Source organism: Crassostrea angulata, chromosome 5 (genome assembly GCF_025612915.1).
Source record: "Crassostrea angulata isolate pt1a10 chromosome 5, ASM2561291v2, whole genome shotgun sequence".
Taxonomy (NCBI): Eukaryota; Metazoa; Mollusca; class Bivalvia; order Ostreida; family Ostreidae; genus Magallana; species Magallana angulata.
The window spans coordinates 59,005,067-59,114,187 of NC_069115.1; the positions used below are offsets into that span (position 1 = coordinate 59,005,067).

A 109,121-nucleotide genomic window follows, 5' to 3' on the forward strand; every position below is an offset into this window, starting at 1 on the left:
TTAAATTTTCACAAGAAGCTAAAACCTTCTCATTTTGAAGACGTATAGTGTGTAACCTGGAAGAAAAGTTACGTGTGATATGTAAATCGTCCTCCGAAGGCTCGTTCTTAAGCCGCGTCACAGAAAATCTGATTTGCGCGTTTTATTGCAAAATGTGTAAAAGCGGAATAAAAGTGTCTCGATGTGTATAAAATCTGCTACAGCGAGCTAATAAGGTACTGCAGCGGGGCCCCTCTGTCCCCGACCATGGACCGTAATCTGCTTAATGCAACAGCTTGTAATTAATCTCCACAGCACCACATAAATTAAGAATGAACAAATTCACACAAATATGACAGTACAAATTAATATAGGCCCGCTAGCTCCCGCGACACGCTTGTTTCGTTATACAGAGTGGCACCCTCTACTACGTGATGATGTGTCCCATATTATTATTTTATATTTTGAATTTCAGAAGGAAGGTGACGCATGGAATGTTTATATAATGTATAAACGACCAGAATACTTTACAGGGTTCAGATCCTAATTAACATTTACAAAAGTGATGATTTATTCACCTGTGTAAGGCGTTACGCCGATCGTTTATTTGGTTCAGGACTTTGCACGAGAGAGGGTCCTGGACACCTTCACAGCCACCTCAATCAGTGACCAGTGTTTAATCATCGAATCTGTCTCTAGTCGTCAAATCTGTCTCCAGCCATCGAATCAGTGTTTTTTCGCTGCTTTTTCTATTACGATCCCCACTGGGCTGACACGGAGAATATATCGAGGTAATATTCTTAACTTTTCACCAGACGCACGTGTAAACCAGCACTATGCATTTTTGGTGTCTTGTTTTTTGTTTTTGTACAATTCTTCTGCCGTTTTCAATTTAAAAAAAGCTAACATCAAGATTTTCTTTGGTTAAAACTCCACGACATCTGTTTTTAACAAATCAATAATCGAAAAAATCAATTACCACGAAAAAAAAACCCGAATGATGAATACTGATCAAATTCAAATTCTCATTTTTTTTTCTCAAAAACATACAAGTATAATGTTAAATAAAGTACAAAATTTTTATAGAAAGAGAAAATAAAAGAAAATCAGGGTTGTTTAGACATTGGATCATCTGGGAGACCTGATCAGAAAAAGTACCTTCGTACCTTCAACTAATGTTCCCAGTTTCTTTAAGGTCTTATATGATATAAATACACCAAGTTTTAATGTACTTGGATTTTACATGTAATTGCTACTTAACAATCAATGAACAATTTGAGTTTCCCCAAAATCGCCACACCACGTAAAAAACCAACGTGACATCTGTGGTGTCCTGGGGTTATAACTACTACCAATGCATTTCAACAAAAGTCATCAACTTGGAGATTCCTGATGGTTCAATTCAAGCATCTAGGAAAGTTGGGAAAATAGGTGTGAGAGTGTCCATATCGTTTTCGAGATTAGGAACCGTAGGAAGTTTCCGTCCTAATATCCTGTTTATTTGAACGTATGGTATAAGCCATTCTTCTTTTGTCTTCTACTTCTCCAAGCTATCACATGTATTGCATAAATAAAGAATAAGTCATTTATTTATGTTTAATTTGAATTATATATGTTATGAATATTTATCTGTATGGCAGTAAGTGTAAGGTGTAATTTTTACATGTAGTAAGGGGAGGTAATGTAAGTTTTTAGAACTCAAGTCGTTTATCAAAATATAGTATAAATATTTTAGAAGGACATGAATCTCTAGAGTGGTAAAAGTTCTACGGTCTATAACCACGGTGTTAGGTTCAATCTGTGTATCTAATCTTTTTTTTTAATCAGCAAGTACATTTAAAATATTTTTGACTAAAAAACAAATAATGCAAATTATGGTATATAATGACATCATAATTGAATTCTAGGGAAGGGGATCAACATAACTGCAGTAACTCTCTCTCTCTCTCTCTCTCTCTCTCTCTCTCTCTCTCTCTCTCTCTCTCTCTCTCTCTCTCTCTCTCTCTCTTAGCCAGGTTGATCCGGTGTAGGGAATAATCTATTTTTTTTTATTGTGGGACGGTCCCTCACATAGAATTAGTGCGGTCAAGTAACGCTGACCAGTGTCTCCCCCATCGCCTGGTACCGCGGGAGACCGTCCCTCGCACGCGCATCGTCAATGCACGGCCGAGGATACGTTCAATGCTATTATTGATCGACTTTACGTACAACAAGCCGCAGGAAAAACAAAACACAGATGCTTTGTTAATAGTTCTAGTTTTTTTTCTGATGAAACTCTATTATTCTGCATATAAGGTAGGCTTTGATGACTTCATTGTTTTAACAAAGTACCGACATCTTTACTTCTACTACAGTTTCCACAAACAAGACTCTGTCTTTGTCAATTCATGTATTACATTTAGTGCATTATTTCACACTACTTTGTTTTATACTGCTAAATATAATGCTTGTATTACAGTACCACACTTATAAGACAGGGACTTTTATAATGAAATCTTACTTTGTAATGAGGTAATGAAAATTACCTGTGGTAATTGTTTAACAATTAGCACTGAGACATGACGACGCATTGTAATTGTGTTTTTATACATTTTGTTTATGATATACGAGTTTCAGAAATAGATTCTGAGTAGTCACTGGTTAAACTGTTTCTGTTCAATTTAATATCAGTTTTGTTTAACAGGAAATCACACGTTAGGATTTGTGCAGATAGACTGGTGAGCGGAATGTGAATTGGTGAGCAAGAAGAAAAAACTGCGGGACCGCGCCCGTGCAATCCCCCACCCACGGGTCGGGACCAGCTAACAACCATTCAGGTAGGAGTACACCTGGGATCATGGAGGTGTCCTTTTATTGGTTCATTAATCAGGCTTAACAAATGACCGGAAACCGGCGTTAAACCATACAACAGTAAAGAAAATATCGCTGCTGCAGTAGATGTTAAAGATAAGTCATTAATTACCATAATCAATTCCTCGCCGGAGGCTGAGAATTAACGGATATGTCTTTAGTTTATAAACATGTAACATGGGTCTATAGGAACCAAACACATCACAAGTAACTGAATCAATGGAAACGCACTGTATATGTAGATGGTAAAGGACAGGCTGTCTGTTGTTTTGTATATAATTCGTTAGATTTTTTTTAGATGTAGGGGAATAGTCTCGCTAGGACGTCAAACAACACTGATCAACAAAACAACAGCAATATGAATTAATGATAGACATTAACACGATAGACCGGGGCCTTTAGACAAAACGTATCTGTTCTATTTTTATCCGTCGCTACAACTTCCTATATATTGGTAATTGCAAGATTTCCCTGAACAAATTTGTTATTGATCTGTTTCGATGCTTCCTTTCTCCATCCCTCCCGGAATATGTTCTGGACATACACTGTGTTCCAACAAAGCCATAAAGCTACAGCTTCACAGCTGTGATGATGGGTACTTATATAACACAATCAGACACTTTCCCGGAAAGTCTGCCCCCCTGGGACTGAGGGTTTTATCCGATACACTACTCCCCGCGTCGGTTGCAGGCCTTGCTATATTCAGAACTCATTCCTGTCTATTTCCAGATAACAGATGTGTCGTCACGTGCCGTGAGTGCTACTCAAGGTATGTGCTTATTCTTCTTTAATTGATTACATATTCCATGATGAATTTCTAAGTTGTAAGAAATCTGCTTCCCGAAACCCTTTTCCACCGTGCTGATGAATTAATCTGTATCAATTTGTTTCCGAAACATTTTACTTCCTTGCTTGATCAAAAATATGCAAGAACAAAAAAAATCTAATGTAACTCTACCCACGGATGACGTTATTTATTGAAAAGCGAGATGAAAATATTTTTTAGCAATGAGGATCCTTATAGATTAAGTACATTCAAATAATTGCAACATTTGATTGCTACAGGTGAATCACAAATTTTGTGAATGCAGAAACCACAGCAATAACGTTTTTTATTTAACTTACAAATAATGAAACTTTAAGTTGGAAAACAATTTTTATTCATATATAAATACACATCACAAAAGCTACATGTAAATATATATACTGACAAGGATAGCAATATAAGCGTAATGAATAAACATGGTAGGCAGTGATCCATGTTCAAGAGCATTGTATAATAACCAGACACATTCCATACATCTATACATCTAGCTACACAATGTTACATCTATACATCTAGCTACACAATGTCACATCTATACATCTAGCTACACAATGTTACATCTATACATCTAGCTACACAATGTTACATATATACATCTAGCTACACAATGTCACATCTATACATCTAGCTACACAATGTCACATCTATACATCTAGCTACACAATGTCACATCTATACATCTAGCTACACAATGTCACATCTATACATCTAGCTACACAATGTCACATCTATACATCTAGCTACAAAATGTTACATCTATACATCTAGCTACACAATGTCACATCTATCCATCTAGCTACACAATGTCACATCTATACATCTAGCTACACAATGTTACGTCTATACATCTAGCTACACAATGTTACATCTATACATCTAGCTACACAATGTTACATCTATACATCTAGCTACACAATGTCACATCTATACATCTAGCTACACAATGTCACATCTATACATCTAGCTACACAATGTTACATCTATACATCTAGCTACACAATGTTACATATATACATCTAGCTACACAATGTCACATCTATACATCTAGCTACACAATGTCACATCTATACATCTAGCTACACAATGTCACATCTATACATCTAGCTACACAATGTCACATCTATACATCTAGCTACACAATGTCACATCTATACATCTAGCTACACAATGTTACATCTATACATCTAGCTACACAATGTCACATCTATACATCTAGCTACACAATGTCACATCTATACATCTAGCTACACAATGTTACGTCTATACATCTAGCTACACAATGTTACATCTATACATCTAGCTACACAATGTCACATCTATACATCTAGCTACACAATGTTACATCTATACATCTAGCTACACAATGTTACATCTATACATCTAGCTACACAATGTCACATCTATACATCTAGCTACACAATGTCACATCTATACATCTAGCTACACAATGTCACATATATACATCTAGCTACACAATGTTACATATATACATCTAGCAACACAATGTCACATCTATACATCTAGCTACACAATGTCACATCTATACATCTAGCTACACAATGTTACATCTATACATCTAGCTACACAATGTCACATCTATACATCTAGCTACACAATGTCACATCTATACATCTAGCTACACAATGTTACATCTATACATCTAGCTACACAATGTTACATCCATACATCTAGCTACACAATGTTACATCTATACAACTAGCTACACAATGTTACATCCATACATCTAGCTACACAATGTTACATCTATACATCTAGCTACACAATGTTACATCCATACATCTAGCTACACAATGTTACATCTATACAACTAGCTACACAATGTTACGTCTATACATCTAGCTATACAATGTTACATCGACGTAATATGCAATGTTAAATGATAAACAACGTTACATGCTTTCAAACACTACACTTATATGCTATTCATCATAAATTTACATGATATGCAACGTTATATGATAAACAACGTTACATGCTTTCAAATACTACACTTATATATGCTATTCAATCATAAATTTACATGATATGCAATGTTATATGATAAACAACGTTACATGCTTTCAAACACTACACTTATATGCTATTCAATCATAAATTTACATGATATGCAACGTTATATGATAAACAACGTTACATGCTTTCAAACACTACACTTATATGCTATTCAATCATAAATTTACATGATATGCAACGTTATATGATAAACAACGTTACATGCTTTCAAATACTACACTTATATATGCTATTCAATCATAAATTTACATGATATGCAATGTTATATGATAAACAACGTTACATGCTTTCAAATACTACACTTATATATGCTATTCAATCATAAATTTACATGATATGCAACGTTATATGATAAACAACGTTACATGCTTTCAAATACTACATATATAATATGCTATTCAATCATAAATTTACATGATATGCAATGTTATATGATAAACAACGTTACATGCTTCCAAACAATACACATATCAGCTATACAATGTTAAATTACACGATATGCAATGTTACATGATATACAATGTTACGTGATATGTAATGTTACATGATATGCAATGTTACATGATATACATTGTCACACGCTTTATAACAAAACACATTTTATGCTATACAATATTACATGCTTAATAACAATACATATATAAGTTATACAATGTTGCATTTACATGATATGCAATGTTACATGATATGCAATGTTACATGATATGCAATGTTACATGATAAGCAATGTTACGTGATATGCAATGTTCCGTGATATGCAATGCTACGTAATATGCAATGATGTGTGCAATGCTTATATACTTCACACTACGCATAATCAACACAACATGATGCCCAAGCATTACTCAAAATTATCCTCATTTTATAACATATATTGAAGATATGTGTGATATTTTGGGTATATGTTTAACAAGCAAGTCAAAATTTAAAATCAATTTATCACCAAATCCCATTTAAAATCATAAGGGTTATTTACCTCTCAGTAAACAGTATGTGATTCCTAATGTGTTGAATAAAGGCTAAAGAAATTTCAAAAAGCCAAATCAAGCATTTTATTTAGCTCTCTTTTAGCAGTTTGCTCTTAGTTTGGTCGAAAGACCATGTATAAGTATAGAACACCGCATTTGGAGGTGGGTGGTTAAAGTCCAATGAATGTACATGTACGTGTAGCTATTTTTGATATCATTATAACGTGTCAGAAGTCAGAGATGTCGAACAATTTGATTGCTTAAAGTTTGGTCTGTCGGTGGAGACTTTGGATTGGGGATACTCTGTGTCTGGGTACAAACACAATTATTGTTACCGCTGATTGATTATTGTCGGACCTTATAAATGTTATAGGGATTAAGGTGGCTTACCACTGTAATATATGAGTTCCCCAGAAGAGAAATTCCCAAACCATCAGTGTCAGCATGGATGTTTAGTTTTCAGTCTGTATTCTAAAAGTTCACTTCTCTGCTACATGTACTAACGATTAAGCAAGACACGATAAGAAAAATCAACGGTATTCAATCTTTTAAATTGCAGATCAAACTTTTAATGCTTAAACCTAGCAGGGATGATGAAAAAATTGCTGAATTTCGTAAGAATACATGTAGCTGGCCTATAGAGATACTTAAATTTTTTTATCATTGTTAATGTTTAGTCTGTAGTCTTCGTTGCAAAAGAACCAGAATCAATCGTAACTATACAGACGATTATATTTAAATTACCAACAGGTCAAACTAAATGCCCCCTACATGTAGCTCAGTTAAATATTCAAATAAGATTGAATCTTGTGGATAATATAAGACCAGAAAAATCATATGTCAAATATTTGGCAGGAACGGAAGTCTTATTCGTTGATTACCAAGTATCCTTCATTACCGCATTAATAGGTGGTAAGAAATGCTTATGTATAAGCCTTCTCCTCAACTTTTTGTTTGCGAAATCGTTTTTCAAAAATTGCTGACGCTTGGCAAAGTTATTAGGTATACCCACTTGATAATGGTTTACTTAGCTCCGTCACGTGTTTCAACGAAACATTTTATATAAATAAAGCTGACTGTTAAACTAAACCAAACTATGATCTTTTTTCAGTTAGTTTCGTTGACGACTTGTATATTTGTAAAAAGCAAACTTTTCAAAATTCCTTCTTAGTCTATACAAATTCAAGATACATTGCTGTGTGTCCTGATGCCTTCTGTCAGCTAATTGTTAAATATTACTTTCTGCAGGTAATTTGGCTGCCTATTGCACCTTAGGGTTTGCCTCACTTTCCGTATGTTATTAAGAACAATGCATTAAGCTACCTTTTGTAATTATATAATAAAATTTTTCCTTAAAGTGACACAGTGATGCAATAAAAAGGGACACAATGAAGCCAAAAGCCCGAAGCGCTTTATGATATATTTGATCACGCCCAGACCGAAATTATTTTCCTCATAATATTCAAAGAATGATTCCTTATTACTTTTATTTATTTATTTATTTTATTATATAATTTTAAGCCATCGTACGATTAGATATTTAAATCTATATAAGCAAACCCCACTTGCGCCTCAATATGGCGTCATTTGAAGTTATGGGTTATATAGTACAAAAACGATACGCAGTGTTATCGCAGGAAATGTAAATAAACTAGAAAATGTAAATATTAAAAGTTCTGACACAAAAAAATATGTAGATTGATTGAGGCTCATACCTTCCTGGAGTGTTAACACACAACCAATCAACCGTTAACACACACAACCAATCAACCGTCAACACACACAACCAATCAACCGTTAACAAACACAAAACAATCAACCGTTAACACATCACAACCAATCAACCGTTAACAGTTCATCACACGCAATCAACCGTTAACACACACAACCAATCAACCGTTAACACACACAACCAATCAACCGTTAACACACACAACCAATCAACCGTTAACACATCACAACCAATCAACCGTTAACACACACAACCAATCAACCGTTAACACATCACAACCAATCAACTGTTAACACACACAACCAATCAACCGTTAACACATCACAACCAATCAACCGTTAACACACACAACCAATCAACCGTTAACACACACAACCAATCAACCGTCAACACACACAACCAATCAACCGTTAACACACACAACCAATCAACCGTTAACACACACAACCAATCAACCGTTAACACACACAACCAATCAACCGTTAACACATCACAACCAATCAACCGTCAACACACACAACCAATCAACCGTTAACACACACAACCAATCAACCGTCAACACACACAACCAATCACCGTTAACACACACAACCAATCAACCGTTAACACACACAACCAATCAACCGTTAACACACACAACCAATCAACCGTTAACACATCACAACCAATCAACCGTTAACGGTTCATCACACGCAATCAACCGTTACCACACCACAACCAATCAACCGTTAACGGTTCATCACACGCAATCAACCGTTAATACATCACAACCAATCAACCGTTAACGGTTCATCACAAAATGAAAAGACTGACACATCACAACCAATCAACCGTTAACGGTTCATCACAACCAATCAACCGTTTACACATCACAAGCAATCAACTGTTAACGGTTCATCACACGCAATCAACCGTTAAAACATCACAACCAATCAACTGTTAGCGGTTCATCACAACCAATCAACCGTTTACACATCACAACCAATCAACTGTTAACGGTTCATCACACGCAATCAACCGTTAACACACACAACCAATCAACCGTTAACACACACAACCAATCAACCGTTAACACACACAACCAATCAACCGTTAACACACACAACCAATCAACCGTTAACACATCACAACCAATCAACCGTTAACACACACAACCAATCAACCGTTAACACACACAACCAATCAACCGTCAACACACACAACCAATCAACCGTTAACACACACAACCAATCAATCGTTAACACACACAACCAATCAACCGTTAACACACACAACCAATCAACCGTTAACACATCACAACCAATCAACCGTTAACGGTTCATCACACGCAATCAACCGTTACCACACCACAACCAATCAACCGTTAACAGTTCATCACACGCAATAAACCGTTAACACATCACAACCAATCAACCGTTAACGGTTCATCACAACCAATTAACCGTTAACACACCACACGCAATCAACCGTTACCACATCACAACCAATCAATCGTTACCGGTTCAGCACACGCAATCAACCGTTACCACATCACAACCAATCAACCGTTAACGGTTCATCACACGCAATCAACCGTTAATACATCACAACCAATCAACCGTTAACGGTTCATCACAAAATGAAAAGACTGACACATCACAACCAATCAACCGTTAACGGTTCATCACAACCAATCAACCGTTTACACATCACAAGCAATCAACTGTTAACGGTTCATCACACGCAATAAACCGTTAACACATCACAACCAATCAACCGTTAACGGTTCATCACAACCAATTAACCGTTAACACACCACACGCAATCAACCGTTACCACATCACAACCAATCAATCGTTACCGGTTCAGCACACGCAATCAACCGTTACCACATCACAACCAATCAACCGTTAACGGTTCATCACACGCAATCAACCGTTAATACATCACAACCAATCAACCGTTAACGGTTCATCACAAAATGAAAAGACTGACACATCACAACCAATCAACCGTTAACGGTTCATCACAACCAATCAACCGTTTACACATCACAAGCAATCAACTGTTAACGGTTCATCACACGCAATCAACCGTTAAAACATCACAACCAATCAACTGTTAGCGGTTCATCACACGCAATCAACCGTTAAAACATCACAACCAATCAACTGTTAGCGGTTCATCACAACCAATCAACCGTTTACACATCACAACCAATCAACTGTTAACGGTTCATCACACGCAATCAACCGTTAACACACACAACCAATCAACCGTTAACACACACAACCAATCAACCGTTAACACACACAACCAATCAACCGTTAACACACACAACCAATCAACCGTTAACACATCACAACCAATCAACCGTTAACACACACAACCAATCAACCGTTAACACACACAACCAATCAACCGTCAACACACACAACCAATCAACCGTTAACACACACAACCAATCAATCGTTAATCACAAAATCGTTACCGGTTCAGCACACGCAATCAACCGTTACCACATCACAACCAATCAACCGTTAACGGTTCATCACACGCAATCAACCGTTAATACATCACAACCAATCAACCGTTAACGGTTCATCACAAAATGAAAAGACTGACACATCACAACCAATCAACCGTTAACGGTTCATCACAACCAATCAACCGTTTACACATCACAAGCAATCAACTGTTAACGGTTCATCACACGCAATCAACCGTTAAAACATAACAACCAATCAACTGTTAGCGGTTCATCACAACCAATCAACCGTTTACACATCACAACCAATCAACTGTTAACGGTTCATCACACGCAATCAACCGTTACCACATCACAACCAATCGACTGTTAACGGTTCATCACACGCAATCAACCGTTAACACATCACAACCAATCAACCGTTAACGGTTCATCACAAAATGAAAAGACTGGCACATTACAACCAATCAACCGTTAACGGTTCATCTCAAACCTCCGCTTCGCGTCGGTTGACAATTGTTTCCTCGGGGTGTCAATTTCAACTGTTACCCTCCCAAACAGGCACTATTTGTATAATGTTGAAGTTCGTTCGAATAATACACGTAGAACCGGTTGTTGAATACTTTGGTCTAATACAATCATGATTATTCTAAAGCAGAGAGAGCCTGCTATAATTGATGGTATTTAAAAACTCGCAGTCAGCTGAACATTGTTTCTATACATAAAAAGTAAAGCGCTTGATCTTCGGACCATGACTGAATTTCCACTCTTGTCATTTTGGGGGTCAACGGGGGTAAAATCAGTCCGCGCAACTCCCAGGCTTGTAAAAGTGATAGAGCTGTTGGCGCGAGATGTTGTTCCCGCTCTGGGAGTGAGTCCTTTACGACTGAACAGAGTCTCCCTGAGACGTTTACGAGGATATTTTATTTTATTAAACGACGGAAGACAAAGAGCAGTGTTAGGTCTCGGAGACGTGCTCTGGGCATTGTTTTAAATGGTCCTGGGATATTGAAGAATTAAATTGTTTGGATTCGATCAAATTTTCTTTCTAGGAGAAATGGCTTCCTCATACAAAATATCGACAACTAGTCATGATTGATATTTCGGTACGTAAAAATAATCCATCATATTTGAACACGTTTCTTTGAAAAGAAAGGGTTAATAGCAATTTATTATGATACTCCTATTTAAGATGTTGTATAGTGTCAAAATGAAATATTTCTTTTAGTAGTCGCTGTATTTTGTATTTCGATTTTGATAAAAAAAAACTTTCAATGACACGCATTGCTTTGTTTAAATATCAATACCTTTTAGTCTAGTACATGTATATGTAATTCAATTTTTTATTCATATCAGCTCCGGTCATCGTTATATAGTGGTTTGTGTGATTAATTGCCTTCATTATCTCTTATCAAAGAATCCACAGCCCCTTAGACAGCATGAGATAAATTAGTTTAGAATTGAAATAAGTGTTTAACCAAATATAACGAGTTTCAACCACAGAATTAAACGCTTGAATACGAGTAAACCTAGTTCGTTATTTATATAATATATTCAGATTCCGTATCCTGTGTCAAAATGTCCATCAACAGAAATTTTAATTTTCTATTACCGTTGTACAGTTTTTGATGGGTTATTGGTGTTCTACAGGGAAGCTCAGTCAGTGCCGTGTCTTTTCATGTTGTTATATTTGATACTACATACGAGTCTATATCAATCTCTGTCTTTCCAGATGATAAAGAAGCGATGGAAGCGTGTGGTCCTCACACTGGGTCTGATGCTCGCCACCGCGCACCTGTATTTAACACTCTTTGCAGGTGAGACATTATCAACGTGCAATAAATGTTTATTTATATCCCAGGAAGAAATTATAGCTTTATCATACGACAATGAATTTATCAATTTATTAATGTGCTGCTTAAGGGGATAGTTTATAAACAATACGAAATATAAAATTAATCCATAAAACTTGCTATACACATCCATTAAAACGTTAACGCAGAGAGATCGCTGAAGAAATAAATAAATGCTCCATTCTTTTGGGCTGACAGCTTTACAACACTTTACAAGCTTAGTAAAAAAAAAACCTGAACAATTCTGCCATACAGATATTTTATCCATATACAATTCACATATTTAATGTGGCTAGTAAACGAGTTTCGAATTTTCTCTGCGTAAAAGCTGTTTTTACAACCATAATCTGGACAGCTAATTCAGCGACAAGATAAACTTAACTACTAGATTGTTCATTTACTTATATGTATCTGTCCTTTGTTATAGTTCAGAAAAACACCTACGTACACGGCGGAAGGCGCCTGGACGCCTTCAACGTCAGATCAACGGCGTCTGCGCACCTCTCCAACTTCTCCAAGATCACTCCAAAGATCAACAGAGGAGTTCCCATGGGAACGAACAGTATATTCTACGAAGTGAATCGAGAACGTACAAGTCGACGAAATCCGTCTACCTCTGTTACACCGGCGACTGTGAGGGAGCGTGAAGACAATGGGACCCTGTTTTACGGTCGGGGCGGGGGTGAGGTTCCGCCTGATAGATCTAATTCTACACAGATCCTCATCGTAGCTTACATCAGGAGCGGGTCATCCCTGACAGGCGATATTCTGCAGCAGGACCCAGACTCGTTCTATGTGTACGAACCGCTCCACTTCACTGAGAAAAATGGAGCCAAGATTCACAGGGTCCAACTTCTTAACGGAGAAGTTGTGTAAGAAAACTTTTCTTTAGTCCTTATTCCAGTTTATAACAAAGTTACTGAGAATTACTTTTTCTCTACATATTTTTTGTGGCAATATCTTAAGTTTAACGAGTCCAGTTAATTTCTTATTGTGAACGTCTCATTAAATAACATTAAAGTATCCTATAAGTTTCATTTATTGGACTGTTACCTGTAACATCATGGAGGGCTTTAAATAATCAAGCATGTACAAACACAACAGACAGACAGACAGACAGACAACAATAATGGTTCACTTTATCAGAACTCCACGTGTAAACCTGTCATCAATATCAACCCTATGCGCTTAAATTCCACACATTCGTCAACCAATTTATAAATTACCTATAGTTGCAGTGACCATCATTCACATATAATTGTAGGTTAATATGCCTGAACATTCACTCAGAACATAACGCCATCATATCATATAAGAATAGCATTAGATTTTCAAATATTATAAAAAGACACACTTTTATTGAAGTAACCACCCAATGAGCTACAAGTTAATACTAAGTTACACTCGTTGATATACCTCTATGCAAAGACACGAGTAGAAACTCGTATGATTACGTAAGAATCATCTTCGCTAGCCAAGGGTTTCTGATCCACACCGCTCCTCGTGGACCTTGGCTTGAATAAGCTTCGAGTCGACCAGTATCTGAAATAATGTGTAATGAAACATCCAGTATCTGTAATAATGAACAACGGACCGTCCAGTATCTGAAATAATGAACAACGAACCGTCCATTATCTGTAATAATGAATAATGAAACGGCCAGTATCTGAAATAATGAAAAATGAACCGGCCAGTATCTGAAATAATGAATAATGAATTTAAAATTCTGGTTATAATCGTCACAGGCAAGAGTAAATTTATACATACAACAAATCCGAATCTCGCATGTATCTTTTAGCGAGTTCTACTGGTCTTTAACAATGACCAATATGTATCTTGAACTACTTTATAATACACATATACTTGATTATTTTTAACATCGATTAATTGTCCTTTTTATGATGACAACAGGATTAATTCATATCAACTGTTAGTTTTTTTTAATCATATTGTTATAATCTTTTATGGTTTTAAATATGGCATGATTTCGAATACTAATGATGTAGCAATTCTTCATCATATTCTTATTCACCTCAGATCGTCCTTTTTTCAGTGACATTGGGAGGAAACACTTCTTTGACCGTGCCTTCACCGTAATTAACTCATACTTTGACTGTGATTTCGCTCGCCTGGACTTCGGGACACTTGTGCATGGATTCCAGACTTTTGGAAACAAAACTAATAAATTTATAAAGTGCTATGTGAACAAAACTGGCCAAAAAATTCAAAAAAAGTTAGCCGCCCAAATCTGTGGGGTTCAGCTGCAGGATTCATGTCAAAGGTCAAAGTTCAGGACGATCAAAACGATACGGATACCTATGATGCACGTGGAGACTCTCCTCCAGAGGTACCCCAACCTGAAGGTCATTCATTTAGTGCGGGACCCACGAGCTCAGGTCAACTCAATAGGTACGTATAGATCTGTCCACACTGATGGACGACACCATCCATGCAGGTCCCCTGGTCAAATGATCTGCGTTTACGCCCACTGAAGAACTTTGAGCACAGAGATTCTGAATGTAGACTTTTAGGGTCATTTTACAAAGATACACCTTGCCTTTTTTTTGGGGGGGGGGGGGGGTGGGGGTGCTATAGAGCAGCTAGGGAAGGCTTATAATAAAGATAAACTTTTTTATAATCATAAATATTTTTTTTAGACAGTAAAAAATTAGATTTAACCTTTCACTTAAAAAATATTTTAAACAGAAAGATGATGACCGAACCCCGAAAAGGTTCGGCATATTTCTTTTTAGGTGCCTTCGTGCTTTTATATTGTGTTTATATGTGATATGTCGCGGGTTTTTTTTAAAAGCAAGTTTCTCGTATCAATTTTCTCATTTGATAAATACTCAGAATAAAAATAGAACGTAGAATTTATATAGGAAAACAAAAGTTCGCAAAAGATGTTTGCAAATTTATTCAACGATGTTAAGAGGTTCTCAATAATTTTCTCATTTTCTTTGATCCCGGGGTAATTGAATACCATTTTAATAGAACCATAGTTTTGTCATTTGTTCTGGAGATTCCCAAGTAAATCAATAGTGCTTACCTGTGTATAAAGAGCAAGTGCGTGATGCCTGGAATTCTTTAACTCAAGAGGCGTGTCAAGATTTTTGACAGATCTAATTCATTTACCTTAATACTGACACAAACTATTGTCACCTGGGAAATCTAGCTCCTATTCTCTCGCTTTTTTTACTTTCTTTTTTCTTTTTTTTCAATTAAGAATGTTATTTGCGTGACTGCTATTGTTATGTTTTTTTAAGAGTAATTTATTGGTACTTTTGTCAAATTACGTCATTGTCTTCTCAAAATAAGCAGGTATATGATGAATGGGCACAATCTTTATAACGTGAAGGCCAAGTATTAATATACAGTACTAGAGGTACACTTTAGACACAGAGATGTGATGTAGGGAGACTCCGGCCGCCGTGAAAATCCCACTTTAAGTATCTTTGCCTTGGTAGTTTACCTTCCAATAAAATTTTAAAAGTAAACAAAAATTTCTTAGTCATTTTTAAACATATTATAATTTGTGTTTTTGCCACCATTTTCTCGTCGACAACCAACACGAGATCTCCTCCAGACAATACTTTTTAAAACATTGAAAAGGGATGAATAATCGACAAATTCATCAGACGTCTCGGATGGTTAGATGAAAGTCGATATAGGTCATTGCATTGAGTATATACAGTGTAGATCCAGTGGCGTCGGAAGCAAATTGAAAGTGTGTGTGTGTGTGGGGGGGGGGGGGGGGGGGGGCTAGACTTACCAGATATCGGGACAATCGTTGTTAAGCCTCCTCCTCCCCCCCCCCCCCCCCCGGTTCCGACGCCTATGAGATCTACAACGTCATTGTTAACTTGAGAAATCTGTGTAGATGAAATGTTGCATTTGGAGTTTGATGAGTGTAGGGTTGTGTGTATATGATTTTGTAAAAATATAAATTTTGGTGATTGCGGTGATGTTTGCTTTGCAACCCTGATGTTATAATATGCACTATTTAACATGTCATTTGCCAAATGTGTTCGCCCTTAAGAAAATCTTGAATATATCAATAAATTACTTGGTTTTCCTTAAACTATCCCCGAGAAATGTCAGTCATTTGACTTTGATAAATCAATCTATGCCACATAAGAATTAATTTCTTTGCAACCTAAAATGAATACTAATCTTAAATTCATAGAAATTTCTTTTCTTCTCTAACAATTCTGAGAACATTTAAAATATAATGACGTTTCACAGTTACATGTATTAACAAATAGATTTTGCTTATATGATATTCATGTATTAGGCTGTTTAAAATTAATTCTACGTTTAACGTAACCCGCGCGCGTAGGTTTCGGCGAAATTGTCGTTTTGAAAAAACAAACAAATCCGGATTTGAAAAAGTCGTACCGTTTGGGTTTTCATTTAGCGACTGAATTCTACATCCTGTATGAGAGAAAAACATGCTCAAAGACAGCATTGAGGCATTCAGTTTTCACAATACGAAGAACATGGGAGTCTACGCCACTATCAAAGTAAAAAAACCAACAATAATGGATCAGACAAACACATGATCAAAGTTGGCAGTAAAAATCTTATTCGAGATTTTTTTTAATTTCGGTTGTCAAGTCACAGAGCCTGAACCATGCTGAACCAACTTCCGCCCAAAAAGGCAAAAACGAGGTTTGTTGTATATATTTATTTAAGTGATCCATCAACAACTGAAATGAATACCCATCTTATTTAACAAAAATTGAGAATGTGTACGGTTAAGTTATTTTTGCATTTTTTTAAGAAGGGGAAAGCTTAAGCAATTTCTTACCACCGCTGTACTGAAAATATATACAAAGAGTTTAAAAAATTATACCTTTCTCCATAGACTTCAATATTACCTTCAAGATGTGATAAATTTGTTCCTTTTTAACTTTTGTTCAATTTCAAAGGTGAATGACCCTTTTAAAATCATACAAAGATTTCAGTGTTCGAACTACCAATATTTGGTTTTAAATATAATAATTGTAGATGTAATTTGAAGTGAAGCAATGCATTACGTCAGCATAATTTACTGATTTAGATAAGAGTTTTGACACGATAATGCAAATCCCTTTCATTTGAAATGTATCTACATTTTTAATAACACGTTCAGGAATAATAATTCATTCATTCACAAATTATAATAGGAAGAAACTAACAGGTGGCCCAGCTAAAGCGGAGGAACGGAGAGAAGTGGAATACACTTGTAGGGTGGCAGTTATTTCAAGAACCCTGTCTTGAATTCTTAGAAGTAGGTACAGTGAATCTTACAACACAACACTGATATGTTAAATTTTAAAATGTGTCATTATGAAAATGTATGAAATAATATCATTATTTTGATTGTAGATAATATGTGAATCACATGTGTTGTGCAACATTTTTTCCTGAAAAGAAAAAGTTTTCCCTTCGGTTGCTGTGTTGATGTAAATCCATTGGATGTACCACTTGATGTGTTTGCAAGTCACTCCACTTCTCGTCCAGTATACATGATGTACCCACAGAAAGGATATAAACATAAATTACACAAAAGTATATGCTTTGAAAATGCAAAAATTAACTTGGGCTGAATCTTACCATATGTATTATATGACAGTGTTGATGTATTGATAACTGAATGGGTGACTTTCAATAAATACACACTTGTTTGAAATTTTGTTTGTTTATTTTTTTCCTCCCTCCCTCGTAGGTTTTAAATTTTCATGTTACGTTAAACGTAGAATTAATTTTAAACAGCCTTATAATGATAGAAATAGTCCAGACTACACATACATGTATTCATTGAAAGGCCCAATTCAAACTGTTATTATAACTGTATATATGATTGAACGCGACAATGTGAACATGTATTGTGCCGTTTTTATAATCTTTATTCCCTTATTTTTAAACTTCAATTTTATCATTTTCAGACCTATTAGCAAAAACAACAAAATACAACAAAGGATTTGCCAGGCAGAAGTGTACCGCCATGAACAAGGATTTCTATTTTTCAGAGCAATACCGGAGCCGGTATCCGGGCCGTATCATGCGACTTTACTACGAGGACCTCGCTTCGAACCCAATAAAAACTTCTCGTTCTCTTTATGACTTTACGGGCATGAACTTTTCTTCCACTGTCCGTGACTACATCAGCGGGATCACCAGCACGGGGCGGGATGGGTGCGCCATCTGTAGCAGGCGCGCCAACTCATCCGAGCACGTGGAAAAATGGCGCCTAAATTTGAAATACTCGGAAGTGAAACTTATTGACAAACAGTGCCAGGAAACCTATGAACATTACGGGTTTCTCCCAGCACGGTCCAAGGCTGAGCTAAGAGACCTTACAATACCCCTCCGGCTCCCCCGTAGTGAAATGGAAGCGTCCTAGTGATCACACCTGTCATAAATATTACCTTATTTGATCTCAGACCCCGTGTGAATGAATAACATTTTGTGTTTTGTTTCATGGCATACAACTCATGGAAACACATTTACGAGATATTTAAGATAATATGATTCGTCGAGGCTTCATCTGGTACTAATGTACAATTAATTCCATTGAATCATCATTCAAGTATTCATACAAAAGATATAAAAATGAAAGTGACGATGTTTATGGGAACTAAAATTAATGTATCAACCAAGGCCTGTCAGAAATCTGATATTGACAATGTTCCCGGTTTATTGTTTACGGTTAAGTTATAATTGTGTATCTTGACTTAAGGGATTTACAATGCTTTATTTAATAAATCATCCTCAAATTAAGGGGGAACAAAACGTTGCAGTGTATAAATTATTTAAGTGTATTTCTGTTTTTTTCTTCTTCTTTTTTAATTTTTTTTGGGGGGTGTGGGGGTGTGGGGGGGGGGGGGGTGTAGGGGTGGTTTACACAACATAAAGATATCCTCTATAATATTTTCATGGCCACTTTCTTGCCTTGACAAAAGATATATTTTGATAGGAATTACCCCCCCCCCCCCCTTTTCTAGCATTATGATTTTTTTGACAATTTCAATTTTTCTCAAAATATTAATGAATTTGGAATTTATTTGAAAATTATATTTTAAAAAAATTTTTAAGACCAGAAATTTATGTCAAAATTATTAACAACATTAGCTTTTTCAAATAGCAATATTATAATTTTACAAAAATATTGATAAAATCAACACTTCACATTTAGGTATGTTATATTCGAGATTTAATTTAAACAGAATGCGATGGCACAGAAATTTTTTTTTTGATGACAATTTCTGTTTGAAACGTTCAAAAAGTAATATTTTCTTAGGATCTATTTACTAACACAAACGTTAACCGAATAATAGTATAATCATGAGGTATTCTGAGTATTACTCAGAATACCTCATGATTATATTAACCACTTATGGTTTTGTTTGTTTACATCTTTAAAATTAAAAATGTTAAATCCACACTTTATAACTTCCAATTAGGACATTTTACATTATACAACTGATCAGTATATTTCACCCTACTAGAAAAAAGAACCGAGTATCTGGATTTTTTAGGACAAAAATCAAAATGGCAATACTGAGAAGTCTTCTTCTTTACAATGGTTGCTGCCTTAAAAGCCATTAAAGCTTTAAAGGGATTTGGACACGATTTGAGCCCAAAATTTTAAAATTTATTTTTTCAATTTTATATCTGTATTTAATATAGATGTTTTCAATGCTTTAACAAAATTTGAAAGTCAAATATCGAGTTAAAAGCGAGTTAAGAAGTTAGAATTCTTTGTTTTGTAAACAAAGCTTGAGTCTTGTTAAAGCTGCTTGGTCCGATTTTTTTCGTAATTACAGTATCAAAATTTTGTTCATACAAATCATTTATCTTACAAAGTTATGGACTTTCTCCTATTTACACCAGCAGAATCAATCTCCTTTCAAAGTTAGAAAAATTCAAAGTAAATAAAAATAATTTCTCTTTGGGCAAACGAAAAAACAAACCATAATGCATCACGGGAATGTTTAGAAAAGGAAACCGCATGGTTTCGTCCCCCGAATGATTGGGGTTATTCAACCCGCATGCTATGCATCGATTGTAAAGAAAGCAGACTTTAGAAATATTGGCGATCAAAACGTACACATGTTTATTTGTAATTTGTCTGATCATTTGTCTGACCATTTAGACCTTTACTGAAAGCGCTGTCAAAGTCGTAATACAACCATACCCGTCTCGTCGTCAGGGGTGAAATTTAACATGAGGCGAAATAACGCGGTACCTTTTAATGTCGTTTGTTTTGTTAGCAGATTTTGTACGTATTTTTCTTCATTGAAATTTGGCTTAATTGACTGGGAAAACTACTGCAATGTCTATTATTATACATATACTAAGCATAGCCATCGTTTAAAAGCGTTCATAAAATTTGATATAAAATCGGACCAAGCAGCTTTAATGTTTACATACTTGTTGTATTGGTATAAGTTTCAATCTAATGTTGCTGTTTGTTGGGATGAAATTATTTAGGAACCCATTAAATCAGTCTATCTTGTTTCCACATGTTATTTTGATAAAGAAATGGAAATATGATTTCTGGTATTAATAAAATGTATAAGGAATATTATTAAAAAAAAAAACCCCCCAAAAAAAAACCAAAAAAAAACCAACAACGACAACAACAGCAACAAAATTATTGTCACTGATATTTCAACATCAAAAAGTCTCGAGACATTTCATGAATGAGTTTGACATACCATACTTCTCTCAGTACTTCCTCATAGTACCCACCTCACCTCTGGAGAGAAAGGTGGGGTTTTTTTTATAACGGAAGTCTCGCCAGTCATCATGAAGTCTCGTGATTTTGAGGCAGGTAAAGCAATAATTCTTTATTGTTACAATGTAAAAGCTGCAGGTCTGTATCTCCCGGTCTGAAAAAAAAATTGGATGGATGACACAGTTATTTGTGTTTTAGACCGGGAGCTACATGTACAAACGTGCAGCTAATACGATGTAAGATCGACGATTAAGGAGACTGGGCGGTCAACAGATTAACCATCAGATCCACAGGGGCTTGGTTGTCAGACACTGAAATTTATAACAATTTATTCCCGAATAAAAAATATACATAAATGGTCATTCATGTTCCATGGTATCGAAATAAAATCCGCCTTTAAAATCGCCCTTTATCGTCGTTTTAATAAAAAATGTGTATCATGTGTACATTAAAAAATACAAAGATACACATTTTTTAAAACGACGATAAAGGGCGATTTTAAAGGCGGATTTTATTTCGAGCCCCAACCGAGCCCCTGTGATCAGATCAGTCTAAAATTTGAAGGTATGATTTGTGTAGCTAGTAACTATCATCCAGTAAAGAAAACATCCATATATTTTACCTTTTAAATTTGGTAATATTTTCCTATATTTTTTTATAGTGCTCTTTTTCTAAAAGAGACCAATACAGTCTAAAAATGGCCACGACCATCGAGGTCTCTTTAAACAAATATATCGCCTGTGATATCAGAATGTCGGATATAATATACATTCAACGGAACCCTGATTTCAAAGGATAACAAAATGGCGGTACCCACAGCATGAATTTTAATTTTTTTTTAAATTCTATGTATGAAGCTTTTTGCGATATGTTTCTGACAGCACCAATTCGACAGCTCCAAAAGCTAGTACATTCCAAGACATGTTACAATAATTATGTTCCAACGCCCACATACCGTTGAATGTGTGTAGAGAAAAAAAATGATTCTTAAAACATTTCATTTAGACTAATAGACTAAATTACTAGTAATTGGTTAATGTGCAAGTACTATTCAATGCATAATCATTGCAAAATCAAATCAAATCTGGTTGTGGGCGGTGATTAATATTCATGTAAGATTTTCTTTTCTCTTTTCTCCAGTCATTTTCTGAATTAGAATGCTATTATTAGTATTTTTTTATCAATTTTAAGCCAAAGACCACATGTAATGCTAGGAAATCAATCTACATCGAGAGATAAAGTGATTATCAGACCATGAGGTATAACTATTATGTATATCCTTATCAATTTAACGTTACCGGACAAGGACAACAGTTAGATCCATAAAAGGCAAAAACTGAACACAGTGTGTCGTCTTTAAGGAAGTCCAAGTCAATCTTTAATTAAAGGTAACAAATTTTCGAAATTTTAAAAACTGTTACATGTTTTTTTTTCATAAGAAGCAAGCATGGGTTTACCAAGAAGCAGCAAGGAATGAATTTTCAACCGAATTTTAGCCGTGAAAATGCGTGTCTCATCAAGTCTATCATTGTGTTTATCAGTCAAGGTGGATTTGTGAGTCATGTTGTAATGCTCGAGGACTTATATGTACTAACATCCGGGCCTTGTGCCGCTGATTGGAGAGACCCGCCATTGCAGTAATACGTATTGTGAGTGCATTAAATTTTCTTGCTGTAAAGACGGATAACTCTGTTAAATGAAACAGTACACAGGCGAAGGTATAGTTGGGTCTATGTATGCAGTTGTTAAAACGATTCCTCCAGGGACGCAGATCCAATAACATTTGTATAAATATAAAAATCTACCAAAATGTACAGGTGTAGTGCTATTGTTTCCAGGTTACTTTTAAAATACTAGTTCAGTTACCTTTTTTACCTGTTTTTTATGGTAATGACCTCAAAATGTGTAACAAAAAATGATCCTTCAAAATTGTATATGATTTCTTGTATTACCATATTATTTTATATAATAAAAAATCAGGAGATAGGAAAACAATGGATAATCGGTAATATTGATAATCATATATATATAATTCATACATAAAAGTTTGAATTAGATTTATTCCGAATTTCTTATCAGTTTTCTAAATACTGTCCATATTTCATTGCTTACCTCGATTGAGTAACTGAATAATATTATTTAAAAAAGAAAGTCAGAAACCTACCTTATGGGAACTCTCACCATTGATTGCCTTAAATCGCGTGCATTATGCGTAACCTGTTGATTTGAAATTATGTACGGTCAATTATCAAGTTTATTAGATAATTATCTACAGGTGTTGTAATGAATTTTCTAAAAAATTTCATTTTTCGTCTTATAAGGCTGCAGTTAGTTATTCGAAATCTAAGATGAGATTATACAAACGATTATTTAATTAATGTTTTAAATCGGTATATACATAAGGAATACGATTACGCACTGGTGATTGTAAACAGTTTACATAAATGATTTATCGAAAGACTTTTTCTTTAGTTACATGAATGCATGCTTCGCTCAACCATTTTTTTTTTCAATTTGACAACAAAACAACACCTTTAAAAGAAAATATACCTGTGTTTAACCTTAACCCAACTTACTTTCCTAAAAGTAATTCTGTTGTAAAACAAACGGAGAAGTGGTATTTGATTAATTTTCACCTACAAAATATATTTTTCACAATGACCACAGTGCTGACGATTTGATTGGTTGCTCTGAATTTGAAGGATAACGACGACACCTAGTAACCATGACGTCACGCCGACTTGTTGTGCTTCTGTTCCTCATTGTGAGTTTCCGTTCACTCAGTTTACCAATTTAATCCATAATATGTTCTCATTATATAGCGATATTGGTCTTTAAGGTTGTATAGGACGTCTATCGATATCAACGTTCATAGTAATCAAATTAATCACACCGATTTAGAATTTTCAAATACAATATTTGACACAAAAAAGTGTTTTCAATTTTTTTCTTTCGAAACAATGGATTCAAACGCATAACCTAAAGATTCATATTTTACCCTCTAACAAATTACGCTAAGCTGTTAGATGACAACATTGGAAAAGAAAACACTTAGCAATTATGTACAATGTAAGATATGTTCTTTAACAGATTACAACGGACTCGCGATGCTTTGCGGACAGTAGGTATTAATTCCTTACTTTATTCACAAAATTCACAAAACTGAATTCGTTATTATAATTATATCTTCTTCATACAATTACACAAACAAAATGACATTCATTTTAATTTTAACTCAATAAAAATATATACTTCAATTTCTTTCCTCTGAAACGAAATCAAACGGGCGATAACTCAACGGTCATCGTTGCTTCTTTGATTTACAGTCAAGAAACGATTAATGTTGGAATCAAGTTCATCTGTCTTCACCACAACGGGTGTACCCACGGACAAGCTGTGTGATGAGTGCACTCTCTGCAAATGTCGCCCTCACGACCTTCTAGGTAGGTCTTGTGTATAAAAGATGGGCAAATGACAATTTTCTTTCGAGCCTCTGAACAAGTATATGTTCACAGAGCACATTATTATGTCAAGATGCTCACAGAACAGCTCAATGAACTGACATTATAATGTCAACAGGTTCTTAGAATAGCTCAATAAGCTTACATTATAATGTCAACAGGTTCTTGGAACAGCTCAATGAGCCGACATTATAATGTTCACAGGTTCAGAGAACAGTTCCATGAGCTTACATTATAATGTCAACAGGTTCACAGAACAGCTCAAAGAGCTGACATTATATATTATGTCAACAGGCTAACAGAACAGTTCAATAAGCATACATTATAATATTATACTTTCATATTAAATACTGAAATCTGATTTTTTTTAGACGCAGTTGATAATCCGTTCTATTTTCCTCAGCATTAGTAACACACTTGGCAACTTGAACACAATGAATTGTAACATACCCGTAAATTATGCGCGTATGGTTAGCCGTAGAATTCTCCTCATTTCTATATAAAAGCAGTAAAATTTTCTTTAAAATTAAGACATTCAGTATAATAAAATGAATAAAGCCTGTTTGGGATGGTAACTTTTGAAATTGACACCCCTCAAAAACCATTGTCAACATCCGCTTCGCGTCGGTTAACAATGGTTGTCTCGGGGTCTCAATTTCAACAGTAACCCTCCCAAACAGGCATTATTCATATAATGTTAACAGGCTCACAGAACAACTCCATGAGCAGACATTATAATGTCAACAGGCTCACAGAACAGCTTACTGAGCTGACATTATAATGTCAACAGGCTCACAGAACAGCTTACTGAGCTGACATTGTGATGTCAACAGGCTCACAGAACAGCTCTATGAGCTGACATTGTGATGTCAACAGGTTCTTAGAACAACTAAATGAACTTACATTATAATGTCAACAGGCTCTCAGAACAGCTCCATGAGCTGACATTATATTGTCCATTACATCAGTTTCCTGTTGGGTGAATAAATAATGAATTGGAGGCATTCCTTAATATTTGTTGACATGATTTTGATGTGTACAGTATAGCTGTATCAGCTGTATGGTATATGGCTGCTTTATCAGATCAGGTCTAGATCTATTGATGATCAAATATATTGTATCATATAACGGAGATTCTTGTGAAATGTTTAGGTTAATACGATTTTTGTCATATTTATCTTGATTAAGTTGAAGACAAAGCCTAAAGATGAGTTAAGGTGGAATGGGACACTTCCATGTTGTGAGTGACGTACTATTTTAAAAATAAACAATAGAATCAAATATAATCTTTTACAAACTGGTGCCCTAACTGCCTAGCGCAGGTCTAGAGGTTTCTCTACGAATCTGTAAGTCTTGAGTTCATATTTACCTTTCAAAAAAAAATTTAAAAGTAATTTTTGGTTAAATATTGTGGAATTTGAAAATTCTAAACCGGCGAAAGTATTTTAATTATTATGTACTTTTATCCACACTAATATTGACAGATGTCCCATACCACTTTAACAGTTTTAGTTTGTTATTATTTATTTACTAGTATATTTTTCAGTATACATATATATAATTATCAATTTCAACAGATTTTGCCTGTTCCAGTATTATCGCCACCGACAATTATCATTTCTGTGAAAACTTCATCTGCATGCACCCCATTACATGTTCTCAAGGTAAGCTTCATCTGCATGCACCCCATTACATGTTCTCAATATAAGCTTTATCTGCATGCATCCCATTACATGTTCTCAATGCAAGCTTTATCTGCATGCACCCCATTACATGTTCTCAATGTAAGCTTCATCTGCATGCACCCCATTACATGTTCTCCAGGTAAGCTTTATCTGCATGCACCCCATTACATGTTCTTCAGGTAAGCGAGACTGGTTCAAGATATTGAAATGCAAATTTTCCTTTAAGACGATGATTTTACCAATATTCATATCAGTTGTTTTTTAATTTCTTTTTTTTTCGACATCAAATTTATTTTATTGACGACTACAACTATGAAAAATTAGTTCATATAATTCATTTCATGAAAAGGGCGCCATCGCAATTAAGCGTTATACAGGCACGTAGCATCGTTTTTGAAAGTGGGGGGGGGGGGGGCAGACCCATCCAAATAATCTTGACAAGCACAAAAAAAAGGGAAATTTAAAGTTTCCAATAATCTTCAAAATCCTAATCCGTGGGGGGGGGGGGGGGGGGGGGGGGGGGTAGACTCAACTATACTTCCAAGTAGGGTTATTATTTCATATCAATTTTTTACTAGCTTCCAAAAAAGTGGGGGGGGGGGGGGCCAACTCCATTATAATTCATTTTTTTATATGTAAATTTCAAAAAATTTGTTGCTGCAAGAAAAAGTGGGGGGGGGGGGGGGGGGGCAGGCCCCCCCTGATGCTACGTGCCTGTTATAAATTTGTCGATAAACCTTTATCATAGGAACAAACTGGAAATGAACATTTTATAACTCTCAGGTAAATGTCATAAAAACCGACCCTAAATATTTGTAAAACCTGCAGATACTAGTCCGACGACCAAGACGACGACAACAACGACTACTCCCCGACTTCCGGTCACGTGTAATAAGACCTCCCTCATTGAGGCCGTGGCCGTCAATCGGCCGGTCACCCATCCCTTGGTGAGTCCTTGTTCGGACCCCTACTACAGCCCGCCGGAAGCTCTCACCATTAAATACTGTGCACTTCCGCTTGCTAGCGGCTGGACTAAAGGTCAAAAGGTGAGGTATCGAGAAATGACATCCACTGTGTTTTTGTCGTCCATTTAAAAAAACCATTTACGTCTGAAAATACTGATCAATACGTGTAAATTCAATTAGTATTTATTTTAACGTTTCCTAAAATACCTTGAGTACTAGTTCTTATGCAATGAAGCATTTATATTGAAAGAATGAATTGCATGTATTACTACATTGTTTAGATTTTTAGGAGTATCGTCCAGCATTTTAAAATTTTTGACACAGCTAGCGAGAAAACGAAGTTTTATTTTAACACTGACGTATACTGATAATAGGATTCTCCAAATGAAGAATCCAACCGTTGAGATTTATTCTTTAACCATCAGTTCTGTTTATAACATCAATTATTTACACATTATCCTGCACATATACCACCAGTAATTATTCATTAAATTATGGGAATATATCGTATTGTGTTATTTGAACTTTAACAGAGCATCATTTGTCATGATGTACCATTAACACTGTACTATTTTAATCATTATATAAAATAACACAGTTGCATTATACTTTTAGTACTGTGAAACAATGTAATACCGTTATATTTTACTTTCAGTACTATGTTACAATGTAATATCGTTACATTTTACTTTAAATACTGTGTTACAATGTTAAACTGTTACATTTTTTATAGTACTGTGTTACAATGAAATGCCGTTACATTTTACTTTTTGTACTGTGTAACAATGTAATACCGTTACATTTTAATGTAAGTACTATGTTGCAATGTAACACCGTTACATTTTACTTTTAGTACCCTGTAACAATGTAATACCGTTACATTTTACTTTTGATACTGTGTTACAATGTTATACCGTTACATTTTACTTTTAGTACCCTGTAACAATGCAATACCGTTACATTTTACTTTTGATACTGTGTTACAATGTTATACCGTTACATTTTACTTTTAGTACCCTGTAACAATGCAATACCGTTACATTTTACTTTAAGTACTGTGTTGTAATTTAATATCGTTACATTTTACTTTAAGTGCTGTTATAATGTTATACCGTTGCATATTACTTTTAGTACTGTGTTGTAATGTAATACCGTTACATTTGACTGTTGCAGCATAGTACTATTACAAAGTTCCGTTCCAGTGCACCATTAAGAAGCTTAAGGTCTTAAATGATATAGCATTAATTACAACCATAACATCATACTATTTACTATTTATACATATATCATTAGTATTTTATTAATTGAGTTCATTTCTATGAATGTCTTTTCTAAACTATTTAAAGTGGTATGGGACACCTCCATGTTGTGACGTTATATTTATCAGAATTAAACAATGAAATAAAGGGTAATTTTATTCATAGTTTCTTTCTTAATCATGTTACATAACAGCGTGTTGCAGTGGGTTAGAGGAATCACTACCAATCTGTTAGTCATGAGTTCGAATCCCGCTCGGGATTTCAAAATTTTTATTTTTCCAACAACTTTTAAAACGTATTTTTAGTTAAATATTGTAAAATTTGAAAATTCTTAATCGGTGAAAGTATTATAATGTACTAAAATCGAAATTAATATCGATAGGTGTCCCATACCACCTTAAGTCATCATTCCCACATTGTGTGTGGGATGTGGTATAAAAGCGTGCATTACAGTTTAGATATATTTCACACGTGTATCGTAAACAAGTTCAGTTGATGTGTTATCGAACTTGTATCCTGTAGGATCAATCGTGTGTCTGGTATTGCGATGAAAGTTGCTAGTAGTATCTGTGTTGCTATGTTGCAGTGCAATATACATCAGTAATATCCATGTTGCAGTGCAATATACATCAGTAATATCCATGTTGCAGTGCAATACACATCAGTAGTATCCATGTTGCAGTGCAATACACATCAGTAGTATCCATGTTGCAGTGCAATACACATCAGTAGTATCCATGTTGCAGTGCAATATACATCAGTAGTATCCATGTTGCAGTGCAATATACATCAGTAGTATCCATGTTGCAGTGCAATATACATCAGTAGTATCCATGTTGCAGTGCAATATACATCTGAGGCGAGTTCAACAGAGCGAGCGCTTGCGATCGCTCGCCAAAATTTGTGTTGCGGGTATAGGGAATTTTGGCGAGCGCTCGCGAGCGCTCGCTCTGTTGAACAGGCCTCAGTAGTATCCATGTTGCAGTGTAATATAAATTATTGTTATACTTTCATGTTAAATACTGAAATCTGATTGGTTTCGACGCAGTTCATAATCCGTTCTATTACCCTCGGCGTTAGCAACGCACTTAGCAACGGGTAACATTAAAAATTGTTACATGCGCGAAAATTATGCGCGTACGGTTCGCCGTAGAATTCACGTTATTCTATGTAAAATCAGTTAAGTTTTCTTTAAAATTAAGACATTCAGTATAACAAAATAAATAGTGCCTGTTTGGTAGGATAACAGTTGAAATTGACATCAACTTCGCGTCGGTTGACAATGGTTTTCTCGGGGTGTCAATTTCAACTGTTACCCTCCCAAACAGGCATTATTTATATAGTAGTGTCCTTGTTGCCATGATCAGAGACATAAATAATTTAATTAAATTATTTATGTCTCTGTCATGATGCAGTGTAATATAAATAAGTAGTATCCATGTTGCCATTTTGCAGAGTAATATGAAGAATTTTCATTTACAAGTATCTATCTAGACAAGGAGTTTCCTTTAACTTGCATTGCAGGTAGTTTGGGTTTATTTCAGGTCGTGCGGACATGACATCATTACATTAAATCACACGTTTTATTCAGGTCGTGGATTTTTGTCACAGCAATGGAACACTGCCCTACACTCCCATCTCAACATTCTCACATGGACATCACGGGGAAATATCAGGGGTTTTCCTACATTGCACAGACAAAGGGGGATTTATAGTAAGATAATTCTAATTTCCTCAATCTTTTTCGGGCTTGTTGGTCAGTCAAATTGAATCTTCAACGCTTTCCTCCACAGATGATTGCTCAGTCATGTACAGCGACCCCTAGCGTCATGGACGTCAATACAGCCCACGACTCGCTCTACCACCTACAGGATTTCCATTTCATACTCATATGATACAACATGTAATTTAGGGCTTATTTGTTATTGGGAAATAAAATACAAGAAGTAGTTTATATAGAGCATGTTGCTCAGTGGTTAAATGATTTGTACCAGCAAAATATGGGCTGCTGGTTCAAATCCTACTGTGGATGCTATATGATGTGTTGTGGGTATTTTCACAAGCTTAGGCACTTTATATTTTACAATTTCCCAGTCCATCCAACTCCATCGGGACCGACTTCAGGCACGTAGCATCGTTTTTGAAAGTGGGGGGGGGGGGGGACAGACTCATCCAAACAATCTTGACAAGCAAAAAAAAAAAAAAAAAAAAAAAGGGAAAGTTTAAAGTTCCCCAAAATCTTCAAAATCCTAATCCATGGAGGGGGGGGGGGGGGCTGGCGTAGTATAGAAATTCAATTTCACTCCTCATTTCCTTATTTTCATATCAATTTTTTACATACTCCCAAAACAATTTCTTCTATGTAAATTTGTTGCTGCGAGAAAAAGTGGGGGGGGGGGGGGCAACCCCCCCCCCTGCTACGTGCCTGGACTTGTTCTAGAAGTTTCTGTGATTCAATTACGGTGTATGACTTCATTTAACAGTCCATCACAGCCAGGGTAACTTCTAGAACAAGTAGGATTTGAACCAGCAGCCATATATTGTTGGTACAAATCATTTAACCACTGAGCAACATACTCTATAAAAACTACTTCTAAAAAATTGAAATCTGGCTCCCATCTCGGGAAACAATGACCGTAGTGAAGGCAAATTATGCAAGTTTAAAAAAAAATCTATACTGAACTGTAAGTGAAAGAACTGTCGTTTTGTTCTAAATTTTAAAAAGTATTGGTTTTCAATTATACGCCGGGTTCATCTCTCGTGTGATCAAAATATTTAATCCCCAAAAAAACCCATTATAAAATTAAGGAACTATTCGTCTATCGTGGTTAATGAAAGAAATTCAAGGAGGTATTATAATTATTATGAATAATTATGATATTAGATATAAGATATAAGATATGGTAATGTAAATACGTTAATTTTGTTCATGTATCCTATGTACCATTCCATGATTTTGAGTGAAATATACTGAATTGAACTGGCCTTCAGAATAGTGGCTTATATAGATAGTTGGCGAGAAATTGTTTAAACTCAATAAATGCTAATGATTAATAACGAAAACACTAAATCAATCACTACTTTAAGTTACATATCTATTATGGTATGAAAATTTGACAAACTTTGATTGAAGACGTTTAAGTTAAATGTGACTTACTTGTATATCTTTTTTCAAAAGAATTCATAATGTACCTTTCCCTTAGAACAAGACAATAATTCAATTTGGTTATAATTCCTTAATTACCTTATGAACTCTTACATCACACCTTTGATTTAACTGACCCACTCAAATTGAAGTTCTTACTCTATCATATGTCACTCGTGCTTTAATGCTAATTTCTATTGTTTTCAATTCTTATTTAATAATATATTGTGATATACATCATTGTCGGCAGTCAGGAATTGGGCATCGGATTGTTTGGGTGAAGTTTTTGATTTTCAGAATTCACCCTACCGACGTAAAGTTTAAATAAAGTACTTTTTTTCATCCAAAGCATTAAGTCTTATTGTCGCCGGATTTACAGAAACAACTTATTTTCCCTGGTGATATACCTAACACGGAGGCATGGTCTCAAGCTGAAGGTTTATGTAAACCAAAATCAATTCAACTTATCATATACATTTCTTTTTATCGTATAGAAAGTGTTTTTTACGAAAGCCGAGAAGGATCATTCGAGATTCGAGATTCAAAATACGAGATTCGAAATACGAGATACGAGATTCGAAATTCGAGATTCAATATCTAAATTAACCAATCAAATCATGTATCTGTAACCTGTATCCTAGCAACATCAAACTGTTCTAAATAAAGATCATTCGTACATGCTCTTTCCTACAAATAAATGTCCATATTATCCAGAATTTTTACGGATAATTAGGAAAAATAAACAAGGCTCAAGAGACTTTTATGATATTTTTATTGATGAGAAATGGAATAAACCAAAATCAGAATTGAAATGGGAAAAGGAACTAGACATGAATGTAAATAACATATGGTGGAAAAGACAAAACTTATTATTTTTCAAAATAACTAACGACGTACAATTAAGATGGTTTCAATACAGGATTGTACATCGAATTATTGCGACTAATACTTATTTATGTAAGATAGGAATAGTTGAATCAGAGTTATGTACATTTTGTAGATGTAATGCAGAAACTATTTGTCATCTTTTTTGGGAATGTGAATATGTGAGTGAAATCTGGGATAATTTACTAGTTTGGATGAAAGACGAATTTGAATTAGATATACCATTGAACAAAATAGATGTTATATTTGGTAGATACTACAAATATTATAACATTTTCAATATAATAATATGTATTGTAAAGAGACATATATATAGAAAAAGGAGTAGAAAAGAATTACCCTCCTTTACTGGAATCAAACGTGAAATACTTTATTATTACAAATGTGAAAAATTTATTTACACGAAAAATTGTGAATTAGAGAAATTTCATGTAAGATGGGCGAGGTTGTCCTTTAATAATGATTGTTGATTTTAAGCCTTTTGCCCCTATGATCTTAGATATTACAAAGTAATTTATTTTTGTTTACTGTAAAATGCTGATTTTTTGTACTTGATTATGATGTAGAGTAATGTGCATATACATGCAACTGAATGAGTGGGTGTATGAATGATGTTATTTGTAAAAACACCCCGTTTCAAAATTTTTTTCAGTATATATAATGTTAACTTATAGACTCCAAGGCTCCCCAACCTCGGCTATAAGAATACTTCTACATGTTCTGGGGTAATAAAAACAGTTATTAAAAAAAAAATAAAAAAAAAATGTCTTAATAGCTCTTATATTGTGGTTATAAAATGGTTAAATTAACATATATAAATTGACCCCAAACAGGATAAACAATTAAATTAGTGATAACACTGGGGGCTTTGCAAATCTATGTGATTTTGTTTGTCCTGTATGTACCCCCCCCCCCCCCCGAACCATTTTAACCCGTTGTGTATTCGCCCCAACTGTGTAAAATTCGGCTCGCGAAGAAAGATCTGTTTCATCTGAGTGTGGTTTTAGCTATGAAACGAAATTCAATGAAATAATCGACATGTCAAATTATAGGTTATCATAAAGTTTTATAACGATATAAGATATAATGATTTACAACCTCAACGACAACAATCAAGATAGGAATAGTGTATTGTAGGGCATCAGTGCCATTGTCGATGAGAGAGAGAGAGAGAGAGAGAGAGAGAGAGAGAGAGAGAGGAGAGAGAGAGGAGAGAGAGAGAGAGAGAGAGAGAGAGAGAGAGAGACAGACAGACAGACAGACAGACAGACAGACGGACTGACAAACAGACAGAGAGTTTTGTAGTGTCAAATTCGGTTTTGATTTAGAATTTGAAATTAATTTGATTTGTTACAAGCATATATAGACAATAATTAAGCCTCTAAAAGGAGAAAAGAGAGGAGGTAGCTAGGGTAGGGCAGACCAACCAGCAAGCTTTAATTTTACATCGACTCTCTCTCTCTCTCTCTCCTCTCTCTCTCTCTCTCTCTCTCTCTCTCTCTCCTCTCTCTCATCACCTAGCAGAGGGGGTTTGGGGTATTTGTGATGTCTTATATTAGCTAGCGAAAATGATAAAAAAACATGAAATGTTCTTTAAATTGTGTGTGGATGTTGTACTCCAATAATCTGTTTTCAGTATATACATTTCAAGGGGTGGGGGGGGGGGGGGGGGCTATATAGTCCTAATTAATTTGCCAGTTATTCTGTCCCCACTTTGTTTTCTCTTCGTTTTCCAGGGTTTTTTTATTTGGCTCGGCAAATTAATTTAAAACTTTCTGTGTAGCTCCATAACGATGCACTGTAGATAAATTATGAGTAGTTTTACTTTTGAAAAACAGGTACATATCCGTACTTGATTTTTAATTTGACTTTTATAATCGGATTTAATATTCCAATAAACATAGGGTAGGAAAGAGTAGACGGGACTTTTTTGCGCATATCCTACTGTACCATTCATTCAACACAGGTATTAGCACTCATCGAGTTCGACTTGCTTTCCTTTTTTTCATCCACTGGATTTAAAGCTATTAATTTTTGAAAATATTTTGAATTTATGGCCTGATTATATATGAATTAGAGCTGCGGCGCTGGTGCATCTATTTACCCAAATGGACCAACATATAACCAAATGAATCTAAAAATTTTGACAAAATTAGTTTTAAACGTACGACTCTTTCTCAATTCTAATCGGGTATGTCCTTCAGAAAAATCTTGAACCACCCTCATTTAAGCAAAACGACAATTGTTTCATTTTTTTATGGGGAGGGGGTGGTGCCGGTAAAGGACATGTATTGCTTGTGGCAGTTGTGCTATACTCTCATTTGTTATAATAGGTAATACTAAATATTGATATAAAAAGAAAATTTCCAATTACACTGTACATAACTTCTGTCATGCATTTTGACCCGTGCGATAGTTTAAAACAATTTTCAAAGCATTTAATGTAATTCAACCGATCATTTTTGAAATTTAATTTTCTGGATCCCCGCCTGATACGTCCGCCTTCTTGTATATTAGATTTACATGTACGTTGACCATATGTACACATTAACTTAATCGGCTGTTATGGGACGATAACATTTTTTATCAATGATAATGATAAGGATATGTAACAAATAACAGCCTATTTGTGGGTTTTTGCACTGATTATTTGAGATAATTTGCCGCCATCTTTTATGCATTCCACACACCACTCACAGTTTCTTTATTTGGTGTTCTGTGTGTATGGCGACAAATTGGTAAATTTGCATCACTCACTCCTTGTAGCTTCATCCTGACTACATTTTATCTGGCTAAGTGTAATGTAGTAGTATATTAAATACACACATCTTTGTTTGCAGTGCTTATTTACATCTTTCGAGATTTACTTACAAAAAAAGTAAACATTTGTATGACGTATATGTAATTATTGTCAATTTTGGTGCGGGGGGGGGGGGGGGGGGGGGTAGGAAACTACAGAGAAATTTAACTTGGCTGTGAAACATATGCTTTTATTCTTTCTTGTTGATATATCAATGAATGAACTATAACAAAAAACATGTACAACAATTAATTTTGAAATATTCCTGCACAATCAATTTTTTAAAAAGTTTTACTGTTCTCTGCACAAGAAATCGGCAATGTGAACAAATTGGCACCCTATCATCCCTACCTTTAATTGTAGAGAGTAGGTATCCTTCTATATTGAAAACAATTCCAAAAGTAAGACTCATAATAAGTTGTTTACTGAGGAAAAGGAAAAAAAATTGTATTTATTAATAATTCCGTATGATGTGATAATATCTCAATGATTTGTTTATAATCATAGTACAAGTGTATCACTGTATGCATATATAAAAACGATAAGTAATGCTTATATTTATTAGTGAAACAGGACAGATTATTTATATTTAGATTAATTAGATACATGTACTAATCTTCATGCGGGGATCTAGAAAGGAGGGGGTCAGGGGATCTGGACCCCCTCCTCGGGAACATTGGAGCTTATTAAATTTACATAGTAAAATTTTTTTAAAATCCTAGGACCCCCTACAGAAAAAATTAGCTACGCTTATGAAGTTCTCTACCATAACCGCATTTTTACACAAAAGGGGTGAATAAACCCGGGTTTTAAACTATTACTGGTGGTGAAATACCCCAGGGTTCAAACGCATCAGGTGGAAATGCACCAGGGCAAACAAAATCACTTAGATCCGCGAAGCACACTGCATTATTACTAGTCTACTTAGATATTCTGTGTAAAAGTAAATAAAAATAATCATTTAGTTAGGTAGGGAGAAGTGAACCTAGCATTTATTTGTAGGAAAGAGCATGTACGAATGATCTTTATTTAGAACAGTTTGATGTTGCTAGGATACAGGTTTAAGATCCATTATTTGATTGGTTAATTTAGATATTGAATCTCGAATTTCGAATCTCGAATCTCGTATTTCGAATCTCGTATTTTGAATCTCGAATCTCGAATGATCCTTCTCGGCTTTCGTAGTTTTTCCTATTCATTCTGCGGCCCATTTTTAAAATTCAAGTCGAATTTTTTTTTTAAATGAAAAAAAAATCAATAACTCAGAAGGAGACACATACTGATAATTGAGATGGTATAGAGTATCGGTATTTAAATACCCATGAGAGAATGTTTACGTGGTACACCAACCGTACATGCATGGCAGTGTTTATACCGTTTCCAACAAACATGCAAAATGTCTAATTTTTAATGGATATGCTGTGATAAGCACCATTATTGAGATCCGTCAATATACACCTGTTTTATGATAACGTTGCAGCAAATGGAACCGCCTTCCTAAGACACAGGTATTGTTTATATTTTGTACAGGAAATCAGAAAACGAAAGTGTAACAAGAATTTAGAAAATATCTAAATGATACAAGGGCTAGAATTCGGGTTGTAGCTGTTTAAAATGATAAAGATGACAAATATTATGTCAATAATTAATTCATTTTAAAATATTGCTTAGAACAAATTTTATTCACGACATTACGCTTAATAACAATGCGAATGTAACAGTGTAAATCAAAGCACGATCAAAGCGTCGGCAATTACTGTGAGCTCTAAGACAACGCCTGGGCGAAGAGAAAATTCGATATACTTAACTATTTGACGCTACAATGCATAATCGTACCCACAATTATGTGTAAATTGCAAATAAAAGGGTTGATAACACATTCTGATGCTCGTTAATTTCTCTGGGCAGTTATTAAATCAAAGTACTGAAAGTACTGAAAAGCGCTAAGCTTGTAAGATGTAATGAAAATTGAAGAAATGTTGTTCACATTTGATTTTTTAAAAAAATTGAAACTATTTCATATTTACAAATTTTCTCAATAAATGTAACCAAAGTAAAAAGTTGTAGTTACTAAATCATATGGGTAGGTTTATATTTGAAGCATCATTTGTTACTCGTTAATGTGTAGCACTGGCGTCGGAAGCAAATTGAAAGTGGGGTGGCTAGTCTAATCCTCAGAAATATTGAGAAGAAAAAAGTAATTCCCAAAATCATGGAAATCTTAATCGGGGGGGGGGGGGGGGGGGGGGGGGGGGGGGGCTAGTATGCTTCTGAATCCAACTTCTCAATCTTTTAAGGTAAATTTAGAAAATATAATCTTTCCTGCAAGAAAAAGTGGGGGGGGGGGGGGGGGGGGGTGGGGGCTGAACCCTCTATTATGCTATGTTTCTTATGGTTAGGTATAACTTTGCAAAGCCCCCCTAGCCCCCCCCCCCCCCCGGTTCCGACGCCTTTGTGAAGCAGTGAATCTTAATTAATACATAACAGGTAAGTAACTCTTTTGAAGAAAATAAAAAAAATAAGATTGTAGTCAATAAATTTAATATTTATTTATGTTGTTCTACTTCATAAAGTTTTGTATATTAAAGGTAACATATATTGCGGCACCAATTTCTTCTATGGCAATCCTGTTGATTGTGGTCTTGTTTGCTTTGTTGGTTTGTTTTACTGTAAAAGAGGTAAAACAGAAAGGTTTGGGTTTATCTAATTATCCATGTATTGTAATTAATTAAACAATATCAATTGGTAAAACAAACAGATTCTCACCTTTATTATTTGGTCTTTTACAGATACCATGTTGTAAGAGATTTGTTTTTCTTGAGCAGGTTGCACTGTTTGTATTATTCCAACTTGGTTATGCCATTTAGGTTGTGTGTGAATTTAATAACTGCAATTATGAACCTGTTTGTCTTGTGTTAGCTGTAAAACTTCGACCACCCATTAAGGCCCTACCCTACCCTCGGGGGTCATGATTTTCACAACTATGAATCTACACTACCTGAGGATGCTTCCACACAAGTTTCAGTTTTCCTGGTCTTATGGTTCATGAGAAGAAGATTTTTAAAGATTTACTCTATATATTCCTATGTTAAATTTAACCCCCAATTGTGGCCCCACCCTACCCCCGAGGGCCATGATTTTCACAACTATGAATCTATACTACCTGAGGATGCTTCCACACAAGTGTCAGCTTTCCTGGTCTTATGGTTCATGAGAAGAAGATTTTTAAAGATTTACTCTATATATTCCTATGTAAAACTTCGACCCCCCATTGTGGCCCCACCCTACCCCTGGAGATCATGATTTTCATAAATTAGAATCTACACTACCTGAGGATGCTTCCACACAAGTTTCAGCTTTCCTGGTCTTATGGTTCATGAGAAGAAGATCTTTAAAGATTTACTCTATATATTCCTATGTAAAACTTCGACCCCCCATTGTGGCCCCAACCTACCACCGGGGGTCATGATTTTCACAAATTAGAATCTACACTACCTGAGGATGCTTCCACACAAGTGTCAGCTTACCTGGTCTTATGGTTCATGAGAAGAAGATTTTTAAAGATTTACTCTATATATTCCTATGTTAAATTTCGACCCCCCATTGTGGCCCCACCCTACCACCGGGGGTCATGATTTTCACAAATTAGAATCTACACTACCTGAGGATGCTTCCACACAAGTTTCAGCTTACCTGGTCTTATGGTTCATGAGAAGAAGATTTTTAAAGATTTACTCTGTATATTCCTATGTAAAACTTCGACCCCCCATTGTGGCCTCACCCTACCCTCGGGGATCATGATTTTCACAAATTAGAATCTACACTACCTGAGGATGCTTCCACACAAGTGTCAGCTTTCCTGGTCTTATGGTTAATGAGAAGAAGATTTTTAAAGATTTACTCTATATATTCCTATGTTAAATTTTGACCCCTCATTGTGGCCCCACCCTACCACCGGGGGTCATGATTTTCACAAATTAGAATCTACACTACCTGAGGATGCTTCCACACAAGTTTCAGCTTACCTGGTCTTATGGTTCATGAGAAGAAGATTTTTAAAGATTTACTCTGTATATTCCTATGTAAAACTTCGACCCCCCATTGTGGCCCCACCCTACCCCCGGGGGTCATGATTTTCACAAATTAAAATCTACACTACCTGAGGATGCTTCCACACAAGTTTCAGCTTACCTGGTCTTATGGTTCATGAGGAGAAGATTTTTGAAAATTTCTCGAAAATTTTCATAAATTCCTAATTATCTCCCTTTGCAAAAGGGCGTGGTCCTTAATTTTCACACCTTAAGATCCCCTTAGGCTAAGGATGCTTTGTGCCAAGTTTGGTTGAAATTGGCCCAGTGGTTCTTGAGAAGATGTTGAAAATGTGAAAAGTTTACAGACAGACGGACGGACGGACAGACAGACAGACGGACGACAGACAAAATGTGATCAGAATAGCTCACTTGAGCTTTCAGCTCAGGTGAGCTAAAAATTAGGAAGAGTTATCTTTCTAATAAAATATGAATATCGACCCATTCACGAAAAACATTTTCACAATTATAATGAATAAGCAATTCACGAAAATTGGTCACAACGATTTAAAACGGTTTCACCGTATATTAAGAATCCAAAATCCAAAATATTCGAGTCGCGCACGAAAGAAATAGCCGACGGGATGAATATGGATATGAATGACCTGAAGGAGAAATTTCACGAGCAGCTAGCAGAATTACGATATCTTAAAGGCAACCTACAGGAATATAAATCATTAACCGTGACAGCATACACTCAGGCAAACCATAACATGCAGTACTCTCAGAAAAACAACATCAAGTTTATAGGGTGGAAGGAAAAGGCGCAGGAAGACTTGCGCTCCGACTTGATAGCCATCATGAAACAAACAACAGGCGTAACCGTAGAACCCAGCGATATCATTGAAATACACCGTATCCCAGGGGAACAGGGAAGGATTCGCCCCGTAATTGCCAAACTGCGGAACAGTGATTCGAAAATTAAAATAATCAAACACAGATCAAAAGATGGTGTGAAAAGCCACTTTAAAATGTACGACCACATCACCCATCAGAACGCAGAACTCCCTCGACAACTGAACAAGGACGAACGGATACAAAGTTCCTGGTATTATAACGGCAAGATCTTCGCGTTAGATAACCAAGGTGTGCGACATAAATTCGACATACTTGATTCGATTGACAAGAAGCTAAAAAAAACACTAGAGGTTGGTAATGCGGCGGGGTGCGGAAATTCGATCGTGATCGAAGTGAACTGAACTGTGAATGTGTATTGCCTAACGAGATCGGGATCGTCATACTTAAGGTGGCTCGACACACCAATGTATTATTTGATGGATCGATGAAGAATTCTCTTTGAGAAATGATTATTCAAAAATGACACCTATATCGGCCTCTGATTATTTTATATGAAATTTTTTGTATTTTTTTATAGAAACCGGAAACATCGTTTTAGCTGCGAACAAGATATATTAGAGCTAAAAATTTGTTATCAATTAATGCACAATACAATTATCTAAAAATGCATATCAAAAACGGCCAGATAAACTTTGAAATATTTTTGTAAAAAAAATATTTATGAAAATGATAAAAAAGGATTGTAGATATTTTTTAAATATATGGATAAAAACTGCAGATAAACTGTTACTCGCATTTAACAATTGCTGTACAATCATATTTCAACAAGAAATTGAAACCAAATAGTGAAATTAAAGTATAAATGGAAAATTTTAAAATCGAACCGATCCCGATTGTAATTAAACTGATCCCGAACGAAATCACATAAAGTTAGAATAAATTAGAATTTTGCAAAAATTTCAGGTTGTTTAGCTGTAAAATGGTTTCGTCATTTACTAACTTTATAATTTATATCAATTACTTAGAAAAAAACTGCAGTTTATTTGTAAAATTTCAATTTTAAAATAATTCTGATCGGGATCAGTTTTTTTTCAATCGGGATCGGTTCAAATTTGATAAATAGCAATTTTTCCAAAATTTCGCATTTTCATTTCAATTTCTTTGTAAAATATCATTGTTTAGTAAATAGTTTATGTGACTATATGTTATTTTTAAAATTCTATCCATAGATTAAAAAGATATTAAAGATTTACAATTTTGATTTTCAGAAATATTTTTTTCATTAAAAAATTAAACACTTGACCAAACGATCTTTGGCATGAATTTATTTATAATTATATTACACATTAATTGACAACAAGTTTTAAGCTCTAATATATTCTGTTTGTCTGCAAAACAGTTTTTCCTATTTCACTGAAAAAATACAAAAAAATTCGTCTAAAATAACTGAAAGCCGATATTGATCTCTGTTTTGTGGAATCATGTTTCAAAAAAGATTCTCTATCGATCCATAAAATAAAATTTTGGTGTGTCGAGGAACCTTAAAAAAAACGATGATTGTGTGTATGGTGTGTGTATGTGTGTTTATGTATTTGTTAAATGATAGTCTGTTAAGTGGTTACTTGCTTAATTTTAAATTGTCAATTTTATTTACGTTCTGTTTCTTCACAATTTTCCTAGGATACCACAGTCGGGTAATATTACAATAGCAACGGTGCACTGCCAGCGGCTAGCAACTTTTAACAAACGTCAAGATCTTTAAAATTATTATAAACAAAAACAATACTCTATTATTTGTTTGCAGGACACTCATTTTATACATGAAAACGAACCATTCATTGAATCCCAGTGAGGATACAAATGTGTTTTTAATTCATATTTGTCAAATCCAAGAGGTGTCTGCATACTTTTTAACAACAATTTTGAATTCAAAATTTTAAGAGAAAAAAAGGACACAGATGGTAAATTACTTGCATTGGATCTAATCATTGAAGAAAACAAAGTAACACTTATTAATATATATGGGCCTAATATTGACACCCATAGTTTTTATGAAAATACAAGAGACATTTTCTTAGAATTTGACAATGATTATTTCATACTGTGTGGTGATTTTAATCTAACTCTAAATCCTTCGCTTGATACTTGTAATTACACTGGAATTAATAACCATAGGGCTCGTAGTAAAGTCTTAGAAATTATGGAAGATTTGCAACTTATCGATTATTTTAGAGTTCTAAATCCAGATAAAAAACTTTACACATGGCGCAAGAAAAATCCTTTGAAACAAAGACGTCTTGATATTTTTCTTATTTCTGATAATCTTTCAAATTTAATTGAAAACTGTTCTATTAAGCCGGGTTACAGGTCTGATCACTCCATTGTTTTGCTTGAGATAAAATTTAATCCCTTCACCAAAGGGTGTGGGCTTTGGAAGTTTAACAATTCTCTCCTGTCAGACAAAGAATATGTAATAAAAGTTCAAGAAACTATTCAGTCAGTTAGTAAACAATATCTAGATAATATAGAGAGTTGTGCTTTTCAATGTAAAAATGGTATTGATGAAAGTCTTTTTTTTTTGAGGTGTTAATGATGGAAATAAGGGGGATGACTATTTCTTATTCAACATATAGAAAAAAGGTAAGAAATAACACTGAAAAAAATCTTGTACAGGAAATAGAATGTATGGAATCAGATTCTACTGTTGATATTAATATTTTGGATGAAAAAAAAGTGCTCTCGAAAAGCTTCGCAAGGAAAAGTTGTTTGGACATATGATAAGGTCTCGAGCCCATTGGATGGAGGAAGGCGAAAAAACTTCAAAATATTTTTGCAATTTGAAATCTAGTATTATATAAACAAAACAATAAAAAAACATTGAAGTTGAGGGTATTGGAAGGGTATATGAGCAAGAAAAAATACTGGATTATGTAAAGAAGTACTATGAAAATTTATATGCAAGTGAAGACACAAATTTAGTAAGAATTGATTTAGATAATATTATTTTTAATTACAATTCACCTAAGTTAGAAAATGAGTTCTCAAATGGTCTGGAAGATGGTTTTTTTTTTTTTTTTTTTTTTGTTTTTGTTTTTTTAGAAAAAGAGGTATTAAATGTCATAAAACATATGAAGAACAACAAATCTCCTGGGAGTGATGGGTACACTTCAGTTTTTTTTTTAATTGTTTTGGAAAGATATTAAAAATTTTGTTGTACGAGCCATTAACTGTCTATTTTTGAAGAAGGAACTCCCTCACAGAGACTTGGAATTATCTCATGTCTACCTAAAGGTGATAAGCCTAGACAGTTTTTTTAAAAAAAACTGGTGACTAATTACTCTTTTAAATGTTTTGTACAAGATTATTTCAGGGTGTGTTAGTTTTAGAATTAAGAAAGTATTAGATTATTTAATATCCGATACACAGTCTGGATTTATGAAGGGAAGATACACTGGAGAAAATACTAGATTTATATATGACCTGTTATCTTACACTGAGTTCAAAAACATACCTGGTCTTTTAATACTTATAGAAAAGGCTTTTGATTCTATGTTATGGTCATTCATATACCAAGTCCTTAAATATTTTGGCTTTGGAGAAAATATTATTTAGTGGATTAAGATTTTAAATACAAACTTCCATGCTGCTATGTTACAGTGCGGCCATTTATCACAACAGTTTGTTGTACAAAGGGGATGCAGGCAAGGAGACCCTGTCGCTCCATATTTATTTTTCATGTGTGCAGAAATTTTAGTAATAATGATTAAACAAAACAAAAATATTAAAGGTATTTTTAGTAATGATATTGAACATAAGATATCACAATATGCACTAGTCCTGCATGGTTCACCAAAATCACTTTTTGCAGCTCTTGAAACCATAGAATTTTTTTTTAGTTTTTCTTGTTTTAAAATAAATACATCCAAGACAAAGATTATTTGGATTGGATCAAAAGAAATTTTCAGATCAGGTTTATCATCACACAAGATGGAAATTGGATTGGGGGTCAACAACATTCAACCTTTTAGGAATTTAGTTCTCAGTAAATCTTCATAATATTGCCGATATGAATTATAATTTACAAATTCCAAAAATTATAGCTCTGGTAGAGCAATGGAAACGACGACTTCTTACTCCCATTGGTAGAGTTGCTGTTATTAAAAGTTTGCTCATATCGAAACTAAATCATTTATTCATTTCACTACCAAATCCAAAGAAAGAAACAATTTCATACCTTAATAATTTTTTTGAACTTCTGTGGAAATCTAAAATCGATAAAGTTAAGAGGTCAGTCATTACACAGGACTATTCATCAGGAGGGTTGAAAATGGTTGACATTAACAATTTTATAATATCTCTCAAATGTTCATGGATAAAAAGGATTACAAAATCACAAAAACCATGGATGGATTTTTTATTTACCATTTATGGAAATGAGTTTTTAAGAAATTGTTTGATTTTGGTGATAGTTTTGTAATTGAATGTTTACACAAGGTAAACAATGATTTTTGGAAAGATGTGTTAAATTCATGGTTATGTTTTATTATTACCTATATTGATCACCCAAAGGCAAAAGATAATCTTTTAAAGTCTCCGGTGTGGTACAATTAAAAAATACTCATAGCAAATAAATATGTTTTCATAAAAACCTGGTACAAGAATGGTGTAAAGGTCATACAAGATTTTAATGATGAAAATTGTAATTTTTTAAGTTATAAAGAATTTAAATGTAAATACAATCTCAAGAATATATGTTTAATGCAATACAACAGTGTTAAATCAGCAATTTTTAAGTTTTTAAAAATGTCTAACATTGACAGGACTTCTGTTCAAAGAAATCCTAATCCATGTATACCATTTTTTTCCAGACAATCATACACCATGAAAAGTGTACAAAAATTATTTATAATGTTTTGAATAAAAATGTGGTTGTTCCATTTGCTGTAACCAGATGGAAAACATATCTAACAGATTATAATGTTGAAGATCTTACTGTATATGCTATTTTTATGATTTGTTTTAAAACTACCAAAGATTCTTCTGTACCATGGCTTCAATTTAGAATTTTACACAAAATCTTCCAGTTGGATACTGCCTTAAAAAAATCAATATTAAAAATACCGACACATGTGGGTTTTGAAAAAACAATGTGGAAACAATAATACATGTTTTTATTTCCTGTGAGAAAATACATACCCTGTGGAGTGAACTTAGTTTATACATTTATAGAAAGACCTCTGAAAGAATTGGATTTAATATGTCTAATATTATACTTGGCCAACTTCCATTGTCATTTCATAACAAAGTACTTAATTTTATAATTCTGTATATGAAACAATATATATTTTTTGTTGTCTTATGTCAAATAAGACTCCATGTTTGATTGGTTTTTTCTGTCACTTAAAACTAAAATACAATATTGAAAGAAATGCTGCAATACAAACTGGTAAACTACAATATTTTGAAAACTTATGGGATAGTTGGAAAGATATCTTGGCTGCTGATATCTGATTTATTTTTATTACACTGTATCATGAATACTTTTTTTTTTATACTTAATTTTTTTCCCATGTAAGCAAGTAGCCACAAAATAATAAATTTCAGTGTTTACTCATAAGTGTGTATGTGTGTGTATGATTGAATGTCTGTTTTGCATGTCTGTTTCTTTGAAAAAAAAAGAATGTGTTGTTATTGAATTTGAATTTTTTATATATATGGCATAAGTAATTTTTAATTAATTAATTTGATATACGCATGATGTGTTTACTTGCTGCAGAGAAATCAACTCTATTACTGTTACATGATAATTTGATGATTGCATTTTGGATCTTGCTTAAGAAAAATAAGCAAGAATTGAACTGCAAAATTCCATGTGTAAGGTAAATAAGCAACAATTTGTTTGTGATCAGAGTAATAGGACTCTAAAGTAGCAGCTGAGACTTCATGTTTGTGTACAGATGGTCTAAACAACTGCCATAAGCTGTTGTTGAGGTCTGAATAAGCTGTTGCAAACTGTTACTGTCCAAAAATCATCTCAAAGTTTTCAGACCGTCTACATTTGTATCTCCAATTATGATGATAGGCTTATCAATGTCAAGGATCTTAAGCAAGTGATGAAGGATATTGCAGAGTTTTGACAGACTGGTTTTTTGAGGTGAACAGTATAGAAAAACAACTTGATACAATTTTTTATTGTGACAGAAACAACTTAGCACAGATTCAACATTTTCACTTAAGAATAATTTCTTTATATCTATAAACTCTAATTTGGAATACACAGCAATTCCTCTGTATGACCTTTTACCATTAGTTGCATCAGTTTCATCAAATCGGTGGATGTGGAAACCCGGTAGCTCATAAACCATATTTCTGTTAGTATCTTTTAGTCTGCTTTCAGATATTGTAATTATGTCACTTGCATGTATATTTTTTTTTCATGTAATAGTTTTTGAATGTGCAAATAAAGAGACCTAGTATTATGATATACAATCTTTATATCGTCAGAGATATCTTTCAAAATTGGCACACAGGAATGCAACATGGAGTCTGTTCTTAATCTGTTCATTTCTTCGATGACATGCATAGAGACTGTAATCTTTTTTCATTTAAATCCAGGATGTGGACATCATCTAATTTTCTAATGCGACTCAGGCCAACATAATGCATGTGTTCAGTTTTTCGATTGCAAGAATGAAGGACTGCTTTGTTGATCCTTGTGATTTGTGAATAGTTTTTGCACATGCCAGGCGTAATGGGAACTGTCTACAAATAACAAAAGCATTTCGAATCCGACCACCGTTGAAGTTTCTAGTTATTTCTAGAATTTGGGTCCATGTCTTATTACAACCTAGGGTATACAAATGTGTATACTTTTCCCGAATTTTGGGTCCAATTAGCAAACTTCAAATTCAACCCAGATTATGCTACAGCGACTGGAGTTTTCTACTCTGAAATCTAGCTTCTTTACAATACAATACATACCATTTGTAAGGCCATCCTCAACATCAACATTTATACAGATTTCTGCAGGCAGGTTTTCAACAATCAACAGTCTACCTACCAATCCCATTGTTTTGAAGGATCATCAGGCACTTTGTTTAAAATGTTGGTCTTGGATTGCTCTTTGGCATCACCAGCAACGGTATATATAGCAGGAACGGTACATTTTCTTTCATTATCAGCTCTTTCAAATGCTTCCATGTTGTGCAAGTCAACTTGAGCATTAATTATATATAAATGTTGCAAAGATGATTTGAATTGACCGTACGTTTAGATATCATCCTTTGCTTTAACTGGGCAATATCATTGTCTGTTTGCATTCCCTCTCTTAACCTATTTAACAATTCTGCAAAATTGCCATCTTTCTTCTGTCGCATAAAGTCTGTCAATCAAAATATTTTGAAGTAATTTTGCCAAAGATTTGTTGCAAGAGGTCCATATCCATCTTGCAATTGTTTGAATATCCAATTATCAAATACTGGCTTTAACTGTAACAGATCTCCTTAAGCAATAATACTCACACCTCCAAAGGGTTGTTCTGTTGCAAATATTTCCTGAAGTCTTAAGTTGATAAAGTTAAACATTTTGTTTCCAACCATGGATATTTCATCTATGAATACCACTTTCAGGGATCGAAATTTTACGCGGAATGTGTCTAGCTGCTGTACATATAATGGTTTGAATTTCAGATTTGATTTGCTGGAATACAATATAGGGAATGAATCGTGTGGCCACCAATGTTGTGTGCAGCTTTTCCTTTTGGAGCACATAATACTGCTTTAATGTCATCATGTCAGTCTGATAGAGAGCTCTTGTAGCACTCTTGGCCGACGCTGGTTTCTTTGCAGAGCATTATCAGACTGAATATCAGTTGAGTTCTCTGGCATGTCCGCTAAAACATCATAAGGCTTTAACAGGAAAGTACGAGTTTCACAAGGTGAGGTATTGATGAAAACAAAAGATCTGGTATATGAGCGCAATGGTAACTGCAAAACTAAATATACTGTCTTTTATGCACTTTTTTCAACTTATGAAAGAAACTTATTTCCAATATGGCGTACTTGTTGCAAATTTGTGTTTCCTTGTCGGGCTTCTTAGCATGCTTCATACATGAGGTTTGATATTCCCCTTTGTGATTTTGATATATAAGAAACTACATTAGCAGCACATGCGTAAGCATCTAGAATGAACTGCACATCAATATTTGCTTCCCAACATCTAAGAATGAAGTTGTTGTATGCATTAACCCTTATTTCTGAAAAATTCATTTTAAAAAATGCCTTTGGGGTATTGAAAGACGATCTAATTGCTCTTACGTACAAATTTTCATTCATGTTTAATGCCTTCAAAAATTCAGGAAATGTTATCTCTTCACCTGATTTCAATTCATTCAAAACAAATTTTTATCATACTCTTTTGCAATATCTGGATATTTTCCTTTTTTAACTGTTCTAATGGTTCTAATATTTGAGTGCTGGACATAGGAGGCAAAAAGAAGTCAAAACGACAAATGTTTTGTCTCTTTTTTCTGCAAGTTCTGGCATGCCTGTGAGTTTGATAGTTAATTAATTTTGGTATGTTTTTATTTCTTTCACACGTAAAATTTTGGTGTACAAACTCAGCAATTTCTTCATCACTGTTTTTACCAAACTTGGGTGCACCCTCTATCAAAACAAGCATATGAATGTTGGGTGAACATTTTTGCTGGAATTCTACAGGATAGAAATAGTCCAACACAGTTCCGAGTGGAGCCATGGGTGACTTCAATACATCAGATATAAATGCCTGCACCCTGTGATTGAAGTATCTTGTGCAAGTTATTGGATCTGCTTGGATGAGCTCACATCTTTCAGGTTTTCTATGTCATTATCTGTAAACTTTTTTTTCTTTTACAAATTTACCTAATGTTTTAAGCAAGTCAATCCACTTACTCTCAGCAGCTGACAAATAGCAAAACCAAGAAGGTATGCCAAGCTGTCTGATCATTGCAAAGAGATCTTTTTTTGCATTTTCCTAGTAAGCTGGTGAGCCGCGCATTTAGTCTTACAATATTATCAAATTCCCAAGGGTTGAGTACATCTCTAACAGTAACCTTCCAGTCTGACATTTTCGCATTGCTGGAGAAACTTTATCATGAGTTTGCTTTACCTGAATTTTCTTCAGTTTGAAGAAAATATTTGGGATAGAACTTGCTGCACGCCTGTCAATGCTACGCAGTTCCCATTTACATATGAAGCTATAATGAACAGGAGTATCATGGTCATTATTTTCAGGGCTCAGTTGACCACAATAAATTGTGGGGAATGATAATATTTCTGCATATTTGTTTTGGTACAATCCAAGAGTAGTCTGTCCTTCACTAGGTGAAAATGACATGGTTTTACATAAGGATCGCACATCAATTAGATGCAACAATGTATCGGTATTGCCAGTCAGTCTACTTTCAAAATTAGGATCTTCTGTCCTTACATCAGAGTTTGTATCATCTGAAAAGCACTCATTATCTTCATTTTCCTTCTTCACACTTAATGATTCTTGTTGATCTGTTTTACTTTGAAAATCAGGCTCCTTGTTATTCTCAATATCAAATCCTAACCAGTCCTGTTGCTCTAACTGTATGTTCCAGTCCTGATAGTAATTCCCTGACTTTGAAACAAAAAAACTATTTTGTAACAGCCATTGAAGAGCTTTAATACATTTGTTAGGTAGCTTCCTGCAATACACAATATTTAAAACTTTGTTTCCTCTTTAATTTGACTTGTATGGTTTCAGAGTCAGATAGTATTCTTGGTAATGTGGTGACTGTTGTTGTAACATCTGACGGAACATTTACAATATTTCCACGTAAACTTTTTGACTTGCACGGGGTTTTTCAACAAGTTGCATGACAGGAATTCTGGGGCTTATTAACCTTTCTTCTAATTCAGTTATGAACAACTCTTAAGGTTTAGGAGGAAATCCCATTCCGTTTGCAACAACCAAAGCTGGAACTGTGTTTGCCTTTATATTGTTGTAACCTGTATTGCAAACCCATTCAATGTTATCTACACTGATAAATCCTGTCAAACACTTCATTGCAAGTGAAGAATTTTGAAGATGATTGCATTGTGCACACTTTCTTTGAACCATGTCTGGGTACAACAAGAACCACATAAACTGGACCATGGGACACTTTTTTGTAAAAGCTTTGAATTTTGTTTTCAATTCTTTTTTCATTGCTACATGTACTAGAATTATGGTGTACATTTATTTCAGTAATGAGTGGATTTATGTCTAGTATTTCATGCTCAGAATCAATTTGATCAGAAACCATAATATTTACATGTTCTGGAGGAGAACTATAAGTTATGTGTAAAGTTTGACTTTCTGTTATTAATGTTTCACATTCAGAAATGGACTCATTTTGCTCTGCAACAGGTTTTACTAAATGACATTGTAAATCTAATGTACAAGTTGTATCTACTGCTCCTCTTTTCCTCTTTTTGCCATTGTTAATTTGGAACAAACAAAGTTCATATTGCACTTTTTAAAGAGGAATTGATTCAAAGACACACACAGATTTCTCAGAAGTAAACAAATATTCTCTAGCGAATAAAATACTGTTATTACAGCTGTTCCATCTGGGCAACGCAATCCATCAGATCCTCTGCTATGCGAGTCAAAAACGTGTTTAACAATGGAGCGTAATTAGTACCTATGGGAATTCCAACAGATTGTTGGAAGACCTGATTTCCAAAAACTGCATAGATGTTGTTAATCAGAAACGCAAGCATCTTGAGAAATGCCCATTGCCTTGATAAAAGTCTGCATATACAATTTTTCTTTGATTTACTACTGAAACTGATACACCAGCCATTTAACTGCATAACATGAAGTACAAAACTTTTCACATTGAATAAAGCAATCGTTATATTCTCTGTTTTCAGTTGTTCAATTTGTTGTCCTTTATATTGTTGTCAATTGTTCTAATATTGTTGTCAATTTTCTCAAAGTTTCTGTTCCCAATTGTTCTAGTATTATTTTCTATGTTGTTCAAATATATAATACTAAATATTTTGTCTCAGTATCTGTTCTCAATGATTCTCAAATTATTTGCTCTCAAAAATTGTTTCAGTTTTTTTTTTTTTTGACATTTGTTCAATTTGTTCTCAATATATCTCAATTTCTCAAAATGTGCTCACAATTGTTGTTTAATATTTCTATATTGTCAATGTATTATAATTTCCCTGTTCTCAATTGTTCAAAATTGATCTCAAAATTCCTCTCAGTCTTTGTTCTCAATTGTTTAATTAAGTTAATAATTTCCTTCTTGTTATAAATTTGATCTTTTGAAATTGTTTTAATTATTATTTTGTTCTTAATATTCGCCATTTTCTTTTTCCTTAATTGATTAGTGTTGTTTTTCTCAATAGCTATTCAATTTTAAGTTAATTATTTGTATTCAAATGTTAACAGGTTAAATATTTCTGAAATTCACTGCTCTTCTTTTATTGTTTTAATTGTTCTGATCTCATGCAGTTTCTCCTTGCCTTCCTGTTATTTTGGTTTTGTTGTAGGTACTAGGTTTTTCTTAAAATATTCTAAATGCAATGAAAATTTTCGCTTGAAATATATTTGTTAATTCTGTTATTTTCACTTGACATTTATTTGTTAATTCTATTATAAGTTCTTACAAACGCTTACTAAATTCTCCAGTTCTATGTTATCAAAATGTCTGTCCTATTTCTGAAAAAATTCAGTGCAATGGTTTTGATTGTCGAAAAATAATCTAACAATTTGTCCTGTCTAAATCAAATTTTTGCAAATCACAATATGCAAAAGTAATAAACTTAAAGTTATTCACATCTTTCCGAAGTTGACGAAATCAATAGGTCCTGATTGATCTGCGATACTGAAGTTGAGTAACTCTGCCTTTTGCCCGTTAGCATCTGTAAATTTTGCAACATGCCCCTTCTTAACAACCTTAACAGTAATACTATCCATGTATGGGGTTGGTCTGGTGCTGTACAATGCTTAAGTAATGCATTTCTAATAATCAACTAAAATTTGAGTGTCAGTGGTAGAATTATTCATACGCAAGATACAGAGCTCCGCAGCTCGCATTCAACTTAAACTGAAAATGCCTTAATAGGCCTATAGCATTATAAAAATTAAGAACAGAAATATAAATTTTAAGTAAAATCATTATCATGCTCCTTAAACGTTAGCAAATGGTATAGAAATCTAAATGAATTAAGTTCAAACCCTAGAGACCTATGGGCCTGGTAATCATAGGCCTACAGCAAAAAATGCAGGACAGTACTGTTGTTGACAAAAGAGCCTGCGGTGGATATCATACAATCTAATAACTTTCAAATGTTCCGCCACAACGTCGTATATTTGTTAAGTATTTACCTTAATTGTTCGGTCTACTGCCCACTTCTCAACATATTTCAATATAATTCGTTGTTTAGTCGATCTTGTTCAGCCCACCGCCCACAATATTATCTTCTCGTTCGATGGAGAAAAATAATGTATTTCTCCGCATAAAAAGTTTGAATATGTTAAACAGCTTTAACAGCGACTATTTTGTTTAAAAAAGACCGTCATTTTCCATACTTTTATTAAATTGTGGCAAATTTTAGTTACAAATATTTTGTTTTACTGAAATAGCTTTATTCTTCAAGAGAACTATATCTCGCCCCTGCAAATGTAAAAAGAAACCCTATATTTTCTTTCATAACTTAGCCTGGTTCCCATCCATGCTGAAAGCTACATAAGAGAACTATATCTCGCCCCTGCAAATGTAAAAAGAAACCCCATATTTTCTTTCATAACTTAGCCTGGTTCCCGTCCGTGCTGAAAGCTACATAAGCATATATAAAGACTATTCCTTTGTTTCTATGTCATTTTCCATACTTTATACTTTCATTTAAATGTTGCATATTTTTAGTTACAAATATTTTATTATACTCAAAATAACTTTATTCTTCAAGAGAACTAAATCTCGCCCCTGCCAAAGTAATAAGAAACCCCATAATTTCTTTCATAATTTAGCCTGGCTCCCGTTCGTGCTGAAAGCTATGTAAGCATATAAAAAGACTAATCCTCTGTTTCTATCTCTAGTCTGCGTAAAATTAATATTGTTGACGCCAATAGGTGGCGGTATATCGGAAATGCGAAAACGAAAATGAAAGTAAGTTTAGAAATCTGATGACAAAAAGCGCTGCAGCTATGCTTAGCGCTTTGAAAAAGACAATAAACCTAAAATCAAGTGTTTAAGTGAACTTTGACGTCATTATCACTGTTAAAAAAGGGGAAAAAACTCTTCATACCCGAGGTGCATCTAAGATTTAATTAACCAGTTCTCTTCAATAATTATGCAAAACATCATTCTAATGTTTATTACAACATAAACATTATAGATAACTAGATACGATCTCGTTACGAGTAACGAGTAGGTCTTCCGTTCAATTTTTAAACGAGAAGATTAAAATATCAATGAAATTTCAGAATTCCCCCTCAAACGCTCCCTTTCAAATAATTTATACGATTGTCAATATCTTTAACAATACTTATCAAAGTGTTTTGCTTTTTCACATACAGCACATTAAAGATTTAAGATTTTAGTTCCCTAAATTCTCTAATTATGTCGTCAAAGGGTGTGGCAATGAGTATCACAAACTGATATTTTTACGATCAACAACTTTGTTTCGGTAATGCATTACAAAATCTTGATCGTTTTCAAGGTATGTGAAAAAGACTTTACGAGTGTCTTGGTCCCTAATGTAAGGGGCCAGCCCCTTTTTCTTGCGTTTGTTCAAAAGGTCTCAGAAATACTAACAATTTTTGTTCTTTCACGTATCTTAAATTGTTGTTCATTTTTTAGATACAGATGATTGAATATTTTAGGGGCCAGTCCTCTAGATCCTCAATGGGGACAGACATTGGTGTTTGAATTGATGGAATCGATTAGAATTATCAATGCAAGCATTTTCTCTTCTACAATGCTTAACAAAATATGTCTCCTTCTCTAGATATATTGCGTCAAAGTTTCGGGACGTTGGCCCCAAAAATCCCAAATAACGTAATAAATGGGCGTGGCAATGATTTTACTTGATATATATTGTTACGATCAACAACTTTGCTTCTATAATGCATTACAAAATCTTTATCAGTTTAAAGTTATCTATAAAAGAGTTTAGGAGCGTCTTGGCCCCTACTTTAAGGGTCCAGCCCCTTTTTCTTGAATTCAATCAAAAGGTCTCACAAATTCTAACATTTGTTGTTCTTACACCTATTTAGATTTGTTTATCTTTTTGAGATACAAATGATTGAATGTTTTAGGGGCCAGCCCTCTAGATCCTTAGTGGGGACAGACATTGGTGTTTTGATTGGTGGAATCGATTAGTATAATCAATGGTCTACCTATCCTGAAAATTTCATAATTATATCTCTGATAGTCTTTGAGTTTATGTCTGCAAAAATGGGTCGTAAAAACTTACAAAATCGGTCGTAAATCGGAACTGGAAGTGACGATTTCAAAATTTCAAAAAACATCTAAAATTATGAGCACTGGCAATCATCTGTGAAAAGATGGTCGAAATCTGCCGAATAGTTTTCGAGATATCGCGTGCACAAAATTTGTGAGAAAAAATAATAATAACTATATACGATCTCGTTACGAGTAACGAGTAGGTCTTCCGTTCAATTTTTAAACGAGAAGATTAAAATATCAATGAAATTTTAGAATTTCCTCTCAACCCCTCTCTTTTAGATAATTTATACGATTGTCAATATCTTTAACAATACTTATCAAAGTGTTTTGCTTTTTCACATACAGCACATTAAAGATTTAAGATTTTAGTTCCCTAAAATCTCTAATTATGTCGTCAAAGGGTGTGGCAATGAGTATCACAAACTGATATTTTTACGATCAACAACTTTGCTTCTATAATGTATTACAAAATCTTGATCGATTTAAAGTTACGTGTAAGAGGTTTTACGAGTGTCTTGGCCCCTAATTGAAGGGGCCAGTCCCGTTTGCTTAAGTTCATTCAGGTGGTTTCAAAACTACTAACATTTTTGTTCTTACACCTATCTTAAATTGTTGTTCATTTTGTAGATACAAATGATTGAATATTTTAGGGGGCAACATTAGATCCTTTATGGAGACATTTAATTGGTGTTTCAATTAGTGGAATCGATCAGTATCATAAATACAGACATTTTCTCTTCTACAAAGCTTAACAAAATATGTCTCTTACTCTAGATATATTGCGTCAAACTTTAAGTATTTTGGCCCCTCAAAATCCCTAATTACGTAATAAATGGGCGTGGCATTGTTTTAACCTGATGGATATTGTAACGATCAACATCTTTTCTTTTATAAAGCATTACAAAATCTTGTTTGTTTTAAAGTTATTTGTAATAGAGTTCACGAGTAGCTTGACCCCTAATTTAAGGGGCCAGCCCCTTTTTTATGATGTCTCTGAAAAGGTCTTAAGAATACTAACATTTTTTGTTCTTACACTCATCTAAAATTGTTGATCATTTTTGAGATACAAATGATAGAATATTTTAGGGGCCAGCCCTCTAGATACTTAATGGGGATAGACATTGGTGTTTTGATTAATGGAATCGGCTTATATCATTGATGCAGGCATTTTTTCTTTTACAATGCTCAACAAAATATGTCTCCTTCTCTAGATATATTAGGTCAAAGTGTAAGTACTTTGGCCCCTCAAAAATCCTAATTACGTAATAAATGGGCGTGGCATTGATTTTACCTGATGGATAGTATTACGATCAATAACTTTGCTTTTATAATGCATTACAAAATCTTGTTTGTTTTAAAGTTATTTGTAATAGAGTTCATGAGTAGCTTGACCCCTAATTTAAGGGGCCAGCCCCTTTTTCATGATGTCTTTGAAAAGGTCTTAAGAATACTAACATTTTTTGTTCTTACACTCATCTAACATTGTTGATCATTTTTGAGATACAAATGATTGAATATTTTTGGGGCCATCCCTCTAGATCCTTAAAGGGGACAGGCATTGGTGTTTTGAATAATGAAATCGATTAGAATTATCAATGCAAACATTTTCTCTTTTACAATGCTTAACATAATATGTCTCCTTTTTAGCTCACCTGAGCTGAAAGCTCTAGCGAGCTATTCTGATCACATTTTGTCTGTCGTCCGTCTGTCTGTCTGTCCGTAAACTTTTCACATTTTCAACATCTTTTCAAGAACTACTGGGCCAATTTCAACCAAACTTGGCACAAATTATCCTTGGGCCAAGGGGACTCAAAGTTGTGAAAATTAAGGGCCACACCCGATTTCAAGGGGAGATAATTAGAAATTAATGAAAAAGTTCGAGAAATTTTCAAAAATCTTTTTCTCAAGAACCAGAAAACCAGGAAAGCTGAAACTTGTGTGGAAGCATCCTCAGGTAGTGTAGATTCAAAGTTGTGAAAATCATGACCCCCGGGGGTAGGGTGGGACCACAATGGGGGGTCGAAGTTATACATAGGAATATATAGAGTAAATCTTTAAAAATCTTCTTCTCAGAAACTAATCAGCCAGGAAAGCTGAAACTTGTGTGAAAGCATCCTCAGGTAGTGTAGATTCAAAGTTGTGACAATCATGATCCCTGGGGGTACGGTGAGGCTACAATGGGGGGGGGGGTTGTGTTTAAGTTTTACATAGGAATATATAGAGTTAATCTTAAAAATCTTCTTCTCAGAAACTAATCAGCCAGATGATTCTTTATAATTGTTAAGACTTTGGCGTCAGGACAATTCTTCGGCCTCACAAGAAGGTTCAGAGTTTGATGTAGCTTTATATCCCATATATAAACAATTATTCAGGATCTTTTTGAGAACTGCAATACTCAACATGTGATATGACTATAAAATCATCCTGTTAGAAAAGGGACTAATGATTATTAACATAAGAATATCCAGGGGAAAAATGGATTTTATTTATACAGGATCTACATGTATTATTGTACATTGTCCAGATTGTTTGTATTATGACTTTATTAAGCTGATTTTATCATACCTATTGTTCCTCAGGTGAGCGATGTGGCCCATGGGCCTCTGTCTAGATATATTGCGTCAAAGTTTAGGTACTTTGGCCTCTCAAAATCCCTAATTACGTAATAAATGGGCGTGGCAATGATTTTACCTGATAGATATTGTTACGATCAACAACTTTGCTTCTATAATGCATTTCAGAATCTTTATCGTATTTAAGTTATTTGTAATAGAGTTTACGAGTGTCTTGGCCCCTAATTTAAGGGTCCATCCCCTATTTCGTGGTTTTGTTGGAAAGAATTTTTAATTTTGTACCACTTTTATTATATACGTCTTTAAAAAAATATCAACTCATAAAAAAATACAGATCAAAACGTATGAAAATTTTGATTCAAAATTCGTATCCATTTTTAGAGCCCAGGCGAGCTCCTAAACTTTGCGCCACTGGCGTAAAAAAACTGCATTGTGCACAACTTCAAACAATGGTATACCTTTCCTGAAATTTTACATTCACTTCTCTAATAGTCTCTGAGTTTATGTCTGCACAAAATTGGTCGTAAAAATTTACAAAATCGGCCGTAAATCGGAACCGGAAGTGACGATTTCAAAATTTCAGAAAACTTCTAGAATTATGACAAATGGCAATCATCTGTGAAAAAAATAGTCGAAATCAGCCGAACAGTTTTCGAGATATCGCGTGCACAAAATTCGTGGAAAAAAATAATAATAACTAGATACGATCTTGTTACGAGTAACGAGTAGGTCTTCCGTTCAATTTTTTAAACGATACGATTAAAATATCAATGAAATTTCAGAATTTTCACTCAACCTTTCCCTTTCAGATTATGTATACGATTGTTAATATCCTTTAAAATGCATGACAAAGTATTTTCTTTTTTACATACAGCACATTAAAGATTTAAGGTTTCAGTTCTCTAAAATCCCTAATTACGTCTTTAATGGGTGTTGCAATGAGTTTTACAAACTAATATTGTTACGATTAACAACTTTGCCTCTATAATGCTTTACAAAATCTTGATTGTTTTAAGGTATGTGTAAAAGACTTTACGAGTCTCTTGGCCCCTAATTTAAGGGGCCAGCCCCTTTTTCGTGTTTTCATTCAAAAAGTCCCACGAATTCTAACATTTTTTGTTGTATCACCCATCTAAAATTGTTGTTATTTTTTGAGATAAAAATGATTGACTATTTTAGGGGCCAGCCCTCCAGATCCTTAATGGGGACAGACATTGATGATTTCATAAATGGAATCGATTAGTATCATCAATGTTAACATTTTTTCTTTTACAATGCATAACAAAATATGTCTCCTTTCTAGATATATTACGTCAAATTTTAAGTACTGTGGCCCCTAAAATCCCCTTATTACGTAATAAAGGGGCGTAGCAAGGAGTTTTACCTGAAAGATATTTGTATTATCAACAACTTTGCTTCTATAATGGATAACAATATCTTTATCGTTTCTAAGTTATTTGTTATAGCGTTTACGAGTCTCTTGGCCCCTAATTAAAGGGGCCAGCCCCTATTTCTTGATTTTTGAAAAGCTCCTAAGAATACAAACATATTTTGTTCTTACACCCATCTTAAATTGTTGTACCTTTTTGAGATACAAATGTTTGAATATTTTAGCGGCCAGCTTTGTAGATCCCTAATGGGGACAGACATTGGTGCTTTGATTAATGGAATCGAATAGAATCATCAATGCAAACATTTTCTCTTCTATAATGCTTAACAAAATATGTCTACTTCTCTAGATATATTGCGTTAAAGTTTAAGTACTTTGGCCTCTAAAAATCCCTTATTACGTAATAAATGGGCGTGGCAATGATCTTTTCTAATAGATATTGGTATTATCAACAACTTTGCTTCTATACTTGTTTACAATATCCTTATGGTTTTTAAGTTATTTGTAATAGAGTTTACAAGTCTCTTGGCCCCTAATTTAAGGGGCCAGCCCCTTTTTCTTGATTTTGTTGGAAAGAACTTATGATTATCTACCACTTTTGTTATATATATCTTAACAAAATATTAACTGATAAAAAGATACAGATCAAAACGTTTGAAAATTTTGAATAAAAATTCGTACCCAATTTTCGTGCCTAGGCGAGCTCCAAAAATAGCGCCACTGGCGTAAAACAACACAATCGTGCACAACTTCAAACTATAGACTACCTATCCTGAAAATTTCAGAGTCATATCTCTGATAGTTTTTGAGATCAGCCCTGCACAAAATAGGTCATAAAAATCTACAAAATGGCCCATAAATCGGAAGTGACGACAACAAAAAATTCAAAAACATATAAAATTCAGATCATGCCTCATCATTTGTGGAAAAAATGGTTGAAATCGGCTGAACAGTTTTCGAGAAATCGCGTGCACAAAATTTGGAAAAAAAATAATAATAACTAGACACGATCTCGTTGCGAGCAACGAGGAGGTCTTCCGTCTGATTTTTAGAATATGGAATGACCTTACTCTTGACTTTCATCAGCGAAACGTATCCGGAAAAGGAGGCAGGATATATGAGTAATGGGTGAAAGACTATCTATCCCTTTGGTGTCCCTTATTTGATGGATCAGCTCCTATTCTTTCCTTTTAGTCAAAAGGTATTTTTGTGTACCACTAATAAGTATTTAGAAATTGGTTACCGTTTTTTAGATATCTGGGAAATATCGTTTTGATATCCGGTCCTAATACTCCTTTTAGGGTCCAGATGAAAACAATATATGGTTGTACATTGTTAAGCTCAATATTTTTAGCATCTTTTGTTAAATATTGCTTTCCAAAGTTTTCCTCCATTTTGAGATATTGAGCATCAAAGCCTTAGACTTCTGGCCCCTTAAAATCCCTAATTACGTAACATAAGAGTAAATGATTGCCATGTACAGGTACATTACATTAGAATGAACATAATTGCTTCTATAACGTATCACAAAATATTTAACAGTAAAACGTTATCATTAAAATACTTTAGAGCCCCCTCAGCCCCTTATTAGAAGGGCCAGCACCTTTTTCATGATTTCAAATGAAAGCTCTTGTCAATTCAAACACTTTTTGTTCAACAAGTAATTACAAATTTTGTACGTTCTTGAGATATCTTGAGAGGGTCGTGTTAGGGGCCAACCCTGTAACTCTTATTAGGGACCGCATAACAAAGAAATTATAGTTGATTATTGTTAAGCTCAATATTTTGAGCATCTTTTGTTCAATATTGCTTATCCAAATGTTTCTTCATTTTGAGATATTAAGCATTAAAGTTTTGGACTTCTGGCCCCTTAAAATCCCTAATTACGTAACATAGGAGTAAATGATTGCCATGTATAGGTAAATAACCTTAGAATGAACATAATTGCTTATATAACGCATCACAAAATATTTCACGGTAAAAGGTTATCATTAAAAGACTTTCGAGCCCCCTCAGCCCCTAATTTGATGGGCCAGCCCCTTTTCTATGATTTCAAATGAAAGCTCTTGTCAATTCAAACACATTTTGTTCAAAAAGTGTTTACAAATTTTGTACCGTTCTCGAGATATCTGGAGAGGGTCGTTTTAGGGGCCGACCCTGTAACTCCTTTTAGGGACCGCATAACAAGGAAATTATGGTTTCAGATTGTTAAGCACAACATTTGAGCATCTTTTGTTAAATATTGCTTATCCAAATGTTTCTTTATTTTGAGATATTGAACATCAAAGTTTTGGACTTTTGGCCCCTTAAAATCCCTAATACGTAACATAGGAGTAAATGATTGCCATAATTAGGTTAATAACCTAAGAATTAACATAATTGCTTCTATAACGCATCACAAAATATTTCACAGTAAAAAGTTATCATTAAAAGACTCTAGAGCCCCCTCGGCCCCTAATTTGAAGGGCCAGCCCCTTTTACATGATCTGAAATGAAAGCTCTTGATTTATTTAAGTTTTTTTGTTCTACATGTTTTAACAAAATGCTTTCAAGAAAAGAGATATTCAACGAAAACCAAGAAAATTCATGACGCCTTTTTTATCTTAATTTTCAAGCTCGGGCGAGCTTCGGCGCTCTTTGAGATAAAGATGATTAATGACCATTAGACACTATTTCAGTCTTTCGTCTATCAGCCCTGAAAAGTTCAACATCATATCTTAAATAGTAAAAGAGGAGTTCTCCACACAAAATACCCCTATAAAAACTGATAAATCCACAATATCTCAAGACAGGAAGCGACATCATCAACAAAAAAAATTCCAACAAGGTTCAGATCAATACCTATCAGAACTGAAAATTTGACGTAAATCGGTTGAGCCGTTTCCGGGAAATCGCGTGCACAAAATCGGTAAGAAAAAAAAAAAAAATAATAATAGGGAAAAAGAAACCTAAGAAAAACAATAAGGTCTTCCGTTGGAAACGGAAGACCTTAATAAATAATAATAAGAAACAGTACGAAAACAATAAGGTCTTCCGTTTTTTAGTTTAAATGATACCATGAAATATCAATACAATTTCAAAATTACCCCCCCCACCCCCAAATTTGAAGATAAAGAATAAAAACCCTAATTACGTCAAACATGGGCCTGACGATGACTTTTTTAAACCGATAGTGTAGAGATCAACAACTTTAATTTTATGATGCATAACAAAATATTTATCGTTTTCAAGTTATTCGTAATGGACTTTACGAGTCTCTTTTTCTTGATTTTATTGGATAGAACTTTTGATTCTCTACTACTTTTGTTCTATATGTCTTATTAAGTCATATCTCCTATAGTTACTGAGATCAGCTCTGCTACAAAATCGACCGTTAATTCGGACCAGAAGTGACGACGACAAAAATTCAAAAACATATAAAATTCAGATAATGTCCCATCATCTGTAAAAAAATTGTTGAGATCGGTTGAGTAGTTTTCGAGAAATCGCGTGTACAAAATTTGGGAAAAATTTTTTATAATAAACAGTACGAAAACAATAAGGTCTTCCGTTGGAAACGGAAGACCTTAACTAGATACGACCTCGTTACGAGTAACGAGTAGGTCTCCCTATTTTTTTTAGTTTCAAAGATACCATGAAATATCGATACAATTTCAAAATTACCCCCCCCCCCCCCCATTTTAAGATAAAGAATGAACACCCTAATTACGTCAAACATGGACCTGACGATGACTTTTTCAAACTGATAATGTAGAGATCAACAACTTTGATTTTATAATGCATAACAAAATATTTATCGTTTTCAAGTCATTCGTAATAGACTTTACGAGTCTCTTGGTCCCTAATTAAAGGGACCAGCCCCTTTTTCTTGATTTTATTGGAAAGAACTTTTGATTCTGTACTACTTTTGTTCTATGTGTCTTAACAAAATATCAACTGATAAAAAGATACTGATCAAAACATATGAAAATTTAGATTCGAAATCTGTACCCCATTTTCGTGCCTAAGCGAGCTCCAAGGAATAGCGCCACTGCTGCAAAACAATTAAATAGTGCACAACTTCAGACCATGCTCTACCTATCCTGAAAATTTCAAATTCATATCTCTAATCGTTTCTGAGATCATCTCTGCACAAAATTGGTCGTAAAAAATTATAAAATCGACCGTAAATCCGGACCGGAAGTGACGACGACAAAAATTCAAAAACATATAAAATTCAGATAATGTCCAATCATCTGTGAAAAAATTGTTGAGATCGGTTGAGTAGTTTTCGAGAAATCGCGTGCACAAAATTTGGAAGAAAAAAAATAATAACTAGATACGATCTCGTTACGAGTAACGAGTAGGTCTTCCTTGCGATTTCTGTTTTTAATCATACCATGAATAATCGATACAATTTCAGAATTACCCCCCCCCCCACACACACATACACTTTCCGATAATGTATACAAATCCCTAATTACGTAATAAATGGGTGTGGAAATGAGTTTTCCAGATAGATATTGCTACAATCAACAACTTTGCTTCTATAATGCATTACGAAATCTTAATCATTTTTATGTAATTTGTATTAGACTAAACGAGTCCTTTGCCCCCCCCCCCCCCCAAAAAAAAAAGGGGACCAGCCCCTTTTTCTTGATTTCTTTGAAAAGGTCTTAAGAATACTAACAATTTTTTGTTCTTACACCCATCTAAAATTGTTGTTCATTTTTGAGATACAAATGATTGAATATTTTTGGGGCCAGCCCTTTTGATCCTTAATGGGGACAGAAATTCGTGTTTTGATAAAGGGAATCAATTTAAATCATTAATGCAAACATTTTCTCTTCTATGATGGCTAACAAAATATGTCTACCTCTCTAGTTATATTGCGTGAAAGTTTAAGTACTTTGGCCCCTAAAAATCCTTAATTACGTTATAAATGGGAGTGGCAATGGTTTTTTCCTGATAGATATTGGTACGATCAACAACTTTGCTTCTATTATGCATCACAAAATCTTTATCGTTTTTAAGTTATTTGTAGTAGAGTTTACGAGTGTTTTGGCCCCTAAATAAAGGGGCCAGCCCCTTTTTCTTGATTTTGTTGGTAAGAACTTTTTATTTTCTAATACTTTTGTTATATATGTCTTAACAAAATATCAACTGATAAAAAGATACAGATCAAAACATATGAAAATTTTGAATGAAAATTCGTACCCAAATTTCGTGCCTCAGTGAGCTCCAAGGAATACAGCCACTGGCATAAAATTTAATAGGGCCTAACTTCAAGCTATATTCTACATATTCTGAAAGTTTCAAACACATATCTCTGATAGTTTCTGAGATCATCTCTGCACAAAATAGGTCGTAAAAATTACAAAATCGGCCGTAAATCGGTACCGGAAGTGACGACGTCAAAAATTTCAAAAACATATAAAATTCAAGTCACGTTCCATCATCTGTGAAAAAATGAGTGAAATCGGTTGAATGGTTTGGGAGAAATCGCATGCACAAAATTTGGAAAAAAATAATAATAATAACTAGAGCAAAGCTCGTTGCAAAGCAACGAGTGGGTCTTCCGTTAATGTCGGAAGTAAAGCTGGAAGTTCCTGTAAGAAGCAGAACTCTTAAACCAATAACAAGAGTATCTAAAATAAAAAGATGAAAAAATCGAATTATTCCTGGTACGACCTAACAAAACCCGAATGATTTTAAGTACGATTTAACAAAAACCTTATTGATTTCAAGAACGACTTAACAAAATTGCCCGAATGTGTTTTAGTACGACTTAACAATTATTTTTGGTACGAGTTAATTTTTCTATAAACATTACGCTATTTTTTAAACCAAGGACGCGGAAACAAAATTTCCGGAAAAATCAACTTTTAAACTCCGATATCTCTGTAATGCATCGTCTGATTTTAAAACAGATTTCAGTTTTTTATTAAGCTTAATAAAAGCTGCTTTGTTGCATTATAATAAATATCAAATTATTAGTCAGAAAAGAGTTATCATAAAAAGACCTTGTACACCCTAATTTGTGGGGCCAGCCCCTTTTTCTTGATATCAAATAAAAGGTCTCGCTAATCTAAACATATTTTGTTCTACAAGTGTTCATGAATTGTAAACCGTTCTCGAGATATCTGTACAAATGTGTTTTAGGCGCCGACCCTTTAACCCCTTACCGGGGCCACTAACAACAAAACTTTTGGTTTAATATTGTTCAGAACATTATTTTGAACAACTTTTGTTCTGCATTGCTTTTTAAAATATTTCTCCTTTTTCAGATATTAATGATCATAGTTTTGAGTTCTGGCCCCTTGAAACCCCTAATTACGTAATATATGACTTAGGTATGGTACTGTATAGATGAACAGCTGCACAATGAACATTTTTGCTTCTATATTAATGACAAAATATTGTTCAGTAAAGAGTTATTGTTAAAAGAAATTAGAGCCCTTTTGGCCCCTAATTTGAGAGGCCAGCCCCTTTTTCTTGATATCAAATTTAAGGTTTTGCAAATTTAAACATATTTTGTTCAACAAGTGTTCATGAAATGTTAACCGTTCTTGAGATATCTGTACGAATGTGTTTTAGGGGCCGACCTTTTAACTCCTAAATGGGGTCATAAACAAAAGCATTTAAGGTAGCATATTGACAAGAACACCATTTTAAGCAACTTTTGTTCTACAATGCTTATAAAAATATTTCTCCTTTTTCAGATATTAATGATCAAAGTTTTGAACTTCTGGCCCCTTGAAACCCTTAATTACGTAACATATGACTTAAGTATGATACTGTATAGATAAACAGCTGTACAATGAACATTTTTGCTTATATAATTAATAACAAATTATTGTTCAGTAAAGAGTTATTGTAAGAAGACTTAAGAGCCCCCTTGGCCCCTAATTTGAGGGGTCAGCCCCGTTTTCCTGATATCAAAGGCAAGCTCGTAAAAATTGAAACAACTTTTGCATTACATGTTTTAACAAATTATGTGCACATCGAAAGGTATTACAGAAAATGTGCAAAAATTTCATGGAAAAATTTTGTGCTAATTTTCAGGTTCATGCGAGCTTCTAGGCCTTGAGCAATTTTCATAATTGGAAGCATGGGGGTACATCTACAGACATTCATCTAAAACCCCTGAAAATTTCAAGCTTCTATCTTGATTAGTTTCGGAGGAGATGCGTGGACAAAATGACCCTTAAAAATTTACAAAATCATCTATATCTGAAACCGGAAGTGACGTCATCATGCAAAAATATAATAATATGTAGCGACGATGATGTTCTATCACTCCTAAAAATTTCGTGCAAATCGGTTGGGTAGTTTTTGAGAAATAACGCTCCAAAAAAGTCAGAAAAAGAAAAAAAAGAATAATAAGAATAAAGAAAAAGAAACCGTAGAATAACAAGAGGGTCTTCCGTTGGAAACGGAAGACCCTAATAATAAGAAACAGTACGAAAACAATAAGGTCTTCCGTTGGAAACGGAAGACCTTAACTAGAACTCGTTACGAGTAACGAATATGTCTTCCGTCCGATTAGTTTTTTAAGATACAATGAAATATCGATACTATCTGCCAAATCTAAAATCCTTGTGAAACTATTTTTTTATCTCGAGACTGGAAACGGACGAACGAAAGTGATTAATAGGAAAAAAGCTAGTTGTTCTTGTACATTTGCCAAGTGGACATCACTGTTTATTATGCTAGATGAAACACTTAAGAAAATCTGTTATACTTGTTAAAAACATGGATTAATTGAACCTTCCGGTGAGACCGGAAGTGACAGTTGATAAAATTAAACCAATTGAACACATCTTCAATCAAATGTCTATCATTCATAAAAGTTCCATGTCTCAATCACTTACAGTGACTAAAATATCGAGGATATCAAATATATCATCTGAGATATTTGAGATATCTCACCGGAAGTAGAATTTTTTTTATTTGTTTAACATAGGATAGATGACATATGAAAGGATTAATACTTATACTTTAATTCTATATGAAATAAAATTAATGCAAAAAAAAATTATTTTTAGAGTGCCTCCGGTGACGACCGGAAGTTATGACGAACAAAACATAATAGTTTGAAGACATTTACAACTATAGATCTATAATTCTGCAAAGTCTGAATGCCCAAGTACTATTCATTATTGAGAACTTAATGTCAACAGATTTTTGACCCGGGACAGGAAACGGACGACAGGAAATGAACTTTGGAAAAAATGAAAAAAATTCCTAAGGATTAAGTTTTGATCTATCATTCCTGCAAATTTCAAGTCAATCTATCGACCCATCTCTGAGGAACCTTGTAGACAAAAAAATTGGGAACAAAATTCGTACCCAATTTTCGAGCCAAAGTGAGCTCCTTAGAATGGCGCCACTAACGTAAAACAAAAACAAGGATCAACTTCAGACTATGCTCTACCTATACTGAAAATTTCATATTCATGTCTCTGATAGTTTCAAAGTTTTAGTGTGCACAAAATAGGTCGTAAAAATGAACAGAATGGCTAATAAATCGGTACCGGAAGTGACGACAAAAAATTATCAAAAATGTATTAAGTTCATATCAAGTCTAATCATCTGTGAAAAAATGGTGGAAATCGGTCGAATAATTTTTCGAGAAATCGTCTGCACAAAATTTGTGGAAAAAAAAATAACAACTAGATACGACCTCGTTACGAGTAGAGTAGGTCTTCCGTCCGATTTTTTTTTTTAGTTTAAATGATATCATGAAATATCGATACAATTTCAAAATCCCCCCCCCCCCCAAATTTTAAGATAAAAAATAAAAACCCTAATTCAGTAAACATGGGCCTGACGATGACTTTTTCAAACCGATAATCTAGAGATCAACAACTTTGATTTTATAATGCATAACAAAATATTTATCGTTTTCAAGATTTTCGTAATAGACTTTACGAGTCTCTTGGTCCCTAATTAAAGGGGCCAGCCCCTTTTTCTTGATTTTATTGGATAGAACTTTTGATTCTGTACTACTTTTGTTCTATATGTTTTAACAAAATATCAACTGATAAAAAGATACTGATCAAAACATATGAAAATTTAGATTCGAAATCTGTACCCCATTTTCGTGCCTAAGCGAGCTCCAAAGAATAGCGCCACTGCTGCAAAACAACTAAATAGTGCACAACTTCAGACCATGCTCTACCTATCCTGAAAATTTCAAAGTCATATCTCTAATAGTTTCTGAAATCAGCTCTGCACAAAATTGGTCGTAAAAAATTACAAAATCGACCGTAAATCCGAACCGGAAGTGACGACGACAAAAAATTCAAAAACATATAAAAAAAAAAGATAATGTCCCATCATCTGTGAAAAATTTGTTGAGATCGGTTAAGTAGTTTTTGAGAAATCGCGTGCACAAAATTTGGAAAAAAAAAAATAACAAACAGTACGAAAACAATAAGGTCTTCCGTTGGAAACGAAGACCTTAATAAACCGTACGAAATCGTATCTAGTTATTAAGGTCTTTTGTTTCCAACGGAAGACCTTAATAACTAGATACGATCTCGTTACGAGTAACAAGTAGGTCTCCTGTTCAATTTTTAAACGATACAATTAAAATATAAGTGTAATTTCGGAATTCCCCTCAACTACTCCCTCTCAGAAAATTTATACGATTGTCATTATCCTTTAAAATGCTTAACAAAGAGTTTAGGTTTTTCTCATACATCGCATTAAAGATGTAAGATTTTCATCCCTTAAAATTTCTATTTACGTCATCAATGGGTTTGGAAATGAGTTTTACAAACTGATATTGTTACGATCAATAACTTTGTTTCTACAATGCATTACAAAATCTTGATCGTTTTTAAGTTATGTGTTAGAGACTTTACGAGTGTCTTGGCCCTTAAATTAAGGGTCCAGCCCCTTTTACTGGAGTTCATTCGAAAGGTCTCACGAATAATAACATTTTTTGTTCTAACGGTTATCTAAAATTATTGTTCATTTTTGAGATACAAATGATTGAATATTTTAGGGGACAGCCCTCTTGATCCTTAATAGGGACAGACATTGGTGTTTTGATTAATGGAATCGATTATAATAATCAATACAGATATTTTCTCTTCTTCAATGCTTAACAAAATATGTCTTCTTCTATAGATATATAGGGTCAACGTTTGATTAGTTTGGCCCCTAAAAATCCCTTATTGCGTTATAAATGGGCGTGGCAATATTTTTTTCTGATAAATATTGTTACGATCAACAACTTTGCTTCTATAATGCATTACAAATTCTTGATCTTTTTTAAGTTATTTGCAATAGAGTTTACGAGTGTCCTGGTCCTTAATTAAAGGGGCAAGCCCCTTTTTCTTGATTTCTTTGGAAATATCTTAAGAATACTATTATATTTTGTTCTTACACTTATCAGAAATTGTTGTTCTTATTTGAGATACAAATGATTGAATATTTTAGGGGCCAGCCCTCTAGATCCTTAATGGGGACATACATTGGTGTTTTGATTGGTGGAATCGATAAGAATAACTAGTGCAAACATTTTCTCTTCTACAATGTCTAACAAAATATGTCTCCCTCTCTAGATATATTGCATGAAAGTTTAAGTACTTTGGCCCCTAAAATTCTCTAATTACGTAATAAATGGGCGTGGCAATGATTTTACCTGATAGATATTGTTACGATCAACAACTTTGTTCTATAATGCGTTACAAAATCTCCATCGTTTTTAAGTTATGTGTAAGAGACTTTACGAGTGTCTTGGCCCCTTAATAAAGAGGCCAGCCCCTTTTTCGTGGTTTTATTGGAAAGCACTTATGATGGTCTACCACTTTTGTTATATATGTTTTAACAAAATATCGACTGATAAAAAGATCAAAACGTATGAAAATTTCGAATGAAAATTCGTAACCGATTTTCGTGCCTAGGCGAGCTCTAAAAAATGGCGCCACTGGCGTAAAATAAATAAATAGGGCACAACTTCAAACTATAGTCTACCTATTCTGAAAATTTCATAATCATATCTCTGATAGTTACTGAGATCAGCTCTGCACAAAATAGGTCGTAAAAAATTACAAAATGGCCGATAAATCGGTACCGGATGTGACGACAACAACAATTTCAAAAAATATAAAATTCAGATCATGCCTCATCATCTGTGAAGAAGTCTTCGAGAAATCGCGTGCACAAAATATGGAGAGAAAAAAAATAACTAGATACGATCTCGTTACGAGTAACGAGTAGGTCTTCCGTTCTTTTTTAAACGATAAGATTAAAATGTCAATGAAATTTCAGAATTTCTACTCAACCCATTCCTTTCAGATATTGTATACGATTGTCAATATCCTTTCAAGTGCTTAACAACGAATTTTGCTTTTTCACATACAACACATTAAAGATTTAAGATTTTAGTTCCCTTAATCCCTAATTACGTCATCACTGGGTGTGGCAATGAGTTTTACAAACTGATATTGTTACGATCAACAACTTTTTTTCTATAATGCATTACAAAATCTTGATCGTTTTTAAGGTATGTTTTCGAGACTTTACGAGTGTCTTAGACCCTAATCGAAGGGGCCAGCCCCTTTTTTTGATTTCCCTGAAAAGGTGTAAAGAATACTAACATTTTTTTTTCTTTCAACCATCTAAAATTGTTGTTCATTTTTGAGATACAAATGATTGAATATTTTTGGGGCCAGCCCTCTTGATCCTTAATCAGGACAGACATTGGCGCTTTGATTAATGGAATCGATTAGAATTATAAATGCAAACATTTTCTCTTCTACAACGCTTAACAAAATATATCTTTTTTTCTAGATATATTGCGTCAAAGTTTAAGTACTTCGGCCCCTAAAAATCCATAATTACGTAATAAATGGGCATGCCATTGATTTATTCTGACAGAAATTGTTATGATCAACACCTTTGCTTCTATAATGCATTTAAAAATCTTTATCATTTTTAAGTTATTTGTAATAGAGTTTACGATTGTCTTGGCCCCTAATTAAAGGGGCCAGTCCCTTTTTCTTGATTTCTTTGAAAATGTCTAGGGAATACTAACACTTTTTGTTCTTACACCTATCTAAAATTGTTGTTCATTTTTGAGAAACAAATGTTTGAATATTTCGGGGTCAGCCCTTCAGGTCCTTAATTGGGACAGACAATGGTCTTTTGATTTGTGGAATCGATTAGAATCATCAATGCCGAAATTCTCTCTTCTACAATGTCTCCTTCTCTAGATAAATTGCGTCAAAGTTTAAGTACTTTGGCCCCTTAAAATCCCTAATGACGTCATAAAATAGGCGTGGCAATGATTTTTCTGATAGATATTGTTAGGATCAACAACTTTGCTTCTATAACGCATTACAAATTTTTTATCATTTTTTAGTTATTCGTTATAGAGTGTACGAGTGATTTGGCCCCTTAAAAAGGGGGTCAGCCCCTTTTTCTTGATTTTGTTGGAATGAACGTTTGATTATCTACCACTTTTGTTATATATGTTTTAACAAAATATCAACGGATAAAAAGATACAGATTAAAAGGTATGAAGATTTTGAATGAAAATTTGTACCCAAATTTTGTGCTTCAGTGAGCTCCAACGAATAAGCCATTGACATAAAATTTAATAGGGCCTAACTTCAAGCTATAATCTACATATCCTGAAACTTTCAAAGTCATATCTTTAATAGTTTCTGAGATCCTCTCTAAACACAATAGGTCGTAAAAATTACAAAATCGGCTGTAAATCGGTACCGGAAGTGACGACATCAAAAATTTCAAATACATATAAAATTCAAGTCACGTTCCATCATCTATGGAAAAATGGTTGAAATAGGTTGAATAGTTTCCGAGAAATCGCGTGCACAAAATTTGGAGAAAAAAATAAGAAGAAACAGTACAAAAACAATAATGTCTTCCGTTGGAAACGGAAGACCTTAATGATAATAATAATAAGAAGAAACAGTACGAAAACAAAAAGGTCTTCCGCTGGAAACGGAAGACCTTAATAAGAAACAGTACGAAAACGATAAGGTCTTCCGTTGGAAACGAAAGACCTTAATTAAAAAATGACACACACAGAGACGAAAAATATTGGGTTTTTTCATTATTTTTTTTAGCCCCTACATTCATCCATTTGGTAAACTACGCTTATTTTTAAATTTATCATTAAGAATCACATGTACTTGACCTGCGTTCCACAAAAGAACTTACAATTTACGACCAAATTAATGGATGCTTATTAAACACAAACTATTTAATGTTTTAATCGATCTGCTGTAAGATATTACTGAAGAAATCAAACCTGTTAAAGTTGAATGGTTTGGAAGAAATTTTGCTCTTTGAAGACCGTGCACAATGAGTCTGAAAAGATTTATGACTTTGTCGTAAGTTCGTTTGTAAAAAGAAAAAATAGCGTATAATTAATTGCCTTGTGGTGTCGTAAATAAGGTATAATAAATCGTTAACAAAATTATATGACATTAAAACTTTTTTTAATTTTTATATTCCAGATTTCAAGGCAGAGAGAGAGCAAAAACTGATTATTAAGCAAGAGTTCTCAATTGACAATATTATCGCATTAATACAGTAAAAAAGAAGATATTTTCAACCAAACCATCGAGCCATAAAGCACCGTCCGAAAAATCAAGCAAAAAGGACAAAAATGAAGTTACAGGACCGCATTACGGGAAAGATCACCGGCTTGTTGTCTGCCGTGCGAGATGGGCGGTCCAAGGGGAAGTCACTAGACTCACCGGAAGTGTGCGAACCCCTGCAAGAACTGGCAAATGAAATTGGACACATCATGTTATCGGAATTGAAGTTGTCTGAGAAGTTTGAACTCGGTAATAAACGTTGTGTTGATGTTTTAAAAGAGGAAACTCTGGTGGACGATATGATTGATTTCTGTCTGCAGAACAAAAACACACTTTCCCCTATTTCGGACGAGGAAAAAGTAATGTGGACTTTCTTCATGGCTGGAACTATATTTAGCTCTGATTTATCTCGGAAACTGTCCAAGTCAAAACTGTTAGAATATGGTAAAGATATTCTTGAAGCTACGCATGATTCATACGAGAGTAAATGGCCGACGGTGAGTGCACACTGAAATAGAGTAGAATTACTCACTTTACCAGACAAGCTCAACGATTTTTTGTCGTTGTATTTGACATTGTCTTTAGTCATGCAAGGTACATTATTATTTGCTTCAGTATAGCCGTCATATTTTTTGCACATTAAATATATTTTGATGTATTAAATTACTATATTATGTGTTAATACATACTGCAATTATTTATTCACACACACACACACGCACACGCACACGCACACACACACACACACACACATTTGCACAAACATCTGTACAAAGTGATAGATTTATAATGTTTCTTGCCCCTTGACTATGTATTATAGAACTTTTTTAGAATTTATTTTTATTTTTAAAGTTGAGTCGAGGATCAATACTGGGTTTAATTTCTCACACCACACACAACATGTGCACGTTTTGTGACGTCACAATAACTGACGTCAGGGCGGCGGGATATCTTCCCGTTTTCTTGAAATACCTGGAAAGCGACGTTGTCAAAAATGACCTTCGGCTAAGGATCCCGATATTGGCTGCTGCAAGTGACGTCATGAATGAACATGACGCAAGCATGGCGGGAAGCCGTGATGACGTGGAATACATGATATGTGGCATTGAGGAGGCCATTCGATGCGTGTCGGGCCAGTTCAATGGCTGGTTCGCCTTTGAACTAGCAAAGAGTACGTATTTCATATAACATGACATACTGTGGTTTCATTAATATTCAAGGGTATCAATTTTCGTGGATAAAGTGAAAATCACAGTTTCAAGGATACGTAAATTCGTGGCCAATGACCCTTTCAATACAAAATGTTAATAGAAATTGCGTTTTAAATAACATTATTCAACGAATATTGATGAAACCACAGTATAATGGTGATAGATTAGGACAACTTTTTTTTTTTAGAAAATAAACGGGAGTTAGACTTTGAAAAAATCTGGGATATAAGACTTGGAAGTCACTTGATCACATTATATGTTTTACAGTGTGACTGTTGAAGCGAACGCAGCAGAAACTTAAAATATCTCACATCATTGTCAACTATACATCCCATGGACTTGCCCCACCCTATACAACATCGCTTCCTCTGAAATATTTTTACCCCCCACCCCAACACAAAGTAAGCAACTTAAATCTTTAATCCAAATTGCCCAGCCATAGGCTATTGTATAACAACTTTTTCACAGAGTCAACTCGCCAAAAATGTAAAACGAAACTGATTCATTTATTCGTTCATACTTTATTTCCTCTACATAGAGATTGAACATTATACATATAACGTAAAGTTTCTAAAGAGTCACATCAAATACATACATTTACACAAGTAATAATGGAAAAGAAAAATAAATAAATAATAATAATAATAATAATAATAATAATAAATCAAAACAAAACAAAAAATTAAAAAAATAATCAGAACTATATACAAAATATTCATCACGCTGTAGTTAAACAAGTGCACATGATGTCCTCATGTGAGGAATACAACAGAAGTTGATCTGATATATTTGATGAATGCAATGTCAGTGGATGATTTGATGCATAATTATATGATCAGTCCTTTACTTTAGCTTGAGATGATTTTGGCAGTAAAATCTGAAAACAATAAATTAATTTTATTATTTCTTGTAATCTTGTTATCTGAGTGTTATTTTTTTCACCTGATACATACATTTTTATTCATTAATTCGTTCATTTTTGTATGCTTAATATACGTTGTAAGTATTTGCACAATTATATCATTAGTTCTTTACTCCAGCTCGAGACGATTTTATCAGTAATCAAAGTACTGAAGTACTGACGGGAGTTGATTTTATCGATTATCATTTATTTAAAAATCAACTTATCTTGCATGGCAATTACTAATAGTTTCTAGTCTGTATTTGAATTACGCACTTTTTTACAATATAAATTATTGAACTTTTCCGGCAAGAATTTCGAGAAACCCCATATGAATCATGTGTAATATTTAAAGATAGATTTCAAACTATGTATTAGTAATCGAAACAGTTCTAAAAATTGTATGGATCCAAGCACTATTGACATCGAACTCTTAATACAGTCTCGTTCAACTATACGCTCGGCTGTCTCCGTTAATCTCAGACAAGCAAGAGAGTCTCTCTATTTAACGGTGACTTACTGAGACAGCCGAGCGTTTGGTTGAACGAGACTGTATCAAACTCATTAAACTGTGGCGTATGAATACATGACACTACAAAAATATCTAAATATTATTGTTCGTATTATATAAAATCTGACTATTTTCAAAGTGTTTATAGATAAGTTTCCTTGAAAAACAATGCTCCAGCATACATTACATCGAATTTTTTTTTCAACAACTACGTCTTGTCAGCGGTAATTTTCTGTGCTTAGGTCCGAACACTGTTTCACTTTCGGTTTGCCAGAGTAACTGCATAGGAGAGTTGATTAAAATAAACTCCCAAAAACTGTAAAAAATGAATTGCTTGTATTATATCTCTTTTATAAAATGACGTAATTCTTATAACAGTAAGGTTTTTATAATCATCACAACTACACTTTACCTATCGTATGCAGTATAAGCTTGGATCGATATGACAGTGTTTCAGTTCAACATTTTATTAATACACACCATTTGATGACGTCATACACAAGTGCACATCCTAACATCTCCCTTCCTCTAAAATTGAATCAGTTGAAAGATAATCAAATTCACACACAAACATTAATGAAATTATAAAACTGTAAAGACAAGACACATGAGTATAATTCAAGCCTGAGTATTTCTGAGCTTAAAAAGGAAAGAAGAAAAAAAATTTATCGATTTACATCATACATTCCAAACAATGCTTTAACATTTTGCAACAAATGTTCACATGACATAGTCATCAAATTTCCTTGGAAGATTGTGGTCCCGCGAACTTGTACGGAGGCTTGTATGTGGATCACTGGGTTTTTTGCAGAGACGGAGCTTTCACAGGTTTGTCTTTCAGATCTCATCTCATCTGGTGGTGGATCTACCAAAACATCATATTCTCGGAGTGGCTGCATATTTGCATTCGTAGGTTCCCTTGTAGCGCGAAGATCTCTGCGGTTTCTGCGATATAGTCGGTTGTTGACCTCAACTAAGTACGATCGCTTTCCGATGTTGTCCACACACGTTCCATAACACTATTTCTTCTCTGGGTCAGTGGTTGCTCTCATTCTGACCGGTTGTCCTATTTCCAGTTCTTGAAGTTCCTTAGTGGTTCTATCATAGTAGAACTTTGCCGTTTGTCTCTTAAACTTTACCTTGTCTGTAACATCATCCACGAGTTTTGGTTGGAGTAACTCCTGTGTCATTGGTAATGGATGACGAGGTCTTCGTGTTATCAGACGTTGTGATGGACTGCTGGCCATGTCAACCGTTGGCGTGTTCCTTCAATCAAGGATGGACAACAATGCTCTTCCACAGGTCTTCTTGATTTTTGTTGCATTTCTTCACCATGTTCTTGGCTATTTTCACTGCTGCCTAAGCTTTGCCGTAGGACTGGCTGTGATAAGGGGAAGAGGTAGCGTTCTGAAATTCCCAATCACGTGCAAACTGGTGAAATTCCACTGCTTTGAACTGGGGGCCATTATCTGTAACAACACCTTTCGGAGTTTCATGGCGCGCAAAATGTTTTTTTTTCAAACAGTTGATGACTGTCGCTGCTGGCGTATCTGGAAGAAGGTCAAACTCAAAGAAATCTGAATAATAGTCGACTGTAACGAAGTAGTCATCAGTCTTCATGGAAAAGATATCGATCACAAGTTTCGACCAAGGCTGCTCTGGAATATCATGCGTCATTAACCGTTCTTTCTGTTGTTTAAGTTAAAATGTGCTGCAAGTGCTGCAGCACTGGCTTACAAAGTCTTTGATCTCCTCGTTCATTAAGGGACAATACAGTGAATCATGAGCCTTACGTAGGAAAGCTTTGATTCCTAGGTGGCTTGAGTTTGTACATCGAAGCATTTCCGGTCGAAAGGCTTTCGGAATGACAACACGGCTACTGTGGAAGATGATACCATCTTGTATTTTAAGAGTGTCTTTGACGTTCCAGTATGCCCGTATTGCTATAGGTACGTCTTCTTTAGTATCAGGCCATCCAGAGAGAATCACCGTTTTCAAAGACTGGAGATTGTCGTCCTTGTTCGTCAAGGTTATTATTTGGTTAAGACGTGAGTCAGTGATCTTACCTACTCTGCGTGTTGGATTTGTGCTATTTCCTCAGCAAGTTTAGAAGGGTGCTGTCCATGATACTCTGGAGTAGCGCGCGACAGGGTATCTGCAATGTACAACCCTTTTCCTCTGGTATAGACAACATCCAAGTTGTATTTCTGATGGCGCAGTAACATCCGCTTTAGTCGTTTCGGAGCTGACATGAGAGATTTCTTGAAAATTATTTCAAGCAGCTTGTGGTCTGACTACACGGTAATATGGTGTTTACCATATGCATAATGGTCGAATCTCTCACAGGCAAAAACGATGGCAAGGCACTCCTTTTTTATTTGTGCGTAGCATTGCTCTGATTTCGATAAAGCATGAGATGCATATGCAACGGGTTGTCCATTCTGAAGTATTGTGGCTCCTATTACAACTTCGATCGCGTCACACTGGATTGTGACTTCTTCATATACATTGTAGTACTTCAGTACTAGTTGACGACTCACGAGACGTTTTACGCTATGAAACGCTTCTTCCTGCTGTGACTGCCACGACCAGAGGGATCCTTTGTCTGTGAGACGTCGCAGAGGTTCACAGGTCTCTGATAAATGAGGCATGAATCTGGACAAATATGTTGCTATCCCAATAAACTCTGTACTCTTTTACGTTCTCAGGTCTTTTCATATCTGTAATAGCTGTCACTTTGTCCGGATCAGGACGGATGCCATCTGCGGTAAGTGCGTTGCCCATATACTTAACTTCAGTCTGACGAAGCTTGAATTTTTCTTTGTTTAGCTTTAGTCCCACCTCGCGAGCTCTCTGTAGGACGGCTGTCAAGTTGCAGTCATGGTCATGAATCGCTGATTCCATGGTCTGTCCACAACCGTAGACAATGATGTCACCCATGACACATTCTGCTCCTGTTAGTCCTTCTAAGACTTCATGTTGTCTGCGCTGGAATTCTGCAGGCGCTGAAGAGATTCCGGAGGGTAAGCGTATCCATCTGCATCGTCCAAAGGGAGTCCAGAATGTAGTTAGATAGCTGCTACCTTCATCTAACTTGACGTGCCAAAATCCTTCTTTTGCATCAAGAACTGAGAATACTTTGGCATTGGCGAGATTTGGTAATATGTCTTCAAGAGTAGGCAAGATGTAGTGTGATCGATTGATCGCTTTATTCAAGTCTCTTGGGTCAATGCATATGCGTAGCTTTCCTGGTTTCTTCACAATTAGCATGCTGCTTATCCAGTCTGTTGGAGTTGTGACTTTCTTGATCACACCTCTGTTTTCAAGATCCTTCAACTTTGTGTGGATTTCTTGCTTCATGGCTTAATTAAATTTTCTCGGTTGTTGCTGAACTGGCTTGACAGATGGATCAGTTTCAATCTTGTACTCTCCTGGGAAAGTCCCTAGTCCGTCGAATACATCTGTGTAGTCGTCTAACAGCTGACTGCGTGTGAGTGGTTCATAACTGTCTTTGGTAAGTATGTCAACACTGTTCACGGTATCCACAGTTAGCAGTCCTACGAGTTCACATGCTTCAACCGTGAGTAATGCAGTCTAATCTGTATCAACTATGTAAAAGTTCAGACATTCTGTATTGTTTTGCACTGAGCAGGTGATATCAACGGTTCCTAGGGGTCGAGCTTTGACTTTCAACCATATAGATGTAGAGCTTTGGCTGTTGGTTTCAATGGCGGACAACCATTCTGAGTAAGAATGCAGTACTGCCGAAATCCAAGAATGTTGCATGTTGATCCTGAGTCTAGCTGACAGATCACATCTTGACAAGTTGCATCATCAATTGCCATGTTGACTTTTGCGAACCACTGCATTCCATGTGTCGTCTTCACTGTGTAACACGCTTCGCAATCACTACTGTCACTAATGTCATCAGTTTCATCATCGAGCTGGAGAACAGTTGAGAAAGAACTCAGACACACACTAAAGCGAAGTGATTTTTCTTGTTGCACTTGCCGCAAACCTGTTTGTATGCAGGACACTTCTCTTTTCCTCGCTCATGTTTTCCACCGCAGTATTTGCATTTGCAATCTGCTTTCTATGGATATTTTGGTGGCTGTGCTGAAAACCTTTTCTGTTTGTGCTTTAAATCTTTTTTGTGCTTCTAATATCCTCCTCTAGCTGCATTAGTGACTTGGGCTTTATTGCTGTATGTTTCACCTTGTCCCTGCTGTTTTTTAAGCTGACTGGCAGTTCTCTCGCTGGTTCTACACATGTCTACAGCGCTGTTGAGGGTGAACTTCGATTCTCTAAGTAATCTTCCACGGACGCTTTGATCGTTTGTTCCCAATACTATCCTGTCACGGATCATCTGGTCTGCAATGTCACCAAATTCACACGTCTTTGCGAGTTCTCGTAAGCGGCACAAGTAGTCATCAAAGTATTCGTTGGATAACTGGTCTGCCGCATTGAATATCTAGCGTTCGTAAATGACATTCGTCTTGGGCATGAAATGTCCATCTAATGCCTTTAAGATTTTGTCAATATCCTCTTTATCTTGAATACTAAGAGGTAAGTTTTCATATATTTGGAAACTGTCTTTACCCATCACTGTCAATAATGTTGCTAGCCGGACAGGCATTTCCTTCTTTACGAGGCCTGTAGAAATTTGATTGTTAGACCACAGAGATTTAAAGAATTTCAAGTTGCCTCTCATATCACCTTTCACTACCGTCGGGGCAGGTACAGGTAAGTCTTGAGACGCCATCGTGCCTTACTTTTGGACGGTACTGTACTCGGAGAAATATGCGTAGTTTTCACAGTTTATGTATGTACATTGCACATAGGTTATAACTGCAATGTTACTTGATGAAATGTGATGAAATTTCTTTCACAATGAACTTGGTGCAAAATTAATCGATCACAACACTTACAGAAAGGTATGCGCATATGTGGATACACTTTGCGGGTTTGGGAAATATGGCGGCGGCCTTACCGAGCACGTGTGATGCTGAGACGAACTACTTGCGAAAAATGTGATGAATATACGGGATCATCGGGGCTGTGCTACAATACCCGGTATCCTGGCTTTGTTTTCTCACACTCTGCAAAGGCTTGGTCCTGTTCGCTGGCTAGAATTCATGCGTCGAGGTGAATTCGTTGGAACACTTCTAACACCATGTTTAAGTTCAACATCTTATTAATACATAACATTTAATGACGTCATACAGAAGTGCACATCCCAACAGACAGTAAAGTATGCAACTTGTGAGTATATCATCTTTCTCAAAGGTATAAAAGAATTAAAACAAAAACGTATCGGTCGAAGGATCGCAATTAACGCTGAAATAGCAAGTACTTATTACACTTTTTGACTTGACCATGCAGTACAGATGCTTGATACACCTCTTGGTTTATCGCGGGAAACATTGTGACGTCATACTTAAACTTGCTTTTTTCTTTCTTCGCGTTTCTCGACAAAATACGAAGGAATGTAGGCGTGTAATAGCTTTCTTGGATCTCAATAGAGTTTAGGCGATACTCAAAACGAATCTTTAAACCTCGTGAAACCGTAAATTGCGAGTGAAAGGGTAGCCATTTTTGACAGAGCACAACAGGAGCTAGAAGGAATGCTGGGATGCTGCCAAAAAATTTTTTTTGATAAATCTGTAGGTTTAGCTCGATTTTTTCCCGCGGACTGGTTCTTAAAGCTGGCTTTGCTCGCTATTAATCATATACATTTGGAACCTCATTTTGATTTATTTATATAATATATATAATATAATATAATATATAAGATCAGATCACTTAATTAATAGCTGTGCTGACAAAAAATATCGGTTCATTTATCAACTATTTACATTAAGGTTCCTCGACACACCAAAATTTTATTTTATGGATCGATAGAGAATCTTTTTTGAAACATGATTCCACAAAACAGAGATCAATATCGGCTTTCAGTTATTTTATATGAATTTTTTTGTAATTTTTCAGTGAAATCGGAAAAACTGTTTTGCAGACAAACAGAATATATTAAAGCTTAAAACTTGTTGTCAATTAATGTGTAATATAATTATAAATAAATTCATGCCAAAGATCGTTTGGTCAAGTGTTTAATTTTTTAATTAAATTTTTTTTTCTGAAAATCAAATTGTAATTCTTTAATATCTTTTTAATCTATGGATAAAATTTTAAAAATAACATATAGTCACATAAACTATTTACTAAACAATGATATTTTACAAAGAAATTGAAATGAAAATGCGAAATTCTGGAAAAATTGCTATTTATCAAATTTGAACCGATCCCGATTGAAAAAAAAAATGATCCCGATCAGAATTATTTTAAAATTGAAATTTTACAAATAAACTGCAGTTTTTTTCTAAGTAATTGATATAAATTATAAAGTTAGTAAATGACGAAACCATTTTACAGCTAAACAACCTAAAATTTTTGCAAAATTCTGATTCATTCTAACTTTAAGTGATTTCGTTCGGGATCAGTTTAATTACAATCGGGATCGGTTCGATTTTAAAATTTTTCATTTATACTTTAATTTCATTATTTGGTTTCAATTTTTTGTTGAAATATAATTGTACAGCAATTGTTAAATGCGAGTAACAGTTTATCTGCAGTTTTTATCCATAGATTTAAAAAATATCTACAATCCTTTTTTTTTTTATTTTCATAAATATTTTTTTACAAAAATATTTCAAAGTTTATCTGGCCGTTTTTGATATGTATTTATAGATAATTGTATTGTGCATTAATTGATAACACATTTTTAGCTGTAATATATCTTGTTCGCAGCTAAAACGATGTTTCCGGTTTCTATAAAAAAAAATACAAAAAAATTTATATAAAATAATCAGAGGCCGATATAGGTGTCATTTTTGAATAATCATTTCTCAAAGAGAATTCTTCATCGATCCATCAAATAATGCATTGGTGTGTCGAACCACCTTAAGATATGATATATAAAATTACCCGTTTAATGTTTTTCTTGCCCTTTAGTCCCTTGTCTGTGTAATAGGTCCCATACCATAAGATACAATGTCAACACACTATGAGAAAAGAATGTATATATAATTGATAGAACGTTTTTACTATGAAACTTATTTTTTTTTCGATACCACAGAGTCTGTGTCCTCTGTTTCATATTTGGATATTTTACTGGAAATGGACATTGATGGTAAGCTAACAAACAAGAGGCCCATGGGCCACATCGCTCACCTGAGCAACAATGGCGAACTACATTGACTTAACACATTTTACTGTCAGACGCGACCTATCTTCCATTATTTTCTATTTTTTCCTATCTCCACAATGTGAAGATTTCCACCAAGTAATTCCATAATTATATTTTCCTGTTATATAATACTTTTTTTATTTAGATATAAAGTGTTTAATTGAAAATATATACTATGACTTTATTTATAAGCATTCAAATGCATTTGGATGCTATTTGAAGGAAAATTCTAAATATTATAGCTCTAAAAATAGCCTGGTAATAAACCTTGAATTTTTGGGAATTAACAGGTTTAAATGTTAATAAATAAGGAATAATTCATCAAGGAAAATTATATAAAATTGAGGAACGTCTCGTGTGTCCTTAAATAATTATGAACAGTAAAATTTAATATTTAGCAAAGTTAAGTACCATGATAATTTTCTGACCTAAAACTCAATATTTTATAAAGGGGTAGGGGTGAAAATATATTGTGATATATTAATTATATATAACACCGGTATATTATTTCCTACAGTTTTTGCACATATGTGAACAGTATTAGCTCATTTAAGATAAAAAAAAAATCATACAATTCCTAAGGCGTATATCAGTTAAAAAAGCAGCAGCCATTGTGGGCCTACCTTATTGTGTGTAATCATAATTTAAACATTTTGAATCTATACAATTAAACGATGCCAACATTTTATTTCATTAATATGTTGTCTTAGAAGCCACGCAATGCATATTTATTTTATATGATGAAAATACTGGAAAAGGTAGTTACCATTTACCTGCAATATTTCTTGTTTGGTATATTGGTATTTATGAAAAAAAATATCGAACTTAAATTAGTGTAATTATCATTTTTCACATCTAAGTGAATATTTTTAGTGTGTTTATTTAAGATGCCAAGCTCTATGAATATACCATGCAGATGAGATACATTTCATTTTCACAGCTGATATCTCATACGTGAAAGTTAACAAAGATTGAATCGCTAGTCTGGAAGGCAGTACGCAGTGTTTGAACTCTGTGGCAAAAGTTGCTAAGGCTACAGTAAAAAACTTAATTGGTCTTCCCTTAAATAATTGTTTACCTGATGTAAACTTGTGTGACGTTTAATATCCTTACTCACTTGATCGATGAAAACATTTGACTGGAAAATGTTGTCACATGATGTGTTAAAAAGCTATATAATTTAATGTATTGTCAGGCATGCAGGTTTCAGTTCTGTACTAAGGCCCATTAATTATTTCATATTCCCTCAAAAACAACAAACGGCTACAAACCACGATGGTTTTCTGCTGCAATATTTTCTTTAAAATAATGATAATGCACGGATATCCTCATAATTATAATGTGTCAGAACTGTTAAAAAGAAGTTTTTATTTACTCGTTTGAAAAATACCAAAACTGTTGCAGATTTCAAATAATTTATCAAATGAGAAAGGACCCCAGAAAGTAGTTATAGCACATCTTCCTTTTAATTTTTCTGTACACAAGTATATAATGTTTAGCAAGACAATTCCAGTGATCAACAAACATTTCAGCGTCAGTCGTAGAATGATAGGCAACTTTTAAAAACTTATCCAATTTGTTAAATTTCATTTTATTTAATGCATTCATACATTATATAGATAAAATGTTTTGTAATTGAGTTAGCCAGGTGACACAAAATCAGTTTATGCACTGTGTATTTTGGAGAAATTAGTCCTACCCTATGACCCAATTACAACAGTTTTTAGTTTTGAAGATAACTGTAAACAAACGGTTTTGCATTAATTTGGCAGAGTTATTAAATAATTACAAGTAACCTTCTAATTGTAGTATCAACAAGAAATGTAATGATTATCGATTGTAATTTTCAATGCACGGTATATGTGTTTGCATCACCCGTATTTATAACCTCTAAATATAAGACAGTCGCGGGTGATTAATCAGTTCAGTTCATTTTATTTCACTCAACACCATATAATGGTACAAGAGGTACATAAGAAGACCAAACATATTTACATATATACAATATAGTTGTAAAGTTCAAGAAAGTAAGTGGGGTGAACGAACAGTATGATTAATTTTTGAAATAAAGAAACACAATTTTCTTAATGTAATGTAATCAACTGAAGACATGATTTCAAAGAACTTTTTAGTGTTAGGAGAAGAACAGTAATATGTATCTAAAAACTGACTTCGTAATTTACTTAATGCCCTGCATTCTAATATAACATGAAATTCATCACCAATTTTATTACAATTACACAAATTACAATAACGTTTACTTCTTTCAACAGTACCCCACCTTCCTATTTCAACAGGAAGATGATGATTTGTAGTTTTAAACTTAACTAATATTTTTCTTAATTTACAGGGTACCAAGAGTAAGTAGCGTTCACATTCAAAATTTGTTTTATAAATTCTATATATAACACCCTTAGTCGATTCCTGAATATCGTTATGCCATTTTTGTAAAAACTGATCTCTTAACCTTTGGTTAATAATTGTCTTAATCCAACTGGAGTTATAATTTGAAAGCCCGCATTTATCTAAAACATTTTTTAAAGAGCATAGCCATGGATTTAATATTTGTCCCTTATCAAAAAGAATACGTACATACATATATATGACTTTGCTTAACTTGTTTTCACTGCTATTGATTATGTTGGCCCAGAATGAAATCATTCTAGTAAAAATGGTTATATACAGAGGAAATCGTCCAGTTTCACCATATTCCATGTAACTAGGTGTACAACTTTTCAGATTAAGTATATGTTTCAAATATTTCAAATGGACACGTTCATAAATCTCAATATTTTCATAACCCCAAACTTCGCATGCATATAATAAAATTGGTACAACAATTTTATCAAATAAATCTAATTGACAATCAATAGGTAAATTAAAAGTTCTTATCTTCCTTATAACTCCGTACATGGATTTCTGTGCTTGCTCACATAGCCGTATTTTTGCTTTGAAAAATGAACCTGTTCTTGAGAAAATTACACCGAGATAATTAAATTCCTTAACTATTTCAATAGGTAAACCGTATATGAAAAGACATATTTGGGTTGACGACCTTTAGAAAATACAACAATTTTTGTTTTACAAATATTAACAGTAAGTTTCCACGTATCACAGTATCTATAGAATTCATTAAGGGCAAACTGTAAATAGTTTGCAGACTCAGCTAAAATAACAGTATCGTCTGCATAAAACAGGATTAACATTTTTAAATATAAAAAAGTTCCTTTTCAATTCCCTCAGTAATTGTAGACAGTCCAGTTATGTTTTTATCTAACAAATAATCTTCTAGATCATTTATATACAAGAAAAACAAGAATGGAGATAAGCTTTCTCCTTGTCGTACACCGACATTACAAGTAAAAAGATCAGATGAAAAACCATTAATACATATTTTTGATTTTATACCTTTGTACATGTTTTTTATGTATGTAAAACATTTACCATTTATTCCACTTTTAAGAAGTTTGTACCAGAGCCCATCCCTCCATACTGTATCAAAAGCTTGTTTGAAATCTACAAATGCACAGAATAATTTCTTTTTACTGTTAATCAGTGTGTGTGTTAAAAACTGCAAAACTAGAATATTATCAAGTGTGGAAAACCCTTTCCTAAATCCCGCCTGACTTTCTTTAATAAGTGAAATATCATCTGCAAAATGTTCAATGCGTGTTCCTAAAATATAAGTAAATACTTTCCCTAAGCAACTTAATAAAGTGATTGGTCTATAATTTTCTGGATTAGATGGGTCACCCATATTTTTATATATTGGTCTAATAATGCCTTTTAACCATTCCTCTGGGACAATACCAGTATCAAGAGTAATGTTGAACAAGTTTTCATACAGTGGTAAAAAATTAGACATTGTAGTTTTAATGTGTTCGTTTATAACATTGTCATAGCCAAGGGCTTTGTTGTTTTTTAAACTATAAATTGAATTCACAATCTCTTCCCTAGTGATAGGGCTATTAAGTAATTCATTCACCGTATCCGATTGATCAATAATATTATCACATGTTTCAGCGCCTTCATTTTCATTCAATACTTAAAAAAAATTATACAATGTATCAATATCCGCAGAACATTTTTTGTCTTATTTGAATTGTTAAGAATGTTCCAGTATTCTTTTGTATTCGACGCACGTAGATTCTGCAATTTATTTGATAAGTCCTTTCTGTATTTCTTTAAGGATTCGTCAATAACTGTTTTATATTGTTTACTTGTTAATTTTAAGGTGACCTTATTTTCTGTAGATTGATTGCGGCTGTGCATACGCTTCGCTAAATGAAATTTCTTCCTTGCTGTCTTACATTTGGAGTTATAAACCATGGTTTATCCTTGGAATTTACAGGAGCACTATGTTTTTTCCCAAAAGATTGTTCTGCCGTTGTAATGAATAATTTACACAATTTTGTCATCACCGTTTTAATATTTTCCCCATTCACAGTATTTGATGTCTTTAAATGTAATAGTTCGTCAGTGATCCTTTCGACGGTGGAGTGATCTAACTTTTCACGGAAAACGTCACAACAGGGTTTAACTGAGGCTGTGAAAACGTCTTTTCAAATTCATAAAAATCTTTTTATTGTCTTTGGATTTAATTTACACGATTATGAACTCGGAATACGTGGCTACTTCAAATTCTCTTTCGGAGGAAATTCCGGCGAAGTTACCGATCAAAAATCGATTATTTCAATCAAAGTCGCTCCCTTGTTTGATCCTTGTTGACACAATTAGAAATTAATAAACAATAAAAACAGAGGGAAATGCACTTTAGTACGTTGTTAATGCATCAGGTTTTATCATTTTCGCAGGTAAACATTCAGCTGCCTATTTACCGAAGTTTATGTTCCAAATACAAGGCGATTGTTTCCCAAGTTAAAAAAGCAAAATGAAACGAAAAATTCAAAACAAGCTAAAACCACCCTCACAAGTGAAAATGACAACGTGTTGAAATATTTAACATCAATTTACTTCACAATAATCGGCACCAATGTTATTTCCATGTTTCATAGATTATATTCGCACGTGAACTGTTGCACAACAAACTGCCAGCTTCAAACAAAGAACCTCGTTTTCGAGATGCGGTAGACTGGCGATGCCTGTCATAAGACCAGTCTATCGCAATGAATTGCCAGTCTACGATATATGGAATAACGAGCCATTCTTTATTAGTATTTTTGCAATTATCTCAAATTTGGAACAGAATTCGCCTATAATTTTTGCAATTTATATTTTCCTTTCCCTAAGGATGATTTATACTAAATTACGTTAAGATTAACTCAGTAGTTCTTGAGAAAAAGATTTTTTTAAAATGCACCCCCCTTTTTTACAGTTTCGAGGTTTTCTCAGCTTTGAATACAATTTTGCCCTTTATTTTTGCAATTTATATTCACCTTCTTATAAGGATGATTTGGGCCAAATTTGGTTAAATTTGGCCAAGTGGTTTTAGAGAAGAAGATCAAAATGTAAAAAGTTTACAGACGGACAGACAGACGGACAGACGGACGGACGGACGGACGGACAGACGGACGACGGACAACCGGGGATCAGAAAAGCTCACTTGAGCTTTCAGCTCAGGTGAGCTAAAAAACTTTATGATAAACGTGATGACTTCAATTTTTCTATAGGCAACTTTTTTTTACTTATGTAGCAATATACCTTCATCACCTGCATATGTTGTTTTTGTCTCTCAGTTAATTCGTTACGCAAGGGCATGCTCTTCGTATGAACAGTTTATAAGGCGAGGCAAGCTATTGACAAACAAGTTGATAAAACATGACTATCAACAGTCATGTTTGAAGTCATCTTTTCGTAAGTTCTATGGTCGATACAACGACCTTGTCAGCAAATACAATCTTCCTCTGGGTCGCATGCTGACTGACGTTTTTCATACTAATTGTTAGACCATAATTAATACCCTAATTGTCAACGGACTTTTCCGTTTTTTCCCGATTACGACGAAGAGCACACGGAGGGTGTGACCGGTCAGCAGAGGATGCTCACTCCTCCTAGGCACCTGACCCTACCTCTATCTTTTTAGAGGTCCGTGTTGCCCTGCTTTGAATTTGTATTTCGTTGTATGGATTTTTGGATGGTTAACAGTTTGTTATTGTCGTTTTTATACCCGCACTTTCTAAAGAAAGTTCGGGTATATTGTTGTTACCATGTTCCGTCTGTCCGTCCGTCCGTCCGTCTGTCCGTCCGTCTGTCCGTCCGTCCGTCTGTCACGTTTTACTTTCGCAAACTGCTCTTACATCTTATAAACCAGCAAACTGAACTCTGGGAGTTTGATTTGGGGTATCATGTTGTTTTGTAAAAAGGTTTCAAAAATTCTCTGTTAGTCCTGGGGGTCAAATAATTGGTAAAAAATGACGTTTTTTCACAAAAAACCTTCTTCCTCGAACTCCTCCTACATTTTCAAAAGTAGACAAATCTTTTGGAATATGTTTTAGGGTATCCTATAGATGTGCAATAAGGTTTCGGAATTTTCAATTTTGTCCTGGGGGTCATTTAATTGCTAAAAAATGACGTTTTTTTTACAAAAAAACTGGTTTAAAAAACGTCATTTTTTAAAGCAGTAGCCTTATGATCTTCTAGAATATGATTGGGGGTGTCATATTGAGGCATGATCAGGTTCCAGAATTATTTTTTAATTAAGGGGATCAGTGGGCAACAAAAAATGACGTTTTTTGGCAAAAAAAAAAATGGTTCCCAGAACTCCTCTTACAACTTTTGGAGTAGCTACGTCATCTCTTGGGATATAATTGGGGCTGTCCTATAGATGTGCAATAAGGTTTTAAAAATTTAAATTTCATCCTGGGAGTCAAATAGTAGCAGAAAATTGACATTTATCACTAAAAAAACAAACATTGATCCAAGAGATCCTCTTATGATTTAATGGATAGACAATCATATCTTGGGATATGATAGGGACTGTTCTATAGATGTGCAGTAAGGTTTTCAAAATTTAAATTTCATCCAGGGAGTCAAAATGTAGCAGAATATTGACGTTTATCACTTAAAAAAAACCATAGATCCTAGAACTCCTTTTATGATTTAATGGATAGACACATCATATCTTGGGATATGAAAGGAACTGTTCCATAGATGTGCATTACGGTTTTGAAAAATTAAATTTAACCCTGAGGCCCATTACCTACCGGTACATACCTTTTGATGCCCTTTAAGGATCAAGAATATATATGGTTAAGGGGTGGGGATCTCAACCGTTTTCGAGATATTCGTGCACTTCCTGTTCAAGGGGGGGTCATGACCACCCCCGGGGCCCATGACCTACATACAGTTTGATGCCCCTTGACACAAGGAACAAGAATATATAAGGTTTAAGGGTGGGGATCTCAACTGTTTTGAAGATATTAAGGGACTTGCTGTTTGAGGGCGTCAGGACCACCCACAGGGCCCATGACCTACATAACATTTGATGCCCCTTGACATCAGAAACATGAATATATATGGTTATGGGGTCATGATTATAACAGTTTCTGAGATATATGGTAATTTCAAATTCCTGGGGGGTGGGGATGACCCCAGGGGTCAGATCTAATAAACCCTATATATTGTCAGTAACAGCCAATATATGATTATGAAAACCCTATATTATTATCTTTGTCCGTTTTCAAGTTACCATTTACAATAGAGTCTATGATTCTTCCTACAAGGTTCAATGTTAGACCCCACACCCTTTTGACACCCCCCCCCCCCCCCTCCTCCCCCGAAAAGTGGTTGTCTAACCCAAAATGAGAAAAATCAAACCAGGGTGCACAACTAGATTTGCAGGCCTATCATATCCTAGAGTTTTGTACAATTATGTTCAGCCATCTCTGAGAAACAAGTTCAGAGCTGGAAAGAAGAAAAAGAAGACTAGACTCTTGTTGCTATAGCAACAAAAAGGTCTTCCGTTCCTCATGTATTAATCTGCACAAAAAAATCCAGTTATCTTGTAAACAGAAAATGGATACATGTACAGTTTGTCTTTCCTCAAAGTTTGGATGTTCAAGTTTTCGTTAGTTATAATATCTCGTTGAAAAAAGGTTTTTATCAAGGGACCGGAAACGAACAAACGGAAGTGATTTAAGAAACGGAAAGTAGATATTTTAGTTCATTTACCTACGTACGTTACTGTTCATCACATTGAGTAAAATGTTTTTGAAAAAGTTAAAAGTTTTAAAAAAAGTTCTATTGCTTTTGAACGCTTCAAGTATTAACCGGAAGTGACGTAGGACCCAATGAAACCCGTTAAACACATGTTCAATCAATGTTCATTATTTAATATAAGTCTTGATCTATTACAGTTTCTGAGATCTCGTGGGTACTTTGTTTTTAAAAAAGAAGGCTACCTGAGATATTTGAGATGTCTCACCGGAAGTAGATCTTTTTTTTACCATGTGTAGATGACTTTTTGTATTTCTATAGCTAAAATGTTACTTCAATGCTAAATAACCAAAATATTTTTAAAAAATCAAAATTGGGTGTACTTCCTGTGACGACCGGAAGTTACGCCGGATAAAACAAAATAGTGTTAACACATGTACATACATAGGTCTATCATCCCACAAAGTTTGGTTGTTCAAGTCGTTACTGTTATTGAGATCTCGTCGAAAAAAGGTTTTTGGTCTCTGGACAGGAAACGGGCAAACGGAAGTGTTCAATCTAAATTGTATTCAATATTTCTTGTATACTTGCCTTCTGTACATTATTTTTCATTTATCTAGCTAAAAAATATCAAAGGAAAACAGTTAAACTGATAAACAGCTCGATTTTTTTAACTCTTCTGGTATGGACCGGAAGTGACGGATGACAAAATGAAACTGGTTAAACACATCTTCAATCAAATGTCTATCATCCATGAAAGTTTCGTTTCTTGATCGCTTATAGTTTCTGAGATCTCGCGGGTACAAAATGTGTTTTAAAAAAGCTACCTGAGATAATTGAGATATCTCACCGGAAGTAGAATTTTTTTGTTGATATTACATCGCAGAGATTTCCTATGTATAGATTTATTCTTATATATTTATTCTATGGACAAAAATTTTGATGCGTAAAAAAAATATTTTTTAAGTGCTTCCGGTGACGACCGGAAGTTATGACAAACAAAACAAAAGTGTTTAAACACATCTACAGCTATAGGTCTATCATCCCACAAAGTTTGAATGTTTAAGTCTTTACCGTTTTTTAGATCTCGAGGTGACAAGCTTTTTGTCACGGGACAGGAAACGGACGACCGGAAGTGAATTTAGAACATTTTTAATTAAAATCCTCTAGATCTTTTTATTTTCTGTCATTCCTGAAAATTTTATAAAAATCCATCCAGACATCTCTGAGAAATTCACGAGAGAAAAAGGGGAAAAAAATAATAATAACTAGACTCTTGTTGCTATAGCAACAAAAAGGTCTTCCGTTCCTCATGTATGAATCTGCACAAAAAATCCAGTTACCTTGTAAACAGAAAATGGATACATGTATATTTTGTCTTTCCTCAAAGTTTGGATATTCAAGTTTTCGTTAGTTGTAATATCTCGTTGAAAAAAGGTTTTTATCAAGGGACCAGAAATGAACAAACGGAAGTGATTTAAGAAACGGAAAGTAGATATTTTAGTTCATTTACCTACGTACGTTACTGTTCATCACATTGAGTAAAATGTTTTTGAAAAAGTTAAAAGTTTTAAAAAAAGTTCTATTGCTTTTGAACGCTTCAAGTATTAACCGGAAGTGACGTAGGACCCAATGAAACCCGTTAAACACATGTTCAATCAATGTTCATTATTTAATATAAGTCTTGATCTATTACAGTTTCTGAGATCTCGTGGGTACTTTGTTTTTAAAAAAGAAGGCTACCTGAGATATTTGAGATGTCTCACCGGAAGTAGATCTTTTTTTTTACCATGTGTAGATGACTTTTTGTATTTCTATAGCTAAAATGTTACTTCAATGCTAAATAACCAAAATATTTTTAAAAAATCAAAATTGGGTGTACTTCCTGTGACGACCGGAAGTTACGCCGGATAAAACAAAATAGTGTTAACACATGTACATACATAGGTCTATCATCCCACAAAGTTTGGTTGTTCAAGTCGTTAATGTTTTTGAGATCTCGTCGAAAAAAGGTTTTTGGTCTCTGGACAGGAAACCGGCAAACGGAAGTGTTTAATCTAAATTGTATTCAATATTTCTTATATACTTGCCTTCTGTACATTATTTTTCATTTATCTAACTAAAAAATATCAAAGGAAAACAGTTAAACTGATAAACAGCTCAATTTTTTTTAACTCTTCCGGTATGGACCGGAAGTGACAAAAGACAAAATGAAACCGGTTAAACACATCCTCAATCAAATGTCTATCATCCATGAAAGTTTCGTGTTTTGATCACTTATAGTTTCTGAGATCTCGTGGCTACAAAATGTGACTTAAAAAAGCTACCTGAGATAATTGAGATATCTCACCGGAAGTAGAATATTTTTGTTGATATAACATCGCATAGATTCCTTATGTATAGATTTATTCTTATATATTTATTCTATGGACAAAAATTTTGATGCGTAAAAAAAATATTTTTTAAGTGCTTCCGGTGACGACCGGAAGTTACCCCGAACAAAACAAAATAGTTTAAACACATCTACAGCTATAGGTCTATCAACCTACAAAGTTTGGATGTCCAAGTGCTTGCCGATTCTGAGATCTCGAGGGAACAAGGTTTTTTGCCGCGGGACAGGAAACGGATGACCGGAAATGATTTTTGAAAAAATGAAAAAAACGCCTCGAGATATTATCATTCTCTATCACCCCTAAAAATTTCAGTGAAATCTATCAAGCCATCTCTGAGAAATTCTGCCGACAAAAAAGGGGAAAAAAAAAAGAAAAAGAAAGAAAGAAAGAAAGAAAGAAAAAACATTACAATCACTATAAGGTCTTCCGTTGAAAACGGAAGACCTTAATGAAGAATATATACATGTATTAAGAACCGTACAAAAACAATAAGTCTCCAAACTTCATTCAGGAGACTTAATAATTAATAAAGATTAAATAGAGATAGGATCATCAAACATCAATAATTTAAAGATAATTGACAATTTCTGATTCTAAGGGGGTCAGGATGACCCCTTAGGGTCATGACTTACATGCCATAATGATCTGATGCGCCTGCCTGACCTAAGGAGGAATAATATCTTTGGATTAAGGTGGGGATCTCAATGGTTTTTATTTAATTTTGGATAATTTCAGGAAGAGCACTTGGGATCATGACCTACATACCATCTTAAATGCCTTGAACAAAGAAACAATAATATAATATGTACATGATATATGATTCAATTTAAGAACCCAGATATAGATCAATCATCTGTTTTGTAATACTTCCTATGTATATATACATGTACATGTATTAGTTTGTGTTTTGTTCTATACTATTCATGTTCATGACTGTAGTATGGCTTAGTCTTATTTTAAATTACATTAAAAAATTGTCAAATATATGACTTGGAACCCCCACTCCCAAACAAACTTAAATATAAACTGTTCTCTCCCCCCCACCCCCTTGTCGAATAATCTATTAAAATCAAAATATAATTTGGGTGTCTAAAAACTTTTATAAACTGGTAAAAAATGTTATTCTTAAAAAAAATTACATTACACCTTGCATAATTGACAAATGATCTATTGAGATACGATCAGAGGTCATATTTCTACCTTGGGATCAATAAGTAGTATTCATTGACAAGTTAAAATTAATTAATAACAATAAATGATTCAAATTATAAATGTTTATACCCACATTCATCCCCCCCCCCCCAATCTAACCTTCTTATAAAGATTCAGTCTTCTTAATACATTCTTACATGTGTACAGTAGCAAATTTTAAATCATTTCTTGATTGCTTTTTCTCTCATGATTCACATTAACATTTTGGAAATTGCTTAATTCAATTTTTAAGATTTATAAACAAAATGTTATATGCATCACTGCCATGTGTTAATTCACCTATTTGGGGCAATTGTAAAGTCTCCTAAACAAAGCAGTGACATCATTAGGCTAGGAATTACCCACATGGATCAAACACTACTGTATAACATATGAATAAGATAAAATACATTATTATTTCTAGTTCTAAAATGTCAGGGTGTCTCCAAGGGGGCATAATCTTACAATACAATTTTACGCGCAATGACACAAAGAGCAAAAATAAATTAAACGGTTTAGGGATGAGGATCTCAGATCTCAGAAGTTAACAAAATATACAGTGTATCATATCATTTCCTATTTCATAAAGGCTGGGGGGGAGGGGGGGGGTTTAAAGACAACACCTGGGGGTCATTAATGTACTTTACACCAGTTGATGCATCATAATGACTTTAGAAGATATTTTGTATTTTCCTGTTTCATGGGGTCAGAACAGTCCCATAAGGTCATGACCTACATCGTATTTGATGCATTATAATACATTAAGAAAGAAATACTCCTTCCTTCTTATTATTACTCATATAAATCAAAGTACTGAAGTACTGAAAGCCGGGCTCTTTTGATGTGTCTTTATGCATATTGTGTAGTAAAGACTGAATCTCTCTCTCTCTCTCTCTCTCTCTCTCTCTCTCTCTCTTAGCTGCAGATCTGTAGCTCTCTGGTTGAAAAAATTCGGATAGACAAACCAGAGAGCTACAGTTCCAAGCGTTGTAAAAACCTCCGATTTACGCCGCCGTTTTTGTGTCGCTCGCTTCGGGAATTATATCCGACTTTAAAAGCATTCAACCGCCTAAAAAATTGGATTTATTAATTAAACATATTGTTTACCCTAACTCTGCTAACTTTGTTTTCCTTTCAATGGTTCACAACGGCCATCCTTCGCCTTGGAATGTCATCGTTTTAAAATACTCGCCTTATGACAACCATGTTTACCTAGTAGCGAGATCTCGGGTGCGTCGATTTACCCAAATGGACCCAAATGAACCCAAATGGACCCAAATGGCGATTAAAGTGGAAAACAATTATAATAAAATCCTTATTACTAATATTATCACTTGTTTTAGTCATTTCGTGGGGTTGTTAGCCGTTATTAAGAAAAATAAAGACCAAAATGGCGATTCAAACAATAATTAAAATTATTTCAGTATATCTTTAAAAATTCTTTTTGAAAAATAAAGATGAGCATTTTATCTCGATTTGTAAAAGTATATAATGTATGTAATTATATTCAAATAATATAAATATATATATTATATAAAAATAAAGCAACTTTTTAAAATAATTCTAATTATTGTTATGGACCTTCGGCTTTTATTTTTCCAAATTTCCCTAAATTATGAGGATTTTATTATAATTATTTTCCGCTTGAATCGCCATTTTGGTCTTTATTTTTCTTAATAACGGCTAACAACCCCACGAAATGACTAAAACAAGTGATAATATTAGTAATAAGGATTTTATTATAATTGTTTTCCACTTTAATCGCCATTTGGGTCCATTTGGGTTCATTTGGGTCCATTTGGGTAAATCGACGCACCCGAGATCTCGCTACTAGGTAAACATGGTTGTCATAAGGCGAGTATTTTAAAACGATGACATTCCAAGGCGAAGGATGGCCGTTGTGAACCATTGAAAGGAAAACAAAGTTAGCAGAGTTAGGGTAAACAATATGTTTAATTAATAAATCCAATTTTTTAGGCGGTTGAATGCTTTTAAAGTCGGATATAATTCCCGAAGCGAGCGACACAAAAACGGCGGCGTAAATCGGAGGTTTTTACAACGCTTGGAACTGTAGCTCTCTGGTTTGTCTATCCGAATTTTTTCAACCAGAGAGCTACAGATCTGCAGCTATCTCTCTCTCTCTTATGCTTTTAATGTCGGCAAAGCATCAGAGAGCGACAAAATTTTGTAAGCCGCTATAAACAAAAAATAAGTCTGTCTAGTAGAAGTTAAAAAGTTCAACAGTTGCTGCCTTGAATTTTGCAACAAGCATTATATATTCAATCCCCGTTTCTTTATCCTGCAGCAGTTCATGGACATTCATGCGCATTGTATGTGTCCAAAATGCATAGTAATGTTTTAAAAACACGTTATTAATAAGAAAACTAAAAAGATAGACAATTCATTCGAAATTTAAAAAGAGAAACAAAATGACAACACTTTTGACAAAACGTGGCTCTTTGTGCAACTATTTGGTATTGCGGAAGCTTTACCTTGACGCTGTTTGGTTTTTTGTTTATGTGTGCTATTTATAGTAACATTGGCGATTGGCCTGCCTATAGCCAGGACTCTGCTTTCAGCAGAGCCCGGCTAAAAATATAAGTGTCTACACTTACTTACATAAGTAATACACAAATTTAATAAGAAATTGTTTATACAGGGTCAATATGGGGTCAACTCAACAGCGCATGCAGTCTGACAAATGAAAAAATAACCTTTGCAACTAAAATGACAGAAACTTTACAAATGCGATAGAATAGGTAACGATGATAAGCTTATTTAAATATTAAAAGATGATGATACAGTATGCTGTCAAAGGGAGATTACATTTAGAAAGTGAAAGTAGAACTTATATACATGTGTATGTATGCTGGCAGGAATCCCATGCTGGCATCTTATTATATTGTGCTACTGCTACTACATGCTTACCTAAATTGGTCAACATCATAATGATAATCCAATTAAAACACAATAATGAATTCCTTTAGCTGATCTTAACTACCGTAATCCTTTTCTGCATACGGAAAACACAGACACGTATGTATGGGTGTTGCTAAAACGCGGAACGGAAAACGGAACGGAATGGAAAATATCATCACGTTTATCGCTTAAAAAGGGTATAGACTGGCCAGAAACGATTTACTTTGTATCTTTTATTTATATCTAATGAATGATTATCAACATGTTGCTATCTTATTAATATTCATATGAATGTCTATCAATTATAGCATTGTATTCATTCGGCTTTAGTTGAGTACGAAACGGAAAAATCAAATGTATACGAATTGTGAAACATTAACATGATTAAACGAGCAAATTAGCTATAACTTTTTACTTATTTCTCTTATATGGTATTGCTGGCATATTAGCGTAACGTACGCAGTTAGTGAAAGCGTTTTATGCGTGTTTTGAGTATTTTTATATTATTTTCAAATATGATGTACATGTATATACTTATATCAAAATTGAATTTTCGGTGTTCTAGACGATCTTTTATCATACAGACGATACAGTATCATTGAGATGGAAGAAAAAAACTGTAGGACTGACGACATTAAAAAATTAAAATACCGTAAACATTAAAATACCCGGTAATTTGTGAAACTAGTCATTTGTGAAACTAGTATTTTTAGCAATGCAATTTTGTTTACGTTTGCATTACAAAGCATGCAGTTGTTTATTCCAGCAGCTATATACATATGATCCGAATAGAGAGCTCTAGACGTTGCCTGGTTTGATTTTCCGATTATATATTGGGACTATAGTCTGTCGATCCCAAAATATTCATGCAGCACATTTGGACGATTTATAATGGAAAATGTTGACATCTTTTCTCCATTTGGAAGTCACTCAGAAGACCTTGCACAATTTTTCAACACTATCATCCGGGTCTGTTAAAATGCAAAACCCCGTAGACTTCTTTATTTTTTGCCGTGTATTTATACCAGCTGATAAGCTAGAGAGGACGTTTTAAAGAAAGAATAATGAGAATGTTTAATGCTTCTAAAAGAGAATCGCTTGAACCCTGAGGTATATATAAATATACAGCAAAAAGTGAATCGAGGATATTTTGGGACAGAATATAGTGGTCAATGCATGTACTGTTAATTTTGAGGAAATAAATATTCTTGAATAAATAATCTAATATTGCTAATCTTTCAAAAAAAAATTAAAAAGGTACATAAAGTATATCGTTTTAGCATACTTAACAAATCTATGAGGTAAATAACATTAGATAAGATTTTCCGTTTTCCTTCCGTTCCGTTTTCCGTTCCGCGTTTTAGCAACACCCATGTATGTATACACGTGAACCCATCTAATCGAAGAGCTGGGTAAAACTAGTACCCGCTAATGAGACATGCAAACCTGTGTTGTGTACGTAACTTCAGACAAAGATCAGTCATTTGTAACATGCATGTATTTTTATGACCTATTCTTCAAATCCACTTGCACTATTTTATTAGGTAAATAACAGCTATAAGGTCGTGCAGGACACCTGCATATTGTGATGAACATGTATACTTCCTATTGAGATAAACAATAAAGTATGTTGAATATTGATTAGATATTTACCCCCCAAATAATGTTACCTAACATTGAAGCGCAATGGGTTAGAGCGTTTACATGTCTGTAAGAGCATTGGGGTCCAAGGTGTATTTTTGGTAATTTACGAATTTTCATGGGGGGGGGGGGGGTCTGGACCCCTCACTCCCACCCCTTCTCTAAATCTGTGCACACGATGATGTTCATGTAGGCACACAGAAGCAAATCTAAAACCGGCAACCGCCACGGGGAGGGGGCATAATTTAATTTTTAATTTTGTTTTAAATAATTATATAGACCATTATACTTCCTATGAAATAAAATGTTAAGATTATTGATTAACTGAAAATTCACTGCAAACAGTTCTACCCCAAATTGCACATAAAGTGCTGCTCATGTCACGATGTGTATTATCATATGGGCAGGGATCTCATCCTTCAGTTATGAAAATTATAATTTTTAAATGTATTACCGGAGTTTGCATGTAACCTTCATTTTTAATTAAACTGGTACAAAACAGTGTTGTTTAGGGGCAAACACATGGTGCGGGTATTACTGTCTAATGACAGCATCTAGTTCATTATATTATAAATTTGATGATGCGTCAATTAAAGGATAAGTGATAATGAATTATGCATTGATTTTTTTTCTTTTGTAGTTATTGGTAATCTCGCAATATTTGATTCAAACAAGAAACTTTTAGTGGAGTATGGAGTATTGGAGCCACTTATTAAACTTGCAAAACAATCTGAGGAAATCGAGCAAATCAGTAAGACAAAATCTGAAGCTTCTTCTTGCATCATCTGCTTAATGTAGTACGAAACAAAATTAAGAATTTAAACTATTTCCCAAATACAAAAAAAATAATGGCCTCATATTATATAAAAGTTAATTTGTATCTATTAAGAAAATAATATAAATCATACCCATAAATAAATGAACGCAGAAATAAATTAAGGTACAGCGTACATGTATTTTGATAATATGGTTCATTTGAATTTTGTGCAATTTAGCCTTCTATCATTTAAAAATGTGTAACTTGTGCTCCGTTCATAGTAAAGACAGAAAATTTGAACAGTAGTAAAAGACACAACCATCACCAGTGTTAAGACTTCATACCCATCAAATTATACAAATGCTTTACATTATATTACATCAGAAATGACCTTAATTGACAAATTAGAATTTATGTTTGTGTCTGTAAGTAACAAGAAGGTCTCCTGTATAAATAGCTGCACAAACATTTGTAATGTTTAAAAAGTAACTTATTTGCATAGCAAATTCAAACAATAACAATTTAATTTTACACTCCATTGAAAGAAGACTCAAATGGTAGGTTTGAGGCGATGTGGGCAAAAATTGTAAGGTCGGATTTTTTTTCCTTCAAATTTTACATATTTATAGATTTCATTCGTAATAGCAAAATATCAAATTTTCAGAAAAAATTGCACTATAAGAAAATTTTTGCTTATCTGTTTTGTACTACCTTGAATTAAAGAAAAAAAAACAAATGCATTCATAATTCTTTTTCAGAATCATTATATTGTATATAAGAATTTTATGATTTAAAAAAAAAGATATATTTAAAAAATATATATATTTCTTCTCATTTTTATTTACAATTCTCCAGTTTATTTATTTATTATTCGAAACTTTTACTTTATGTTAATTAAAATGTGGTAAATTGAACTCTCTACTGTATTGTTTTCTACTTGTCCCTTTGTATTTTACAGCTGCCACAAAGACATTAGCACATCTGGCTTTCGACGACGAAAACAAGAAGACCTTTGTGTCCGACACACAGACAGACGTGGTGACCACTCTGTTTGACCTGGCTAGGTCGTCCCGTTACCCGGATGTACGGGGGTCAGCCAAGGGTGTCCTATGGACGTTGTCTGAACAACTTCATTCCTCTACCAAATATGCAGACCTGGGTACTATTTTGTTAAATATTAAATATCCTATCTTTTAGGACATTGAAATAATAGAAGAAGATCTGTTTTTACGATTTTGTTTTATAATTTATTTATAATTTTGGAAATATTGTATGTCTTTGATTCTAATTCTGTTATAAGTAAGGTTTTTCGATTAAAATAATATCAATCGATAAGTAAAATAATAATAATGCAACAAAGAATAAGTCAAATTTTTATTTTTATTTTTTCTTATTATTTTACCTTTAAAAATTATTGATCGGTTTACCAAACGTTTTTTAAAACAATTCATGATTCAATGTACTCTGAAGCTTTAAGATGAAGATTATTTTAATAATCGGATATCTTTTTATCAATCATCATTTTATAAATGAATCATCCGCAGATTTTAGCACGTTTTTGTTTTCAATTTTTGACACAGTTCAAGAACTTTTTGGAAAGAAAACAAAAGGTCACGTGATGATCAGTTATTCTCGGGAACAGCGCCCTCTGTTGTTAAGGATAAAACAAGCCATTACAGAGGCGGGATTTAGTGTATGGATGGACATCGAACAAATGCGAGAGAATGTGTACGACCGAATGGCAGAGGCCATTCAGGACGCCTCGGTCGTTTTGATTTCCATGTCTTACAGCTACCAGAGGAGCGAATACTGCAGAAGAGGTGAAATATCAAATGAATTCATTGACATAATATATACAAAATTAGTCGAAGTTATTCTAAAGATTCAAACTAACGATTTACTGAACATAATTGATCCTCATCAATGTTAGATAACTCTAAATTATCTGGAATTTTTTTATTCGTACCATGAATCTGCCTTTTATATAGACAAATTTAATTAGTTTTGTAGTGTTAATATTACAAGAAGTTATTCAACGAACTGCTTTGTTTAGTGGTTTCACGGAGAACTACTACACACTGGGAAAGGTTTTCGACACTCCGATGCTCCTGTACAACCGGGTTTTTGTGATCGGCTTCGGCCGATCACTGTTGTGTCCAAATAAGGCATCCGGCAAATGCTTCCACGTGCGCACACATTCCGCATGCATATATAAGTAGTTCTTATAAAAACTTGAAGTTTGGTTTAGTATTTATATATAACATTTTACTAAGTTTTATGTCAATTCATTTACCTTAAGAGATGCAAACATACATAAAATACAGCTCGACCTGTTAATTTAAGAATGCACATTTTGTCTCACGCGTAAGAATTTCGATCGAAAGATTCATTCAGTAATGCAGTTGACCTCGATGAACTGACCTCAATCATAAGAAGATGCTCCATGAACTGACCTCGATCTATTGATGTTGCATAATAGTAGCTAGGAAGACGGCTTGATTTATAAACAAGGTTACGTTATAATGCGACCTCAATTGCAAGTTATGATGACATTCAATGTTTTTCAGTTGCATTAGATTATTTTAATACAACTCTTTCTTTGCATACGTGTTAATGCTTTTTAAAGAGCCCTACTCAGTATTCTGAAGAAGAAGAAGATACATTAACATTTAATAATTACGTTAAAAATATAAAACTAGACAAGGAGTTTACGAACGGCTTTCCCCAAATTTATTTCAAAATAAAATTTGTTGACGGTGTATAATGATAAAATTATGGTGTACAGATTCAAAATATTCTATATTTTGTAAAAATACAGTACTTTTTAAATTATTTTACATCAACCTGATCATGTTGATTGCTTCTAGCTATCAATATATCATTTTTGCCGATCATACCTTTTAGGCACGTAGCATCGGGGGGGGGGGGGGGGGGGGACCAGGGGGGGCCTGGCCCCCACACTTTTTCTCGCAGCAACAATTTTTTTTAAAATTTACATATAAAAATTTGAATTATCATTGAGTTGCCCCCCCCCCTCTTTTTGGGAGTATGTTAAAAATGATATGAAAATAAGAAAATGAGTAGTGAAATATTGAAGTTATACACTTCGCCCCCCCCCCCCCACACCCCCCCCCCCCCCAACGGATTGGGATTTTGAAGATTTTGGAAAAGTTAAAGTTTCAAGGATAAATAACATCTTTATAATGAAAAAATACTTTGAAGCTGAGGATCGGAGAACCTTACTTAAATATATTGTTCATATTTAGCTCACCTGAACCGAAGGTTCAAGTGAACCTTTCTGATCACCTGTTGTTCGTCGTCCGTCCGTCTGTCCGTCGTACTGTCCGTCTGTCTGTAAACTTTTTACATTTGTGACTTCTCTAAAACCACTTGACCAAATTTAACAAACTTGGTACAATATATTTACCAATATATTGGTAAAATGTTTTAAAAAAAAAACTAATATAAAATGATACAAGGAACTGTTGTTCAGGTGAGCGTCGGGCCATGGGCCTCTTGGTTTTTTGTTTGTTTGTTTGTTTTTTTGTTTTGTTTTTTTTTTTTTTTGCTTGATTTTTTTTTAATGTAAATGTTCCTTATTTTCATTGGGTTTTGTGTTATCATTGTTTGTTTTAGAGGCTGCGTACGCATCCTCCTTGAAAAAGGACCGGATTCCGTTACTGGTAGACCCGGGCTTTACAGCAGACGGATGGCTAGCTCTGATGACGGCGGGAGATTACCACTACGACTTTGTCAGGAAACCTTTCGAGACCAAAATAGTGGAACTAATCAAGGAACTTGAGCGAAGATGTGTGAAGAGTCCTGGAGATACAACAGACGGGGTCAGTAAGCAGGTTGACTCAACTCAGCAGTCACCGCACGCCGTGTCGTCTCACGGCCTACCCGGTTATAACGTACCGTCCGCTCACGGACAGATTTATAGCTCCTCTCCACTTACTCACGCAAAGGAATCGGTGCAATGCAAGAAACACTCAAAGAGGTGGAAGGTAATACGAAAGTTATAAACAAAACGAAAAAATCTTGTGGACGCGATATTTTCAACATACGCGCTTTGCATTTCTATAAAATATGGTTGGTTTTTATTTTAAATTCATTTTTAGAAATTTTCAAAACTGAACCAGGAGCAATTTATGGTTTGGCTAGAAAAGCAACACTTACCACGGTAAAACTTTAAGATGTTTAGTGCTGAATTCGATCTTAATTTCAATTTGTTATCAAAGAGGACAGTTTAATTACACTGTGACTTAAACATTTATTTTTACTTGGCACTAGATTTCGTTGTTAAGTGTTACACGAAATCAAATGTTCGTCATAGAAAGAAAAAACCGACTACAATTTGGTTTGAATTGATCAGTCATTGTCAACGAGTTCACAAATCTTCCTTTTTTTATTTTCTATTTTTTTTTCTGCTAAAAATGTGATGGAAGAATTCCAATCCAATTCAACATACTTCCTTTTTATAAATAATTTGTTAAGAACTAAGAAGGCTTGATACTAAGTCCTTTTCAGCTGAATAAAAGGATTTTTTTCTTTTTTTTCCAGAGATATATTCGAAAGTTATAGAGCCAAGGACATTGTATTCTTTGCACAAATGAAGGAAGAGGTTTGATTTTTAGCTCACCTGAGCTGAAATCTCAAGTGAGCTTTTCTGATCACCCATTGTCCGTCGTCCGTCTGTTCGTCTGTCAGTGTGTCCGTCTGTAAACTTTTTACATTTTTGTCTTATTCTCTAAAACCACTGGGCCAAATTCAACCAAATTTGTCACAAAGCATCCTTATAAAAAGGTAAATATAAATTGCAGAATTGAAAGATTGATCTTTATTCAAAACGGAGAAAACGTCGAAACTGTGGAAAAAGGGGGGTGCATTTTTAAAAATCTTCTTCTCAAGAACTACTGCGTCAAATTCAACGTAGTTTAGCAAAATAATCCTTATGGAAAGGAAAATATGGGCTAATTCTGTTTCAAATTTGAGTATTTTACGTAACTAATAATAAAGAGATAATAGCGGTAAATCATTTTATAACTTCGGGTTCGGTATTCCATTTCTCGTAAACGAAAGTTCTGTTTGAAGCAGCCATGTTGAACGCATGATAAACGAATTAAACTTACAAAGATGAATTTGCTTGTTGTGCAACACTTTACGTGCGATAGGAATATTTGAAACATATTTGTGCCGATTTTGTGAAGTAAATTGTGGTTAAATATTTTAATGCGTTGATATTTTAACTTGTGACGGTAGTTTTAGCTTGTTTTGATTCTCGTTTGATTTTCGTTACTTGAGGAGAACTATCGCCTGTATTTTGGAATTTTTACATATCAAATCAAATACATGTATAGACTTCGGTAAATCAGAGAGCTTAGTGTTTACCTGCGCAAAATAAGCAAAATCTGATGCACTAAAGGCATATTATAAAATACTGTACGTTTTATTGGTAACTTGGTACGACACCTACGTAATGGTTAATTAATGGAACGTGTTTTGTTAAGATGCTCAGCATTTTCAGTCTAAACGGAGATTGTTTTTGCTGCTATATATATGATGAAAAATAAAACGTGATCTTTGTTTTAGTGCAAGTTTCTTCTGTTTTAATTGTTTACAATGTTATATTTACTTACCGTATTTGAGTGTCAAGCTTCGAATTTTAAGCAAGATACAGAGCTTTGCTCACAATTTTCTGTTTGTACACAGAGCCGAGGCTATGCTTTTGTGCTTTTACATTTTAAATGCTGAATAGGAAATACCAAGTTTAAACATCTTAAGTTGAATGTAATAAACTCTTGTGAACAAAAAAAATTGACTCCAACCTAGCAGAATTGTGAGTTCTGTATCTTGCTTATAATTCTACGATTGACGATGAAATTTTAATTGATCACTAGAAATTTCTCGCTAAACGTTAAAAACTTGTACAGAGAAATTAAAGGAAGATATGCTGTAACTACTTTTTAGGGCCCCCTTGATGAATTATGTGAAATCTACACCAACTTTGATGGTTTTTCAGACACAATTAAATATAAGCGATCTCTTTAAAACAGTTCCTATAGTGTTACGGGGATAAAAGTATCATCGCTCTTAAGAAAATATAACAGCTGAAAATCATATCATTTAATATTTATTTGTTTGATGAGATATCGGCGCTTCTGATTGGTTGAAAAATTTCTTTGATACCTGCATCAATAAAGTTTTTTCCGGATCTACTTTTCTCAACTGTTCTGGTCTAACACTATTTATAGAACGGGTATTTCCAAGATAAACACTGTCAACAAAATGTGAAGTTGTGTCTGTTTTATTGTCAGCAAAGAAAATGCAATCTTGTGAATATAAAAACTTGAAAGTTTAACCTTCAAAAATGAACGAAACACATTATTTGATTCACGAAATAGAAAATTAAGCGTCTTCTCACGATTTCGTCTGCTTGAGATCAATCAACATTTACAGCGAGGCTGGCTGTTCCTTTTCCAGGAATATTATAACGAACATATAGGCCTATAAACTTTCACGGTAACACTGCACTGCTGTTCAAATTTGGTAACGATAATCATAAGTTTCAAATTTACACACGTACATGATCGGTTATCAGAACTAGCGTCGTAAAGAAAAGCTATGGGTAATGCATCAACTCCTTCGGCGCATTCCAAGCGGCAGATATGCCATTTAAGTACATCACTGGCTATCTAGTTACCACAACGTTTACAAAAGTCGCTTATACATACTATTCTTTGTCGACATATCAGCTATTTTCGTCCACGATCGCCTTTCCTCGGATGGTTATGTCCAGTTGCATTTTCCAGCGATCTCACATGAAAACTAGTTTTATTACGAGTTTTTCTGCACAGTGAATAATATCACAAGCTATCGCATGTATTTTCCTTTCGTTTTCAATTCAGCCGGTTCAGATTTTAACTCATTATTTGTGTTTAATCCATTAAATTCAGCTCAATAGCTCTGCATCAGCTGAAAGCGCATCCATTTTGAATACTGTTGCTGTTGTTGTTTTGTATTCATACGCGCCGCTTCATTTACATTATTTACATGTTTGATCAATGACACTTCACATGTTTTTATTTGAAAATGTTTTATTAAATGATAAGAAATGAAGATAATAATTTTTCTATTGATCGACGTATCAAAGAAAAAATTGACCGGAAAACTTTTTCATCAATGCGCTACGCGCATTGATGAAGTTTTCCGGTCAATTTTTTCTTTGATACGTCGATCAATAGAAAAATTATTATCTTCATTTCTTAAATCAATTTGTAACCATTTGTTGTTTTTGAATAAAGATGAAAATAATGTGTGAACCTTAGTAAAAAAGAGTGATATGCCTGTCAATACATTGTAGTTGTGTCGGAAGCAAATTGAAAATAGGTGGGGGGAGGCTAGACCTTATCGGAAATCTTGACAAGCAAAAAAAAAAGGATTTTGAGTACGGCTATGTCTAACTTTGCAATAAAAGGGGGGGGGGGGGGCATAGGATCTTGTTTTCAGTAAAAATGGTATTTCATAAAGGTACAATATCAAAGATTAAGTGTATGCAAAAATAAGTGAAAAAGTTGGATACTTTAGAGTATTCCTTTTGTAATTCTACCGAGGGGCCATATGGCACAATATCCTTTGAACACCCATATAAAGCTATTGTTGCTCAGGTGAGCATGTGGCCCCATGGGCCTCTTATATAAGTACTCTCATGGTGCTTTTTTGTAATTTTTTTTCGTCCAATTCGCTTTAGGCTGTAATTGGCTGGTGCCCTTCTTTTATTTGAACTTCTTTTTAATATGTGGAAATCATAATTATTTAACATGAAAAATAGTATAATAAAACTTGCATCACATAACATAGGGTCTTTGATATGGTTGACAGTTTGTTATTGTCATTTTTCATACACTCGGTCTGAATATGATGAAATATGTTTTGTCTATTTCGTTATTTTACCTGTTATTAGGTATAGTAATTCATTTGACACGTTTTATAATGGTTAACTGTTCTGTAAATTGAAAAATACATAACCCAGCAGTGCATGCTAGGATCTAGAAGAGAGGGTGGGTTGGATGGTGTCCAGAACCCACCTGGAAAATTTTAATAAATTCACATAGTAAATTTACCAAAAAGGCCTCGGACCCCCTCCCCCACGGCAAACATAGTTATCTCTCGGAACCCCCCCCCCCCCCCGAAATTTTTTGTCTGGATCCGCGCATGTAGTGGTATATTGAACCTCTATACTGTACGTGTTGCTGCCGTAATCCACGCAGGTATATCCTCGTGTATACGCCTTGTTACACTACTTTCATTTCAGTCACTGTATGGTACTATAAACACGTGATGTACTTTCATTTCAGTCGCCGGATAATTAGTTTAAACACGTTATGTACTTTCATTTCAGTCGCCGGATAATTACTATAAACACGTGATGAAACTCTCCAAGACCAAAAACAAAGTCGAGGCTTTCAAAATGGCGGCCGATTTCACCAAGTCATTAGAACATCTCAAGATTACCAAGAAAGAAAGCTGAACATCTTTGAATTAAGCATTACAAACTTACAATCTGTCTGTGTCAATGTAATCAAAATTCAGTAATTATTTCTTTAGTGTGTAAAATGCGATATCATTGTTTTTTGCTAAAAATTAAATGGTTCAAACGATAATAAATGTCTTTTTAGGAGTTGAAATGTTATATCTTCATTCTGAGTAATAAACAAATTAAAAAGGTCAATTTCATCTCTTTTCATTTGATTATTTTTAAAATATGGCTAAAATAGCATTCTTAGGTCAAAAAGATATTTTCTTGTTCAAAAACTGCATTTACTATTATCTGTTGACAATATTTTTAATCTTTGTGTAGTAAGTAATCAAACATTAACAAAATCAGGTTTTTCATATTTCAAAGGTTCTTCATAAAAATTATTTTTAGAGAAGGCAGTTTATAGACTTCTGTGCAAACTTAACAAACAACGCACATTATTACTCCGCATTAAAATACTTCTATATAACTCGCCTTCTGATTGGTCAAAGCAGTAACAGGGCGAAAGAAACGTGGTGTCTCTTAAGAATTTCGGAAGTTCCAAGATCTTTCATCCCATTGATATGAAACAAGCTGATCGAGATAAACATAAACGACGTAATCAACAATGGAAGTCAACTATTCACGACGTTTTTAGCTTTTTCAAGACTTGAAAATCTATAATAAAATAATTTTGATATGTGAGTGGCGATTGGTATAACTAAAAATAATACATTTACATCTACCGAGTATGATTCCCTCTATTTCTTACGAAAACTTATAGTTTATTCATAGCACTATAGAACAGAGCCTGCTCTGAGGAAACTGACAGGATTGAAATATACAAGCCCCGTTTATTGATTGGTCAAAACCTACTGCGACCTAAGAAAGATCACGGACTGCACGAAATAATCATGATAATGTTAGACTCAAATTCTCACAGGAGACGATTTGGTTGTTTCTTTTAGCTAACGTAACAGTAATTTAGTAAATTGTACTTACTTTTTAAAATCAATTTATTAATTTGTTAATAAAAAGATGTAGATATAAACAATGAAATGCTTTCTTCAATGATTTATGCGGGTTATGAAGGTACCGATCATTGCAGAAATAAATTATATATAACGCGGGTTATGTATTTTTTCTGCAATGTCGCTACCTTCATATCCCGCCTGAATTACCACAAGAAAACATTTT

At 34.2% G+C, this 109,121-nt stretch overlaps 3 protein-coding genes and 1 long non-coding RNA gene across 14 annotated transcripts; all 4 read left to right on the forward strand.

Annotated features, from left to right (window-relative positions):
- Positions 1–464: 464 nt before the first annotated feature.
- LOC128185883 (carbohydrate sulfotransferase 1-like) lies at positions 465–19,490 on the forward strand. 3 transcript variants are annotated; one of them, XM_052855570.1, is made up of 7 exons: positions 465–770; positions 2,663–2,795; positions 3,559–3,598; positions 12,589–12,673; positions 13,137–13,581; positions 14,763–15,118; positions 18,640–19,490. In XM_052855570.1, the coding sequence occupies exons 4-7, from the start codon at positions 12,589–12,591 to the stop codon at positions 19,095–19,097; spliced, it is 1,344 nt and encodes a 447-aa protein (XP_052711530.1). In that variant the 5' UTR covers positions 465–770; positions 2,663–2,795; positions 3,559–3,598; the 3' UTR covers positions 19,098–19,490. The 3 variants fall into 3 exon arrangements, with proteins under 3 accessions (XP_052711530.1, XP_052711531.1, XP_052711529.1); XM_052855571.1 differs by lacking the exon at positions 465–770 and adding an exon at positions 2,259–2,274; XM_052855569.1 differs by lacking the exons at positions 465–770; positions 2,663–2,795; positions 3,559–3,598 and adding an exon at positions 11,653–11,962.
- On the forward strand, positions 17,001–18,269 carry LOC128185884 (uncharacterized). Its single transcript, XR_008243855.1, has 3 exons — positions 17,001–17,380; positions 17,878–17,981; positions 18,080–18,269. It is a non-coding gene; the product is annotated as an uncharacterized LOC128185884 (long non-coding RNA).
- A 3,225-nt stretch (positions 19,491–22,715) lies between the features above and the next one.
- On the forward strand, positions 22,716–30,964 carry LOC128186153 (uncharacterized). 7 transcript variants are annotated; one of them, XM_052855891.1, is made up of 8 exons: positions 22,716–22,822; positions 24,102–24,198; positions 24,525–24,555; positions 24,761–24,877; positions 26,473–26,559; positions 27,409–27,626; positions 30,396–30,518; positions 30,598–30,964. In XM_052855891.1, exons 2-8 carry the CDS (start codon positions 24,160–24,162, stop codon positions 30,697–30,699), a joined length of 717 nt encoding a protein of 238 aa, XP_052711851.1. In that variant the 5' UTR covers positions 22,716–22,822; positions 24,102–24,159; the 3' UTR covers positions 30,700–30,964. The 7 variants fall into 7 exon arrangements, with proteins under 7 accessions (XP_052711851.1, XP_052711854.1, XP_052711849.1 ...); XM_052855894.1 differs by having other exon boundaries at positions 22,758–22,822; positions 24,137–24,198; XM_052855889.1 differs by lacking the exon at positions 22,716–22,822 and adding an exon at positions 22,939–23,083.
- A 5,975-nt stretch (positions 30,965–36,939) lies between these two features.
- On the forward strand, positions 36,940–108,137 carry LOC128183203 (uncharacterized). 3 transcript variants are annotated; one of them, XM_052852116.1, is made up of 10 exons: positions 36,943–37,142; positions 72,441–73,021; positions 73,377–73,695; positions 99,290–99,400; positions 100,365–100,565; positions 100,987–101,226; positions 103,043–103,413; positions 103,528–103,589; positions 103,970–104,030; positions 107,808–108,137. In XM_052852116.1, exons 2-10 carry the CDS (start codon positions 72,593–72,595, stop codon positions 107,934–107,936), a joined length of 1,923 nt encoding a protein of 640 aa, XP_052708076.1. In that variant the 5' UTR covers positions 36,943–37,142; positions 72,441–72,592; the 3' UTR covers positions 107,937–108,137. The 3 variants fall into 3 exon arrangements, with proteins under 3 accessions (XP_052708079.1, XP_052708076.1, XP_052708077.1); XM_052852117.1 differs by lacking the exon at positions 36,943–37,142 and adding an exon at positions 42,092–43,160; XM_052852119.1 differs by lacking the exon at positions 99,290–99,400 and having other exon boundaries at positions 36,940–37,142.
- The last annotated feature ends 984 nt before the right edge of the window (positions 108,138–109,121 follow it).

Excerpts from the sequence above, each read along its gene's own strand:
- LOC128183203 (XM_052852116.1), top strand. The coding sequence starts at position 72,593 with ATGAAGTTACAGGACCGCATTACGGGAAAGATCACCGGCTTGTTGTCT. Across the intron at positions 73,696-99,289 it reads CGCCTTTGAACTAGCAAAGA|TTATTGGTAATCTCGCAATA; the intron begins GTACGTATTTCA and ends TTTCTTTTGTAG. Across the intron at positions 103,590-103,969 it reads GAAAAGCAACACTTACCACG|AGATATATTCGAAAGTTATA; the intron begins GTAAAACTTTAA and ends TTTTTTTTCCAG.
- LOC128186153 (XM_052855891.1), top strand. The coding sequence starts at position 24,160 with ATGACGTCACGCCGACTTGTTGTGCTTCTGTTCCTCATT. Across the intron at positions 27,627-30,395 it reads GCTGGACTAAAGGTCAAAAG|GTCGTGGATTTTTGTCACAG; the intron begins GTGAGGTATCGA and ends CGTTTTATTCAG. Across the intron at positions 30,519-30,597 it reads CAGACAAAGGGGGATTTATA|ATGATTGCTCAGTCATGTAC; the intron begins GTAAGATAATTC and ends TTTCCTCCACAG.
- LOC128185883 (XM_052855569.1), top strand. Across the intron at positions 12,674-13,136 it reads GTATTTAACACTCTTTGCAG|TTCAGAAAAACACCTACGTA; the intron begins GTGAGACATTAT and ends CCTTTGTTATAG. Across the intron at positions 13,582-14,762 it reads CTTCTTAACGGAGAAGTTGT|TGACATTGGGAGGAAACACT; the intron begins GTAAGAAAACTT and ends TCCTTTTTTCAG.